The sequence below is a fragment of the Chelon labrosus genome (assembly GCF_963514085.1).
Source record: "Chelon labrosus genome assembly, chromosome: 12".
Lineage (NCBI taxonomy): Eukaryota > Metazoa > Chordata > Actinopteri > Mugiliformes > Mugilidae > Chelon > Chelon labrosus.
Window position 1 is genome coordinate 21421288 of NC_140345.1, and position 144179 is coordinate 21565466.

Here is a 144179-nt window from a genome sequence, read left to right on the forward strand (position 1 = left end):
CCAGAGCTACTGTAGTGTTCGCCTAGATTCTCTTAAAAGTATTCAAGTGCACTTAAAGCAACTCTGAATTAACTTCTAGTTGGATAACAACACTTTACATCTAACTCATCCATCCCGCTAGTGTCAAACCACTAGGTGAGAAATCTGGGCTTGAATAGAGGAAAGCAAACCTACCAATCCCATCTCTTATCGTGATAGTGTTGTGTACACACCAGGCAGGGCTGTGATTTATGCAGGGGTTTGCACAAGGCGTTTGCTGACATGAAATCAGTTTCCTCCACTGTGCAATAATTTTAACATCCAACATATATTTTGCAGATTATACAGTAGATGCCCCATCAGCCAGGATCATTTGGCAACACTGAAGTAAGTGGAACTGACAATTCATGCTTGTCACTGAGCTGAGGGAAACAGCGTGTCCGCACTGAGACCGTAGCTGTTTAGACATGCTGAGACAAACAAGGCGAAATGGGACATTTATCCGTGACAGACCTCTTGTTTATTGTGGAGATTTGGGCAGCGGAGGTGTTTTCATTTCAAAGCACGCTGCCAGGACTAGAGACATCTGAGAGAAGGGAGGATATAGGGAGAAAAGGTGGCTGCAGATGGAGCCTTTAGTAAGAAGTACAAGTCTCATCAAAGAAAGACAGATGTCAAACTTCACTAACTCCAACTTTGTAAAGACACACAACATAAATATGCAAACAAATCAAGTTTGGAATGATTTCATACAATAAGAATGGAGTGAGGAAAGCCGAAAAGTGTCTGTCTGTTTGCTTGCTGAAAGACATAGAGACTCACATATTCTGCAGGGTCAGAAAGGTTACGCAAACACAGTGTGCGACGAGGTTAACACTCTAATCTCTGTCCTCTTTCCTGCAGAAGAAAGGGGGTTTTGTTGAAGTGCAATGATGACGCCTCTTTGGCTCATTCTGCCAAATGGCATTTCGTTTGAGTGAAGCTCTCTCTAGCTGGATCTTCCCTCGCTCACGTTCAGTGCCATGTTCAGTTCTGTTTGGCAAACACCGACTTGCCTGCCTAGCTGCTTTTCTTTGGACTGCAGTCACACTGAGTGGCACACCTTTCTTTGTGAGTACTGTCATCATTAAAAAGGCCAAAATACAGCCACATGTTCATGCATGCAAATAGAAACACAAACAGACTCTAGGCCAGAAAAACATACCCTACAATTGAGTTTAAATAGTGTCAAAAATACTTTGAACATTTTTAATTAATATTATGTATTTCTTTAAAATCTAAAATATGAATACAATTAAATAGCTCTGTATGGCCTAAGAAGCATTTTGAGCCATTATCAATCTGTGTAACAACCAACATTTGGCTGAAGAAGTGAAAGATAGCAACTAACTAGGCTAGGCTAACTAGCTTCTATTTGTGGAAACTATAGCTATAAATGCCAAAAGTGGAAGCTACCATTGTTGCAAGCCTACTTAGCTTTGTACATTAACAATCTATGTAGTTGTCTTTCATCAGGCAGTGGAAAGCGAATTAGCAGGCTAATTAGCTTCACCTTCTGAAGCAAGTTAGCCAGAAACACTTATGTCGAAGCTAGCTGGACAAAGATTCCATGCATGACAGCTAGCAAGTAGGCTAGGTACCAGCCTTGCTAGTTAGGAAAGTTACCACAAGCACACATATCCTTTTGTACCTTTAGAAATTTAAGCAGTCTCTTGTTTTACAACATTTAACACATGGAAGGACCCAGTAGGGCTAATTGGCTTTGCTTTCCATTAGGTTGTGGAAGCTAGCATGCAGGCTAATTAGCTTTAACTGCTGACAAGTAAGCCAGAAACTCTTAAGTGGAATGTAGCTGGAAAAAGTTTCCAACATGACAGCTAGTAAGCAGGCTAGGCACCTTCCTTGCTAGCTAGGCATGTCACCACAAACACATATAGGATTTTGCACTATTAGCACATTAAAAATGTTAAGTCATGTTGTGGATAAATAAGCACCCAAGAAGTAGAAGATCACAAGCAGGCTGAATTTCCTTGCGTAAGCTTTTTAGCTGGATGCCACAGAAACGGAAGCTAGTAAGACAGATTACCTAGCAAAGAAAAGTGCTTATTTCTTGTAATATTAAAAGAATTAACTCTTACAAAAGCAGAATCTTCTTGTCAGATTCTAAAACTACTGTGGTGTTGTATGTCATCATTCATGAAGTATTTCTATTGCACTATGGCCTGCTGGTTTCATTGAGTTGACAAGACAGCTTTTTCCATCCTCTTGTCATTCGTAGAATGTTTGGTTTTTACAGGCAGTATACATTTACACTGGATTTTAACTTAAAAGCTCAGTTGTACCTGTGCCAGGATGTGTTCAGGGCTTCCTTGACTCCACCAGGACCAAATTTTGATCAAGCTCTCTTGCAGTACTTTCATGTCAACCCAGCTTTCTTTAATCACACAACACAGAAAAGCTGCTGCTTAAAGTCCTCTCGTTTTCCACCTTCCCACATATCCGTGGGCTCAAACAGTAGGTCATTATGAGGAGTGATCAGTGAAAGGGCCCATTGATTTTAGGGGCTGGGGGAAGGTCATGTATGGACTCATAGGAGGGAATGCAAAGGAGTGAGTTCAGTCATGTATGTATATATGTATCCATGTACGGTAGCAGACTTGGAAATCCAGCGTCCCTCAGGAACCCCTCCATAATATCCACCCATTTCCTCTACTGGTACAGAAGGTGTACAGCAAGCTTAATGCCTCTTTTTTTGGGTTTTCTCTATTCGAAGTCCAAATAAACAACAGTTTTGGCCTAATAAAAGTAAGGAGGAAATGTGTTTCTTGTTCAGATTTTCCTCCGCCAAAAGAGAAGGATCAAACCTGTCTGCTTCCAGTTATTAAAAGTGGACTGGCTTTTGAAAACCTCAGGGAGTTGTGGAATGGTTAACTATGGGAAACGGTGTTCTGTACCTCTGTGAAGCCACTGAAGAAACAAACCACATAGTGTTCATTGTAGGCAGAGTTTAATGGTTCATGGTAGTGATTATTAAAGAGGCAGAAAGATCAAAATGCCTTGGAGGGTGAGGCAGGTGAGCACGCTGTCATACTGTACGCACGAAGAACTGTTACACCTGAAGCTCTGTCTTGCACTTTGACCTTTGTGCTCCAGCAATTGCTCATATTAAAAATCCACGCGGTGTCATATTCACATGGGCCTTCCCACCACAAACTAACTTACATCTCAAATTACAAATGTCACAGTGTTCATAATTTTATAATGCAGAATTATCCTTCTGATGGCCAATGCTACAACATAACAGATACCATCAAATTAAAATCATCAAGATCTCAATAACCACATATGAAGGCGTGATAGATTGCTGGGTGTCAAATCTCTACCTGAAGTTGCCTGAAGTACAAAAACTCCTATTTGAAAGGCTCCTCCCCTAAACCCATAAGATCCAAAGACCCCTACTAACAACATCCTGTTTCCAGACACCACAGAACACCCTCAGAAGATCCATTCTCTGATGAGTCACAGCTGTTTTGGAGGCACAAGGGAGACCTACACAATATTAGGAGGATGGTCATAATGTTGTGCCTGATCAGTGTAAATAACTTTAAGACAGTAGTGGTAGTTGCAGCTGTCTCGTGTACCCTGAAGAGCTAACTCATCAGTTCAGCCTTATCTCTATATCCTTCAAACCTTGGACCAAAGACTCTTCCATTGTAGTTTTTATACAGACAGGTACCAGTGCAATCAGGAGCTATGATTTCCCCACTCCATAGAGTCTGGCTGTAATTAAATTTAATGACCACGTTTGTGAATCCTTTACCATCGGCTACAGGGCAGGAAGCACAGCCAGGTGCTGCTGTCGCTGTGCAGCAGAATAAATGGTGGTAAGAGAGAAAACCATATGTTTGTGGGTGATTTGATTCTCAGTAATTGTATTTGTCTTTGTCTGCTGCCTCCTCCTCTTCCTGACCAGAAAAGCCCCACAGGGATAAACAAGAGTCAAAACACACACATGAGAAAAAAGGGGCTGCTGTGCATGATGCATGGACAGAGAATGTAAGTCAGTCCCTTTGCGTGTACCTGTTATTAAGATGTCCTGAAACATCTGGTTCAGAAGGGTCATGAAGAGTTGATGAGGAGAGATGATGCAACAGATATCGAGGGTAAGCTTAATGTTGCAGCACTAGTTTGTGGTTTATGACTCAATCACCAGCGGCTCTGTCAATAATATAGCTATTTATGGCTGCATATGGTGTCATTTAATGTCATCACAAGTAATAGATCTGTTTTATGTTGTCTTTCATCACATTGATAGTGATCCTTGACAAAGATCAAGGCCTCAACTGATTGTCTTTAACCTTCTATCAGTTACTCAATGTGCAACATTTAAGCCTGCTATCACTAGTGTGTGTTTTGGCAGACTGACGGATCAGTCCACCACTTTCAGCACTTTCACTTCCAATGTCTGTCGCTTTAAATGCAAATGAGCTGTTGCCATTCTGGTGTTGTGGATACCCCTGTGATGTAATGTGGCAGAGGAATCTTTATGGCTCCAACCATCAACATCTGAACCATTCGGGGACGGGTGTTATCCTCTTATGATGTTTTGGTCATTCAGACACGCTGTTTTTGATCCGTGGAGAGAGGAAGAACTGAGGTCATCGTCTTTACTCTAAATTCTGTGTCTCTAGACACATAGGGACACACACAGGGTCTCTAGGGACAAGTATTTATGTTCAATTCAGTATGAAAAAGGTGAATTCTATGTCCACTTTTACGTGCACATCACCCGTCATCGTTGTATTGTGTTTATCCAATACTTACTGCATAATCAAATATGTGCAAAGTTGAGGACATGCTAATCAAATCTCAGCTCTACTCTGCTCTACTTAGCAAATATGTCTACCCTAACAAGCTTTAAGTTTCTCTGTAGTAGAAGGGAAGTTTTCAGTGGATGTTGAAATCACCTTTATTATATTAATATACTGCAGTCAGACAAAGTTTTCCTATTTTTATTAAAATATCTGAGGAAATGCTGATATTCCCAACAGCCTCACGCTTTCATCCTGCCTTTGCATTTTGCACATTTAGGATGGTAATAAAGTTGTAAAAATTGTTAGCACGATAAACTCTCCATGCTTTTCTAGATGCCAACAGTTTCCTAGCAGCTATGTTCTTTTCTTCTCGATTTACAGCTGATGTTGAATCTGTGTAAGTAGAGCTTACACATTGCTCTCATGACACAAGGCCCTGGTTCATGCAAGCCTTCAATATACACCTGGTTTTCTGAACACCTGTTGCTCCATCATCCTGCCCCGAGGCAAAGGAAGTCAGGGCTATTACCTTTGCGGCACCGGTGGTAGCACTTTAACTGAAATGAACAGCAGTAGTTGCATTTTCAAATGATCTGCCCTAACGTTTCTCCTTTAGTTCATTCATAAACACATCGCAACCAGGTGGACGACTTCCTTGACAACATCCGACTATTCCAGTACTGTGACCACTTGCAGTGGGTGGGCTGATGGTGCTTCCCAAACTCTCATGCATTCCTCATGCCCACTCACTGCCAACTGGCATCCTGCCTAGACCTCAAAAATAACTCCCAGCTCCTGATACAGAAACGGACGGCAGACATTTGTCGCCCGGATTAGTTATTCAAACGTAGATTGAAACCCTGATAAACAAGGTAACTGGGAGGTGCTCAGTGGTGGTACAGTGGTACAGTTTCTGTTTTGTGTCCGGTTTTCCAATTTGGAAACTTGGCTATTAAGACTTGGACACTAAAGACTGTTGAGTCTGTTTTGTTTTATGTTTATTATGTTAACAGTGGATTTCTGTTGGTTGGTTTAAACATCCGTTTTTTGCTGTTCTGTTTTTTTAAAGCCCCTAAAAATATGTTTTTTCCATAAGTGTCTTACTATGAATGATGGGATAAACCTGATTTTCTCACCAAATGGAAATAAAGGTGACAATACATACTTACATTTCAACAGATTAATTTAAGTAGGAATGTGATGGTCAGAGGTGGTTTGTTTGGTTATGATGGTTGTGTTCAGTCAGATGTTCATCAATCAACACCCACACAGTCCTAATGAAGCAGGAAAGCTCCGTTGTTGGGTGTTAAACTCTTTATAAATAACCCCTAAAGATGATTTTTTTTCTTCCGAACATTAACTTTGACTGTTTTTGACTTTATTCATCATTAATATTTATTATTACAGAGAAAAGACAAGTGACTCACATAGTTCAGTCTGGTCAATCCATTTGGCTGCAGCAGCAGATTAATGTTGACTCTGAGCCTTGGGGAAAAAAATAGTTTGTCACTGGAACTGTTGCCAAAGGGAACTGTGCAGCACAAACACGGTGTGACCCCATATGAACCTAAGCCACCTGTTGGAACAGTATTAAATCTGCAGAAAGGTGGCCATGGTGTTGTGCTAAAGCGCTGCAAGAGGGGCACTTTATATTGTTTTGCACAAGTTGTTAGTTGTTAAATTTAAATTTAAATAAACTACGAAGAGGAGGGGCTACAAAACTAAACAATTTAAATTGACTAAAACTCATGTCTTGTCTCAGTTGACTTGTTACAGGCAGGAAGGCCAACTTTCAAGTTCATTTAACTCACCAAGCAGTTTAAAAGCATCGTTAGCTTCCCGGCACGCATTAAGGAATGCAATCTAAAACTATTTACATCTGGATTCACTTGCAAACCTCGATCATCAACTGGATACAACGGGGATTTGAATTTCTTCAGCTTTGAGTAAATTCAGTGAGTTGTGTTAAAGTAAAACAATAACTTGCTCAAACTTGGGGTAAATTAACTGATTTTTCACAAATATTTGTCTTGATAGAGGGACCCAGGAGTAGATTCTTACCCTAAATGACCTTTCATACTTCCACTCTCTATTCTGGACAGACAAGAGATAACTTAACCACTCTGACCATCTTTACATCATCTGTATGGGGATGATTTTTTTTATAACTCATTCATTTATTTTTTGTTAAGGTTTAAAGTTCTGCATAATAAAGAGTGTTACCGCTTTGAGTGACAGGTGACGGTTGGGAGCTGTCAGAGGTCATTAGCCGCTAGCTGAGGTCTCTCTGCTAATCCTCACCTGGAGCTGATGACAACGTCACAGCTGTGTTTGAGGGTTTTTGGATTATTTTTTGAGATGATTTTGAATGTAAATAATACCTGACTGATTTGCTGCATTTCCTAACATGTAGTTAACACGAGATGTAGTTCATTCGATTATGTTTTTAAGCACATTAGTTGCTTAAATTGCTTAAATATAGCCATGACTGTCATGGCTAATGTTCCGGTCGTCCTCATTCTTACAATCCTTCCCTCCATCCCTGTTTGACTACATGTTTACATTTATATTCTATAGTCTTAAATATCGTCATGGTTTTGTGTTTAATCTTCTTTTATTTAAAACATATTTAGAGTTGTACAACAAGATATGGGCAAAACGTCAAGCAGAGTTACAAGTCTAATTAAAGCAGAAAGTAAAAAATACTTGTACACAATGTTTTATTTTTCTGTTCTCAAAATGTGGCAAAAAGAGACAATCATAATGATATTTTGTCTTCGCTAACACAACCGTAGTCTCGCTGGAAGGCTAGCCTAAGGCTAATTCATTAGCTGGATAATTAGCTAGATCGCCACTTCAGCTACCGGGCTAGCTATGTTGGACACATACACCTAACAACAAAATAATACTCTACATCTAAATAATTCACTAACCGAAAAAAGCTGAGGACATACTTCTTGAATGTTCTGTTAGGAACTGCAGCAAAGCAGCCAGGTATCATTTGTATTTAAAATTATGCGCCTGGACCAAAACCTCAAACACAACTGAAGGGTTGTCATCAGCTCCAGGTGAGGATTAGCAGAGAGACCACAGCTAGCGGCTAATGACCTCTGACAGCTCCCAACCGTCACCTCTCAGTCAAAGTGGAAATTAATTCATTTTAAGGCTTGATAATAAATTAGCTACTGAGACCAAAACAGTTTTTGGTACCAGGCTGTAAACCTGCTTAATGTTGCTGTAAAGTTGGGCATTTTAACATGGAGGTCTATGGGGATTTGCTCCCTTTTTTTTTTGCACTTCTGCATGGGCTTCCTTCTCTGCTCAGACCCAGAGCCTCTTGTTTCAAATTAAATTAAAACATCCGATCTTGGGTAGAATACATTGATCTTGACGAATCAGCTGGGTCTGAGTAGCAGTCACCCCACCAACATGAGACGTATGGCCTGAGGACTGGATGATTTTCCCCAGGGCTGCCAGGGTATTCCTGATTTTACTGCTGACAAATATTGCATAACCCCTTTTGTAAGTGTGCGAAAGCTGCCCTTGGCCTCAAATATCTGTCCTGTCACGGTCCTCATCTATGTGTTACAAACACATAGGACAGCGCTAGCAGCTTAAGTATAACTCTAATTTTCCTACTCATGCCGACTGCTATCAATACCATACTTTAAGCTAATATTATACACTGTATACACCAGTCAGGCACAACATCTGGTCTGGTCTAGGCGGGTGGTACATGTCTTAGTAACATCCATACAGATGCCAGGTCAGACGTTTCCCAGTAGAACATTGCATTGTCACAAGATGGTCAATGTTATTATTGACTTCTCTTGTCAGTGTGTTGTGGCTAATCGGTTTATAAATCCTATGCATTTCATGTTATTCATAAAATAACACTAATAATAACAGTCAGTATGAACAAACTTGCCAGATTCAGTTCAGATTCAAATTCAGTTTGGCATTTCTCAAATGAGTTGACATTTAAAACGTGCATTTTAATGAAGATGATTTATTATTATTTTTTTTTAATTTTACGGATTATAATAGAAATGTTCCCATGGGTGTTATATAAATAATCCTTGACCCTTACAAATACACTGAAATCTCCATTTAAAATGCTCAATAAATGTCCTGGATAAGAACCTTATGCCAATCAAGGCATTCACAGGTATGAGGGCAATAACTGATATGTTTTTGTTTAGTCATTGTGTTCCAGTAACTTGTTGCCAGATCATACTGCAAAGAGGAACTTTGCTCGTATCAAGGCGTGCATTGAATTCAAATGAAGCAACCTGACTGATAAGGAGGCTCATCTTATAAACGGAGCGACTCCTCGGAACACACCACAGCTCAGCAGCGGCCGGACCTGCGCATCCACTTGTTGAGTTCACGACAGCTCGCAGCAGCCGCACTATTTAAAGAGGCAACAACATGGCACACGGGCTGGTCAGACGGGAGTCGGTGGAAACGGAGATGCACAAGTCCGAGGACAAGGGGAAAAACTTCGTTTACACGAAGAAGAGGGGCTACGAAGTCACCCGGAACCCCCTCTTGAACAAGGTGAGTGTAGGTGCAGCGCGCGTCCGAGTTTTCAGCTCGTTTCCACTGAAGCAGGTTGACAAGTTAGCTGCTGCCTTCAGGCGCTGTAGGAAATATTACAACTCTGAGTAAATCGCCTACGTTTATCTTTAATCGTCATTATGATAGAGATTAAAATGGTGCTATTCTGTTACTAATTCACAAAGTTTGGACGTAGCTCTCAAAGATTACCTGCAGGCCCATAACAATGTGTGACTAACACACTACAGCGCTAATGTCAAAGATTCACACCTACATTACCGGAAGTTTTTACCACATACTGATTAATGTTGTTTTATTGCGCAAAAACAAGCAGCAACAACCAAATATACTAGAGTTATGAAGCATATATTTGATAATTAAATGCTCCTTGTTTGGTATCTGGACCCCCCGGTGAACTCACGGAGGAGCAAGTGAACGTAGCATTAGCCAGGAGGTTTAGGTATCAGCTTTAGACGTGGTTATATTTAGATTTAAAGAGACGCTGCTGCCCCACAGAGAGGGGCTTTTGTTAATATTGCCATGTCACCTATTGTTTTACAAAGACAGCACAGACAGTGTGGTAAAAAAAAAAGAAAAAAAAAAGAAAAAAGATGACTCAAGCTCTATGAATATTTCATATTACATATATATTTCATATCTTGTTTTTACTTTTACTTTCCTTTCTTAAATGAGGAACAGGCTCCTGTTGGAAAGTGCTTAGTCGTGCAATAAGTTATGCTGAGTCGCTTCCCTGTAGATCAGGAGACAAGCGTGCTGACCTCGCATGCTGCTGTGTGGAAAATCTTTTGCCGGTGTTGAGATTTCAAATATCATTTTTCATGACCAGCCATTCTTGTTGCATTAGCTTGTTGTATTGATTCCCACGCCGCCCTAAACAATAAGCCCTTTAAGCCCTTTTCCAGCGTTTTCTCCTGGTTTTTGTGAAGAGCTGGGGCCTCGGGGGTCAGGCTGTGGTGACAGGGTCTCTGTCCATGGTGCTGACTGACCTTCAAAACAACTGAATTCAGGGTCAGTCATATGTCAAGTGCGCCCTGAAAACACTGAGTGTGGCCCAGCTGCTCTGTGTCAGGCTCATTTTAGAACGCTTGTACTCTTTATTTTTGTCCCCTCTGAGCTATTTTCTGCCAAATACGTTTCAACATTGTAAACTACAAGGCACGATTAACAAATGTAGGCTTATGTAAGACCAGTCTTTAAGGTATTCTATGAATTCTCAAATGCTATGTCCAAAATAGGCATCCAGGGAACAATTCAACTTTTTAGAATGAAAGCTGTCCCCGGCTGATAAAGCTTGCAGTCAGTTGAAGTGGCTGCCAGCCTGGGGGCTGATAAGTGAGATAGCGAAGTTCAAACAGGCCAGTGTCTGTGGGGTGAGGAGTGGTGAGATGGTTGCTGCACAGAGGCCTGTTTGTTTGGCGGGTTAATGACTCCACTCCTCGAAGCACCAAATTGAGCACATGAGCCCGTGTGTGTTTGCTTTTCTGTGTGCAAGTGTGTCTGGTGTACCAGGCAGAGGTGTGTACGGACACAGTGTGACTATTGAGAACAAATTAGGGCAACCTTTGTAATGTAGATGTGTCCAACCAGAGATTTAAATGTCATGTTTTGTTGTGCAGAATTTGTGAAACCTTGAATTAGAAATGCACTGTGTTAGTTCAACTAGTTATACAAATGTCCTGTGTGTAACATCGCTTATCCTCCGCCTTAACTGTTACGCTTCATCACACTCAGTAGGCAGTTAGTGCAAAGAGGAAGGAGAAATAAAGCAATGTCCTCTTTGTGAGAGCAAATAATAGGGAAATATGGCCCTAGAAACACAGTGGTGTATCACTGTCAATATTTTACTTGACTTTTCTTGAAGAACCTGCTGGGACATATTTTGAATAACCTGCTTACCTGCAAGGTAGCCTTAGAGAACATCTGCGGCCACAGATAATTGATCAGTTTGGGATAGAGTGAATATGGAGGCCAGGTCAACACCTTGTGCTGTTTTTCATGTTTTTTTTTAGTTGTTCCTAAAGCGTTTTTGTGTGTGTGTGTGTATGTGTGTCAGGCTGCATCCTGCTGGGGATGGCTGCTGCCATCAAGCAGTGTCATTGCTAGGGGGTGGGGGGCCTGGTCTGGTCTAGGTGGGTGCGTGTAACATCCACAGTAATGAATGCCAGGTCCAAAAGTTTCCCAGCAGAACAATGAATTGTCACAAGATGGTCGATGTTATTTACTTCACCTGTCAGTGATCATAATATTGTGGCTGATCAGTGTATATCAGTGGTTCAGAAGCAAGAGCTCATGATTTCACGGGGGAGGGATGGGGGACTTTTCACCATGGTAGGAAAGAAACATGCCAAAGAAAGAAACTTCTTAGGGAACTGAGAAGTTTTCCTTGTAACATGTGTTACACATTGTGAAAGAGTTTATTTGACTCCAAACCATGATTTTGTTTCTCTATCTGACTAAGCAGTTTCGGTGCCCAAACCCAGTCAAACAGCAACTGAAAACAAAAGCAATAATCCAAAAAGAAAATAATGATCTGGTACAACAAAGTCTCTTGGGTGAAAGCAGTTGAAATGACCCTCCACCTCTGCTCCTTCTAAGAATGCAGTCCCTCTTTATTCTCAATTGCTTGGATACTAATTCAGCCATATACTTTTGTCCTTTTTGGTAATCGACCAATTACATCGTTTAGTTATGAGGTCATGTCGATTCATTACGAATTTGCCACTGGCACACACATTCCTGCAAGCACGTTCATGCTTCTCGAACCCCTATACATTAGCATCCTTTTCCACTGCTGAGCTAAGCGAAAGCATGTCACTCCAAGGCTCTTTAAGACTTTCCGATGGTTATTGGATCGAACGGACTAAATTCAGGTGTACAAAAGGATACTTTTACTGGAAAAATGTTTTCACAGCTCCTTTTCCAGTGACTGTGTTTGGGGAAAAAGGCTTTTGGGTCACGTGAGGAACACCGTGTAGCAACACAACACAGATGCTTAACAGTTCCTCTGAGCTTTGTTAATACCAGCTGCTATCTTGAAAACCTCCCTTTGTTTTTTGTTACAGTAATTTGAAGAGAGAACAAAAATGCCTCACTGGTTTCATTTGAAATGTTTTGTCTTTCTTTATACTCGAAAGCAGGATGACTGTCTGTCGTATAGAGGTCGATGTGGAGGCCTATAGCTCTGGCGCTGAGGCCTGGCCCAGTAAACTGTTTGTTTACATCTCAGTTTACACCTTTGGGCCTTGAATGGACCCAGTGTACAACAGGGGTCTTATAAGGGCTAGATAGGTTGACCTAAATTCATGTGGAAGCCAAACCGGTCTGCCACTTAAGACGTTGCACCATGTTTTGTCTGTTTTAACTGAAGTTTGTTATAAGCTGCCCCTGAAATATTCACATCCATGACATTTTTTCTGGAGGACTGAAGTTTTGGATGAACACAGGAATGCATTTTAAAATGAACACAGACTTTTCACTGACTTTTTCTTCTTCTTTTCCGTGCATTCTTTCTTCTGAGCGGTGTTGAGAGTGAATATTACGACTTGCTCGGCCCTTTGTCCTTCACTTCACAATGTGGCTTTTCATCTCACTCACAAGTCGGGCGTCGTAAATGAGCTCGGTCTGTGTTGTTCTGGAACAAAGTGAGGTCTAATAAGGTTCATTATGTGAGCGCAAAAACGTTCGTGAGTCAGCATCAGAGGAGCCGTCTGTGACTGTTTATACTCAGTTGTCTAATCCTGGCCGCTGAAAAACTAAATGTATTTTAACAAAAGTAAAAATGTGGCATTTTCAGCCATTTTATGTCATTAAAAATGTCTTGTTTTGTGGTTTGAGGTGATACCAGGACGCAAATATAATATAGTGTAGTGTTGTAGTTAATATAAGTTGTTCGCTGTGTCTCGTAGAATTGACATCTCATCAGTTTGCTAAAGTGAGCCTGGACAGGTTGGAGTAATAGAAGGAAAAAATAGTTTATTATGCAGCAAGATGAATCATTCGCTCTTAGCCCTGTACATGAGCTGGGGGAGGAAATTGGAGGAGAAGGTAGGAAGTGACAGCTAAAGCGTGTTAGTGGCCCGGCACAGGCAGGCTTCTGTGGCTCTGGCAGCGGCTCGTTGTTGCTTTCCTTCTGATTTCAGCGAGCCCTGGGGACGAGGTGTGTTTACCTCCCTCAGCTGGCCCACTTCACCTCTAACAGGAGCCAGTCACAGCACAGCCCTGCTAATTGATACTGAGGGATACGGCGCTGAAAGCGGCCTGTCCGCACATCGACAGGCTTCGATTTCCTTTTAATCTCTCCACACATGCACGTATACCTGTGCAGCAGATGTATGGACACACAAAGCTTCACCTTACTCTCAACCCGCCCCTCCTCCCTCTCCAGAGGTGGAACCGGATATTATAGGTGTGTTTTGTGCGCTTGCCGTGCAATAAAGAGATGAAGTGGGGTGCGAGGCGTAGAAAGGGCTCTCTGTGGCGTGAAGAGAGCGCTGGCCACGCTCCACAGACGTCCTCTGTCTCTCTGTTTGATCACACCTTAATGAGGCATCTGTGTGAATCTCTGCCCTCAGTGCGTCTCTCTGACGCTGGTTCCGCCTGGTGCTGCCTCGAAAAGCAACAACAACAACAACAACCTCCTTAAAAACGCTCTCGGCACCCAATCAGGGATGCTGTTTCACCTCAAACACTGAACTGAGCTGTCGGTGTGTCGCCGCCCAACAGATGCCCTTTCAGTGGCTCAGTACTGTAGGTGACGGTGACTGCAACAAGTGCAGTCAGTCGTAAGGTTTGAGGATAATAAGAACCACAGCTCTTGTCTGTTTGTTGACTTTTTTTTTTCGCAGATTCACAGCGATTGCACACCAGTCACGCGTTGCCTGTTTGCACGATCTTTATTTTGCAATGATGTATAATAAACCCACATAGGGAGTAGGCCGCTGAGTGACAAATGTTGCTGTCATTCATGCTTTCAGTGCTAGAAACTCAAGTCGACCCTCTTGCTTTTGTTTGTCTGCAAAATCGCAATTATGCTTCATTTGAGGATTTGAATAAAATGGGTGAATAAAATGGGAGACCCCATGTCCTGACAGCTCTGCAACCGAATACCCCATTTCGAACCACAGGCTCCACATATAACATTGTAAAATGGTCTTTCCGATGAAAGACTAAAATTAAAAAATCTGTGTTTTTGGTGAGCTCTGAACGGCAGTGATAGAGCATTGAGGATGTGCTGGTGTGCCAAATGGCGATGATCCTGATAAACCTTCGAAGCAACTGGAAGCCATTAGGCTCTCATGTTGGGTTTACTCTGGTTTGGCTGCTACACTCTGCAACTTTTTCTACCAGAAACTTTTGCTCCTCTTGCCAGGTTTTTGTTTAACAGGGAACGACGCAAATAAATTTAGTAACAAACAAACAAATGGTAGCAAATATTACTTGTTTAAATTCTGTTCTCATGTGCCTCTGAAACCTCTCCTTTGGCTGCGTGTCATGCTTTGTTGATTTCCTCTGTGCGAATGTTCTCAGTTTTCCGTGTGAAACACTGTGCTCCAGCTGGTCTGTATCTACATCAGGCCTGGTTAATACTTTTATAAGAACGCATGCACTCTAAAAGAATTATGTCACAGTTTAAAAGTAAGAAAACACTGTGATGACCTGATTAGCTAGTACCATGTGGAACCTTGATTCCTACTGAGTCATGTGTCAGCGTGACACAAGTTTATTTTCTGCACAGTCACGACTTAAAAAAGCTTGTACTGACAGTTTTCCGTGTCGGTGAGGTATCACAGCAATGTTTTGTTTGTGCTGCTGGCCCACTTTCCCAAGGACATATTTTTCTGCATTTATCACTCTTAATCACGCATCTAAACATGCCAATTCGGACAAATCTCAAGTTTTAAAACAAGAATGCGTAAACAGTTCAACATGATGGGAAATACAGCTATTTTCTTTCTTGCTGGGAGTTAGATGAGTAGATTGATACCTCACTTGGGTATGCATGAGAGGATCTTGAGACAGTGGACTGTTAGCGTAGCTTAGCATAATGACTGTAAATAGTGTTTGGAAACACTAATGGCAGCAACAACACTCAAGAAAGTAGCTCTGCAATCACTGCAACTTTTGATTTGGTTGATTTGATTCTTTGAGTTTTCCTCTAGTGGTTGGTTCCAGTGGTAATGGTGGCTGCAGGTTTAATGTAGTAAGCTCTGGCTTCATAGTTGTCATACAGATAGAAGAGTTCCATCAATCTGCTCATCTCATTCTTGGCAAGGAAGCATCTTTCCCCAAATCTATCCTTTCTGTGCCCCTGAACTGCAAACAACGGTTAAAATCTTCAACTAAGACTTTTAAATCATTGGAAAGGCCTGGAATTCAATACCACTGTGCACAAGAAACATTAGCTGCATTGCTAATCACGATTTTAATTTGGTGAGTATGTGAGTTTTCCAAATACAATAGCATATGAGGTCCTTAATTCAGTTTACATGTACTGTATCTCTGGGTTGGGTCAGAAACACCAGTTCATAAATTGTTTACCCTTATAAGACAGTGGCTAGGTGAGGTTGAACTCCTTCATGTTGGCAGTCAGATTACAAGCTATCGTTTAACTGACAAGCGAAAATGGGACAGGCTCTTCTCTGTTCAGACTTTACGGAGAGCAGCTGCACTTGTCAATCCCCTTCACGACGTGGACCACACGGCTGTATGGATATGTGTGTGTGTCCAATATGTGTGCGCGTGTGTGGGTTGTACCAGGTGCGGGCAGGTGTTTCAGGTCGACCACACGCGTTGCTAGCGGCCAGACATTCCTCCGATAGACTGGAGTGGATCGGCCAGACGGAGAGAAAGTGCGGCCCCGTTCCCCTCCCGTGACCAACCTCCAAACCTGAGCTCTACACGCACACAGAATCATTGTCAACCTGCTGCACCGTAAGTGGTTTTATCAGTGTTTTCTTCGGGGTTGGCCCAAATAAACTGAGTGTAACATGATCAGGCCGTCAGTTCAACAGTGTGCACACGCACTTCTGATGCTGTGTTTATTCAGCCGCAGATCCTCCACAACAGCCCTCCCTCCTCAGCTCACTTTTGTGTTTTTCTGGTGAGATGGGTCCTCATTCATGTGAGCACAACGGGAGAAGCCATTAACTTGTCCCAGACAGAAAGAGGGAGACTGTCTGAGCCTCATCACCTTCCTATGAAGCTCATCTCAAGCATCCCACCTCCTTCAGCATGCCGTTTTCCCCCTCCTCTCCTCCTCAATGCTGCTTTTGTGCGTTATATTAGTGTGGTGGAGGTCTTGTCATGTCTTAACAAAGGTGCATCATAGAGAATTTAAAGGCAGTATTTTGTTACAGTGTTCTTCAGAACACTGTGGATGTGTGGCCATTACATGCAAATGTTTTTCTTTTCAGGAGCGATGGCTATCACTATGAATGATCCAGTGCAGACTGACAGGTTATGTGAAGTGGAAGAAAAGGAGTGGGTCATTGTTAATGGGCTGCAGTTAAAAGGCTAAAGGCCTGGTCATGGCTGTATTTAGAGCACTGAGACTGTGCAGCAAAAACTCTTTGTTCCGAGTGAATAGCTGTGATCAGTGGATTTGCTCGGAAAGGAAAAAAAAAATGTTCTTGTTGTTGGGTCCAACTTTGATTAACTGGACTCAAATTCAAGCTGCTGTCTTTTGTGGGGAATACAGAGGGAAACTATTAGCAGTGCTGCACTGACCACTTTTATTTAACCTCTTCTGTGTTAGTATAAACTGCTCCACATATTTGCAGCATGGACTTTCCAAGCTACAAATGTGCTCTATAAACTACTAAAGGATGCAAACGTGATATTTTGTTAGCTTGGTTGCTAGCAAGACATTTAGGAATATCATACAGCTAAATGCCAATTAGCAAGCTTGCCGCCTTAAAAAGAATAAAAACCAGAAAAAGCGATTGCTTGATGGAGTCTTAATTAAAGAAAACGATGATTAATAGCAGAGACAAAATAGTAAGAAGCCTGGAAAAGCTGCCATTAGCGCTCACCTGGCAGGCTAGTGCAGCAGTACTTACCTTGCCAGTATATTCTAGCGCTTCCATCCATCATGTCCAAACGCATTTAGGATACAGAGGGCAGTTAAAAAAACGATTTCTTTTTAAAGTGAGGGGCCGTGACTTTTACTACCGACTATGAGGTTGTTTGCTCAGTGAGGAGACGAATTTCTTTCACGTATTTTTTATTTTTTTTCCCGTCACGGTGCATTCACAGGGCTGGCCGCCATGTAGGTGGTCATTTGGACAGCACAGATTTCTGTCATCACAGAAACTAGCAGGGGCAACAGGGAAAACCCATTTCACCGGGGCCCTGACATTGGCTCGACACGTTTTAGCGGTGGTGCTGAACAGAAGTCGCAGAGGTGAGAGAGGCTTGTCCACTCTTTGTGGACACAGCGCAGAAAGAGCAATGGTGCAAAGTCGGATTTAAAAATACCCTTCTGGGCATTGACAACAGTATTAGGCGGTTATTTTGAGACGGCTTTTGAAATTGGATTGGCTCTCTGTGGGACTACAAAGAGATTAATTGGAGATTTCCTGTTCTGTTAAGGCGGTTCAGCCAGTGGACGCTTCACTGTCTAAGTAGAGACATCTGTCTTATCAATGCAGCTTGTGGCTGGTTGTTATTGTACTTGGATGATTTACAGGGATTACTTTAAATTGTGTTTTTTGTCATGGACTCTTTCCACATGACACAGCTGTGGAATATTATTTGGTTGTTGGTACAGAAAATATCGGTACAAATTAGATTTTCAATAAAAGAGAGTCGCAAACATCTGTAAAGACAGACATGGCCGTCAAAGCCCCGCGCTGTTACCCGAAACATGGTCGACTAATGCCGAAGACCCTCCAGCCAAAAGTGAATGTTTGTATCCACGGCTTCACAGACTGCTAATTTCTTAAGGGCCTTGGACATTTTCCCGGCAACACTCAGGCTCCTAAGGGACCTGGACTGTGCAGAATGAAAAGGGCTGCCTCAAGGGAACTGGATGTGTTTGAAGAGCCCTACATGTCTGCTACCTCCACCCACTTTAAGGCTGCCCTCCCTAAGTCAACACTGGCTCGGTTTTCAAGGCTGTTTGACCAACAAGTGTGTCTGTACATTCACTAGTTGACACCTCCTGATTTAAGGAGCCTTGCGTTTCGAATGTTTGCTCGAGATGAGAAATTTAAGACGATCCTTTTGGTCAGTCTCAGAACTCGGTGTTGGGAGCTGAGCTCTTGACTTATGAAAGTGAGTTGTGAATTGGAGGCAATTTTTTTTATGCTCTCGAAGTGCAGAGACTCCAAACATTCTTTGAGCCTTCTTTATTTCTTCTTATTCCGAGGCTTTCACTACCATCACTGAAATGAAATACATGTATGGCGTAATAAAATAAATAAATAAAATGTGCCTAGTTAGTGTTATACAGTTTGTCATTTGACTTAGGCTCAGTTTTAAGGAGTTTATGTCTTTTGCTTAATGTGTTTTTCACCTTGTACTAGTTTAAGCCCTTGAAAGCGATGTGAAGGTGTATTGAAGCTACCTCTAAATATACACTGATCTGCCACAACATTAAAACCACTTTACTAATATTGTGTAGGTCTCCCTTGTGCCTCCAAAACAGTTGTGACTCATCAGAGAATGGACATGGGCCTTCTGAGGGTGTCCTGTGTTGTCTGGCAACAGAATGTTGTTAGTGGGTACCTTTGGGTCCTATGGGTTGAGGGGATCATCCCACAGATACTTGATCAGTTTGGGATCTAGTGAATTTGGAGGCCAGGTCATCATCTTCATGTTTTTTTAGTTGTTCCTGTGTCAGGCTGCATCCTGCTGGGGATGGCTGCTACCATCAAGGAGTGTCATTGCTAAGGGGTGGGGGTGCCTGGTCTGGTCTCGGTGGGTGGTACATGTTTAAAGAACATCCACACGAATGCCAGATCCAAAGGTTTCCCAGCAGAACACTGTATTGTCACAAGATGGTCAATGTTATTTACTTCTCCTGTCAGTGGTTTTAATGTTGTGGCTGATCGGTGTTCGGTGTCAGGCTGTACATTAGCCAAAAAGCTCATATTGTTTATGTAGAGGCAACAGCGCTTACTCTAGTAAATAGCGTTAATGTCAACATCTGAGTCAAAAGCAGGCGGTTCCTGTGGTGCAATCGTGAATGTCTCAAGGATGAAATCACTCTCATCGCTTTTATCTGATTGCATTATTAGCAGCACTGTACAGCAAAAAACCCTAGTCACCTCTCTGATTGATGCACTTGGCCCTCTGAACAAAGTCTGACTGCTAATGACCAAATTTGTTGTGGAATGCGAGTACACATGGTGACCTGACACGGCACATTTGTTGGGAGGTATTCATTGGGAAGAGCTTAGTCAGGCTGTAGGATCCTGAGAGGAGACGTGTTGGGAGCTGATGTGAGCTCTTTCTCTTCCTCCTGAGAGGAAGGGATGGATTTAAAGGGCTTTATGCTGAGGGCAATCCTGGTGAACCCTGCTACGGCTGCCATTTTAGCAGGAAACAGATGGGGGTTGCATCTGGCCTTTGCTGAAAAAAATCTATGGGCTTTGGACACAATAGAGAAAGCAGCAACGCTGGACCTTTTTCAAAAGAGAGCTTAAACGCCCCCCAAAAAACGACCCCACTGACAGCATCGTCAGTTAGCTTCACGTCAACTTATATTATTATTGCGTTTTATTTTATTCCATACAATTTTCCTTTAGATATTTAACAGCGCGTAACCTTTCACTGAGCGCCGCCTTTATCTTTTCTGCAGACGTACATGGTGATTAGCCCTTAGATTAGATATATACTGTATGGAGTCTCAGAGGCAAATATTTGTTGAACTCACTGACCCATTTTACATTCTTTGCATTGACTGGTCGTTTCCGTTCTGCCCTACAAATTATTAACAGTCTCTTTGTGTGTTTTGTGTGACATCCATGCCCTGCACATTCTTGCAGGTTTTCTTGCAAATGGCGAAGTTGGACACCTGGCAAATGTAAAGATTAGACATGGACTATAAATTCTAGCCTTCCTACAGCAAGCTACTTGAAGAACCAGCTAAGGGTGGTCAAAGTTCAGGACATATGATTTACTGTAGGTGCATGGGATATTTTTTTTTTAAATCCAGTCTCACATCTAACATTTCAATATGCACTCTCAGACATCTCTGTCAGTGATCATAAGCCTCATGTCTTGCGTTGAATGAGCCATTTGTGCAGTGCTTCTTACAGGTGGTCTGGTGTTTCTCCCTCCGGCAGGTTTATTAGGCTCACCGTGCACTGCCGTCTGTCACCGATCTGGTCTGCTAAGGGGAGAAAAGACAGGAGATAATGAGCTGTCACCAATCGCCTGTAAACCACCGCAGGCTGACGGTGTGTGTCAGTAAAGCAGGAAAAGCAAGTTGAGCTGGACTGCAATAGGGGTCCATGATTGTATCAGTGTCTGTCTTGAAGGAAGCAGGTTCATTCATTTGAGGAATCGCACACTTAGATCAATGAGCCACGCGGTGTTGGTGTCATAATTCATCTTGTGTCACAGTTTGGTCAATTGCAGTTATAAAAAGTCGTTTTAAACTGCTAAACTAAGGTGCACTGGATCAAGTGTTTACATGGCTTTTTGTCATTAATGTGGGTGTTCAGACTGTACAGTGCATGTTGAGAAGACAAAGTGTATAGACAGCCCTCACACACAGATCAGCATCTCTTATTCCATCCCCACAGCCTCCGACAACATAAACTCTGGGGTCATCAAAATGCTACAGCATGAAGTACAGACTGCAGTAGAAGGAAAAACAGATGAGACAAACATTCAGAACATATGGAAACGTAAACTGGGCTTTTGTCAAAAGGACAATCGCCAATCCTAGTCAAGTTTCAGATGGGAGCCACCCACAGATGTGGCATCTTCTGATTGATTGAGACATGTTGGATATGTATTAGATTATACAGATATTTGGCTGCAATTTGTGACACATAGGCCTCTGGTCTGTTTATGGGGAATTATAATATTTTGATGTAGTGCATGTGTTTTAAAGGGGGCAGCTTTTGAAAATCACATGATGAGCATTGTGACTTGAGTCGGTGGTATAAGTGTTATACACGCAGGAGAGAAGAGATGACAAACGTGGCGCCTGTGGCTCAGTAGGGTTAGCGGTTCAATGCCTGAATGTACCTCATGCCGAAGTGTCCTTCCGCAAGACACTGACTTGCTCCCTGTGCGTGGAAATCCTGCTGGAGTTCACTTTTGTCACCGAACAAGTGAAAGTTGGGTCATAGACGATGGAAAGACATAGAAAATTATGTGTTAAAGCTGCCGCTGAAAGAGAAAAGCATGTGTCAGGGCTGTATACTGTAGGTTAGCCATTCTGATGTTCCCATCTCTTTACTTAGACCTCTATGAATTTGAATCCTGGGTTTTGGGAAAGTATTTAAATTTGTAAATAACTAAACAAGGAATTGCTGATTCAGGTTCTTCACACGGTCTGCATTTGCTTTCTGAAGCTGTCATGGTTTCCTGAAGCCCTTGAATAGACCAAATGTACCGAGCACTCTTTCACGTTTTGTCTTGTATCTCCAGACAAATGTTCGTTCAACCATTACCAGAATGCAGCAGTTTTTAAAATTACTCAAAATGAAAAACAAAATACTTGAAACTCGACCTTCACTTTGGGGCCTCTGGTGGAAACACAGCACTTCACCAAATTCCCAGTCTCCCATGTTCCTCCATAGACATCCACACAGGTTAAAGACATTTAATGAATAGCAGAAGCAGAAATGTCATCTTTCTCTCTCCATGTGGTGGCCTTTACGGCACTTGTGCTAACATTAGTGTTACTATGAAGTCGTTACAGGAGATTGATTGTGGCCGTTTGTCGTGGAATTTCCACTAAAAAAGGGAACTTCCACCTTTAACACAATGTACGGCGGCCTCGAGGTAGCTCTGGAGTGCTTCAAGATTCCCCTCAGTGTGCCAAGTGGACACGGGCGTTCCCTCTCACTTTCTCTTACATGCATGCCAATTCATGCACGAGCACAAAAGCACGCGCATACAAACCGATTTAGACCGGGCTGAGCAGGGTTTTCCATTAATCAATGCTACATCTGCAAGCACGGGGCAGACCCCCACAAATAAACATCCAATTTGCACTCAGGGCACAATTAGCACCATTTAAGAAACCCCTCTCAGTGAGAGAAAAAAAAAAACTCCATCCGTCCTCAAAGTGGCCTTTATGATCTTGTTACTGTGTCGTTTGTTAGTTTTAGGTCAGGTGTCTGTCACCATGATGACAAACTGCTAAGGAGTGAGGTGTCAGAGGAGCGGTTTGGAGAGACTCGTGCACCTGTCATGTGTTGAACAGAAAACCAGTCATGTTTATCCGACGAGCACAGAGTTGTCTGGCATGTGTGGAGCTCTGAGACGAAGGGGCGTATCGGGGAGAGAGAGTCATTTGAGTGTTGTTTTGTTTGTTTTTCTTTCGAAGACATCTCTGACCTGCGCTGTCACACTTCTGCTTTGGACTTTGTTTGTTTAGCTTGGCATGTTTCTTTAAATTAAATATATTAAAGCAAAGGCCTAACCTGTTGGACTTTTGGCGTATTCTGTACATTCTCCATAGTTTACAAGCGGTTTGGTGCCCATATATTTTTTTGATTCACTTTGTCAGACTTCCAGTGACATGCTATGTGTCAGAATGTTCCGGAAAGGAAATTACTTAACCTCTGATAATGCCAAGGCTCTGCAGCCTGGCTGCAAAATCAGGATTTTCCTTTGAGAAATTAAAGCATTTACAAGTGTAGTGCATTTGGACAATAAAAAGCTGGATTCAGTGATACCTAACCCTGTGTTCTGCACTGAATTATGTGTACTCAGAGTACGTAAATCCCTGGAGCAGCATATGTGTAAGGTGTTGCTGCTTAAGTGGCCACAGAATGCATACTGGATTTAACCCAGTTTGGAAAATACATCTTTTAGATGATTTGCTTCAAGTAAGTTTCAGCCTGTTATCCGATAAAAATGATTAAGCACAGAAAGCTTGCACACTGAGTTTGATTAATTTATTGCTCCGTTCATTTAAAGATCAATATCTCGTCCCTGGAAAGTAGGAAAGGAAAAGAAAATATTGGATCCATCCTATCCTGACACGCTACGGACGGATTAAAGCTTCGGGGACAGTGCGTAAAGATGATTTACACAATATGCAAACTGATGGCATTTTCTGTTTGTTTAATAAGATGTTCATTTCTAGCAATGACCGCTTGGCTGGTATTATACCTTTTGAGTCAAGATTCCCTCCTCCTTCACAAATTTCTGTATTTTAAAATAAAAGCATTGTAGTTTCTTTCGAGTTTATCTAAGAGAACAGAAACAGAAAAACAAACACCTATATCGATGAACCACTGGCAATGAAGACCTCCTGTGCGACTCTCCATACCAGCAGGTGGCAGTGGTCTTTATTCGTCATACATAAAGGGAAACTGGATGTGCTAGGGTTGTAGCTATACAAACTCTCTAGAGATGTTTAGAGTTTATTCATTCTCGATGACATGAGGATGAAAAAGGAGACAAACTTTCTGTGGACATCGTGGTTTGCTTACTCTTGTCACTTTAGTTTCTCTTCTTGTGCGGGATTTTGCTAAGAGGAGTCTCTCTCACCACACTGAAAAAGCCTGCAAAACTAGGGTCCGGCCAACAGGCAGGTGTTGCATCGTCTACCGTATAAAGAAGAGGATGTTAAACGTACAGATAGTTAGTGAACACAACATAAGCCAGGGTCGAGATAGAGTCGGTATGTGGTATGATGCTGAGACGTAGCTTAGGTCACATTACTCTGAGGGCATATGGTAGGTGGTGGTCTGCAGCCACAGCAGGATGACTCTGGACTCCTGATACTTCTGCTGTTTCCACTTGATTGCAGATGCCGATAGACTACACAGTGAGTGCAGTGATGCCATTAGATGTGCTTCCTCAAAATCAGGAAATGCATTCCTGCGAAGTGTGGGCCCAATATGTAGCTGGTTTAAGTTTACCATGAAACCTGCAGATGCTGAAACCCAAGAACACTTGCGGGCCGACTCCATATGGCCGCACAGTTTAAATGATTGACACAGGCCCTGATCCTGAGTGCCCCCCCATCATGAAAGATATCCCATAATTCAGTGCAACAACTAAATGACTGACAGTCGTGCTCTCAAGCGCACACTCTCTCCCTTCTTCCCCTTCTTTCTGAAATGAGAGAGGGGATGGATGGAAGGTCAGAGAGAATTTATGAGTGAGGACGACTAATGTTTCTGGGGAGCCTGGAGAGAGTTGAAGGGAACGGGTCATTAGTTTGAGCATGAGGGTCGCTATTTGTGTTGGACGAGGACCAGTCCAGCGCTCACCTCCGCTAAGATTCATGGCCACTGTATGTTTTGCAGAGAGTGTGCATGAAGTAGCACCGCTCACTAGCCTGAATGAATCCACTCTTCCTCCCCTTCACTCCCTCTTTCTCTTTTTCTTTCCTTTTATCACTCATCCAACACACATTTGCTCACTTATGTTAATGCAGAATGTAAGAGAGCACATGAGAACACGTCAGCCGTCCCTAAACTTGGTTGGTCTTTTGCCTCCGCTGAGCACCGGAAACCACTAAAGAGCACACTATGGAGGTTTGACACCTGCTTGTGTTCGCTCTCTTTCCAGCTCCATAAGAGAGTGACAAAAGTCTGTGCTGAAGGCCAACACTAACATTTAGGACTTAAACCGCTAGCAAAAAAGAATCGGAAAGGTTAATTAATAAAGCATGTTGAGTGAAACTAGGGTTTGCATGAGTTGAACGAGGGGTAGTCCGCGGTGCTTTTGCAGTTTGCAGCAGTCCACTGAAAACATTGTGTAGCAGCTCGACAAATCTGCAAAACAGAAGAAGAGTTAGCATGGTTGAAAGTATACACTTTTATATGATTCATCGTGTTTTGTCAAATCCAGTTAAAATTACAACATTTGGAAAATAACTGGTGGTGATAACGAGAGAATATTTCACTTTGACTCACAGGGCTGTGAGAAAATATCTCAAAAACATTGTGAAAGACTGCTATATAGTCTGCACCCTGCCTCTCTCTAAATATAGCAAGTCCATGCCCCCCCTTTTTTTTCTTCCTTATTCGTTTTTATTTTTCATTCCATAGTCAGTCCAATTTTCTCTCATGGTCTCTGAAGGCCCTCTTCTCACCCACTCTGTCACGCCCATGCCTCTTTGCTCCGTCACCTCTCACCTCTCCAAAGCTGCCATGATGGAAACAAAAAAAAACAAAAAAAAAACTTAAAAACTAATGTTTTACGGTATTCTGTCAGGGGATGTCCGATCCCTGCTGTGGCTGTGGGAAAACAGCTTTGAGCTGGCTGATGTGGTGGAAAACACTTCTGAGGAGTCAGTGGGAGTTGGATCTGGTTGGTGTCAAGTGTCCAGTAAAACTCTCCCGGGAATTTATAATATATAGTACGTTCATCTGTCAAGTATTGAAATAGCTGAAGGTTTTAAGTAGTCTTCCCATTTTTACACTTTGACTGTTGACCTAAACCAGAAACTCTTAAAAAGGGCTGCACTGAAACAGCTCCACAGTTTTCTTGTACAACAAATTAAGCTTTAATTTAGTTGTAAGTCAATTCAAGCTCCCACATCCTGTTTTCATGCCACTTGTGGTAGGTCTACAGAACAACACTAAACAGGTAGAAGTACTGACAACACAGCTCGTCCAGTCTGGACAAGCCCATTGTAGTCAAAGCATCATGTAAAACAGCACAAGATGTTGACCTGGCCTCCAAATTCATTGGATCCCAAACTGATCAAGTATCTGTGGGATGGTCCACAGAGGCCCCTCCCCTCAACCCATACGTAGGACCCAAAGGCCCCCACTAACAACATTCATGCAGCAGGACACGCTCAGATGGCCCATGTCTTTTCTCTAACGAGTCACAACTGTTTTGGAGGCACTAGGGAGACCTTCACAATATTAGGTCATAATGTTATGCCTGATCGGCACTGTGCTATCCACTGAGTTCATCACAGCTACAGACTTGTGTCAACTGTATGAAAGAGGTTTATAATTGTAGTGAAGTTGAAACGTAGTGAAGACATTCAGCTAAGAGGCTGAGGGCTCATGTCGTTTTTATTTTACCAAACAGCCTTGCAGAGCTTTAAATGACTCAGCTCAGAGCACTCTCCAGTTCTGCACGGTAGGTCTTTCTCTTTCGCTCTACGTGGCAGCACCACAGAGAGGCTGAGCTGAGTGTGGTGTTGGTGCGTGGTTTGTAGTGTTGCTGTTATATAACGAGCCGGGCTGTCTGTCTGTCTGTCTGCGTCGCCTGTAGCTTCCAGGGAGCCAGTTGCCCCACCAGCTAGACGCTGGTCTTTGTCTTCATAAAAGAGTCTCCCTGCTTCCCACTTTTTCTTTCCCTTTTCCTTCCCGCTCTTTTCTTTGTTTCTGTCACTTTTCACTCCACCGTTTTTCTTATCTTTGGATTCTATCCTCTAATCCCAGCTATGATAACTGTGGGATATTCACTCTCTTACCCCCACCAGCTGTTTTTACAGCGTCTAGACACACATGCCACTATTGATAAAACAAGAGGACAGCGCGTTGTGCTGCTGGACAATGAGGACGTCGTGGAGTGTGGTTCTTCTCTTGTGGTGGGATTAAGTAGGCCCACCGTTCATATTTTTGTGTTGCATGCATTTATAAAGCACTAAACGTGTTACATCCCTGCGTGTACATTGCCTGTTTGCATGCATAAGCATACAGCTGTGTGAGTTTCTGAACACTTTACTTAAATCTGCGTTAACATAACTATTTTTGCTTTGTGTCTAGCCTATATGTGTGCATGCATGAACTGTATATGTGTTTATAAACACTGCAGCGGTGATGAAGGCAAGGAGGCGAATGACTCAGTCTCTCCTCCAGCTGTTGGCGTGAGTCTCTTCTCTACTGCAGGTCATCGTCGGCCAACCCTATGAACTCATCACAAGGTTTCCTGTGATAGCATGTTTCTAATTCAGTTTCTGCAGACTCTTAATGTTTACCATCCTCCTGCATGTGCTTAGTTTCAAAATGGGCTTACTTTGCACGTCTGGGGCTCTTATCGTGTCCAGGGTTAAGACTAAAGATGTTTACGTGTGCATGCCTGAACCCTCAAGCCAAGAAACGGCTTTGCTTTCAAGTCCAAATCCCTATCTTATTGTTTGCATCTTTGGCCGCCGCACATAGCATTTCTTCCTCGCCGAATGCACGCATCGATCCGGTTAACTGGAGTGCTACTGTATGCTGCACGTCTAAATGTAGCGGCCCTAGCTGCAGTGCGGAGAGAACACGTGGCGGTAATAACGGGGTAGAGTAGATGGCGCTGATGGTGGTGTTTATGGGAACGACCTCAGCAGTCCTCTGCTCCCTGTTTGGTCAGCTGCAGAGAGGTTGCTGGTCCGAGGAGCTCTGACATCACCGGCAGAAGTGAATCCAGATCTCTGGTGTGGGCGAACGCAGCCGCTACAGATGACTATCTCACAGTCCTGTTAAATGTTACGCAAATGTAAACCCCCCAGCAGCTTTATTTCAGGATTATCCAAAGTCAACTTTTGTCTTGGCAGCCATTGAAGAAGTGCTTCATTTCACTGCCAGTCCACTAAAGTCTCTAAGTAAAAGTTGTGTAGAGGACAGATAAATAAATAAAGGGTTTTCTTAGAATTAAGTGGATTGTCTCTCGGTTCTTTCTGATTACATTAGTAATACAATCTTCTTCGAAACTGCCCATTTGTGCAAAAATTACAGGAAATAGGAAACATAAAAGACTTCGGGTAACTATTTAAGTTGCTCCACATCGCTACCAAAACCAAGAATGAGACAGTCATAAATCAGTTATGCTAGGAGGCTGCAGCTTTAGCCCAGTGCTGTACTCATTGTGTACATAACATTTGCTACACTTTCTTATTTGGATTTTTGCATCGCAGTTGGTCAAGATAATAACTGAAATGTACCGTAAATAAAATAAGCTAAGCTGGAGACTTCTGGGCCCACATCAGCTGAGCGTGGGGCCTCCTCTCCAGCCAGTTGGAATGAATAATGCAAGTTTTCTTCAAAAGGTCCATAATTGCAGATCTTTTGAGATTCCGAATCATGTAAGCGCAATACAGACTTGGCGTCTCCGTTGTTGACTCTGGACTTTGTAGATTTGTGACTTGCAAATCAAGATGACTTTGTCTTGCTTATGCTAAAGTATCAGACTCACAGTCAGCGTTTCCTGTTGATAAAAAAAAAACAGTATTAGCACCTTTTAAACCTCTTTATTGCTTTTACAGCTTTACAGTGTGACTGCTGTGGTTTACCTGCTGTTACTTCAATCTGCAAGCCTGTTGACTTCGTGTTTGCTCTGTTTTTTACCTCATGAAACACAGAGGAGGACCTTTTATTTGCCCCATTAATGCGGTCGACCCGAGATAAATCGCTCAACATTTAGAAAAATATTTTCTCAAAAGATTCCGCATGAATGCAGGACAGACAACTGAGAAGAAGCAGGGTTAAGATACCTTTCACTGTACATCTGTTTCATCAAGTGGGTTAACTGATAAACACGTCGTACAAGGGGGCCATATTGTGTGCTGCTCTGCTTTCCTTCCTATGAAAAGAGAGCTCCCGCTCTCCCACACAGCGCTGAATAGAGAAGTGCTCTGTGGCCACACACATCTCTGCCAGGTCGTATCTCAGTGCCAAACATTTGAGCCCTCTCCCTGCTGAAGGCCTATGGGCTTTTGTCTCCGTGTCTGATCTGCCACTGCGGTTGAGAGAGGCTCAATGGGGAAAGGCCTCCCTATCGTGTTAAGCTCAGGTCGCTCTCAATAGTGGTTGTTTCTCCCAGAGCAGAGGGCATTTCCATTGAAGCTCAGGGAAAGAGGCGAGTGGAGTGAGGCAACATCCAGTCAGTCTGACAGATATTATTCGGTAATAGGTTTTGTGTGTTGGAGGATAGATGGCCGTGAGATTAAGAGTCCCCTCCTCCTCTCTTATCTGGGAATCTGACGAGCAGAATCAATCATGGCTTTGTTTGGAATTACATCATTGGGAAATTTTCCCAGGAAGTTTCAAGGGTTTTGAGGGTTTAAATTCTTGTTTTTTTTTTAGCTTGTCAGCACATTGCCAATTTGTCAATCTAGACTAATTGATTTAGTCTCATAGCAAAACCCCACACCACACAGGATAAAACTACACAATACTAAAATAATGTTTCATCTACTTCCACTGTTTTGCATTTCTGTGCTTTACTGCCACCTATCTCTAGAAGATATTTGTAATAAATATTTTATGCCAGATTAATTAAACTAGTCAATCCCATGCAGTAGTCATCATTACAAAAGTAGCTGTCCCTGCAAAACCTTGCTGTTTTTGCAAGAAAGTAACGTAAAAAGCTGCAGACAAAACCATGCAATTTTTTTCTTTAAGCCAGTCCGACAACCACTTCTTTGAAAAATTGTTTCCCTAATGTTTGTCATTTGTCACTGCATGGTCTTGAAAATTCCCTTTTGCTTATGTAAAATGTATAACGACATACCGCGGGAGAACAGAGTGTGAGAAGTGTTTCAGAACAGTGTTATTATTGCGATAAGGAGCGTTCCACTGGTGGCATTAAGGAATTTCTAGATGAGGGCAAACCTGAGCTCTATTGTAGGGTGTGCCTTTACTCTCAGCCTCCTTACAAGCTCGCTTCTAAGGAGAACACTGTGTGGTTGTGGCCGAGGGGAAATTAAAAGGTTGAGGTAAACGAATGTTTAAGTTTCTAAATCTTGAAGAAGCTGCACCAAACCCTGTGGCTTTGAACTCCCGGGGAAGAACAGAAAGGCATTTTATCAGTTTCAAAGAATTTGCACTTTCATCTTTCTTGTTTGGCTATCGGGTGAACTAATTAGCTGTTTCCTCTCTGCGCTGAGTGCTTTGGGGTGGGCATGGCAGCCATCCAAGGTTAGGGGCAGGCGCTGCCCAGTGGGTAGATTACAGGTTTAGGTTGTTACCACGGCTTCTGGAACATGGAGCTGCGGGCATCACATGTGTTGGCACAGGGTGCGGGCACTTCAGATGTGGTCGGGGACATGTGGAAGCTCTCTGGGGTTTGTCCTGCCCATCCCAGTTTAGGACTTCTCGATGGGGACCGAGAGCAGGCATTTACAGCAGTGGAGCTTTAAGAAGCCTGTATTCAGACAAACAAACATAGGGATGGTTTGTGTATATACGCGAGTGTGTGTGTGCGTGTGTGTCCGCTTATGCGAGGTTTTTGGCTTTGGATGTTTGGGTATGTGTGATTGTCACTTGAAGAACATAAACCCAAAAAAATACAGTCAATAAAAATCTCAACAACTGTTCTATTTATGATGTCTGAAGCTTCTGTTTCAGCACGTTTGCGTGTTTGCTTCATTCGTGTTCCCACTTCCGATTACAAGCCAACCAGGGGCTGTTATGAGAATTAACAAGCCGTCAAAACTACATTTACAGTATATGAGTGACAGGTTGGAAATATATGCTTGCTTTCTGCCAAGCTAACAGAGAACACACCAGCGTTTGTATGCCCTAGTTTACGTATTCTTGGTGTGTATTCTCAAGTTTTCGACAGCGAGATGAAACTTTCCTTGCACTGTCTTGGATCACCGTTCTTGCAGTTTATTTACCCTGGCTTGAGAGAGAGTCTGTCTTTATGCTTCAAAAGGTCAACCAACAAACGCTGACTGAAAGACAAACAGACCTTTTGAATTGAAGAGATTGCCAATGCTATTTATATGCTGAAAACAAGGGCGTTAAAGCCAATATTTAATTCAAAAGTCAAAGAGATGTCCAAACTGGCGTCAATGGTTCCCACGCTTTTCCTGTCAAAGTCTATGACCCATGCGCTGCTAACCTCCCTTGCCTTTCCCATCCTCCATGTCGCCAATGCCTCTCCTTGACCCAACCAACCGCATCTTCAGTCATTACGTCTGTTTCAATAAGTCCGTAAGGCCGAGCTGCCTCCTTTGTTGGTGATGTTAATTGGTTGTTTTGGGCCAGAGTCCACAGATTATGTCTGTTTCATATGTAAGACTGGCAGCCTTTGAGTTGTGCTGGTAATTATTCTAAATGAGGCACGGCACGCTTTAATGCCTGCTTTCTTTCAAGTCGGCTGTGATACACTGTTCATTGTATCATTTTTATTTTTATTATGCCTGTCTTACGTGTTTTCTTGTTCTGCTGTTTTCTCCTGTAAACTACCTGACCTACAGTGAACTGATCTGCACAAACCGATTTGTGAGAGAAAACGGCTACAGCTGTTTGGCACAGCAGCTACCTAATATTTGATTTAGTTAGTTTCTCATTCGTCCAAACACTGGGGGCTGGAGCCTATGCCTTCTGACATAGGGCGAGCAGTGGGATACATCCTGGACAGGCTGCCAGTCCGTCACAGGGGTAACACTGATTAGAAAAACAACCATTCACATCCACACCCTAAGTTTACCTAGCGTGCATGGCTTTGGATCGTGGGAGGAAGTTGAAGCACCCAGAGAAAATATATTTATTTTTGATACTATTGATCCAGGGGAAGAAATGATGAACGACCTAGCAGTATTTAAATCCGCCCCACCTTTGGAGAAGAACACATTCATGCTAGATCTAATGATTTCATCTGTCTAAATGGTTGAATTTGTCAGACTTTGTATCCTAACATCTGTCCAAACTTTGATTTACAGCACATCCTTCATAATTCTTAAGTGACGAGAGGCAGAAAAAAAGCTGCAAATCAGACAAAAGTCTTTAAAAAGTAATAAGACCTCTGTGAGAAATTCATTCATTCAATCATTAATCTTCTGTAACTGCTTATTCCTGTGAAGGGTCGCAGGGTCTGTGAGAAACAGGGTAGGTAATTTGCCATGTTCACAGATGACTTCCGCTATTTTACAAATTACCAGTGGTCCCCAGATAAAACTAGTCCCGTGTGAATAGGGCTTAATACGTAGAGTACGTTTCAAAATACAAACTGAGTACAAACACTATTATACAGAGAAAAAACTCCCGGCCACCCACCAAAGTAGATGCAATCTGCTCTCTGTGTTACGCACCATCACATTCATCGGTATGGAAGGCATCCCATGCACCAAAAAGTCTGCTCAAACCTTAAATATGTAACTTGGGTCAAAGGTCAAAGGTCAAAGAGATTTGTCTATGTCATTTCAACCATATATAGCAGGTGCAGTACACAGTGAGGTGAGATGAGTGGACGTTTCTCCAGGACCATAGGACTAAGTACAAGCCTAAAGTGTGCAAGCTTGTGATTTTAAATTGAATGCACTAATAACACAAATACTAAATGTGATTACATAAATAAGTACTGGGTCTGCTCCATCTCCCCCCAGTCTTATCACAATGGTTTGGTCCATGAGTTCTTCGCCAAGTCACCAAACATACCTAACCTTTTTGCACCATGCCAAGGAGACAACCACTCCACCAAAAATGAGTACCAACAACATTTGAGTTTGTTGAGCACCTAAAACTTAGAATAAATCCATTTCTTTTAAAAGAAATTGCTGCTGAGAAATTGTCACACGACACTGATTAAGGTTTTCTGTTTACACGACCAGATAACCAGTCCCTGTCTGCTTCCTTAAATCACAAGTTTAATTCACTGCAACAAAATGTGTATTTAACTCATTAAGACATAAATCAGTACACGTGCAGTAAATCATTCTCTGCGCCAGTCATCCATGAATCAGTGGCATGTGTGTAACATAACAGAAGCCATGTCTCCATTGCGGGAGGAGTGAAAATTTAATTTAAAAAGACATATTGCGAAATTAAGACATCTGTGCAAAATAGTGAGGGTTAATTCTAAAGCTTCACACTTGCAAATCTGTTCAGTTAATCCGTGTAAATGTTGCAGTCGCACAGTTTGTCCCAAAGGAAGTGAAAGCCAAAATGAAGTGTCTCTGCTAATTAAAGGCTCCTGTGTGCGTATCTGTTTATGTGGGTCCCTCGTTTTAGCATCCAGCAGAGTTGTGTCAGAAATGGCTTCCCCTCTTGCAGAAAAAGCATACAAAGTCAGCATGCAGCTAGTCCTACTATGGGTGTATCTCAGCTAATGAGAGAGCAGTGTGAGGAATGAATCTCAGTTTACAGCCTCATTTTAAGCCCCAGTTTGCCTCGTGTATTTTAAGACTCTCTTCTCCCATATAGCCTTCTTGGTCGGGCTGCTGCAGACGGCAGAGCAGCGGCGCATCGCGGGCCAGCTGCTGCTCCAAATGCACAGTCTTATGCGAACCGCTGGCTCCCGGAAAAATAGAAAATCTTTTTTGATTATCGGGTAGGTTGTAATTCAGAGCTGCTTCTGTCTATTTGAGGTCCGTTAAGTACAGTCTGCATCGAGCCTCAGCTAGCGACAGATGGGACTCGGATTTGTGTCTAAATAACTGTTGTCAAAATAGTCACAATGACAATAAGATTGTCGGTGTGAACTGATGTTTACATGTTAACTTATATAATGGCTGGTAGTACCGTCCCACAAGCATGTAGACTGTAAGAAAACACAAACAGTTTCTTTTCAGATGTCTTGCCAAAAGGGATATAAATAGTTTTTGCTTGTTTCCATCACCTCATTACCTTGAGCAATCTCTCAATTCAACTGTGGCAAGCCTGTAAGTGTCTGTGTTTAGTGCTGATGGTTCAATGGATGTCAAATTACATTTCAAATGTCTCTCTCTTCACTGAATGCTTTTATGCTCCTCTAGCTGTCTTGTGTGGTAAGAGCTGTTAACACAAGCAGGTACACAGAAAAGTGCCAGTGGCTTGAAAGGGTTCTAAATGATGGTGGCCAGGGGCCAAGCATGCGTGGACAGACTCCAACGCAGAGACATTTACAGCCCCGGCTTCACTGCTGTCTCGCTAGTCGGTGGCATTAGCTGCCAAGTTGAGGCTTATGTGGATGGTTAAAAGATTAAAAATGCCCACCATATCATGCCTCACTTGCAAAGAATAGTGGAAAAGTCTGTTCCAGTTTTTAAATATGGACTCAATCCTCATTCTGGTTGCTTTGCGCCTCAGTCTCACCCTGGCACCAAAAAGCACTCATGGCACTCATCTTCGGGATAATGTCCCGAGTCAGAGGTCAGACTCCTCAGGTTTGAGACCTTGACACCGCACGTGCACGCTTTTCAATATTACCCGTGCAGAGGTCAGGGGTGACAAAGATAAAAGCAGAGGTAGAGGAGGAGGTCAAAGTGAAGTAGAGTGGGGCTGTTTGTCTGGGCCCCCGTGTGTTTGAGCATGTGCGTCGGTGAAAGCGAACGTCACGGCAGAATGTGAGCCAGCGGCGGCGTCTTTAAACACAGAGCAGCGGTGAAGGGAGCCCCTCTGAGAACAAACGCCCGGGCAGAGCAGAAAACATGTCTGACATGCCGCCGCTCATCACTCTGGAATGTTTGAACAGAAAGGACTGGCAAATATTTTCTTAAATATTGTTCACAGTTCAACTAAATGCCAAGATTGCAACATGAGCGAACATGATTAGTACTACGTTGCCTGCTATAAATCTTTTATTTACAAAAAAAATGCATAATTTTAACTATTGTCTTGTATAGTGTAGATTTATTTTGCCAAAATGTGAACAAATAAGCTATGCTTTGGTTGAAATATGTTTTGAAGGTTGTGTGCTGGGCCTCTCCGGTCCGACAGCTCTGAGATTCCTTAGGAAAATTCCACAGTGTTGTTATATTGACCTGTCAGTCATGGAGAGTCAGATGTCAAAGGTTCAGTAAAAACAGGGCTGTGTGAGCCTGCAGGAGTGTGGACAGGAGAATCCCCCAGTGTGAGGCTTATACTGGCTTTGGGATTTGATGCTTACATGAGCACAGAAAAATTCTTACCCATATCCCTGCATAATCTGAACTGACAAATGTCAACAATTTGGAAATCTTACCTACTTTGTTCCATTGCATATGTTTAAAATGGTCTCCTATAGGTGTACTGCAAACGTAAAGATTCAGCCTATCCATGCTTTCTACATGGATCTGAAAGTGGTTGCTCTAGCTGTGCATGCAGTATACTGAAACCTGGATACGATACATTCTTGCACCAGTATCCCACTTTTCCGACAATCTAGCATATAAAGTGTTGGGACAAAGGCTTATCTAGGCATTCTCAATGAGTGTATTCATGTCCATGTAAACACATGAAGTGGTCGCATGCTTGACATGGGATCATCCTGCAAAGACACAGTAGAGAGTCCACAGAATCACCTGTGGTTTCTGCGCTCCTGAAGAAAACATTTATCCAGTGGTTTCCACCCTCTCTGAGCGTCGCTGTATGAGGTATTGTGGTGGTGAACAGTGGAGGATGACGGCTCTTTGTGTGTGTTTCACTCGCAGGGCATGGCTTTCTCCCTGGAAGAGCGTCTCCAGCTGGGGATCCACGGCCTCCTACCTCCCTGCTTCATCAGCCAGGACGTCCAGCTGCTCCGAGTGCTGAAAAACTATGACATGAAGAGAGACGACCTGGACAGGTGAGCCTTGTGTACAAACTGAGTCGGAAATCTCTTTGCTTTGTTCCTACAGTGACTTACAGTAGCACCTCATCCTCTATCGGCTTCAAATCAGTAGCTCATGAAATGTTGAATTTCAGCTAATCCCCCAGAGAATTCCCAAACCTCTCTGCATGCAGAGAGATCTCACATCTGGAAGCCTTCAAAGTGAAAGAGGCAGATCATCCTTCTGAGATCTACAGCCGTCTCCTAACACCACAGATCTTACTTAACAAATCCCTGCACCATTCTCTTCCCCCTCATTTCTCCACCTCCTCCTCCTCATCATCATCATCCTGCTTGTTTTTCTAACTTCCAAAGCAGCCAAATAAAAATGTCACGTAAGACTTGCATGCAACATGAGACTTGTAGCTGCTGTAGCCTTGAATGTACCTCATGCTTACATTTCAATTTGAATTCTCTGATCAGCTAACATCATCGTCTGGTTTGCAGTTGTGATTTATTGTCTGTATTATCTGCAGGGTGCTGGATATTATCTGTCTGTGAAATTGCGTCGTATTCCAGGCGCCTTCTCTCAGTCAACCACTCCATCAGCTGTCACTCCCAGTGTCAAGCATGAAGGATTTTGGCCTGTGAGACAGGATTCGGGGTCAAAAGGAGCTGGACGGCTTCTTAACAGTCGCCTCATTTTTGCCCCATAGCAACATCACAGCATCAACATCTAAAAACAGTCTTCACAGGCTTCTCAATGCCGTTCCCATGCCCTATCAATGTCACTGATGGTCTGTCTCCGGGATGCGAGTGTGTTCCAGCTTTGGTCCCGTGGACTAAGGACTGCTATTTGCCTGCCCTTGCTCAAGCCTGCTGTGTTTACATACAGTCTGCTCCCCAACTCTCAATCCTTCTTTGGTATTTACCGCCAGACGCTGTCGTTTATTTTTTTACGACAATAACTCAAACCTTAGACTACTTCCCAATCTATTTTAATCAGCTGTCCAGCTTTCCACTCCTTTATTTCAATGGAATTTGTCTTGGATTTGAATTTTTGGGAGAAAAGATGGCAAAGGGAACAGCGCTGCAAGCACACGGGTTTATGATCTGAGATGATGGAGGGACTAAATTATCTGCCGTGACTGTGCCGTCAACAGAGGAAATGGGTGTTCAAACGCTCGGCCAACAAAAATACTACAGTATATAAAACGGTACATCTAACGGGAAACCTCCCATCTAATGAGGTTGTTAGAAAGCAGTAACAGGCTTAAAATGAGCCAGACAGAGCAGAACTGGTTGATCACTCAGGCTAAGATAGAGTATGATGGAGATGGATGTCGCCCTGGCCGCCTCGCTGTGTTGACTTTAAAGGAAACACTGCAGTCAGTAAGACAGCAGGAATATAGCTTTATGGAGCTTTGTGTACTGTAAATACTCCCGTTTCCTGGGTGTGGGTAAGGCCCACACCTTTTAAGGTTACAGATGGGGAAAGAAATGTTCCGTAATGTTTGCCAGCATTAAATCAAGTGATAGCACACTGCTGCGATATGTTGGGAGTTGCTGAAGAGATTTAATTATGGGGTTGTATGATGAGTGATGGCGATGAGTGAGGTCACCTTAATGCAAAAGCAAAAAAAAAAATGTTTTCTTGTTCTGGAAACTGGAAACTCTGTTTACTTGACTTCACAACACAGTCTGCCTGTGAATGCATGTTGTACAAATGACATTATTATTATTATCATATCTCGCTTATGCCTGTCCTTAAAACCCCGCTACAATCAGTTTATTATATTATCAGAAGTGGAAAAGTTGGTGCGATTACAAAGTTCTTGCTTGAGAAACTGATATATCATTGTCTTTGCTTTTTTTATGTAATTCAAACCAAACACCAATTGTTTCAGGTTTAATCTAAGCCTCGTCTGAATCACTTTTCGAGATACTTTATTCAAATCTGTTTCTGCTCTGTTTCTGGCCTGCGAGTCCCTGACCCGCTCCTTGCTTCTATTCACCTATTGTTAAACGGTTCATTAAAACAGTGCTAAAGAAATTTAAAAGATTTGCACATTCTCTGTGAAAGTAAATTGCCCATTAAATATTAAGTTTCTGCACAGAAACAGCCAGCTCTTTAAAGTGTAGACTAGACCCTTAACCACTTTCTTCCCTAAGAAGACTGTACCTTTAGAAACTGACTTCGTTCAGGTGTCCCTGGCCTGACAGTGTTGGGAATCACATGGAATTACATCACATGAACTACCTACATGATAACTGAAGCTGCTTTCACATATGTGCTGCAGCCCTGAGCACATGTAGCCTATGACAAGGGACTGTCATGTCAGACATGTTGTCATGACTGGAAATGCTCCATTTGATTTAAGGCCCTTGGGTTGATCATGCAGAGCAGCAGAATATGAGGCAAAAAGTACACTGCACACGATTCTGGCGTCTAGCCCTTAAACAGAAGTTCCAGAGGTTCAGTTTCTCCGCAGTTCTGTAAAATAGCTTTCTTCTGCACCCTCACATGTTTGAGGTTTTTCCCAAACCACCAGTACTAAATAACACAATGTCACATCCCCAGCATGGCGCTGTAAAGTCCATTTAATGTTCGCTTCAATTGACCTGCACGTGCATATTATTCGCACAGCTCCTCCACGTAATGTCTAAATATGTGAGAGGGCATCACCAGTTCACGGTCAGTGAACCTGATTGACTTGACGTTGTCTGGAGTTCATATGAGAGAACAGCTAGAGAAATACCATCTCTTGATGAGCCTGACATGTGGTTGAAAGCTCTGGGAAAAAAAAGATAGTGGGCCTGCTTCAAAACTGAAATCAATTTCACTTCAATATTACACTGCATATTGAAGATGTGATATATTGCATGTGGCAGAAGCTAATTTTGAAGCTAACAGTTCTCTTCACGGGCAGCTGTCACCGCCGTGTATTGTGCAGCTGCTGCAGCCTAACCTATAGAGAGTGCGCGCATGCTTTGTATCCCCTCGACAAGAGGCACCTTGTGCACGTGGATTTATGGAAACTTCACTGATTAGGAAAAGAGCCCTTTCTAATTTGGGGTCACATGCAAACCCTTCAGTTCCCGGTCAATCTACAACCAGAACAAAGAGCTTGTGTGGGCTATCTGAGCGCTGATCTTTCTTCTGTGTATTTTTTCAGTCATTTGGAACATAAGCAAAAATGTTTTTTCAAACAGTTATTATCCAACAGAATAATGTTTTTCTTCTGTTTCTCTCCTTCTCACTTTTTTTTTGTAACTTCAGTGCTTTTACTGGGGTTTTGCAGTATTTTATCATAATATAGTATCCATATGGACGCACCCATACGCTAAAAACCCTAGCTTCTTGGCTCCTATATCTCTCTTATGCATCTCATTTGCAAACCTCCAGGATTTAACATCTGACTCCAATAAACTGCTCTTTGGTTCAGCAGGTATCTGTCTTCAAGATGTTTAAGATTAACGTCCTTTGCTTTCCTCCCCTGCTGTCACTCCCAGATATGTGTTCCTGATGGGGCTCCAGGACCGCAACGAGAAGCTCTTCTATCGGGTGCTAATGGCAGATATCGAAAGGTTCATGCCCATCATTTATACTCCCACTGTGGGCCTGGCCTGCCAGCAGTACGGCCTCATATTCAGAAGGCCGAGGTGAGTCACGCTCAAACTTCTTATTTTTTTCTCCGTCTTGAGCTATGAAACGGTACATTCCCAAGCGAGAGCAGCCCAGTTGATATTAAGATCAGTTTCAGCTCCACTGCTGCGAACTAACCCGAAAGGAAACGGATTATGCTGTTTTCACTTCTCTGTTTCTGCTCCGTCAATCTTCCACCACTCGGTTATTAAGTGTTTTATGGTACTGGTTTTGTTGCAGCGCTCGGTATCAGCCAGCATTTCTTTCTGCCGCTGGCTGTGTGGCATCAATGTTCCACTGCTTCAGGCTGCCATTTCTCACATGGAGTCCACTGGAAAGAAATGAATGTTCACAGGTTTCATGAAGCCCAGCTGTCGAAGTACCACAAACATGTTTCACACTTGACTGAGGTGGGAAAGTTGGTGTATTGACAAAAACAAAGCGGAATGGAAAGTTTGACGTTTTTGAAGCGTATTGTAGTGACTAAAAAAATAATGAGAAACAGGCACTATGCTGTAACTTCACATTCATTACAAATTAACAAACTAATATGGATTTTTACTAAATGTTAACAGGAGCTGAAGTTGAGTTTGCTGCTTCCACCATCTAAAACATTCGTTCATTTAGTTTCTGGAACCTCTTGTCCTGTGAAGGATCACGGGGGGGCTAGAGCCTGTCCCAGCTGTCATTGGGCAAGAGACGAGGTACACCCTGGACAGGTCGCCAGTCTATCGCAGGGCTAACACAGAGAGACAGACAACCACCAAGTAACCTAATGAGCATGTCTTTGGACGGCCCAAAGGCCCCAGTTGGCAGATGGATTTGAACCCAGAACCTTCTTGCTGTGAGGCATCAGTGCTAACCACTACGTCTAAAGCAGAAGACTCTATATGAGTGTCTCCAATGCAAGAGAGTTGCAGTGGTTCAAAGTTGGAGCCTATCCCAGCTGTCATTGGGCGAGAGGCGGGGTACACCCTGGACAGGTCACCAGTCGCCAGTCTGTCGCAGAAAAATATATTTAAACCAGTTAATTCATTCATATTTTTCAGATTATTGTGTTCATAATATGATTTCACAAGGAAGCGGATGTGAAAGACTGTGTTGTAATATCTTGCTGTAAATCTACTGCTGCCTTTATTGAGCCATAGTCTGGTAGTTGACAGTACGCCTCTCAAAGCTGGTTTGCCAGCTGTCAGTCAAACCCAAAGAACAATAACAACTTAAGTAATAACTTGGTAATACATTGTAGTGAGAAAAGGATAAAAAGGTTCAATGAGTGTGGATCAGAAAATGTTTCGGGAGATGCCATCAACATGATATCTTTTCTTCAGTGATACCTAGAGGGGAGACTTTAACTGTCAACAGTGGTATGCTAGCTAACATTGGCGTCAAAGGCTAGAATGCAATTCTACCCTTCTATTGTGAAAGCACTGTCTTAATCATTCAGAATTTAAATCCTAGATGTCAAACATGTTTGATATTAATCGCCACGACCCCAATAAATCTGCGAGTGGTTCTGGAGGTTTAAGAGCAGATCTGTAATCCCTCACAGATCCCTCACATTACCAGACAATCTTGGCTGAACCCCTCGGTACTGAACGAGGTCCAAAGAGGAATAAAGTCTGAGCCCAGCATAACAGAACAAAATGATAAAGTGATGACAGTTTAAATTCCAAAAGGTCAAAGGTCAACGTCACTGTGTTCGACAAAAATGGACAACACGCTGTATTCAAAGTGATATGAGTCTGAACTGATGGATGGAAAGTGCAACTTGATTGTGTTGCGTTAATTCTACTTAATAACATTATTTTTTATTTCACTTCCCTAGGCTACACTGAACTGGTCAACCTAAAAACCATGTGCCACGACAAAATCAGGAAGTTCAGGAACTCTTAATGTGTGTGTGTGTTATAAAGGAACTGGGCGATTTGATGATAATGTCTAAACCAAACTTGGAAGTTGCAGTGTTTTGTTAGACAGCTCAGTTTGAAGCAAACCATTGTTGACTGTTGAAATCATTGCACAGTTTACCTTGAGTGGCCATGGCTCTGATCCTAGCAGGCAGATGTTCACTGGTTTCCTCTCCTCTTCTGTAAACACACTTTCACTCTCTCTTACACACACCTCTGTATCTGGTTTCTCTCAAATAGGTTCATCAGGTCCAAGCCTCTCACTGTCTGACAGCAAAACTCCCGGTGCAGTCAATTGATATTGAGGCGAAAGTGTTTTCACCCTCACTGTAATGCGCAAATTCACGGCCATGTTTTGTTTTCCTTGGATGTTTTTGCTCTGCATTTAATCTTCCTGAGGCAGTTACAAGTGTTGGGTTTGTTTTCACTCTAATAGAACTGATAGGGGAAAGACCACCCTAGTCAGCTGCCTGTTGGACGTACTCTTAAGCTCTCTTACTGCTGTTGTATGTTTACTGACTAAGCTAAAAGCATGCAGTCCACAAATCAGTTTGCCAGATTTCCACAAACAAGCTGTAAATGCTGACAGATAGAATGGTTTAGTACGGAAAACGTATTTTTAAGAAGTTTGGAATAGCAGCAGAAGGATAGCTGCCCAAGTTGCTAAAGTGGCTTGGTGATGGGAATATATTCTTCTGTCAAGCATCTACTCTACAGCAAAACCAGATTCTTTCCTTCATTCTGGGATGGCTACATTTATACTCCCTCATTAGCGGCTTTGATTAGCTGTTAAAGAAGCTGTTTTACTCAAGCAGTTTTATTACAAACACTTACCTTGGGTCCATTTAAAGATGTTTGGAAACCCAAATTCTCAATTTCTCCCAAACAGTTTTTTACCCGACGGTTCTTCATTTCGGTTTTTCCCTGCAGAACTATGTGGAAACTATTCAAAGCGTGCTTCAACTCTTCTCACACGGAGCTGGCTGGAGGAGTCATTTTATACACTCCCAGTTTCTCACAGCACAGTGGGTCTTGACCTGCAGCCAGAGCCCCAAGGTTAGGATTCTAGTAAATGTGCATCAGGGGTCATATAGAAGGATACAGCCAGGACAAATCCAATTGTCTTTAAATGGATTAGGGTTTTTAGCCAACATGTTTCTCTAGGCTAACAATGCCTGAGAAAAATACAATGAGAAACATGAACTTATTAGCATTATCAACTATCACAAGGATTCTAGGCATTGTTGTGCTCAAATGACGTTACACTTCATTCCTCATGAAGTTACCAGTGAATTAAAATGCATCTAATTTCTGTATAGTGTCATATCAGCCCTAAGATCCAGACATATCCAAACAGACATCACAAAACTTCTAGCCCTTTGAACTTCACGGCTTTATTTATTTTTGTCACTTCACTTTTTCTGAGCTTTTGGAAGCTCGGCAGCCAATCGGAGTCGCCAACTCGTTCAGCCGCCGACTCAACACGCTGAATCGTGTGAAAAGCCGGAAACAGGGGTCCCGTTGTACTAACAGTGCAGGACGAACCAGAAGAATTAGGGTCATAGACGCTCACCAATGGCCTAGGATTGGCTCAGGATTCTTCATGGTTGACATTTCCAAGAAGGTGGAGGAAACTGATTTTGCTTCTCGAGTTTTTGTCTAGCGCCTCGTGGAGTGGTACATTGGTCAAGTCAGTGAATTTTGGTGCATACAGGTGTGAGGAGAATAAAGATCGGAAAAAGAATCATGCTAGAACCTCCCCATTTGACGACATCTTTGAGATTTTGCCCTTTTCATACATTATAGCTGCACGCAACCATTGTGTTGTTTACATGGACAATGTTTTTTCAACCTGATTGAAATGATATGTGTTCACAAGCTCCAAAACATCCATTAAAATACTTCTTATTACATGCACTAGAGTTCCACAAATAATCTGAATAATTGCACAGATGATGTGTGTATATAATCAGAATAACGCCATATAAAAACAAATTCTAAAATCAACACCTTCTCCAGCTGCATCTACTCATGTTGGTAATGAAATGCTGGAAGCAAAATATTTACAGCTCAATGGTTCAAACTCTTTACCAGTCCAAGCCTTTTGACCATTTCTTTCCCGATTTGAAATGTCATTCCGCAGTTCTGTCATTTCCTCCCATTGGTGCCATGTCTTGTCATACAGGGTGACACTGGAAAATGTGAAAATGTCAGTTGTGGTTCGTTGGAGCTGGGATGTGTGGTAGCACCAGAATGTCAAAGACAGACACGTTGTTGCCATTCCAATACGTCCCCTTTGTTGCGCTCACTACCGCAGGTTTGTTGTGCTGCTATGTTTAGTTTTGATGAACTCTTCACACAGCACAGTGGTAGGAAATGTTAAGTCAGTGAACTGGGTGGCGCTTGGGTGAAACAGAAAAGAAAATGTCAAATGGGATTTAGTCATTTCTCACATTGTTTAAAAACAAAAACTTGAATTAGCAGTGGCTAAACCAAATGCTTGTGGTTAAGCAGCCTATGAATGAATTCTTCTGAATTCTCATAACTTGGGTGCTTTAGTCATATTTTCCAACACCTTTTTTTAATGTGAGTAAATCAACTTTCTTTTGACAGTTAAAGTCGCTCAGATTTTTACATTTTGCCCATTTACATGTTTTAGAAATCTCCATGATGGCTAGCTCTAACCCCATATGTGTGTGTGTGCTTGCACTGCATGCATGCATGCATGCATACCTAGGCATGCGTGTCTTCCAGCCAGACCACCATAGCAGCAGATTAGGTCTCTAATCACTGGCTCTCAGGTATAAAGACTTTCTGTGTGGAAGCAGCACCGTCCCCTTGTCTTGCCTGACTTTTACCAGCTAATCTGCCTCATGGAGAATAAACACTCCGACACCAGCCTCAGCACCGGAGGCCAAAGGTCAAGTGTCATTAAGTGTCAAAACAAGGCTGATTCACTGATCTTTAGTTGGATTCAGAGGCAGGAAGGAGGGCCGGAGAAAGGAACACATTCACATCATCAGAAGATTAGTGGACATGCTTACTTTTGTTGGGTTTGTAAGCTTATGAGCGGATACAGTGTTTAGCAGAGAAAGTTGGTTTGTCTTCCTCACAGTTTGTTTCTGTTTTCACCGTAAATGTAGGTTGTGTGCTTTGACAACTGAAAGAACTCACTGTGATAAATGATACGGTTTTGTAGCGGAAAAAAGCTCCAACACATAGCCTGAAACCAAGTTGGGTTTTCCAGTGTCACTAGATACACCGCTGTGGGGTGTCTAAATAAACTCGGCCCGTTTAAATTGAGAGTTCGCGTGTCCAAGGTCCTCTTACGGTAAATGACACGAGCTGATGCATCTTGCTGATGGAGACAAATGATCAACGGTCGTCCAGTAGCGGGTTCTTGGTTGAGTGTTAGGGTGAAGGGTCAGGAACTCTACAGCTTTCTGTCAGGAGCTGGGAAGTAAGACATAGGCATTCTTTAACTCCCTAAAGTCTGGGTTGCAGGCCATGTGCCATGTTATTTTTCTTTCACTTCCATGTGAAAGTCATTGGCCTTATTGCCGGTGTGACAATAAACAGAGGCCCCATCGCTGACTTAAAGGGATTTCTGCTTATTACTAATGAGAGCCCTTTAAAATCTGTATTTGTAGCTGTTACTTAACTAAATAATAAATAGATCCTACGCAAGACAAACAGTCCTGTTTGTGGCTCTGATGCAGAGGTAGGCAGAGATGCATTAGAGACAGGGGATGTTATAATACTCTACTGCCCTCAAATGATGTTGGTGTTTATTTGCATACAGAGCACAAAACTGAGGTCGGATCTTGAGTGCTGGCTGTGGACACATGTAGAGACGTATTTTAATGCCAGGACTTATTGACAGTACAGATGAGACTAAGGTTCTACAGTCATGCTAGCAGTTGTCTGAGGTTTAAAGGCTTAAGCAATACTAATATTTACTACGATAATCTAAGAAAAAAATAAATCATTGTTTAGTATGCGGGCGGCACAGTGACGAGGTGGTTAGCCTGATGCCTCACAGCGAGAAGGTCCCTGGTTTGAATCCCTGGGCTGACTGGGCCTTTGGAGTTTGCATGTTCTTCCTGTGCCTGCGTGGGTTCTCTCCAAGGTACAATGTCGAAACAATAAAATGGCAAAAATACACATAAAATATGTAAATATAATTCATTTTACTCACCAGAACTTAAGAAACTATTTAGAGTTCTCCTCAGAGCCTGTCAACCAAAGGTAGTGCTAATAGTCGTTGTCCTGAATGTTTCCCCGGCTGGGTCAGGCTAGCTAGCTAGCTCCAGGGTTGGATGGACTTTCCTCACAGTATCCAGCTTTTCCTTCAAAGTCCGCCGTGAAAATGTCTTTCTGATAAGATCTGCAACCAATTCGATAGCCTCTCTTCCTTCCGCCATCGTGAGTTCAAAAAATTGCTATCAAAATGTTAACGGGGATGATTTGGTTGTACAGCTCACCACAGATGAACATGAACCGCTAGCTTGGCTTAAACTTGACTGCTTCACCTTGGCTCTCTGACCCTCCAATCAGAGGGTGCGAAAACGCTACCCTAGGCCACAGAGAAAGGCCTAAGAATACGAACTTGAAATGTGATTGGTTAAAGGAACAGCGTCATTACAACGTATTTCAAGCTTCAGCCGCCCGCAGTTTTAATTGTGAAGGCCCAGGCAGTTTTCTTTGACTCCGACGACATGTGACAGCTGAAATATGGCTGAATAAAAGCTCTAATGCAAAGTTACACTGCCAGAAGCACCGCAGCTGAGAGACAGACAAACCATAAAATGAAAATAAAAGGCTATTGGGAATAATTTAATAAGATTAGTGGGAAAATATTAAAATGTAAATCAGTGATTTTGCTAAAGTTTAGGCCAGGAGAGAAGGCTTTGGTGATCCTGATTGTTCGCCACTGCTAATATCAAATACAACCCAGAGCTTAGAATGGAGGCAATATGCAAATTTGTCCCGATGATGCTAGATGTGAGATTTATCCTCTGGAGAAAATGAATGTCAGGGGAAAAAAATCAGGGGATCACAGTTTAATATATCATCCAAAAACCATTCAAATATCAAAACCGATCCACCAAGTAGATGTTGAGGTACATAATAAGATGATCTGCTGGTGAAAGGAAAAGCCAAAGCATTATCCAAGCCATTATGAATCATAGGCCCCTTTCTTCTTCCACTCAGATTTCCCAGGGGATTGAGGGAAATGATACAGTTTCCCAGAAGTTTTTCTTTTATTTTTTTCAGTATGAGCTTTGCTTGGTAACTGGCATGTTTGTTTGTGCAGATGTTCATTTTTTTCATTAAACCCTGGCTGATTCAGTCATAACCTTGTAAAGTTAAGTAGGCGAACCATGAGCACCTACAGTATGTTTCCAATCAACTGTATCACACAGCCCTCAGCGATTAGAGCGCTGTCAAGAGCTACCACATGGTCTTCGCTGACTACTTTGTTGCTTTCTGCAAAATCGAACCTTGAATTGAAAATACTTTAGCGTAGACTTTCAAAGCAGCAGTCTGTATCGGTAATGTCTCATTGATGAGACGTGGCGAAGGTTTTTTGAGCCTCACCAGACAAGGGTAAGTTTACATGTTTACCGATAAATATCACAAAATTAAATTGCAGGGTACCTGGCTGACATGTAAAGCCCATGACACACACGAGCGGGTGTTTTCTGGTTTTGTTGGTGAGCGTCTGTGATCGTAATTCTTCTGGTTTGGACCCCTGTTTCCGGCTAAGTCAATTCAGCATGTTGAGCGAGTTGGTGACTTTGATTGGCTGCTGAGCTTCCAGGAGCATGGCACGGAGTACAATTTGGTGGCCTAGGCAAAGGCAAAGTGAGGTGACATCATGGTCGGCTTTTGTTGCAGGTGGTTTTGGGATGTCTAGATCTTAAGGTTGATACGAAACTACTCTTAAAAGTCTTTCTGAAACCATGGTATGAGCTGCAGGAGGCTATGAATAAAGGCTTAATGAAAGGCACCAGCTGAAGGCGCCTCGGCCACCTCTAAAGTGGCACGTGCTGGATGATGAGGTGTTCCAGTGCTTGCAGATTAGGGGCTTTTGAGCCGTGATCTCACACCATTCTGGCCCACACACGGTGTTACACTCAAGCGTGTGAGAGTAACTATTTCATTAGGATTGATGAGCATCTACGGCAAGTGGAAAACACCCTCTACTTCTGGGTCATTAATCCAGACAGAACTGTTGAACCGTGATGACCGGCTTACAACCGTGAACAAGGAACAGCGCCACTTATCCCGCATACCTCAAGCCCAGGTTCCTGATCATGACCGATGGCATGCCTTTTTTCTGATGTATTTGTTTACTGCGTTTCTGCTCTTTGGCGGACCATGAGAGAGTCCAAGAACAGGCCTTGTTTGAATGGGAGAAGTAGTGCGGAGGAGAGAAATGGTTTGGAATTACACTGACCTCGTGAAGAACGTGGCAAACATTTGGAAATGCTTGCCCCTTGTATAACAATATCACTGAAGGAAGTTTGATGGCTTGTGAGGGCAAAGAAATCTTAGGGCACGGTGGGCTTAACATCCATCTTCCAACAGTATCCCTTAGTATAAATGATGACTCATTCAATACCAAACCTAAATCCATGGTGGTGGTACGATTCACTGTGTAAACATGAAAAGTAATCAAACTGAAACGTATGTTTTGAGTAACTGTCCCCTCCACTAAGACTACCTGACTGATTTGTCTGCGACTGGCAGTAGCATGGACCATTGCTAATTCAAACTGCTATAACTTTCCATGACTGAAAGTGTCTGCCTGGAGTACTAGGTAGCTGGATTTGGCTGTTTAGGACAAAATCCAACCAGACAAACATGAAATCACTGCAAACACATTCATTTAGATTGTTGGTCGGGCCAATGGCTGGCAGCCTAAAAGCCCTCCTGACAGCTTTTGCCAACGTCTTGCATAACCTAACCTCGGACAGATTTGGCTTCAGTCAGGCATTTTAGATGCAGTCAGGGTCTGTACTACAGCTCACTGGTTGTTGCAGCTTTAGGTGAGATTATTTATGGAAGGTTCCTGTATGACCCTGGCCTTATAATACATCATGTCTTTTTCTTTGTTTCAGCCTGTCAGCTTGCAGTCCATCAAACATGTACAGTACCCGACCCCAAGAGAAAGACACAAAATGAACACTTCTAATACTTTCCTAGGGAACTTATTTTTCTTTCTTTCAATAATATGATTTCTTTGCCAGAGCTGCTGAATGACGCATTAACACAGGACTCTCCATCTGTACTCAGGGCAAAATTATAGAGCGCAGTGCTATTTGGTTTTTATCCCCAAACTTTCTTCGTTGGTCACATTTCGGTTGCGCGTTAGTAATATTTCACCAGCCCACACTGGAAAATACGACTCGCTGGTCATCCCACGAAACTTATCTGATACTCTGTGTGAAACTGCTCTCTGCCTGGTGTGTAGTTTAAAAGCAGCACGCGGCGGGGAATTAATTCACCATGTGTCGCACAAGTTGGCAACAAGGTCGGATCTCTTCTAATGGCTTTAACGTGAATTTCACAGAGCACTGGGACATGAGGAAAAATATGACAGCGGTGATTCAAAAGAGTTGCAAGCCTAGGCATTCTGCTTAACTTTTAAGTGCATTAGAAATACCAGAACTGCCAAACATACCATCATACTAGTACAGAACGTGTCTTTCCTCTTGCCTCGAGAAACGATAAAGCTCAAAAGTGTGAGCGTTAAATACGATGCCTTGTGGAATACCCCCTATGTTCACAAACGTTGGCCACTTCCACCACTTTGTACTAATGCACGCTGTATGTTTTTATAATGTTTTCTTTTCTCCACAGTCACTGGTGCAGGACCCTTATAAACCCACAAAGAGACTGCAAATTGAAACACAGCTATATTATTTCTTTATTATACCTGTCAAGGCTGGAATGTGTGTGTGTGTGTTGCTTGGATGCCGGAACAGAGGGTCTGAGGTGGCTTTTCCCAAGCTAGTGTAGGAGGGTTGCCAGGGGCCTCTGCAGAGTCATTTCACACCACTGACCTTAACTGGCCTCAGTCCTGCATGACATGTAATGGCCAGATGGGTGTGTGTGACGTAATACAGTACATGCATGCAGTCCATGTGTATGTATGCATGTATGTGAGGGCATTTAAAGATCAGATCTTGGCCATTTTGGGGAAGATTTATGGAAACAACAAACAATCTGCAACAATATCAGTACATTGTAGTTGTCATTTCCCTTGCAAACAACAAATTGCACACAGTACATAGCGGTGGACAAATTGTTTCCTCCAAGATCATTCATTAATTTTCTGTAACCACTTGTCCTCTGGAGGGTCATGGGGGTGATGAAGGCGGGGTACACCCTGGACAGGGTGTCAGTCTATCCCAGGACTAACACAGAGAGACCCGGAGTACCCAGAGAAAACCCACGCAGACACTTGGAGAACATGCAAACTCCACACAGAAAGGACCAGTCGGCTGGTGGATTCGAACCCAGAACCTTCTTGCTGTGCACCTCCACATACATATGTAAAAAATAAAACATGGATCGTGCACATAAACTAGAGTCAGGACAGGCTGTCTTCTGTAGTTGTCAAATTTGCACAGATCAGTGTTACATTTCAGATCTGACACATACAGGCAACAGCCATCACGCATGAAAAAGTGCCTGAGTAGTTAGCCGAATCCAGTTTTGTTTCCCTTGGATCGAGGAAAAGCTCAAAACCAATGTTTCCCGTAGTCACTTTGTCATCTTTGATCGCTGTTCTGGTGAAAAACCCACATTATGCCCACATGGAAAAGATGCAAATGCTGTGACACACGCCATCCCCCTTAGATGCACGATGTTTAGACTGTGCAGATTAATGAAGATGATGGAGCTTGACAGCTTGTGGTCACTGAGCCCAACTGTCCATTTGATTCACCGTGACGCCTGTTTTTCCAGGTGTAGCACTCAAGAGTTTCGGTTACAGATGCAGCTCTATTTCTTTTTCTGTGTTGCTAAGGATTACTGTGGGAATGTGGATGCCAAGCAGAAAGTGAGGGGCATATCACACAGTACATGGACCAAGAAGAATTTCAGTGCAGATGCAGTGGAAAATAAACAGTAAAAAGAATGAAATCTGACCTCTTGTTGGGGGACGTCATAAAGCAAACCATCAGATATACATGCTCATGCTCATACTGTTCTTGCATTTCTGCATTATATACTAGATTACCCATGTTTTCATCACTTAGATCAGGTTGTAAGGTTTATTCTCCTACAGTAATACTGTGCAAGTATGTGACAAGCTTAAGTTAGTAAGTTGGAAGCAGGTGGAGGTATTTCTCATAGCTGGTTCTATCAAGATATAAGTCTGGTATTTAGATTTCATTATGGGGCATTTTTCCGACCAATTTATTTGACCTGATTGTGTAGCTGTATCTTTGCTTGGAGCAGTGCAGCCCGTGTCTGAAACTGGGTCAGCCTCATGTTGACACGGGACACTCCTCATTGCCGATAAGAGCTGAATCAACAGATCCCTCATTAATCACCACTTTTGTGTTTAAAATATATTTGCGATCTCCGTTTCCGATCTGCTTCTTATCTGCGTGTATGGTGAGAAAAGTGTGAGCGCTAATTTCTCAGCGTGTTGGCTCTGTGTTTCTCGCCAAAAAGTCTGGCCCTCGGTTGTAAACCGAAAACTTGAGGACGTCCATCTGCACCCATGTCCTGCGTTAGATGTCAAACCAGCCAAAAACACGTTTAACATACATTAGTTAAGTCACACAACCTTTACACCGGTATGAAGTATTTTGTAGTGTCAGCTATTTGAAGATAATCAAGAGGCTGGCAATTTGCTCAGTGGGAAATCTCTCTGTGAGAATGCATGCACGTGCACTGCCTCAGTGAACTGTCCTTGATAGTTCCTCTGATGTTTATATTAGAGAGCGCTGTATTATCTTAATGTAAACTCAGCCTAAAATTCAGCTCTTGGGAAATCAAACCAAGTAATTTCAACGACTTGTGTCTGCACAAGACCTGATGTAACATCCTCTGATACCTCAAAGCAGCTGAGATGGTTCATGCAACCAATTTTTAAAGCATAGAAATCTTTTGCTGCGAACCTATTGGGCTTTAAGTGTACTAAAATTTCTGTTGCATAATAATAATTACTAATCCAATAGGAAGGAATCATGGTGATTATTCTAAATCTAATGTACAGTGATTCAAAACACACAATGAGCTTACTTGGCAGGGGGAAATCAGAAGATCATTTGTTAGAGTTAATGTTTTATAGTGCCGCAACAAATATATTGCAGTTTTTTTTCTTCTGTAAACAGATGATCGCTATAAGAGTGATTTATTTTGAAATGTGAAAACACAATCAAACTTAGTTTATCTTGCTTAAAAATAAGATCCCAGCCAATGTTTTGTGCTACTATTGTATGTTGTTGTAAATGGATGACATGGTTCACGTAGAATGTATTTTGGCCGGGGTCCTCTGGATGTCAGATCTCTGACACCATCCTGCTGTTTTATAGCATTCATATTTGGCAGAAAATCCTTCTGTATCATTTTTTGATTTAGGTCTTTGTTGATGCTCTTGGTGAGTGTGCTGGGCTTTAGCGACTGCAGCAGTAAATTTAACGGCACGTTGACCGTCAGGTTATTACGGTGTTTTCATTGCGACATTCTTGATCTTGGTGGTGATGTAGACTAAACCTTTTGGACCCTGACTGACCTCAGCAGATGACTCCAGATGGCTTTCCCTTTTGAATCTCTTTAACCGTTTTCATTCTGTGAGAGTTGACCTCTGCTGTGGCATCCAGAACATTCATATTGATTTAGGACTCAGTGTTGCATCAGTTAGAGCTGCAGCTCTAGTGTCTTCCTTGAAAAACTTCACCTTAAGCGTAGTTGCATATTAACAGTGCACCCATTCTTCTTGTGCGAAATACAGTGAGAATCAATCTGCCATTCTCTACCACCATTATGTCTTTCATTAATGTTTTGGAGTTGGTTATTTTGTAAATGTTAAATTGCACAAACCCTGTCACCAAACTCTGATCAGATAGTGCTGAGTGATGAAAATAACTTGAACAAAATCCTCCAAATTGGGGAAAAAATATGATCTGATAACCATAACAGTACTCTTGGACTGAGTGAAGTGACTGAAATCGTGACAGGAAAAATCATCTTGAAGCTTGCAACAAACTGCGTAAAATGATCCATCAGGTTGCAGAATAGAAAACTGTTTCTACTGGACGTACTTGTCACTGACTGTAATAAATGCACTGCAGTAGATACACAAATGTCATTTAGATGTTTATTTGCATGAGAAAAGGAAAAACGGTCATATTGACGTAGTCAGATAACACTAAGTTAATATCACTGTAAATTGGAATAGCTTTGGGTCTAACAACATGCTTGAATGGCCTTGAGTACATAAACATGTAGAGGAGCTTTACCAACTGCGTTTTACAAAATATATTCCCTTAGCTTTGCTGCAATGGGCATATGCAGTTGGCGCACGATGCACCGAGCACAAGTCCTCTACTCTCTTCTCTCTGGCACTGAGCTCCTATCTTCTAATTTCTTTTCCCTGTCACTGAGCTCCTATCCTTTAATTTCTTTTCTCTGGCACCGAGCTCCTATCCTCTAATTTCTTTTCTCTGGCACCGAGCTCCTGTCCTCCAATTTCTTATTAAATTTCTTCTCTATTACTACCCATGCAACTCTGTGGTACTACTGTATAGCATGTTGACTGCTGTGTGTCCCTCTCTCCCAGTTTGTATTGTTATTGACGCTGTATAAGTAAAACCGAATTGAACTGAATTATGATCTCATTTGGCGTCATATACAACTATATGAATATCTAAGCTGTATGCCATAAGGAATTGGATACTATTACCATAATAATGAAAAGAATATTTTTTTTATCGGGGACACTAGCAGCTAGCCTGCGTAGACATCTCTGAAATGAAATCCACATTTTTCGGTGACTGTCAACGAGAATACAGCCAGCCATAAATCACTGACCATATAGTTCTCAGTAATTTTTACATTATTCTCTTAACTTGTTCTCTGTGTCGTACATCTGTTCCTCATGAAAAGGATTACCTATTTTAGTTTTAAAGTTTTCCTGTTTATGCATCATGTCATGTGTTGCTAACACGAAGCAGCGTTTGCAAATAAACACGGCACGGTTCAAGTAGTCTTTGTTTTCTCTGGTTTAAGCAAAGCTAATGGTTTGTGATTGAGACTTTGCATCCCACACTGAACGTCAGTGGCGTGCCTCAAATGTCGTCTGTGAAGACGACAAAGGAATGGAAAAGCAGGGTTCATCTGGTCTGTGTCTCTGATTCCTTTAGCAGGGCCTTTGTGCTGGAACGGACCTTTTCCTGCTGGTTTTTCTGACCCATGAGTTATCCAAGTTGTTTGAAAGAGAAACTGGACATAGGTGACAGTTGTTTTCCTCTCATCTCTAACCTGGGTAGCAGTGCACAACAAGCTATGTGAATCCAGAGCCTCATACTGTCTAGATGCTATTTTTATCATCTGCAGCTTGGCCTCAAATATTTCTTTTTTATATTTTGCCTCAGCACATTACATGAAGTGATGAAATTCTGATCAGACTGACTAAGCTGTGTTCATTTTGGCCTCGAATTCTTGACATTTACCCGTCCTCTCCAAGTCTGTAAAAGCTTCACGAAGGAAGATTAGTTTTTGTGTGGAGGCCTGGGCTGAAATCAGTGGGCTGCAGTGGAATGAGGTGGAGGCGGGTTTTGCTTTTTCTGAGGCCAGGGCCTGAAACTGGCTCCCGTCTGTGTAAAAAAAGAAGAAAAAAGAAAGAGAGCGGGTGTCAAAAACTCATAATGTGATGGAATCCTGTCAAAGTCTGAGCGTGCCATGGAGGGTGGGAGGCAGGAGAAGAAGAGTTCATTGTCTTTGCAGAGTTAAACTGGACAGAAAGAGGAGGGTGTGATGGGAAAGAAAAAATAATCCTTGTCCATCACATTTTATTTCCAAGTGATGAGAGCACTGTGTACAGTTCCCTTCCATCTATAACACATTCAGCCCTCCTCCTGCCCACTCACTGTGTACTTTTTCTTCTGATTGAACAACAACAGGGCAAACATGTGCACAGAGTGATGGATAATTGTTGAGCTGATCCTAAAATATGCACCCATTATCTGGATCCCACTGATATTTCCGTTCATTTTCCCTTTTGCACTTTTACGGAGCATTTTTGCCTCTACCCAGAGCTCCGTTGCATATTTACTTTCATTGATGATCACATTTTCCATTGTAATTAGGTGTTTTTAAAGCGGGCAGCGTTTGCGTCAGCTTCAGGCTGCTGCAGGAACATGGTTATTGATTGGAGCCGCCAGAACCCCTGCTCTCACCAAGTTTTCTTCCTCTGCTCTATTGCTTTAGTCAGTTGCTTGGCTGCTACATGTGCTGAAGCACGAGTTGCGCTATTTGTCGTGCCAACAGCTTGACTCCTTTGGCTGTACTTACTTAATTGCCTTGGAAATGACCAGTATGAGCAAAACCAACCGCACGACCTACGCAAGTAGAAAAGACACGGCAGTTACCTTACATTTGGATGCTAAACATGTATTTTGTCAGAAAGTATACTTTAGCCTCTGCTTTACAATAATCTATTCTGCAGGAGAAAAAAAAGCTAAATTTTCTTCTCTTTCCGTGGAGTCATTAGCTTATTAAATGCCTCTCAGCAAAGGAAGCAAGAAAGCTGAAACCAGTGGTCTCATAGCCTAAATATTGTGCTGTCAGTCCTTTTTTATGAAGCCTGTGGTTAGATACCACATCCAGTCATAGAAATTACTCCGTCTCCTTAAGAGTGCACTGCATGTCTGTGTTCATGCGAGGATGCTTCACTCCCTTCAGTAGGATGATAGACAAACAGACGGACGTGTGTGTGTGTGTGTGTGTGTGTGTGTTAACCTCTCACTGATGCGTTTCTGTTGTAATGATGAGAACAGTTATATTTGGGCAAAGTTAAAACATGGAGCAAAGTTCAAAGCACCGTTTTTGTCATGTCATTGCTGAAATGTTTGGTTTACAGAGATGGAGGCGTGAATCAAATGCGGCCTGGACAAGCTGAAGTCTTAATTCCCTCAACAGACAGAACACTGTTATTTTTCCCTCCTCTGGTTGTTGGGAAAACCAAAGTGTAGTATAAGTGTTGGTTGTTGTTCTGCATGCTATTAAGTACAAGAACTCCAACTATCACAAGTTAAGGAAGAGACTAAACATCACAATATTGGAATTGTCCTTGCATTCCTTTGTTTGATGAATTTTAATGGGACATACTGCATTCAGCCAATACATGTGGAAGGGATTGAATATAAACCATATGCAAACAGTATTTTTCGTCTAAGTTCTGAACTTAACTGAAACGGCCTACCACAGCAGCACAAATGCTTTGCACAAGCATCTCAAGAGGAGAGGTTCCGCCGGCTTGTATGGATTAAAATGGCATGAACAATTTCTCATCCCAGGCGGTTGTTTGAACAGCTTAAGAAGCGAGTCTCAACACATTTCCGGTATCAAATCGTGCCATATTAAAAATCTGTGCTGTACTATTGCGTTTTTTAACTCTATGTCCGCGTTTGTGACCGTTTGAACCCGAACCAACTGGCCACTTGGTTCGTCTATTGTTGTGACATTCTGCAAGTTAATCTGGTGTTATTGGAAACAGTATGCTTTTCTTTCTGGCTGTTGGACTTCCCAGCTTTAATAAAATGATACCTCAAATACCCCAGCAGGTCGTCCTGCAGCGGGATCCAGTGTGTTAATTTTGGAGGGATGCTCCCGTTTGAACCTGTTATGAAAAGCCAGTGATCTCCATGAGGGAGTTCTGCTGTTGAATAAATGTGTTTCTTTTACTGCTAAAATCAGACTGTGTCTTGGATGTCTCTCTGCTTTTATATACCATAAATTTAATGTGGTACTCAAAGCCACAGCGGAATGAATAATGAATAACCAGTTCATGTTTACAGCACAAGCAGATTCTGAGCATGCACTCAACTTTTATGATGTGTATAGCACCGCTACAGAGTATGGCAGTGACATGTGGTAACATTACTCAGACAGCTGAAAGTGTCCCACTGTCTGTCTGAGACCGTTGGTGTACAGTTACTACACAGAGACGAGAGACGTGCAGCTTCACATGGCTTACATAACCGTAGTTATTACATAACCCTAAAGATTCAGCATGGTCAGTGTGCATAAATGTGAAAGTTATTAGTGTAACGGTTGTGTGGGCCCACTGACAGCTCCAGCTGGCTGATGACTGGAGCAGGTACATGGCTGCATAAACTAAACAACACTTCAGAGTTAATTGTAATGTTTAAATATTCATTGTATGCAATGCAATAGATCTGGGTTAAACAAATATTTAGATTATGCTTCCATTGGACAGTTTGGCCTGTTGGGTTTATTCAAAAATGTAAAAATACACTGATCAGGCAAAACATTATGACCACTGACAGGAGAAATAAATAACATTGACCATCTTGTGACAATCCAATGTTCTGCTGGGAGACTTTTGAACCTTGCATCCGTGTGGATGTTACTTAGACATGTGCCACCCACCTAGACCAGACCAGGCACCACTAATCACAGGGTTAGCGGTTTGATCCCTGGCCCGAACCCGGAGTAGCTCCTGACGGCAGGCGAGCATCTTGCATGGCAGCACCACCGCCATTGGTGTGTGAGTGTGTGTCAATGAGAAACACTATGAAGTGGTTTGGGGACCACTGAGGTTAGTTAGTTAGGCTCTATGTGAGTGCAGATAATGTCCCAAAATTGCGTCTTTTACGGTCGATCCTCAGGGTTATTTATTTAAACTTTCAGAAACACCCTCCAAATTGAAAGATGATTTACACAAATGTTATTGCCTGGACCTGGAAAAACGGTCTTTGGTCAAAGAGACTTTGGCAGGGGGCTGCAAAGAGCCAATGAAAACTGACCTCCGTGTATGACACAGCAACATTTCTAAACTCTTTATTGTGAAACAAACTGTGGTTACATCTCTCAGAAATAAAGACTCACCCACCCCTAACAAATGTTAACTTGACTTTTATTCTGCTAGCTGTAAAAACATTTCAGTGATGACAGGCACACACACAAAAACGCTTTAGGAACAACTCAAAAAACATGATGGACAGCACAAGGTGTTGACCTGGCCTCCAGGGTCACTAGATCCCAAACTGATCAAGTATCTGTGGGATGATCCACAGAGGCCCCACCCCTCAACCCATAGGACCCAAAGGCCCCCACTAACATCATCCTGTTGCCAGACACCACAGGACACCCTCAGAAGGCCCATGTCCATTCTCTGATGAGTCACAACTGTTTTGGAGGCACAGCGGAGACCTACACAATATTAGGAAGGTGATCATAATGTTATGCCTGATGGGTATATGTTAACAAATCTGTATATGTAATGGTTTTTACACCGTGGCCTATACTGTAATTCCATGTTCCAACTGTGAAACATGATCATTTCAAGTGTTTATGTGATGCACTCTCAATCTTGAATACGACCTCCTTTTACCGCAAAGAATGTTATTTTGTTCTCGATAATGCTAGTCCCCACTGTTTACCAGATATTAGATAGTGCCACAAGCAGGGGGTATAAGATGACTGTCTCTGTCACATGAGATTGTAATTTTTGGATTTTATTTCAAAGTGTCTTTTTTAATGTAAAACCCCGGAGACTTCCACCTCTTCAGGCCTCTAAATATTCTCCAAAATAAACAGTTCTTTAGCTCTGCATACAGGCCAAACTCTGAAAGTCTAATCATTTATCACGCTTTAAATAATCTTTTCAACAGAGGATACTAAAAATAAGGTTAATAAAAGACATGTAGGTTTTATGTAACCCAGTGTTTTGTAACTTGGGTTTTGGACCTGTGTCAAAATTACATTTTAGAAGCTTTCATGAAATCCCCAGAGTTTGTTTTTAAATGGAAAAAGTTCAAGCTGCACGGTAATAAAACGGGAATTGTCTGCCTCGCTTATTTGGCATGAGCCCTCCTCACTGTGGGCAGTCCCTCTGTGAGATGCGGGCTTCATTCTGCTCTAATTAGGCGCTTTCAAACAAATGCAGAATTTGTTTAGGGCCTTTCAAACTAATTCAAAGGAGAAAATCATGTCATAATTTTATTTTTTTTTCAGGGCAAACCCCAAACCAACCATGAAAACATGTCTGCTGTGGCAGATCTGGACCTTAATTAGTTGGTGAAATCTCATAGTGCGTGACGGTGACCTTTAACACTATTTTCACACTCTTTTCTCAGTGATTTGTGTCCATTGTGTCAGCTGAACCTTGGCTTGCCAACTGAAGTCATCCGGCGCAGTGAAGACTGAGGTTACTGGGGTGAAGAATGGTGACTGGTGGTGTTTTGTGTGGACATGGGTCAATGATTGGCGGCCGCTTCCCTTGTGTGGGGCTCAAGAGCGTGTTTTGGGGTCATGGTGTGGAAAGCAGCTTTTCCTCCTTCCCAGCTTCCAGCAGCCTTTTCCGCAGTCCCCGGGGTGTGTTTTGTGTCAGGCTGCAGGTCAGCGGTGTGGTGCTGTTTCAGGGCCACCAGGTTGTTTTCTTTGCCCACTGTGATCTCGCCACACTCTCTTGCAGGAGGCGCCTCACATGGCGGCTCGGCGCTTTGTGGCCCTCCTCTCATCTAGAAAATGAGGCCTCCGCTTTTCATTGCAGTTATTTCATCAGCAGCGGTCAGACACATGCACACACACACACACACACACACCCAACCACATGCCTGATTCATCTGCACAGACAATAAATACAATGGAATGAAAAGGCATCAAGCTCCAAGTCATTTTCAATGGAAGTTGAAAATATCAGACAATAATGCAGCTGTAACCACCGAGAAAGGACAAACTGAGATCATATAAAAAATATTCAACAAAGAAGAAAATTAAATAGTCAGCTAACTGCAAGTATTAAACAGTTTGCTGAAAATATTTAAGTAGGCCAAATGAAGGACAAACAGTTATAGTTATACACCAATCAGGCATAACATTATGACCACTGACAGGAGCAGTCATCTTGTGACAATTCAGTGTTCTGCTGGTAAACTTTTGGACGTGGCATTCGTGTGGATGTTACTTTGACATGTAGCACCCACCTGGACCAGACCAGGTACCCCCACCCCACAGCAATGACACTCCTTGAATGCAGCAGCCATCCCCAGCAGCAGGATGCAGCCTGACATAGACAGACGCACAAAAACGATTTAGGAACAACTCACAAAACATGAAATACACCACCAGGTGTTGACCTGGCCTCCACATTCACAAGATCCCAAACTGATCAAGTATTTGTGGGATGATCCACAGAGGCCCCTCCCCTCAACCCATACTACCCAAAGACCCCCATTAATAACATTCTGGTGCGAGACACCACAGGACACCCTCAGAAGGCCTATATCCATTCTCTGATGAGTCACAACTGTTTTAGAGGGAGACCTACACAATAGGAAAGTGGTCATAATGTTATGCCTGATAGGTGCATAAATAAAGGGTTCCAATGGTTAAACTTTATAATAGTCGGCTAAATGGAGTAAACCCACAGCGGACAAATGGTAAACATTTATGGAGAACTAGTACAATGCCTACACTCAAAGGATAAATGGTTAAAAACAAAGTTAGCCAAGAGTGAAATGAGTTCAGTTATATCTACAGAAATGATCAAAAATATTTCATAATTAAACACTAAATTATTTAGTAAATGGTAATCGATGGGCAAATGTTCATTACTACATCCTAAAGTATGGAAAATGAAACGCAACAGATAATCAGTAAGCTAAAAGTACTTTATAAAGAATTCATATTGCAAAGCAGTGGTTGGAATAGCCCACAAACAAGTGATGCACAAATAGCTAAAAGTCTTGTTTGTACCCATAAAGAGGTATTGAGTTCATTTGACAGGGCAGTGGGTTTACGTTTCACAAAACAAGGCTGGAACCACAGTTTCACCACATTGTTTCCCTCAACAGCAGTCCTATTAGACTAAAAATGATGCAGGGCATTTTTTGGTTTTCCTTTTCATGTCGACTAAACAACTGGAGAGAGTATCCAAGGGTGGGATTTTCCTTTAACCCCAAACTAGCTGTCACCCCTTTGAAGAAATTTAGCCAAATGACTTCATTTCACAAAGTTAGCATGTGAAATGAACAATGTTCTCACATATATATGTCAAACACACACACACACAAACATTTCTATCTTTGGGGCAAGGGCACTAGATCTTACCCTAACCATCTCAAATAAAACGCTTACCATTATCCCAACCATAACCTAATTGTATCCTTTACCCTTGAACCAAGTCTTAACCGATTTAACCCTCAAAGTTGTGGGGCCCAGAAAAATGGATCTACAACGTTAGACTTTGGCCCACACAGCTGACAACTTACACACAAGAACACACACACGGTGTACTGTACTGTGCACTGACTCATATGGATTGTGGCCAAAGCCTCTCATATAATATACATACCCTTTACAGCTGCTGTACTGTATAACGTCAATGATCCATTTGCAAATTCCTCCTCTGAAAGGATCATTATCTTAATAGACAGTGATGATGGATTTAAAGCGGCATGACTCCCGATAGCATGAGATTTTGCAGATTGTTTCTTTGTTGGTCTATGCAACACAGTCCTCCTCAAACGCAAAAAGACCATCAACTGCTCTTTGTATCTGTGTCTGTGTGAAGTAAACTGTGTCAGCTGCCAAGTCCACTAGGACTCAAACATATGTGCAGCTCCATCCTTACTACAATTTAAGGCATGTGTGGAAACCGTGAATTGGTCTTGAGGAGTACCTCAGGGTCAACGGCCACGTGGTCACAGCTCCCTTGACAATGCAGCGGCAGAAAAGGAGGCTGGGAGGAGAGGTACAATGGAAAAGTGATGAAGCAGAGAGGTTTTTGGTTGCCTCCAAGCCGACAGAGATGAGGAATTAATGCCCGTGAAGGCTGTCTGCTTTGATCCATTGTGTAAAGGTGTTTTCCGACAGTCATGTCGAGGGGTCAGCCTCTCAGCTCCAACGCCATTTTTTTCCGCCCGAATTCCTCTTAATGCTGTTGTTGACAGTGGCTCACGTTCTCCTGACTTCAGATAAACACACACAGCAGAGCTCTTCTCCCCCTTTCTGGTCCTGCTCCCTACGATCCCTTACAGCTGCAGACATTTTTCAGACTGTTTAAATGTACGCGGGCGTGCGTCAATATATTGCCAAAAAAAGCCGTGTTTAGAAAGCTGGATGTCTGCGACCCAGTGACCTTCACGTGACCTGGAGAGCTCTTGTTGTTTTTGTGTCATGGCTCAGTCGCAATCTATTCATTTACCTTTTATCCATTCTTCCAACCCTTTCTGTTGTCACATTTTCTTCTAATGTAGGGTTAGCTAAAGAAGATTTTCGTTATTTAGCCCCTGTTCGACAATTTGACAAAAAACTAAGATTAACAAACTAAAATTTGTGACGTGCTTTATCTTGGCAGACTGATCGTCTTTGGGTCAGTTTTAAATTTAGTAGAAATTAAAAAAAACAATGCAGATGATCTTTTGACATACCGTGCAAAAACAGTACAGCTTCTGTTAATCGTCACTGGCATTTTTAGTCCACACTTAATTTACAAATTGTTCTCCCAGTCGTCCAAAGGCTCGTCTCTTGGTAACAGATTCCACATGTCCCAAGGTGTATGACTGTGATTTTACAGTAAACCCACATGTGAGAGTTGTTCCAACCGGGAGTCCCCATCATGGAGGCACACCAAGTTCAAACTGGACCTTCATTGTATGAGCCCGGCCAAGTCAATTAGAGCTCAGAAAGGACACATAGTTTACTTCTGAGAGCACACAAGCAGAGCCCTGGGGCCCACTGACGTTGGGTGCCATGTGCAAACTCCTCTTCCGTGTGGTAGCCCTGACTGATGACCTATATGCCTGACGCACAAACTTCAGCTGAGAAAGGTTTCTAAAGTCTTATCAGCTGTATGCCTTTGTTGCTGTGATGTTCAATAAGTTATTTTAAGGCTGTTCTTTATGTATACATCTGAGGTTTGCATTTTAATTTTAGGCTTATTAGTTCTCCATCGTGTTCTTGTGCGTTGAATGGAAACCCATATCGACAGTGGCTCTGCTTCATCTGCTTCAAGTTATCAAAGCATATTTTTGTGACACTTTTATGTCTTTCTCTTACATTTAACAGTGCATTACACTGTTTGCATTTACCATTTCCCTACTGTTTTATTCCATGCGCACTGAGCCGGGGTGGATGGATTTTCTACTTTATGAGCAGTCTCTTAACAAATAGCGATGTTTTTACTGTCGCTGGCACATAGAGGAGGTGTTGCCTTCCCCGACCTTACTATAACCAGATGCGTCCGTTGGGTAGGAGAGATGCTGCAGCTGGACCCCACACGTGGAAATTATCTCTGTCCTAGGATTGTCCTGGAGCGGTGGCCACCGATGCCATGTGAGCAAGGAAAGAAAAGTGGAGTGGGGTTTGGTAGGAGGGGAGTGATACAGAGATGAATGACTCCTTGGGGCGCCTCGAGGGCTTAAAGCAAAGTCGGTGCAGAGACCCTTGGCTTCGAGGCTCGACATTAAAGACAGGTGACATCAGTATTCAATAAAGATTTGAAGAAAGCAAGGCAGAAAAGAAACAGCAGCTTAAACTGTCTCTGAGCTGCAGCTCAAAGTGGTTCAAAAACCCTTCTAATGTCATACGAGGCTTTTAATGTGCTTTTACTATTGTTTTGCCAAGACTGTTTTAGTGATCCTTTTGCTTTATTAGAGTACAATACAACATGGAACTTGGACAGTGAGCATGCCCTGTGCTGGTCAACTTTCTAATGTGTTGTCTCATTCATACTCAAGGTGGTCTATGTTTCTGTGTTCCAGGGGGCTGTTCATCACCATTCATGACCGTGGCCACATTGCCTCAATACTCCAGAACTGGCCGGAAAAGGACGTCAAGGTAGACTACATTACCACAACAGTGTCAACAGCTCTTTTTACTTGATAGTTTTACTTTTGTCGTACCACTACTACGTTAGAAACATCCTTGGAACTGACAAGAGCGACATCAGAAAACATCCATACCTGTCTAAAATTTACAAATTTGCCTTTGGGTACACTGTATTAGGGTTAGGGTTAGGGTTAGCCTATGAAAAGATGCATCAAGACACATCAGGAAGCCTTTGCATTGGATGACCTACACTAACACGTGCACTGTATTATTTTTGATCATTAATATTCAGTGTCTGTGGCATAAATACATTACATCCCTACTACAATGGGATTAGTTTTCTCAATGGAATTATTTTTTTCTGAGCACCTTCCCTTGTCACAGTAAGACTTAGGTTCAATGAGTCACTTTTGACTGCTTTCAACAAAAATTGAAAATAGCTAATTATGCAAAGGATTTCATCATGATCTGCCTTTTTTTGGCCTATTTCCCAAAACCCTGAACAATTCCTTTAATCTTGTGCACAGCGCAGCTATTTGCAAGTCATAATCCGGTCATATTTAGGATGACGACACCAGCGAGCATTCTTGGCATGTCAGATATACCTGCGGACTCAGCCACCTGTTCACGGCTGTCAACAGCAGGGCATTTACCTCAGCACTGACATGCCGCCTCACGTTGTCGGGGGTAGTCTTATCATAGCTCACCTAATATGCCCTACTTTTAACAATGCAGTTGAGAGAGGGCAAATGGGAGTCACGGTAGTCGTCCACTTGCGAGCCTTTGCAGGTTTTCTGTCACATGTTAATAAGTGATAAGTGTAAAAATCTCAGCTGCTACCAGTGTAGTGTCTAAACCAGGTATATTCCCCATGTGGCTACGATGGCTCTATGAGTCATGCTAACTTTGCACTCTTCCTCTCCATTGTGGAGGTTGAGGAAAATGAGAAGTTGCACCAAAGAGTATGTGACAACTGTAGCCGGCATTGGCCATGAATACTTTAAAGCGTTTGTTTTCAGATTAAATGTGTAAATTCAGTGATTTTTACTATAAAAATGATGGGAATCATTTATATCACAGACCAATGGACAAATAGTATAATTTATTTTATCACCATTACTTTTCATGATGACCCCTGACCACCCCTGACCACACATTCCTGATCCACAGAGGAATATGTTGGTGATTAGTTCTGCTGGCAAAGATCCCCTTATGGACATCGCCTTCATCCCCATCCCAATTAGCAAAATGATCGTTCCAAGTGGCTCATTCCTGACTCGTGACTCACTCCTTTTTAGATGATTTGTGTAAAAAAAAAAAAAAAAAAATCATATAAAGGCACAGCAGCCACGTTAATGGGAAATACGCCAGGTTGAAATAAATGTCTAAGAATGCGTTTTTAAATTGTTAAGTGACAAAACCAATGCCGCTGTCGGATTGTGGGAGGAACACGGCTATTAAATCTTTGTGCCAGAGCTATCTGCGTCACGCCAGTGGTGGAAAAAGAAATCACTCGGAATTAGGAATGTTTTGCATTAAACTCTTCTGCTGTTGATATTAACTGTTACACAACTCATGCTGTGGAATCAGCCCAGAGGAGGAACTAGTCACTTAATGAGTAAAGTGACTGGGTGAGTGGAAAGCCAGGAGTGCCTGGCTCACAGTAAAGGAAAATACCATGTTTGTTGGTAGTGCAGTGGGCTTGTCTTGATGAAATAGGGTTCAGTTGATGAAATTAACTTGAATCTTCTAAATATAAAAAAATATTCTAGGATTGCTCCTGAAACCATACAGATTATTGTTAAGACCTGCTGGCTCTTGTATCAACAGGCTGTGTGCGTGACGGATGGAGAGAGGATCCTGGGCCTGGGAGACCTGGGCTGCCATGGCATGGGCATCCCAGTTGGCAAGCTGGCCCTCTACACAGCCTGTGGAGGTATGCCACCACAGCAGTGTCTGCCTGTCACGCTGGACGTGGGCACAGACAATGAGGTAAGATCTGATCTCTAAATATAAGATAACAGGACTACAAAAAGCTTACAGTAGGTGTGGTTGTTGTTTTTAGAGCTGAAAAGTAGCTATTCTCACACTGCTCTTTCTGGTACCTCCGCAGAACTTCGTAGGTTTGCAGAGGGAAATATTTCGCCTTGTATTTCTGCATAAACGTGATATAGAAGTCAGCAAAATTTCTCATGTAACAACCAGATTTCTGTGTTACTTAATGGCGCATAGCACACCTACCGCAGGTGTAAATACAATGGCAATTCAACCTCTAAACCTCCCACTGCACCTGAGCAACAGCCAGCGCACAGTTGACAAAAGGTTTGGTTCAAGGATACAGATTCAAGGAGGAGACGCTGTAGCTTGGCTTTCCACATGAGGCTGCCTCTTACCTTTCCATGCTTCATTTCCATGAACACACATTTATTTTTCTGTTGCATGAGAGATTTGCAGCTCAGGAATTTTCGAGTTTAATATCTCCAGTTCTACTGACTCATTGTTACCAGGGTGTTGTTTGCTCTCAAATCTAAAATTTTTATTAGACAGACATTTCCGCTTCTTGTCGGGTTTTCCAAATCCCCCTCTAGGCTGATGATGGCGACAAGGGGGGATTTTTGTATTTCGCAATTCTCTCACTTATTCGTAGCCTTCAAGGTTGTTAATTTTGGCCTCACAGTTGTGGAGCTGTTGCTGATTGAATTTGTGTGTTTTCTTAGGCAGGAAGCTAAAAATAATTATAATCTGAGGCTAATGTGGTTCATCCACCGTAGCCAGGTAGGTCTTGCCTCAGAAATCTGCCAAGAAAAAGAAAACAAACCTCACACTTTACAACCAGGAAACAGCCTTTACATAAGTGAAGTAAGCAGCTTCATTGCTGGATGCCAGTTTTTGGAAAGCACCTCTCCCCTCTGCCAGCCCGTGAGGTGAGCAGCCAGCAGTCATTAACCTATGGTTCCTGTTCTTTATGGCAGCATCTCTGAAAGATGATCCATGCTCTGCGCAGGGCGGCACGTGTGTCTTTACTCTTAAACAGACTAAGAATAGCCTATGTCCACTTCTATATATACACAACTCCTGGCCTCGGCCAAGGGTGCGGCAGCCTCAGATGCCTGTGTGCCCAACACAGCTGAGCTCAGTCTGTCAGGAGCCGTCCGTCATTTTCCAAGACGGTCTTCGGATGAGTCAGTCTCCAAAGGTCGGTTTCCAAGCAGATGTTTAGAGCTGAGTTTGCAATAAAACTAAGGAAAAGTAGCTGAGAGAAATTGGTGTGAGTTCGTGCAGGTGATGGTGTCCTTGACGGGCTGAGGTCACTTTCCGACGGCACTAATACACACATTATCAAAGGGCTTAGTCTCAGCACATTTTTCGCAACATTTTAACAAAAGAAAAAGTTTTTCCAGAGAACTCATAATAGACATTGCATGGCTTCATCAGTCCTTTGCAGCTGGACAAAGAGAAAAATCGTCTCTTGGTCTGCCAAGTCTTTAACCTCAGAAAGCATGGTGATGCCAGTACAGGAAGAGGTCAAAAGGTAGCACTGTAGTAAGTAGGCATATAAAGATAAAAAGTTTCCACACTGAGTCCGCTCATTCGGCCTGAATGAGTTTGATTTAATGTAATAATCCCATCTGCAGATTCTTGGGCGCACATCGGCAGTGCTGGACATTTACGGGCATCATGACACAACTTTTGCAAGCTGTATCAGAGTCTCCACACTCATTAGTAATTGTTAGTAATTGGCCCAATACCTGCGGAAGGAGTGAAAAACTGTTTCGACTGACATGCATCGTAAATGAAGAGATCACAGGTGAAAACAGAACAGAATTAGACCTGAAGCTTAATTTAAAAGACGTAGAGAAGTTAGAACGTCTTCTAGAGAGTTGGAGGAGAAGCTCGACGTCACTCATGTTTCTGTTTTTAAGAGTGGAACCGAAAGACGAGAGGCCTTTAGCTTAGCTTTTTATAAAGACTGGGAACAGCCGGGTTCTCTCACGTGTTAATCAATGTTAATTTTGCCGTCACCTACATCACCGCCGTTTTCTTCAGCTTCTAGTAATTTCCTGTGCAGGGTTAATCTTATAAGTACTGTAGTTATATTGTATATTATATATTGTCTCTTGACAGATTAGGCTGTGCATATAAATAAATACTGTACACACATGTATACACAGGATTTACTTCCCTCCAGTCACACACACGTTGCTACTTATGCAACTTATAAATTGCTATAAAGGAGATTTTACTGTAGTCTGCCTGGCTGTGGTCGACTTTTCCATTTTTCTCTTATTCTAAAGAGATGACAGGCTAAATGAGTTGTAATGGGATAAATGGTTGTGTGTGTACATGTGCAGTTCTTTCTGGACCGGATTCACATGGGAGGCATGCTCGCCCGCCGCCCCTTCGCTAACCCACTTCACCCTGCAGCCCCGACTGTGAAGGCATGATGGCAACAGATGAGGGGTGGGGGCTGTGAGGTAGCGGTAGCTAATTATTAAAATGACTGTTATTATCGGATTATATTTGTCCTTGAGTGCATGTGCGGGTAGAAGGAGGCGGGCAGACATCCCACGGCTGAGACATACTTTCGTTGTTTTTTTTTTTCTTCTGACCAATAGTTTTGAGACATAAGCTTTTTTGTTTTCTTTCCAATAGTTGCAAGAAGAGATTGATACCACTCCTGCATCTCAAACCAACCTTTAAGTCAACACTCAACACTCAAACCAACCTTTAAATCTCATATCCCTATTTCTTAACTGTCATCGGGCGAGAGGCGGCGTACACCCCGGACAAATCGCCAGTCTATCTCGGGGCTATGCAACAATCAAAGTATAAAAGTTCCACATTGTGTGTTTCTCACTGTTTCCAGTTCTTGTGCTAAGCTAACCTGCCTCTGGCATATCATGCAAACTGTCGGCAAGAAAGCAAACAAAAAAAAAAGGAATAATTTGACCTTTCCTTTTTCCACGGTAGAAGTTAATAGCTATGTAATTTTGTGTGAGAACTAGCAATAATAATACCTCAGTACCACAATGACTCTTATCTGTTTGTTGCATATAGTGCAGCGCGAGGTCACCCCCAGATCGCCCAAGCCTGTATGTATCTCTGGGTCTTGATCTTTCCTGATGTAAACTCGACACACACTACGGTCTGAAGTGAGAGTACAATGTTATCCTGGACGATATGCTGTTTGTGCGTGTCCTGGGTGGGCCACCGCAGGTTCAGACAGGTCTCGGCTGCTTTGATATGTGGCCTTGTTCAGCTTCTGATGCACAAAAGCACAGAAGCGGTTGAATACAGCTGGATGCCACTGTCCTGAACTTAAACAGTCTTCACTTTGCAAACGGAGATGAGTCTCCAGTCGGCAGGAACTACAAAGCCATACACATGACTAATCCCTTCTGAGTGAAGAGGGGCTGTACAACGCTACGGACAGCTTAACCAATCAGCAGCTGATAATCTGGAACAGAAAGACAACTCATGTCAACAGGTCATCCCAGTGTCAACGAGGCCAGGACTTCTTCTCTTTCACTTTTTAAATGCAGAACTAAAAAAGTGTTGCATCATTGACTGAAATCACCACCGAAACCTCTTCCTGATGCCCGTCATCTTCCCCGCGGGATGACATAAAAGTCGCTATGCTTGTTTTGGTTACAGTTGAACTTGGACACCTCCAGCTAATTGCCATCCATTAAAGGCTTACCAGGAAATTGGTTGTCAACTTCAAATAAATACTGTCCTGAATAAGCATTTTCAGCTGCTCTTGGAGATGGCGGCTGTTGACCCTGCCTCGGAAAGGTGGCACGGTTCCTTCTCAGAGCCGCACTCGTCTTAGTGGCACCCTCTAATTATCCATCTCCAGAAGTAAAGGTCATCTGTCAGGGCGAGGCATGACAACGCAGCAGATTAGCTTTGGGATCAAGATTCTCCTGAAGTTGGCGCATAAAGAGTGCAGTACATTTAGATTTACTTAGTAATCTATCCTGTAGTATGTTAAGACGCTGTATGTTTCGTGCACAGCGTCAAAGATCAGGTGAAATATGCGATGAACTCAGAGCAGCCTCACTTTCTTTCTGCCATTCTTCCTAATGCCATCTCACACGCTTTCTCGTTGACTTCTGCTCTTAATTTTCTCATCATAATACTGCCGTGCAAAGGTGAGAGGTCACTCCTTCATCCCCTTAGGCTGAAGTTTGCCTTTGATGAGCGGTTCAGTTGACGTAAATTTGGAAAACAGTTGGTTTCCTGTGGCCCACATATCTCACACGTGTACATTGTTCATTCTCATTCTCGTGCCCTTGAACTTTTTCTGTTCGGGATAAAAGGACGGCAGGAATGATTTCATAGAAATGTTTTTCTGGGACTGTATAAACTGACCGTTATATAATATGGATGATTGTACAGTATCACCTGGGGCTCGGTAATAATAACCTCTCTCTTTAAATCATGACCACATTTGTTTGACCACAGGGTTAGGATTGGCTGTGCACCGAGATGTGTCTGCAGCTCGCCATGAAATGACTTGACAGCATGGGTTTCTCATCACATGCAGGATATTAACATGTGGTTCACATTATGGCGAATGTCTAAGGGCTACAGAGACGCAGGTGTGTGTATGTGGGAGAATTACTTCACATACTGTACATACCTCTCCACTCACACCTCAATTTTTCAAGAAAAAAGGACACATGCAATCAGAGTATCTCTGTAGCTCCTGGTACAGTGAGGCTGTGTGCATGCGCTTGAGCATACACCGATCAGGCATAACATTATGACCACCTTGCTAATATTGTTAGCAAGATGATCTGACCTTCTGAGGGTGAGAAATAAAGTAAATCTAACTAATCTAATCTAATCTGTGGTGTCTGGCAACAGAATGTTGTTAGTGGGGGGCCTTTGGATCCTGTGGGTTGAGGGGAGGGGCCTCTGTGGATCATCCCACAGATACTTGATCAGTTTGGGATCTAGTGAATTTGGAGGCCAGGTCAACACCTTGTGCTGTTCCTCCATTTTTGTGTGTGTGCATGTGTCAGGTGATGCATATCCCCCATAATCCGATTCTGTATCTTTCAATGTGGAGGGTGTTTCTGAAAGTTTAAATCAATTACCCTGAGGACTGACCCTAAAAGAGACAATTTTGGGACATTATCTGCACTTACATAGCGCTTAACTACCTTAGTGGTCCCCAAACCACTTTACAGTGTTTCTCATTCACACACACTCATGCAAGATGCTCGCCTGCCGTCAGGAGCTACTTCGGGTTCTTGCCGAAAGGTCACTTCAGCCGGAGAAGGGGTCAGGGATCCAACGGCTAACCTTGTGATTAGTGGATAACCTGCTCTACCGCAGCAGCACAAGTTACGGATTTAGCATATTTGGAGCTGGACCTGTACTAGAAAATAAAATTCTGGAGGATTTTTGTTGTTGTTTTTTTTCCTGCAATGTACTCTAAATTTTGTCCTAAACTGTTAACACTTCAGTTTATATGTTTTTCTATTTCGCGATCAAGTTTCCTAAAATAATAATATTACTTGGGACTAACTGGAACTAAGAGTTTGTAAGTTACTTGTTAAAACCTGATATGATCTTATTAGGGGACCCAGCTGACATACAGGAAACCTATAATAGTGAGCATTTCAGGTTTAAGTAAAACAATAAGTTTGTCTAATGTGTGAGAGGGATGAAGAATATAGTGAGTAAAAAGACTTCTGGAAATTTCTGGATCTGCATCAGTTCTGGAGTACATATAAAAATGCTCTTGTTGTTGCCCAGAGCAGCTTCACTTCCTGCTCTCACCTGCTGCTCTGACCTCTTTGCAGGCGCTACTGAAGGACCCTCTCTACATTGGGCTGAGGCACAAGAGAGTGCGGGGTCAGGCCTACGACGACCTGCTGGATGAATTCATGAAGGCCGTGGCGGACAGGTACAGTGTGACCACGCTTATCTTCAATTCATCCCTTGCCCACTTCCTTCGTGCGTCTGCTATCGTCGTTTCCGCCCAGGAAGCGCAAGGTGCTCTTAAAAGAAATATGTTAAGCAGTTTAGCATGATGAGAGAAGGCGGCGGGACAAGACAAACTTTGTGGGATTCAGGGGTCTGGAACTTAAGTCACTGAGTTCTACCTTCTCTGAAGTTTTGATTGCAAAGAAATAATAATCAAAACTGTCACTGGCTGACTGACAACGCTGGCTTATTGAAAAGCGATCAGAGGCCCACGTTGAGCATTGCAGGAACTGAACCAGTTCCCTTTTTTTCCCCAGCGATGATGGGAAACCTGTTTTGTTAGTTGTACACAAGATATTTAGAAAAGTGATGGTTTTCTAAATATTATTCCGAATATTATTCTGAATGTTTAGGGGATATGACTGAGCATGTAAACAGAGGTGATTCCAAACATTTGGGACGTCTTCTGTTTTATGGAAGAATGTGTTTACTCCATTAATCCAGCCCAGAAATTGTATCTGGTCATATCATCCGCAATCAAAGAGAATACTTTAATTGGTGTTAGCCAAAAACTGGTGGTGTTAGCGATTAGCTCTAGCTTCTTTGACTTGGAGACACGAGGCAAGGCATTGACGTGTGCGACCGTTATTCCTCCTTTCTGGGCTGAAATTAGGTGAGACATATTGCCTCCTGCTGGGACCGGTACCCAATGTGTCTACTGCAGCCCTGTCCTTGACTCAGGCTTTTTTATACCTTTGCTTTGCATGCATGCTGACATATCCATGGAGCCATCGCAGCCAAACACACACACACACACAGGCCTGGTTAAGCCTTAACGTTAAACTCAGAGAGAACAAAGACCAATGGAAGAAGCCTGGGTCTGGGGCCCCTCCAGCTGGCAACAGGAAGCCGTGACTCTAATAACCGGTTAGCTTCCCAACTACAGGGAACAGCAATGCCTTTTCCCCAAAGCAGCCAGAATGGCGGAAAATGAATAATTATGGGCTCAGAGATTCAATGAATGATTACAGCTCTGGAGTCTTTTAAGTAATATTCATGTGTAGTTTTCTAAGAAACTAAACATGAACCAAAATACTCCGCACTGAGTCATCATCAATAAGCAGAAGCCTGGAGGGATTTTTTTTTATTTTTTTTTAATACACCATGTAAAAATACTTCTTAGTTGAGGGCAAATTGTCAGTGATGCAACCCAGTGTTTTAATTCTGGGCCAGACTCCCCTCTCCAGAGGAGCATAAACCACCGCTGAACAATCAGCAGTTCTTTTGTCCTGAGGCATAATGAAACAAATTATCTCATAATCTCACTGCTCCAGCACCCACAGCAAAAACAAACCAAGGCTCTGTTATGGTTTCAAACTCTGAACCCTATATTTCTCTCTCAGAGTAACACTCACCGTTTTGTCATATTTAATTCCTTAACAGAGTTTTCTTGCCGTGCACGACTTTCACCGAGCAACAACACGTGTGTTTCTTGTTTCACGCGATGCTCTGGCAACATATTTTATTAAAAATTAAACAAATGTCATTGGGTCTCATTTTGGATCCTTCTATTTTGATCAGTATATTGGCATAGTCCGTGAATTCTAACAGTGTCTTGGCATTTCAAACCGAACACGGCAAGATATCTTCTTGCAGAAAATGCTGATCGCACCATTTGGCCAGCTGATTTAGCAGGCTGATGCAAGCTGCTGTATTTTGCAGTAACAACTCACTACAGACGGCTAAATGAACTCACTAAACACACAGATGGCTTCTATTTAACAACAGTGTATTGCAACATTTGTATTTTGCGTTGTTTACCGCTCCTCAGCCTTCCTCAAGTTGGTGGTGGGTCGTTCTGTTCTGCACGGGTAGCCAACTGATCAAAAATAGCCACCACATTAACACATAGTTTAGATGTTCTGCTTTTTAATCCAGATATATATACTATAGTCCTCAATAAATGGGCATTAATATTATACATGCATAACAAATAAGTGTTAGATGTGTCAAATCAAATAAAGAGAAGGTTTGGCTACACTAGACTTATTTGGAACTAATTATTTTGTTATTGATGGATTGGTTAACCTTAAGAAAAGTGTGCAACATCCCCATAATTATCTTTATTCTTTAAAGTGTGTGGAATATCTCTAGACAATGGGGAAAATAAATTCCCAAAAATATACTGGACATACACACACTTGCCACTTCATTCATGCACCGTCATGACTGTTGTAATGTTTGCTTTATGTCAAAACAGCATCAGGAAGGTGGCAATTCAACTGTATGATAATTTTCTTGCGGTGCTGTTAAACTGGATTGAATGAAATCTGTGTGTGTTCATTTGTATTCATATCACAAATAGTTGGGTGCACCCCAGACAAATTGGAGTAGCATGCAAAAACTACAGGAATGTCCCGAGCCATTTTAAAGTTTTGCCACTGACCAAATAAGACATGGACAAAGGGCCGGACGGAAAGATGGATGGATGGATGGTTGGATGGTTGGAGCAACGGAGGAGACGAGAAAGAATGCATCTCTCTTTAATGACGGGTCAGGGATTTGAGAAATAATGTGTGCTGAGAGATGCTTGCTCTCCAGAGAGAGGGAGGGGGCTGGGGATTTATTAAGGCCTCAGCCACAAAGCCCCGTAGGGACGGAGTTAACAGGCAGCCTGTGTGTGTGTGTGTGTGTGTGTGTGTGTACACAAACGCACACATATACGCACACAGGTTCGACAGCTGTGTTTGGACAGAGCACCCTTGTCTGTGACCTTCTCTGCCGAGGTCCTCTGCGGCCCTCGTGAATGCACGCCAACTAAAAGAATCACTTCAGACCTTCTTCTCTGCTTTTAGTCTCCCGCCTGGCAATGGAAGTATGTTTGACATCCACCTTCGTCCTCTTAGCTGGAGATTTGGGTTTCATCGAGTCTCGAATGAAGTCGGATTGCGTTTCCTGAAAGGAGCTGGGTCACTCGTTAACTCTCCAGCCTTGCAGACATCACACTGAACGTCTGAACGATCCACCGCATGGGATAGCGCCTGTTGTCTCATGTCTCACTTTGTATTTTTTTTATATTTTCAAACTATTTACTCTCGAAATGTTGGACTGGTTAAGCAGTAGACGCCAATAAACCCCGCAAGGACTGCTCCTGAAAACAATGAGCCTTTCCGTCTGCTAGCTGTATTATTGTGACAAATCGTAAATCACAGCAAAATAAAAGTTTTAAATACAAAGGAGCCCTGTGTTGTTCTAGTAGACTGGCTCAGATGGCTTAGACAGGCTTGTAACGGGAAAGCTTACACCTCTGTCTAGTCTACCTGTCTGGCTGTTTTTGTCTTTAAGAGGTCTCCACTGCTCAGATTGATCGAAAACGCCTGTCTTCATAGGATCATTTACACCGATCAGCCACATCTTGTTCTGCTGGGAAACCTTTGGGCCTGGCGTTTGTGTGGATGTTACTTAGACATGTAGCACCCACCTAGACCAGAGCAGGCACCCCCACCCCATAGCAATGACACTCCTTGATGGCAGCAGCCATCCCCAGCAGGATACAGCCTGACATAGACACAAAAACACTTTAGGAACAACTCAAAAAAACATGAAGAACAGCACAAGGTGTTGACCTGGCCTCCAAATTCACTAGATCCCAAACTGATCAAGTATCTGTGGAATGATCCACCGAGGCCCCTCCCCTCAATCCATAGCACCCAAAGGCCCCCCACTAATGACATCCTGTTGCCAGACACCGCAGGACACCCTCAGAAGGCCCATGTCCATTCTCTGATGAGTCACAACTGTTTTGGAGGCACAAGGGAGACCTACACAATCTTAGGATATGGTCATAATGTTATGCCTGATCGGTGTAGGAGCGTACATGCTCAGAAATTAGTGCTGAATGTGGTCTGTTGTTTCTTGGGATGTGGCCTATAACTAGCAATAGGGTAAAATTGTTGTTTGCTGCATGCATAGCTGGCACCACAAGTTAATGTTCAACTTGCGGGGAATGCCGCAGTGAGATGTGGGCGAGACGATGAAAAGAACGGCTCGAGAGAATGAGCAGACCGAAAACAGTCGTTACTTGTGACATCCTTAGGATAACCTCACAAATCCACATCTGTCTATGTTTAAAGGCTACCCACGCCCGCGCTGCCACCTTAGTTAAGATATGCAGCAGAGGTGTGAGGATGCAGGAGGTGCGGTTGTGTGCAACATGGTGGGTCCGGAAAACGCGGGTTAGCTGACAGACCACAATTGGGTGTTAGAGATAGAAATTATGACTTAAACAGCACTTCAAAGATTTGTAGTTGCTGTTTACGTTGTTGTCTACCCTTTTAAGATAAAAAAAAAAAAAAAAAAAAACCTGCAGTGTTAATTTGTTCATGCACTGAATACCTCTACTCGGTGTAGCATGGACAGAGACACAAAGCAGGCAGGTAGAGCTAACTGGTCTGGGGAAGCTGCTATCAAACTGTCTGGGACTCTGCCTGAAAGACGGGGAAGAGCCTCAACAGTCACTATTTAGAAAATCACTGTGTGGTCACCTGTGCTGTAGCAAAGCTGCCTATAATATTCCTTAGCTCACTGTTCTCAACGCGTTGGACCTGTGCCTTGTTTTGACACAAGAAAGGAGTTCTCAAAATCTGGTTCAAGCACTTGCTAATGTTATCTCAGCTAAGTGTGAGAGGAACAAACTGGCGCTGGCTGACCCCAGGTGAAAGATCTTAGGTGAGAGATGCCGCGGCTACAGTGTGAGACACATTTTGTTTATGGATTTTTCAGACTCGTTGTCATCATTCCCCTTCGTTATTTGCTTCTCTGCAACTCCCTCACAAGCAGGGAAGCCGGAGTGGCCTTATCAGAAAGTATTTTTCCTGCCTCTTCTCTTATTTTGTGTGCTTTCAGAATAAGCTCCCCACAGCTCCCTGGACAGGCTCTGCTGTTGACAAAGCACCGGACAAAAGTGATGGAACTTGATCTCACTGCCAAAGCTAGATGGAGGGTTTGCACAGTCTCTGTGTGTCGTGAATTTTGCTGACAGAGTTGCTTATTTAAATGATAAGTCTGAAGCCTGGAGACTTACCAACGAGTCCCGACCTTTCTTTTAAGTTTTAAGGACGAATTTCTGGATGTTTCAGAAAATATTAACTAAACCGCGCAATTATGTTTTTGTGGGGATATGCAGATGCAAAACCACCTTCATCACCACCTATTTCAATAATCTTTTGCACTTTTGTACTATTTTTGGCTAATTGTTCCAGCGTGGGTGCACCTTATGCGACTTATAAGTACAAACGGTTATTAACTAACTTTAACAAATAATTAGATTAATCTAATTCAGTTCAAGAGAATATAAAGTTCCCAGTTTAAACATCTGCATATTGTTTATTGCAATTCTGTGTTGTTTTCCCTACAATCTCTGCATCTTTCTCCTCTACTGCAGGGAGATTAATGCATTTTGCACAGCACAGTCAGGAATATTCTTTTTTTTTTCATCTTCTGGGTGTGCCCAGACGTGCTTAAGTTACTGCTCTTGATACTTAAGCCACAAAAGCAAATCCTGCCTTTTTCCATGTTATGTTTTTTTTTTAATCATTATTCCGCTTGCATAGAGGTGATTTGTCAGATTTCGCCGTCGCATTCCACTCAGACGGTCGCCAAGGAAGGACAGCGGACTTCCAAGCGGAACAGGGACAGCGCGCGCAAATAGCCTGCAGCCAGAGCTTTGTCCTAGGCGAAACACACACACACACACACACATCGTCAAAAACACTCTCCCCCCCGTCTTTATTGGCGCAGGCCACAGACCAAAGAGCTTTCTGCAGTGGGAAGATGCTCCTTTCTCTCTGCAACACCACAACTGCAGATAGTCACTCCGCAGTTCATGGTCAGCGGATGCCCTTAAATATGCATGTGTTCAGTCCTTTTTCAAAGCCATGTCGGATGTCTCTCAAAAGAGCTTCCTCGATTGTTTGATCAAAAAAGGAATTCAGTTCTTGTTAGACATTTTTTAACTATATACTGGGAGTAGTGCGTCTGATTTTCATCTTGCAGACTGGACTACAAATACCCTTCCTTGGATTCAATGCATGAGCATCTTGTTCTGCGTGAACTCATGTGACCTCCCTGGTAGCGAGATGCACCAACTCATACCAGAGGGCGCTGTGCTGGCGAATAGGCAAGGCCACATCTATCCTCGCCTGTCTCCGTCTCATGAAGCCCAAACACAATGAAAAGTTTATAGCTCCCTTCTTGGCCTCATTATTCCTCCCCTTCGCACAGGCTGCTCACTGCTTGATAGAAAACACATTTCTCCCCTCAACACTATTGTAGTGTTGGCAGTAAGTCAGCCATGCTGTCAGTCAGTGTGCTTGCAGTGTGGCAGAAGGAAGGATATACACCTACCCAGCGACGGCTTTCTCTCATAAGGACATCAACTTTTATTACAGCTGAACTCGGGTTGCTTCTCATCCTGTGTTTTTTTTTTTTTTTTTTATTGCCCTATTTCCGCTCAGCGGCCTCCTCCTCCACCTTCTTTCTGAAAATCTAAGCAGTTTTGCAGCCACAGTGACAAGTGGGAACCAACTTTAGAGAGTTGTACAATAACAGTGCAAACGAGGATAATTTTCCTTACGAGGCATGAGGTGGGGTTTTATGAAATGACTAAAAAAGAAACAGAAAGGAGAAAGTTAAAAGAAAAACAGACGACAAGGAGGAAAGGAAGCAAGAAACTTCAGCCGTGGCAAAACAAGTGTTCTGAGGAGGAATTTTTTTAAAAACATAGTTCCCCTCAGCACCTCTCATTGTTATCCAGTAAGCTTACAGAGCTGCAGGTGTTGAAGGGCGACTTACTCTGCTCGCTCTGCCTGCTCCCCTATTTCCTTTTGCACTCACTCACTGAAACACGAGCTCTGGTGTTTTTTAAACAGGTTTCAGACGACCTCGCCCCGTCCTCCTATTGTCTGTAGCTGTGAAATGGACTTGAAAATACTATAATATGAATCTTTACTTCCAGACATTCACACCCTTTAAAGGACATTAGTTATCTTACATATACTGCAATTTTTAATCTATTGAAGTGAGATTATTACAGAGTCTTAATTGTAACCTTGCCTTATAAAGAATGTTCCTAGTCCCATTTTCATGTGAGGGAAGTGATTCACATCTTTACGACTTGCAAGCATTCATGTAGTCTGACGAGTCTGAGTGACAAGATACCAGATGCCAGTTTCCTTGTGCTACTGCTTCTCATTAAGTTCTTTAGATTTCAGCCGTCTTGTTTAAATCTCTAAGGCAAACAACAGCTCAGCATTGCATTTTGGGGAAATGTTCTGGATTAAGGCTTAAGTTTGCACTCTAGCAACTCCGGAGCTTTGAAAGCTGCAACCGGTCAGTGGCGCTAGCAACGTAGTAATCGTGTTTGTAGACGATTCTTTCCGTTGTTTGCAAAGAAAATTCATAGGATTAACCTAAAATACACCTCTGTGGATCAGCCACAAGTGCATAACACTGAAGCCGGACAAGAAGGAATGCTGTGTGATGTTTTAATCTCAGGAATCTCTCAAGAATCCAGCTGCCTCGCAATTCAAAGCCGAGCAGGGTTAATGTGCAATGGAAAAAAAAAAAAAGCAGTGGCTTAATCTTACATTTTTCTTTCTTTAATTTGTATGTATTTGTTTAATACCCCCCTGCAATGCAAGAACAATCCTGTCTTCAACTAGGATGATACTGGTGAGGATGCCAACTCATTGCCTGAGAACAGGTTTCTCATTTATAGATCGAGCTCTAACATTTGTTAGCTCTTTTTTAAAAATGTATTTCAACTTGTCCAAATTGTTTTATTGCAAACTGCGATGTCTGACCTACAGGAACATGAAGTTTAAAGGTGGAGCGAAAGGTTGATGAGGCCATCAGAAAATTCACGAATCCATAGTTGCTGCAAAATGCATTTTAAAAACTGATTATAAAATGTGACTAGCCCACACAAAAATCTCAAATAAAATGCATTCCTTCCCTTCGTTAGCTTTGTTTTCCTTCACACCTTCAATGGGTCGTTCTTTCCATTCCTTCTACAGTTAAAAACCTTTTTTCCCCTGAGAGCAGCCGTCGTTGCTCTGCAAAACATCTTGAACAAAAGTTCCAATCTCTCTGAAAGGCATGGGAACTCGTGAGTCCCTTTCTTGTTGCCGATAAACTCAATTTACTGCCTCATAACGCTGGCCTTATTTTTGGTTGGTATGATGCTTTTGTAGGAGCTCACTGGCACAGGCTCTTGTGCTCGCGTTGCATTGAGTGTGTGTGATAGGTGGTCTGAGCAGCACCCTGTAAAACGGAGCACTGCTGCTTTACTGCGTGGGCTCCGTGTTCTTTTCCTTCAAATTCTGCTCCTTGAATAGACGTTTGACCTCCCTCGCTGAAACTCCTTGTGAGGTACGGTCGTAAAGCCGGGGAAGCAGGTGTCAGTTTGTCACGTTGCTGTTAAACAAAACATTACAAAGTAGTTTCTTCAGTTTACAGTGGAGTCATGCTTGCTTCTCGGTTTAGAAAAATAAGTATTTCTATAAAATAAACCTTGAACTGTGCAAATTCAGTTGAATTTATTGTTATAATGAATGTTGTAAATGTATTCACTGAGATGCCAATATCTCCTCTCTATCTCTCTATTTCTCAGCATATCTAGTGTAGTGGGAGAGCTGATTCAAAACAAAAATTCTGAAAGCAGAGTCTGCTTTCTTTATTAGTGTCTCAGCCAAATCTCTGTTTCACATTCTACGCTGAGAATGCAGCCAGATTAAAAGCAGCTCTTCTGCTTACAGGTATGGGATGGACTGTCTGATTCAGTTTGAAGACTTTGCAAATATCAATGCCTTCCGCCTGCTGAGCAAGTACCGCAACATGTACTGCACATTCAACGACGACATCCAAGGTAACTCAGCGTACGAACGCACACGCACACGGAAATGTACATCCCTTCTACACATCTAAATGCACATTTACTACATACACTGTCAGACCAACAAAACAGGACAGAGATTCAGGTCCAATTTCACTTGTTTTAATCATACTGGTAAAATGTATTTAGTTTCTCGATGACACTGAAGATTCGATGATCTAACATGTGGTTTTGATAATGATGCAACAGAACAGTGAGCACACCAAGAGTCGCTTCACTAATGACATTACATTTGGTTTATTTTTGACCCCGTCCCTTTGCCGTTAATGTGTCACACGCTTAATAGTAATGCACGGTACGACTTACTTCCTCTCGGATCCAGTATCAAGTAAAACCGAGACAAGTATCACATGTAAGTGTTGTGTACAACAGCTTCAAGTGTTCAGGATGGGAAATACTGAAATACTCATTTAAATGTCTGAATAATTCAATGTCATAATAAATGTATGAAGGAGTTAGTCTGTCCCTAAAACCAAATCAGACCTGAGCCCCATTCAGACCTGATGTTAACACATGTCTTGAGTGATCCAGTCATAAGTGGACAGCTTGAAATACGTGTGTAGCATTAAAATGCATCCCACTGTGCATCTTGAGTGACCACTTGTGATCAGATCTTAGTTTGTAACCATGAACAGCACTGTTTGTTGTATGTGCACAGGGTAACATGAGGGAAAATGTGGAACGTAATGAGAGGTTAAGTTTATTTCTTTATCTTGGCTGTGACTTTTTAAGCATAAATAATCAGAGAAATGTCCCTGCTGTAATGAAAGACTCCCCGGCAATAAAAGCAAATAAAGACACCAGTCATTGTTGAGGAAAATACTATCTTAACTCTGCATGGCTACTCTGAATATGTCAACGTGGAATCCATGGCTAATTAACCACATGCTGCTGTTCTGACAACTGATATAAACCCACACATGAGACACATGGATGGACTGAGGTAGTGCTGAAGAAACAGCAATTTGCTTACAATTTTGTTAGTGTCTTCACAATTAAGATTCCCTTCACAGTGTCAAATTAATTACATCCAGTTTCCACCCTGACTGGCAGGACTGCAGCTCTGTGGTTTTACTGAAGCTCCAGATTCTCCCCACGTTTCCCTCGTTTTGTTTTTTTTGTTTTTTTACATTTCTTGAATCACTCTCCACTCTCAAGTGAAGAATGTAAGGGTAGGTATCAGCTTCAGCCCTTAAGTGTTGATGTTATATTCCTTCAGGTACTGCTGCAGTGGCTGTAGCCGGACTCCTGGCCGCCCTTCGCGTCACCAAGAGCAAAATGTGTGACCACACTATTGTGTTCCAAGGGGCAGGGGAGGTAGGTGCAATATTCTTTTAACCAAAACTACGTAATAAAATCAAACGTATACTGTATGCATGGATCCGAGCAAGGGTTGGTTTTTAATTTGGAAGAGGAAGTACAATCCCACTTAAGAACAGAGTCAGACCAATAACAGCCTTTTCTCATTGGCACAATTGGAAATGCAGAAGGTGTGGTATACGATGTTACTCCGAGAGAGTGATGAGATGTACTGTGTGAGATTGCCATGTGAAACTAAAGCTGCTAAAGCTGGTATGATGGTGTCATTAAGCAGCTTTCCTCTCCCCTCGTCTTTTATCCCCCACTTTTGTCTTGTTCCCAGGCAGCGATGGGAATTGCTGAGCTGATCAGCATGGCCATGGAGAACGAAGGCCTCGCCAAGGAAGAGAGCTTGAAGAAAATCTGGATGGTCGACTCCAAGGGTCTCATTGTCAAGGTGTCTCACTGAAATCCTGTTCTCTCACATGCAAAAATACACTTGTTTATTGTAATCTGATCTCATTATAGGCAAACGGGTTGTCTGATAATGCTTTATTTGGCACAACCTTTTCAGGATGTAATGTAGAGAAACAAGTCGGACGGACAAAAGAAACTCCACACCTTACAAATCAGCCATGGTTTTTGTTTTGTTTCCGCCTTAACTCCCTAGGGTCGGGACCACCTCACCCATGAAAAGGAGAGGTTTGCGCACGAGCACCCGCAGATGAGGCACCTGGAGGATGTAGTCCGGGAGCTTAAACCCACAGCTATCATTGGTAAAAACGACAAGCATTCATGTATGGCAGTGTTAGACACAGTTGCAGACATGGGATTTAATGACTTTAGTGGCAATCCAGGGTGCATTGATTAATTCTGAAGATGAGCCACAGAATTTCAAAAGTTAATGCAACATTTAATATACTGCAGATTAATGGCTTACTTCTTTCAGGCGTGGCAGCTATTGCTGGAGCCTTCTCCGAGCAGATCATCAAAGACATGGCCTCCTTCAACAAACGCCCCATCATCTTCGCCCTCAGCAACCCCACCAGCAAAGCTGAATGTACAGCAGAGCAGTGCTACACATTGACAGAGGTGCACCGAGATCGTTCTGTTGCATTCCCGTGCATTGGTTATGAGTGATTTAATTGATCCGCTTTACTGAATCACTTTGTGCCGCAGGGCCGTGGCATCTTTGCCAGTGGCAGTCCATTTGACCCCGTCACTCTGCCCGATGGCAGGATATTCCACCCCGGTCAGGGTAACAACGCCTACATCTTCCCTGGGGTGGGCTTGGCAGTCACTGCTTGTGCCTTGAGACATATCCCTGAGGAGATCTTTCTCACTGCAGCAGAGGTGACACACTGACACATGCACTGTATATTTCAGTTAATTTTACATTTACATCATGGCGATATACCCCGATCAGGCATAACATTATGACCACTGACAGGTGAAGTGAATAACACTGACCATCTTGTGACAATTCAATGTTCTGCTGGGAAGAGTAATTTTTGATTGTATTATTAAATATACATCTCTAGAGTAACATTACTTCATTATTTCACAGGCTCTTGCTCACATGGTGACAGAGAAGGACCTGGCAGAGGGAAGACTGTATCCTCCTCTCAGCTCTATCAGGGAAGTCTCTTTAAAGCTAGCAGCCAAGGTGAGAGCTCAGCATACAGCAGATGTGTCTTGTATCATGTCTGGGTCCAGCTGAAACCGTGAGAACGCTAATTTCCCTTTGCGTTACAGGTTATGGAGTACGCCTACGAGCACAAAATGGCCACGCTTCGCCCAGAGCCATCCGACAAAGAGGCATACGTGCGATCACTCTGCTATAGCACTGACTACGAGGAGTTTGTTGTTGACTCATACCGCTGGCCAGAGGACAGTATGGCTGTGCAGTCATGCAAACTTTAATGCACTGGACAGAGAGACAGAATCAGCCCTGGGAGGGAAATGATAACTACTGATGTGCAATATCATCCTAAGATATAATGTTGGGTTTGAAGGAAGCTGGGTGTAGGATTTTCTAATTAATATATATTACTGTAAAATAAATGGTAAGGACACGTGAAGTTATCCCTCTCTTGAGTAGCAGGTAATAATTAACAGGGTAATTTAAATAGTTTATAGATGGTTAAAACACTGAAATGGGGCTGAAGTTGTTAATTGGGAAACGGAGCAGCTTGCAGAATGTATGGTGTTTATTTTAAAATAATATATTTGGGGGGGGTTCTTCACCAGTTACTTTTAATTGTACTGTAATAGGCAGTTACGGTGTGACTGTGTCAGCTACAATACCAAAAAACTCTTTGACAAATAAAAAGGATGTTTTTGAAGTAGACTCTGAGTCTGTTTATGTGGACAACCTTTCCTCAACCTGGTTGGAATTATTCTCAGGCCCCAAAAATATAACTTAACTGCACACTTTGGAGCTTCGGGTGACAAATGTAATAGAAGGAGAACTTTAATGGCAACAATAAATTCATTCAACAGAAGATGATGAACACATGCTCCTTAAAACGTATTGTTTGTTACCATGAGTCTGTTCAGGTTAACGTGGTTACATGGTTCTGTGGCTCCTCCCAGAGGCAATCTTAAGCCAATGCACCAGGGCAGGCACCATGTAGTGGCTTTACAGTACAGTCAACCCTTTATGCATGTGCATTTTTGGTGATCACATCAATATATTTTATTAAAAAACAACTGCTGAACACTTTAGAGCCTTAATCAGTCATTGTAATATTGCAGTTCTAAAAGGAAACAGATTTATGGTGCACACTACAGCCGCAATAAAAGCAGCAGGTGAATCTGTTTACTATTTTCCAATCCAGCAGTGTAATCTGTGTCAATCTGCTGCTGTCTAAATTAAACTGAGGCTGATTTTGCATTAATTAATCAATCACTAGCCAGACAGTCAGTACCAGAGGCCTTGGCTGGCCCGCTGCCCATCCCAGTCTGAAATCAATAGAGAAGCAGCCAGACCAGTCAGCGTCCAGTGTTGAGCGTCCCACCCCGGGCATGATTCGGAGGGACAATCGTTTGTCTCCCTCACTTTCCTTGCGTCACCCTCCCTTTAAATCCCCCTAATCAGCCCTGGGCAACTACTGTTCTGACCTGACGATCAATATGTCTCAATGTCAACACCATCCAGTTGTCAGTTTAGCGGTCTGGGCCATACAAGGTATACCATTCCAACGCCTTCACTTGGTTGTGAGGCTATGAGGATTAATATCTTAACGTTTCTGAGAGAAAATAACAGTTTGGTGTGAAGAGTGATATAAGGGTGTGATTTGATCTTTGAATGGTACAAGCTTGAGACATCAATAAATCAGTTTTGGTGCCAAACACCAAAAGTGGCAGTAGTGGAATTATTTATTATATTTTTCTGGTGTTAATCTGGTTCTAAGCATGTTGATTTGAACAGAATTTAAATTCAGTATTCAACACGGTTAAATATGTAGAAGTCACCGTTCCTCTATTGTGTTGGTTTAAATTCTTACTCACATGGTAAGCTACATTGCCGGTGGTTGCAGCCCAACACCTTTAGCCTGTATTAACCATTTATCTGTTTAATGAACTGTTTTAGCATAGCAGTCTGTTTCTGCCATTCTTAGCTTTATCTGTAATTTAGCTGTTTTCGTTAATTATCCAGTAGATTAGCGTTCATTAAGCTAGAAGTGATTAGCATTTTTTTTAGTCGTATTTACAAATAGTTTATTCATTATCTTTAATAACTATTTAATTTCTCAATGTGATTTTGTTTGTTTTTTTAGCTTGTTCACTATTAAATACCTTTTAGTTAACCATTTCACCTCATTCTTTTAGCTGTTTCAACCACTATTATATTTAATTCATTACTTTTAGCTAACTGAACCGTTTTAGCCACTTTTATAGTTACAGTATTTTCACACAGTATCTGCTATTTTCAGATATTTCACCACTTTTACTTCTTTTAGTTTTCATACATTTATCTTATCTTATCTCATCAGACCATTTCTCTATATTTTAGCCATTAGCTTTCTTTTAGCTTAGCCTTTAGCTAACTACTTTAGCCATTTTTTAGCTGAACATTTTTTAACTGTTAAGTTGCCAGAGTTTAAGTCAGCTGTATGTTGGCTACCTTTATTTATTTCATCATTTATTATACACTTTAAGCCACCTGTTTCAACCATCTGTTTTTACAGCGTGTCTTTAATTCACCCATATGTGTATATGGTATGCATTGCTGTTAGCTAAATAAGTTATTTTCATATCTATATCTACATTTACTTAATTCCCCATTTATTAAAATGTTTATTTTAGCTATCATATAATTTTACCTAGAATGTAGTTATTGAACCATATATGTGTATATTAATCTGTTGATAGTTAGCTATCAGAAAAATACTTGAACTGTTAGCTGCTATCTTATTAAAATAAACTACATTTAATACACACTCTCAAGGTATTCCAGCTGATTCAATATATATATATATATATATATATATATATATATATTCTAATTTCTAATAATATATATAATAATTCTAATAAGCTGTGTACCCTTTGCTATTGCTGACTTTCAGTCTGTTAAATCACTGTCTGCCTATTTCATGTTCCCGCCTCACCCTGGGGCCATCTGCGGCACCTTGCTGGTCACAGGCAGGCTGTTGGCAGCTGTAACATCCTTTTGACCTTGTTCACAGTCTCACATTAAATGTCGCCTTACTAAGACCTTTTGATCAGTGCCAATCGGTAAAACCCACCCCGAGGGAAAGTCGCCTGTGTGAGTCTGTCGGCCCATCCTCCCAGTCGCCCGTTTGACATTTTGCCTAAAACCCCTCTTTCATCTGCACGTCCACTATGTCCACACACAACCAGTCAGCGTGTCTCACAGTTCCTGCTTTTCATCTCGGTTTGCTTTTCAATTTGAGTGACTGGATAAAAACTATAAGAGATGGATTTCTGTGTCGTTGAACATAGTAGGTAAAATAATTCAGACCAGGACCTGACATCCTATAATGTCATTTTCAGTGAGACCACTAATTAAAGACCAGTAGAGGGCGCTCTTATGTATTTTTTGGGCTAAGATCAGTAAAGGGTCTTAAAGGCCTCTGTAGCGCAGCTATTATCATCTCATCATCATCACCCTTATATCTTCTTCTGTCATTACATTATCCTGTATGTCTACTTATATGTCCAGCGCGTCAATTTAATGACACAAGATAATGGCTTCTATAAATGCAGTAATAATACCTCAGTTTATAAATCTACTCTGGAGTGATTTCACCAGCCAGGTCTTCATATGCATATAATCATGGTGAATATACTCATGGTGAATATACTGCTCTGTATTGATGGGATCAGTGGATGAGCGCTATAGACTGCATAATGGCCTGAGACGGTGATGGTGGATAAATGCTCCATAATCACCTGAATGAAACACATTGCATTGTGTTGGCGTATTACCTACCGCAGGGATGGATGCCTTTTCAGATTCACGTATTCAGTCTATATTTAGACTTTTACACTTTGGAAGCCGTTAGTAACATTTAATAGTTTAGATTTATTTATTTTTTTGAATACAAATCTTTTTAGATGGACAGAGGAGTCCTTGTTGTCAGGTGTAGTTGTGTGATGTATAGTATAATGTTTTATTTCTATGTTTCAAATTACTCAAATCTTAGGTAAAGATTTAACTCCAGCCACACTTCATATTGCATATTGTAGGGAAATTAATGTAAAGGCAAAGACAAACAATGTATGCATTAGATATACATTGACCATAAAGACAAGTGTTGAGTTTTTGGAGGCCCCTTAAAGCCTGTTTTTGTTTCATCTGCCTCACATCTGATATTTAAATTGTGAAGCAGCAGCCGTAGTCCGCTGGGCAACCGTTCACACTTCAAGGATGTCATACACACAAGTGTGAGTCACTCTTTGTTCTCACTCACAAAGATTAATATGTATCCGCGCCAAAAGTAGCTGGAAGTTGAAACCTATTGATTTCAGAGTGCGACCGGTGAATGCAAATGGAATTAAACCGACGTGCAACTTTTTTTCTAAGCCCTTTTGAAATAATGTTGTAAACGATATGAAAGGATCACTTTCAGTCTTGGCTTTTCATAAATCCTTTAACTTTGGGTTTGTCTCCTGGATCAGCTTACAATAAAAGTCAGCACATCTGGGACGCATGTTGGGGTAATAACAGCCACAATGGGCGTCTGCATCTTGACAGCACTGTATGGAAATCAGCTGTAATCACAGATTAGTGCAACTGTATTTGCTGTTACTACTTTGTGCAAAGAGGGTGGGGGGTTATTGTGCAGTTAGTTGTACACACACCTTTTTGCCACCTATCTGCCTTCCTTTTCATTTCAGTCATATACACACATCTATTGAGCTGTATATTAAGAATACTGTCTACTCCCCCACTTGTCTTTTTCAAGTTTCTAACCGACTTTCTGCTGTTGGTATTCTTGAGTCGTAGCTTGTGACTCAAGGTACGATGAGTGGTTCAGGGAGGCACAGTGTGGATAAACTGGAAATACCTTGAGTGCATGATCAACCTAAAGAGATGGACCTGGATCAATAATACTAACACTATCCAGTATAATGGCATAATGCATGCTGTATACAAAATGACCCAATAGAAGTCTTGCTACTTTACTGTTTTGTGGTGTGAGAAAACACAAGTTGCTGCACAGAGCAAATCCAGCAGCCTGCCTGGCTGGTGGTAGACTGAATGAGGCCTGTTATCAAGAAACCACCTCTGCTCAGCAGCTTCCTGCCGCTCGGCCGTCCTCGTTAATGATCCTGTGAGTGATTCGGAGAGACGTCTCCGTTTCGCAGACAGTTCGTGAGGCCTGCACGTCGCACAGGTTTTAGCCTGAGAGGCAGTGGTGGGCGCAGGTTTCAGACAGCCTGTTGTTTCTCGGGCGGGTACCACGCGCAGATACCAAGCAGGAGCGCCAACGCCTTGACAACTTTTCCATAATTAGATGAGGCCTCGCGCCCAGCGTGGGGATTCTTATGCTGAAATCTAACTTGACATGTGTGATCACGACCCAAAGTCGTGTTTAATTAATTCTTGTTATAACACGCTGCACAGACATCATTCCCTGCAGGGATCACCACTGAAAAAATGACAGTGTTCTACTAAAATAGGCCACTCTGTAGCTTTTCTGAGCTATTATGTGTAGGTTCCCTATATAGGACCTGTATTTTAGGCCAAATTCAACAAGTGACACGTGCAGATTTTTGGTTGTTAGGACAAGGATGCTGTTCATGTGAATTCAAGAGTAGGCAAATGTAACATGTTTTAACCTATTTTAGTTAAGCTTCTCTACAGTACGTCGCCTTTAGCATTTGTGCATGTCTTTGCCGCCTTTTGAATGTCGGCACATGCAGGCCAGGCTTGTGCTTGTTATTCTGCTGCAAGCTCCAGATGGATCAACACATGCTGAAAATATTACAAGCAAGACATTTGCATGTGACCTAAATCCCTCACTTCTGCTCCACCGTGCAAACCATCGAGTCGGTCCAAAGACATTATCTAACAGCTCCGGATAAGAATATTTACACATATTCGCACATGAGTAACATTAAAATTCGTTCAGTTTAGTTCAGTTGTATATACAAAGGTGTGGTTGAAGTTAAGCTCAGTTTTGTGAAAATCTGGAGAGATCTCTCACGTGAAATTTTGTTTTTATGTTTGTAACAACAAGTATGAACCCACTCCAAAATAAATCAGACTGACTAATAAAGAAACATAAGCCCACCATCGCACTTGATTCACTCGTGACCAGTAACAGAGCCCTGATAATAAGCCTGACTTCACTCTGAGGCACACTGCTGGCTGAAATCACATTTAACATGCATGCGTTTATGGACATTAACATGCATGTATTTGCAACAGCAGCCTTTGCTATTGTTTTCTGGATCTTCATTAATTCTGTAATTGTTTGCTGCCAGTGATTTACTGCCAAGTTTCGTGAACATCAAAGCGCGTTCCCTTTTTTTCTGAAACCAGACATAACCCATTAAATTAACATGCATATTGCATCTTGAGCTCAATAAGTTGCCTAATTATTTGTGAGGGGCAACAACAGCTTCTGGTTGTTATAGAAAGTAGTTCGTCCCTCCGAGCTTGTGTGGTTATGGTGCGTGTCCGTGCTGCTTCATGTATGTTCAGTGTGTGTGTGTGTGTGTGTGTGTGTTGCTGATTGTGAATGAGGACAGCGAGGTGTATGTGATGGTAATGCAGGCTCCAGTGCTCTCCTTGCCCATTAATAACCAGGTTCCCTTTGATGTGGCCACCGTGAGTGAGGTGGCCCCTTTTTTGCATCAGTTGCGGCATGTAAATCCGCTTGCTGTGTTATCTCCTTAACTGCTCAAGGGTCCACCTGAGTTTGTCCACCTGATGGATAGAATAAAGAAGCTACAAAAGCGGCGTTTTCTTCTTTTTGATCAAAACGTCACAGCCGTGCACCAAGCCAGTATCCCTCAGTTCTGACGGTTATGGTGCACAGGTGGGCTCAGACTGAACGTCTGAAAGCTTCTGTCCATTTTAAATTATTCTGTAAAGTGGGATTTTGAGGATAGTTTATCTTGTTTGAATGGCCGGTTGCATGTTAAAGCGTTACTCTTGTAGCAACACAATTTCCATACGGTAATCAGGGTGAAATGTTCCTCTGTTTAGTCTCAGTAAAGCACTAAAAACAACGAATTTCCTGGAATGCTCCCAGTTTGTAACACAATTCCTGCCAAGAGTTGGTCGTCTCTATAACCCTGATGCTGTCATAGATCGTTCAGAGTTTGTTGAGAACTTAGGTATACCGTGAATACGTGTCTGATGCAAAAACAACACAGCATATCAGGAAAAGAACACTGTGCGAACTCCGCAGCCAAGAATGGTGGTGACAGCATCATGAATGCTGCTAGAAAAGCTGTAAATGCTGTAAAGAGAAATTTCACCTTTCAGCATGACGGGCATCCAAGGCTGTCTATAGAGCTTTTCTATATTGAACATCACGTCACTACAGAAGATACCTTATGGTCCAGTGACCTTCGCTGCAGTCATATGTCATTGTGGCCACAATAACACATGACACACTAGAGCTTTAGATCCAGGCTGAAATATGGCGACAACAAGGTGTGCCTTATTTTGTCACAAGTAAATAAACTAGACGTGTAAAATAGATACAGAGTCAGTTTTATTTAATTATCTAGTTAGTTAGTTTAATGAACTTATTGACGAGCAAGCTATACACTGATCAGGTATAACATTATGACCACCTTCCTCATATTGTGTAGGTCTCCTTTGTGTCTCCAGAACAGAGAATGGACACATTAGAGAATGGACATGGGCTTTCTGAGGGTGTACCGTGGTGTCTAGCAACAGTATGTTATTGTTAGTTAGGGACCCTTTTTGGGTGGTATGGGTTGAGGGAAGGGGCCTCTGTGGATCATCCCACAGATACTTGATCAGTTTGTGATCTAGTGAATTTGGAGGCCAGGTCAACACCTTGTGGTGTTCTTCATGTTTTTTTTTTAGTTGTTCCTAAACCGTTTTTATGTGTGTGCCTGTGTCAGGCAGCATCCTGCTGGGTCATTGCTATGGGGTGAGGGTGCCTGGTCTGGTCTAGGTGGGTGCTACATGTTCAAGTAACATCCACATGAACAAATGCCAGGTCCAAAGGTTTCCCAGCAGAACATTGGCTTGTCACAAGATGGTCAATGTTATTTACTTCACCTGTCATAATGTTGTGGCTGATCGGTGTTCACTGGATCATATTGCATTGTGTCAAAGTGTTTGCTAGTTACAAAAAACCCACACAGATTTACTATTTAATCACAAACTCTACAGAGAAATTAAGCATCTCTCAGCTGATTGCTCTTGTTTTATAAGTCCTACCTCCATTGTTTTGCTTCACTCTTACTGTTGTCATCTGTGTCATTTACCCATACAGCGCGCGACACTGCTAGGGAAACTAGCGACAAGCCAGCTGGTCAGCATCAACAGCAGAGAGACGCAACTAGTAAGTGAACATACTGGAGCCAGATATAAAACTGATCTCAAAGGAAAATGCTTGTTGGCCAGAGATGTATCTTCAAATAAATTCTGCTGAATGAATTGGCATATGCTTCATATGACTTTTCCTTATCAGCGTAAAGTATAGTAGACCAGTGTTGTGTTTACAGTTATAATTACTTATCAAATGACCACTGTCATAGAGCCTAGCAGTGTTGTTACCATATTTGTGATACAACTGCAATCTCTAAACTGTAAATCCCTCAAATATAATACTACAATTATACAGCCTCAGGTAACCATTTTTATACCCATTTTTATACCCAATAGGCTGTTTAAAGTAGACATCTGTTGTGCCAGTTGAATGTCTCACAGGCCTGTGAAGAGCACCTGATCAGGCTCTTGACCTTGTGTCGCTCCCTGAGCTTCCCTCCACTCCAGACCCAAACCCTCAGAGAAAGTAACTCAGGTCACGTTATTTCACGACAATAAATAAACACAAGCAAAAGAGATCAATCAATGAAAAGTGCGGACAATGCTGGCTGAGTGTTTGTGTCCCTGTCTAAGTAAAATCATACAGTGTGTTTGTGTGTGTGTGTGTGTGTGTGTGTGTGTGTGTGTGTGTGTGTGTGTATTAATGTGTCCATCTTCTGCCGGCTGCATATGGGTGGATAGCTCATTATCTATTGTGGCCAGGCACAATGGCCCGGAGGCCAGCCAGGCTACACCGGCCCAGCAGCCCCAAACACAATACCTGTAAACAGCGAGTAACTAATTGAAAACACAGTCCAGCATGACCATTTTATCTCACAATGACAATGCTGATGAAAAGGCTTCTAAAAAAAAATATTAATAATAAAAAAAAAAAGCTTTATGTGTTTAGAGGTGGGGATATGTCCCGAAATTGATGGTAACAGTGAAAATATCGAATGGAACCTGAAAACATGTCAGTTTTTTCTTTTTTATTATTTTTTTTTTAACTGGTTCCCAAACTGCAGGTGCTCTTATTTTCAAAGTGAATGTATTAACACCACCAACTTTAGTTTCATATCACAATTAGATACGAAACATATCTAACCCGATTACACACAGCACTGTGTGTAGCTTTTAAAATGTTATGCATCAGCTCACTAATGCATTTAACCCCATGTTGATACACCAATGTGCCCCTAATATGAGCCCTAAGGCGTTGAATTCAGAAGTAAAATAATCCTGTATGTTCCAAATGAGTCCTCCGGATGACAAGTGCGGAATCGCCCTTCATATAGGTCACTGAGTCTACATCCATCCATCACCTCCACTGGGATCTTAAACACAACAAGATAGACGAGCGTGTCAATCTAAAAAAAAAAAAAATCCTCACATTACTTGTGCTTCATTGTGTGTGGTCTCAGTAACAGTAATCCATTCAGATAAAAGACTAGTCAACATACAAGTTTTGCCGGAATTTCAGCCGCTGCATGCCCACCACAACTTCGCTAGTTCCCTGTCAGCCCGTTGGCTTCCACTGTGCTGAGCTTTGATGTTGTGGACCTAATTCTTTTGACGCCGTCTTTAAGTGAGTTTTGCGATTAGCCTCAGATACGTGCCTCTGTTTCCCCTCATGCGCAATAAAGAGCCTCAGCCGGGTCTCGCTTGCTTTCTCTGCCTGCATACTCTCTCGATATATATCTTTCGAGAGAGCCAAGTGGCTCCCACAATTGTCCTTGTTTTTAGAGTTAATCCGCATTCAAAGCTATAGGTTGACTGGATGATTGGTGAAATGGACATCACATGTTGCTGAGAGCAACTAAAAGCTTGAAATAAATAGGCCTTCTATTTTACTCTTCTTTTTTAAGATCCAGATGAGCTCAAAAAGAAATTGTTTCCGTAAAACAACTCTCCCGTAGTAGACTGTTCCAAGGTGTACCCCGACTCTCGCCCAGTGACAGCTGGGATAGGCTCCAGCCCTCCCAGCAACCCTCCAGAGGACAAGCGGTTACAGAAAATGAATGAATGAATGAAAACAACTCTCTGCTTGGCCTTGGAGGCTTCATATTCATAAAAGAATCGTCATTATTAACTGAGGCTGTGGACTTTAAGAACACACTGACAAACTGAACTCTACAGTTCTCCAGAGCTATCGTGGAAGGAAACGCACTGTGGTGACAGTACCAGGCAGTCATCATGTCCACCTAAATAACCCTGAAGTTGCTGCTCCAATGAGGATGAGTTGCATTGTGGGAATTGTAAGATGTTTTTCTTTTTACAGAAATGCATTACTTGGGAGCAGGTGTTTTGGTGATTAAAATTCAGTTCAGATTTCATTAAAGAGGAAAGTCTTAGGGGCATATCTCTATCTGTCTATACATCTCTCCATGTGTGTTTTATGGTCTCTCTTTTGTTCCCTCCTCTTCCTTTGTTGACCAGCTCCCTTTTTATTCAAAGACACGGCCCTTGTTGCTCACTGCGATGCCCTCCAGATGTTCTTTAGTTCAGATCTTCGCCCACAGAAAACCCAGGATGTATCATCATGTGAACCATCATGTGTCAGGGCCATGCTGTCCTTTCTGGGTCGGTCATCCTCTCTCACTCCCTCTCGGCTGCTGTTTCAGTTCCCTCAGGCTGCGGAGGCTGGTCAGTGCAGCCACATGACCCGAGGATATGGGTAAACTCAGGCAGGTCTTGGGTCCAGAGGTGCCGCCTTGGATTTGCAGTTAGTCGGTGTGAAGAGCCCCTGTGATGGGCCTAGATGTGATCGAATCCGAGTAGCACTAATACGCTGGACTGGTTGGGGCGGGTTGGGACTCTGGTGTCCCATTAAGTTTGGCCAGAAAGATCATAAGGTTAAAATTTCAGGGATCTGGACTAGTCCTGGGTAATGCAAGCCGAAGGTCCTCAGCGGAGAGATATTCGTAAAACTAGCAGGGAGGAGAAAAGCTATTGGGCTATAGGGCTGTGGGAATGAGAGGGCTTTTTGGACCTAGAAGTGAAAGCACAGCACAAAAGCATTCTTACAAACTTCCACACTCAACACAACTGGTGTTTGTTGATTCAGCATCATATTCTCATATATGTATCAGCTCATTTTCACTTGAGAAATAACACCACAAGGGTTTGAGTATTTGTCCATTAGATGTACTCCCTTGTCTTTGTCATGCAAGAAACATCTATGCCAATCATTTTCATTAGTAAAAGAAGCAATTCTGCAGAATAAAAATTTCTCTTTATCGTTTATTGTGCTGACAAGAAGAGACCACATGAACAGCTCCCTCTAGGGCTATTTACAACCTAAAAAATTCAAAAGTTGTGATGCATTTACTGATGAAATAGCAGAGGTGGATGGTAAGTATATAAAGTCATTTAGTAGTACACAGGTTTCTTTGTAATTTTATACTGATTTGTCCAACTGCCTGGTCTTTTCATTTGGCCTTTTGCATTACCTACATGAATTTATGTAGCCATTAGCTTGCTGAACTGTCTCTTTGGCTTTCAGATTTTAATAAACTTACTTACATTCAGAGTCTTTTCATCCTTTCTGCGGAGAGAAGGATATTTACAGGTGTGGAGTTCCTGATCAGAGGCTGTTTAGTTATTCAGGCCTTTTCTTAAATCAATGTGCGCACAGAACCTACAAGACAAACTCATACCCTCCGGGCGTCATTGCGCAAATTAAAACTGATGTGATCAGACTCAATTATGTCTCGAGGAAACGTCCTTGTTAGCTCCTTTTTTTTTTCTTCTTCTTATGTTTGAGGGTTGAGCTACATGATATTAATTGGCTCCCATCCCAGCCTACTTCATTGGACATGACACTCGGAACAAGCCTCATCTTTATATCTAAAAACAAGGAGGCAGGTGAAGGAATGAGAAGTGAAAAAAAAAAAAAAAAACTTAATAAGGAAAACTAAATTACTGACCAGTTAATTTGGCAATTATGGTAAATTAGTCAGCATGTGTAGAAGTGTGAAATATACAGCAGGCCCTGATCTTCAAATGAGCATTTTGACACTGTGACCTGTTTCAGCCTTCGGGGCTATTTTGGAGCACTGTGCGACATAAACCGTCATACTGACAGTTTACTTACCAATTACTGGAAAGTTTGAAAATGCATTCAGGCCGTGCATGCAAAGCGTACATGCAAAATAAGGCTGAGTGGGGATTCTCATGAGGCAGTAAATCAGATAATAGCCTTACATACACAAATCTCCAACTGAACTCTTGGAGAAAATAAAAAAATGGATAATTGGTTTTGCTGCATCAAGTTTCAAATTTAAATCGGTGGAGTAATCCTTTTTCACCCATGCTAGCAGCATGCTGTTGGAAATGCTGGTCATTCTACTTTAATCTTATCCCAAATAACTATTTGCTTTCTCACTTATATTATTTTGTTCCAGTTCAGTGGCTTGTTGATACAGTACTGTCTGAATGTTGCATTTAACCTTTTGATTTCATTTGTGTTTGCAGAGCTATCGGGACAAAATTCATTCTGACATTACCTCAACACTAAGCTCTCAATAAGCTTTTTTTTTCTAAATGAAATTATTGAAAAAAAATAATATGATGAGAAGGTGCACTCTTTTGGGAGCACAACAGTGCACACTGTCAGGTGCACACAAGATAGTAGTAGCCTTGTCTTCCACCGACTGCATTAAGTAAACTAAACTAATCACAAAAAGTAAGGAAATTTGTGTTTGATAGATTATTCCTTTGTTGTAACGATACTTCTTGACAATAACTCTTATCCAGTTGGAAAGTCTGGTCATTTCCCTTTTCAAAAGTACTATATTGGTGAAGAGCATGCATTTGTGGAGGGCATTTTTTTTTTTGCTAATAAAAATAAAATGTATTCGTTTACAGTAACAAGCTTGTTCGTTTAAGTACTTTATAATAAATAATAACTTTAAAAAATAAAATAAATTACGTTTGATTTCCAGTTGCATTCTGGGTAATTTTGGAAGAAAACAGGTACAAGGAAGAAGGCAAAAAATTAGGTCATGGTGCCAGTTACTTTTCCCGTAGTTAAAGTGGACTGGAATATTTCACTGGGAGGCGTGATCTGAGTCCTGAAAGTTTTGTGACTTTTATCGCAGAGGAATTGTTTTTTATTGTTCTACTGAGAAGTAAGCTAGCTTAGCTAAGTGGTCGCCATCGCGCGTGAGACGTCGGTTGTGTTCTTCACCAGTATGGACGAGAGAGAGAAAAACTAAACTCTTCCTGAGGAGGAGCTGTTTCTGCCTTTCACCGCTGCTGTGTTGCATCGGACGGTCGCTTCAGACTGGTAGGAGCCGGGTTCACTGGAGACGCTTCCTCCATGAGCTCCAACGTTAAGCGCGCCAACAAGTATTAATGCTAGCTTGCCATGAGACAAAAACTGAACAAAGTGCACTCAATTGAACAATCTAAACGTGTGTATGCTTTGTTGTTTTTACCATTGCTCCCGAACGCATCTCTCTTATTTAAAGAGAATTGTTGAAACCCCAGAGGAAGCGACTCAGACTTTAACATGAACTAGCTTAACTTTATAAGAGCTAGCTAGCAAAGTTAGATTGGAAGAAACGGTTCACTATACATTAGATTTAATCGCTTGTAATTTATTTAATCTGACATACATCTGTTCACAAAATGCCACATCAAGAATCAGTAATCAATCAATAATCTCAACATTTTAGGTTTAGTATTCCTGTGTATGAACTACACAGGCTGCTGCTATTTGTTGCTATGGGAAACACTGCAAATGATTTGTAGGTGCAGAACTATGCAAATATATGTCTGGTTCCTTAACGTGCACAGAAAAGCTAATTGTTCCTAACTGTTCAAAATAAAACTTCTAACCTAACCTCCAAAATCCAAGTCTCACAAAGTCTTTGTGTTATTTATTTTTTTTTTCTGCTGCAGAGTAAAACAACCTGCCGTGAGAGAGCATAGTGGCGCTCGTGCTGTGCTCTGTTCCAAACATAACGGCTTTCGTATGGCTCAGAGGTTATTGAAGGGATGAATATTATCTGCTTCACTTCCCCCAGTAATAAGCAACGCTAAATAGTCGCAGACAAGCCGATGGGCCAAATGAAAGTCTGTTTAAAAAAAAGAAAAGGCCGGCGTATTAATTCCTGCTGGTGATGGCTGAGTTTTCCTTGCCGCCATGTTTAATCCTCACATCTCCGAGGAACAAGCGGACAGATATCAAGTGTTTTTCTTATCCCATGTAAAGAGAATAAATTTCGTCTTCTTCCGCTTTGGCGAGAAGACCTAAGAGGAATGAAGTCAACCATAACTGTACGTCTTGTTAGGGCACAGCCAGCGTCATCTCATCAGCAGACATCTGAGGCAGCAGGAACATTGAGTGTGACACCAGCAATGCAGAGGAAAAAGATAAATCCTTCTTTCTGTGTTGAGGCCTTTTTGTTCTTCTATTTACACACATTTACCAGTTTCCTCCCTTCTGCAAACTCAAAGGTTTGTGGATGAACGGTAGATCAATTAAAGAGCTTCTTCTGTCCACTGAGATGACTTTTCAGGTGTGACTATTTGGCAAGAAAGGTTAGAGAGGCTATTAGCGGGGCTAAATGGCCAGAAAGAATCCTATACAGCAGAAACCCTCCCAACTCCTCCACATATATGTTTCCACTGTCCACCTCTGCACCTCTCACCTTTACTATGCCTACATGCTAAATTTGTTGGAAGTGCTGCCAGGTTAATTGCTAAAATCTTTGGCTGCGGTCAAAAGTATCTGAATTTGCCCTTGTTGCAGTTTTCTCCACTGGAAATTTTGTTTCGCTACAAACCTTGAAGCGGTGGTGGGCTTTATTTGCAGTTAGATAAAGGAAGACTTGTGTCCCAAGACCACAGTATGACCTCCTTCATAGCTCATGAATTGATTTTATTCAGAAGTGGAGAATTAGCAAGGCCAGTATATTTCAATTTTTGGAAAAGTTCTTTGAGGGTGAGCAGAAAAATAATCAAAATAGCCCATTTACCTTACAATTTCTTAATTCTTAAGGCGATTTCTCCATACCACTATACAATTTCCTCTGCTTTACGGCGCGCTTCAATGGGGATGAATGTGTTTACATGATCTGGAGTGCTCTGGAGGTCGTTTGCATTACTTGGGAGTCATTCCCGTCTGTTTGCAGTTCAATGAGATTCTGTGTTTGTTCTGACAAGCCGTTTGATTTAGTGATTTGTAATGGCGAGCCGTCCGGTTCCTCCTCGCGCGAGGTGTGAATGAGAGAGGGGATGCGTTGATGGGCGCCCCTCTCACGGGCCTCGTTAGAGTGAGCGACTCTCTGGGGCCTTTCGTCCTGACCTTTGTGACCTTCAGCTGTACGACCCAGAGGCAATGTGCAATCTATGGCAACACTTCTGAAATAGTGTTGAAATATTATATATAAATGCTTGCAGTTATTTTCATTGGTTTCATTTTTATTAATTCAGATCATTAGCACAAAACAGCTAAAATTAGATTTAATGTAATACTTTGGATAAAACACACTAACACAAAAACTATATGTTGTGAAGGAAAATTAATAATACAAATTGAACAATTTTCTATTACCCTATGTGTTACGTGAAGACTGAGCGACTGATGAGTCACACTCCTTGGTTTTGTGTGATTAGTCTGTAAGAAGTGGGAATTAATTCAATTAATTTGAAATGTGTGCCAATAATATGGGCAGTCTGCCGTGAGTCACCATCTGGGCATCACTGACTGCGTTTACATGGTCTTTAGTATCCCGATTTTGAGGCTTATCCCGGCTTTGAGCATATCCGGGATATGGTGTTTACATGGAACACAGAGAAACCCGGTTATTCATATCCCCGTATACATGATAAATACCAGTAACCCGTTTTCCGATCGCTGCATCCTATCTGCGCATGCGTGTTTCACGTCTTTTTCAATGTTTTCCAACGCGACCTAACTTGTTCAACGGAGCGAGGTGGAAAACCAGCGTCGCGTAGCTTTTCCGCAACAGATTTGAATACGTAAGCATTTCGGTGTTTTCTGCCATCTAAACACGTCGTTGTGTTTAGTTCTTTCATTACTTTAAGGGAAAATTCTGTCTCTTCGTCGCTCCAAAAGTGAGAAGTTCTCGTTGCCGCCATGTTGTTTGTATATCTAGTGCGTCACTTGGCGTCACTCGCGCCTGCGCAGACAGTGGGCAGCCGTCAGAGACCGGGATAAGGTGTATACGTGCTCCAGTATCCCGGCTTCTATCGGAGTACTCGAGGTAGCAAAACCGGGTTTCTTGAAATCGGGAAATGAGCATATCCCGATTTCTGAATTCGGGATATGGTGTTTACATGGACAAACACGAAAACGGGATACTTCAAAAACCCGATCAAAATCGGGATACTAAAGACCATGTAAACATGGTCACTGTCCTCCAGTCAGATCAACTAAAGAGCCAATTAGAGTGATGAGACACAGGTTGCAAAGCAGGTTAAAGTTAGTTTGAATTGTAAGGCGCTGTCGTGTTTTCAAATTCCTGCAAGGGAAAAGAAAGCTAGGAAACCAATTATGATAACAAGAATACTTCCTCAGGAAGGTAATGGTTATAATGAAACAGAGGCTTTCTGTAGCTCTGTTCTGCTTGATTTGGTTGCCTTGCAAGACCAAGATATTCAAAAACAGCACTTCTAGCCTTAAGCAGCATTATTAATTCATAATAAACGAGAGGGATAGTGCATGGGTGGGGGGGGGGGGATGCATGGCAATAGGAAGACATTACTTTGAACATGCACTTGAATCCAGTCCGATGCGCTTTTGCACAGTGCAGTATGCCTGTCTGAGTTCACAAGCCAATCCTCCCTCCAGGTTGGGAAAAACTGCTCTGGCCTCAACGCAGACCCCAAGGCGAGGCGTTCGTATATGAAGCGAGACACATATGGTGCCGAAACAGATTTAAGAAATAAGCTGTCATCAAATAATCAAATCATTCATGTTTCAGAGAGCAATAATGGAGGTACGAGAGCAGATATGTCCGGGACCTTTCCCTAGTGGGATTCCTTTGTGTGTGTGTGTGCTTGGTGTGCCTGTGGACAAAGCTTGTTACAGTTTCTTCTCCTCCGTTCGTCATGGTTACACACAAATGCGTGCAAACCAGAGATCATCAGATAATTGCAGAAAACACTGATTCTAATGAGGGTGCCAGTTAATAGAAATTAGATCCATTATATCCGTTTCTTGTTTCTTTTAGTGCAGAAATGATTTCACAAAATCAGAACAGAGGAAGATGTTAATAGTACTCCATCTGACTTGGTGCTTTTATACAGTTTTTTCATTGCATGTCCTAGTTGTGTCATCTGTTGTGTATGCGATCTGTTCTTAGACTTCCTCTGCAGATAAAATAAACAGAAAAAGTTCACTAATCCTGACTTTAGGTCCCAGAGTGACCAAATTATTGTGTATAATTCTCCTACGCTTAGTTCCTCTTCTTATAAATTTAGCTTTTAACCTGCTTTCAAACCAAAAATAGTTCCTGACATCATGCAAGACTACAAGTGTGTGGATGTGCGAGTGTTTTTCTTCACTTTTTGCCACTGATAAGATGACTGCTGATCAATTCCCACTGGTCCAAATAGGCACCTAAATGAATTAATTAGAGCCTTAGCCAAGCAGTGGCTGGATATGATGCACACTATGCAAGCACTAGAAAAGACAAGCCGTGCTCCCTGTACCCTGTCTGCACTCATCCCATCAACGTCAACAGATCGCAGCATCCTCGCTGAGAAAACAAGCCGGCGCAGAGGAAGAAGAGGGGAGGAAAAAAAAAAAAAAAGGAAAAGAAACATGCACCACTCCGCCCACCAAACCTCAGGCTCTGCTTTTTTTAAACCCGCGCCTCCGCTTCAGCCCGTGCCCCGTCCGCCTCGCCTCGCCTCGCCTCGCCTCGCCTGCCGTGCCCCCACCCCCTCCATCGCCCACCCTCCACTTGCAACCCAAGGCCATGCGTCCAGGCTGTGCATGACAGCTCGCAACATCCCCTGCCACAAATGTTTTCCCAAAGCATCCACTTCTGTGACCCTAGCAGCAGATAAAACCTCCCCACAAACCTCTGACGGAGTGTGCCTCTCACTTTTTTTGAGTGCGTCAACAATTTCTGGCTGGCTGGACAGACACCGCGTCCTGGCAATGCCTGCTCCGTGTGTGTGTGTGTGTGTGTTTGCGTATGTATATTGGAATATGTTTACGTCTTTGTGTTTTGTCTTTTTACATGAAGCACGGAGAAAAAAAAAGGCCATGTCATTCTTCCACAACTTAATCAGGGGCTACACACAGGAGAGGGCTGCTGCAGCATGGACCTCCCTGATCATGTTAATGAGGTCCCCTGGCTATGTAGTCATTGAAGTATAATTGACTTGTTCGTCTCTTATCTTCCTAATAGACACTCTGACCCAGAGCACGTTTATTTCGCTATGAGAAATGTCAAGAAGGATTGGAAGTTTCCTCAGTGTGCCCATTAAAACTGAAGGCATGCCACCCTGTCTCCAGCCAGTCAGGGCTGCCATTGGTTCCCTGCCTCATTATGCAGATGCCAAACGTAAATAAATGATTTGCAGATCACCGCTGCCCCCACCATTCTCCCCCTGCCCTCACCCTGTCCGTCTTCCCAAACTCTGGTTTTCTCTCTTCTCCCCAGACAGAAAGGAAGGAAGACACGTAACCGTCCAGGGAGCACCATAGCAATTTGTCTCTCTGGAGCAAAATAAATAATACATAGGTAGTAATTATAACAAGACATGTCCCTGACTTGAAAACCTGGCGAAGCGCATTGATGTTGTTACAGCTACGTATGTCTCCTGGCTTTCAGGACCCATCAGAATCAAAGGGGGTCGTGTGTAATGCGGAGGGACCAAGAGGCAAGATGCGTAAGCGGGCGCCAGGCGAGGGTGAACCAGTGACTGTGGTCACACGCTTGTGGATATGAGGGGGAACATCTGTGCATAGCTGCAGCCTACCATCCCCGCATGTCCACCACGTCTCTCTCGGGCCAGTTGTAAAGTCACAAAGAAATCGCTTTTGGTCACAAAGCATTCTTTCCTGAAAACTGCCTTTACTTCGTGTAAAGTACAAGTGCTCCTGTGGAAATCAGAAAAAGAGGACAGATATTTCTAATTGGATTATTCCGATAAACAAGGACACAGACACAAATTGCAGTCTCTGTTAACAAATCATTTGCATACTCTCTGTTCATAATGCACGTTTAAATACAAACTTAAGACAAATACAGTCAACATGTTGAATGTTTTAAGTATGCGGTTATACAACAAAGCTTAAATAAAGAAAAAAAAAATTTAATTAAAGAAATAGGAGATGGTTAAATAGAACAAATAAATAAAACATTAAACTTCGTGATATGCCAATCATCATTATACTAAAATTATTAGAAACAATGTGCTAAAATATACAGGAAAAAAAATATTTGTGAGTGTTCACATCTCTACCACAGAACTCCCTCTTTCCATGGTTCACTTATTAACTATTGAACCATATTTATAATTGTCCGTTTGATGATTTCTCCCCATAGGAAGGTCTCTAAGGCTGCGTTCTTAACTTATTACTTAAATTGATCTATAGAAAGACAATACAGAAGAAAAATGTTAGATAGCCGTAAATACATTTACGGGAATCAGCCCGTGCAAGACTTTCACTTTTTAACCCATTCAGACCGGATCACGCATCTGTGCGTGTTTACCTTTAAGACCGGATCACGCATCTATGCGTAGTTACCATTAAGGCCGGCAAACGCGTCATTTTGAGCGTTGTCGTCTTTTTCGAGGCACATGGCCAATTATATGCACTGTGATTGGCTGAAATATTCTTGGGGTGAGTGACAGAGATGCTTAGGGATTTTTTTTAAAACTCGTGTGACTGATAAAACGCTTTGTGATTGGTCGAAATAAGCCTACACGTGGAGTATGTTTTGGTCGAAAATTTTAAACACCGTGCTAGCGATCCGTCACGGCTGACTCAAGCGAAGGAAGTGATATTGACGAAGTAATTGGAAAAATAGATCTTTACTGATTTTAAAAATTTTAAAAATGTTTGGTGTTTATTGATTTTTAAAAAAAAATGCATTTGAAGATTATGCCCTAGCAAGTCAGTCAAGTTGAAAGCCAAAGAAGTAAGCTGTCAAATGCTTTTTATCTCATGTTTTTATCTGCTACAGAGCCTGAGAAATTAGGTTTTAGTAAGCGTTGACATATTTTGAAAAACCTCAGGTTTTGAGAGGGGGTTTACAGAAGAGTATTTAGGCCTGAATGGGTTAAGGTAGTACATTGCCCGCACTGAATTAAGTTCAGCAAAATATTTCCACATATGGACATTTATTTGAGCATCATTAGGTCATATGTTCTGGAGCTGTCAGAGGATATCAGATTATTGGAGAAATATCGTCCCGACTTTGTGTCTTGTGTTTTTGTTTGGATATGTTCAAGAAATGACTAAATATAGTTAGGATCAAATCATGTGTGTAATTAACAGATGGAAACAGAACCTCAGAGGCATTGTTGAACTGCTTAAATGTGCAAGTATTGATTAATTGTTTCCAACATGTAACAACCCTAAAGAATAGACATCAGAACACAGCTGTCTGCCTCACTTTGTATTAGTGGAAAGCCAAACAGCATCTTCCTGTCATGTCCCCTTCTTAGCATGTATTAATGGGTTGACTGTGGCTGCTGTGTGTGCCCCCTGAAATTTAGATTTTCTGATCAGCTTCTGTGTGATCGCAGCACTGGCTCTGCCTTGACTTGGAGACATCATTATAGTAATTACCACAAGCTCTAGTAGTTGCAGGCAAATAATTCTGCCGGGTTCAATTTTTTTTTTTTTTTCTCCTGCTGCCGCTTCAGAGAGGAGGGGAAATTACATTTTTCACCAAGCCTTTCTGTTGTCTGTATTGTGACAGCGGTCATACTCCATCACATACTCCCTTTCTCAGCTATGAGTATCCCACAATCGGAGTAATAGTGAATTGGGGGGGGGGGCAGAGCAAGCAGCCTATTTACAGTCCCATACCAAAGAAGAATGGGTGTAGTTCAGTGACTACATTTCGTTTGCATTTATCTCAGTGCTGATTCATTTTTAATCAAATGAATCTGGATTGAGGGGGACCTGGTTAATCTTTTTGCTTCGTTGGTGTGTACAGTACGTGAAAATTTCTCAATTTGACCTATCAGGAGAAAGTCGGAATCTTTTATTTGATAGTTTATATTTAATAATGCGAGAAAAGCTTCAAGCAGCCAGGCTTGGGTGACCGGTATCCATTTGTTCTGTGCCCCGTGAGCCCATTTATAAACCCAGAAGAAGGCAGATTGTATGAGGAAAAGCCTGCAGAAACACAATGTGTAAAGTTCACACAGAAGTTCTTTTTTTATACATTTTTTTATTTTTTTATTTAATTCTATGTGTGGAAACAAGGAAAACAAAACCACTTGCTTTTCTGTCATGCTGTAAACATCCTTGCTACTGCAGACTTCTTGACCTTTGGAGATATAGTGCTGGAGAGATGCACGAGAGGTTCGAGGTGCTGTAGGTTGGTTGGAGTCTGAAAAAGCTTTTTATTTTTCTTTCTTGGCCGACACACACATCTATTCTTCCTCACATCCTCAAGATCCATAATGTTTTCTGAAAAAGGAAAAACAGAATAGAGAATTGAAAAGTAAATTTATACTCCTTTTTTTTTTCTGTTCCATGTCTGCTCTCACTGCACGACTCTTTCATCTTTTTTTTTTTTCCTCAGCGACCAGCATGTCTAAACCAATTGTTTAGCGTGTAATAACAAACACAATTAGCATATCTTTTATTTTTAAAATGATTTTTGATTAAGCACTAAAAAACTGCACTTTGTCACCGTGCTGAAGTGTGCTTGAGTGTTAGCTTGTGTGCAACATTTCTGAAGTGCCATTGTCCTTCTGCACTTGTTGCGCGCCATACTAACTCTCTATTTAACAGATGAACAATTAAGAGAGATGCAATTAATGCAAAACAGATAAAGGAGAACTGGTGAAAAGAAAAGCATAAAGAAAACTGGGACAATGGTGGGATGTTATTGGATGAAAAACACATTATATGGATCTCAATATCAGCAACCACTTTACACGCAGATACGTGAGCTCAGGAGGGACTGAAGAGCGTGTCTTACATCAGCTGCACAAAATATACAAACTCATAGTCTGTCCATTCAAATCACCACGGTGTGAGTTAATTTAGTTTGTTAATTTTTTTGGCTGTAATTTGGAGAGAGATTAATCTTTTTTTTAACGGCGTTCAAACCAAGGCCATGCTGGTCACTGTCTATGTCTTTTGTTATAATTAGCCCAAACTGAACAATTTGTTTCCCCATTTACTCCCCAAATCGTCCCCTAATTTGCTAGTCATTTGCAATTGGAGGAGAGACGGCAAACAACACTGATGAGGCTGCTACTGCTCCTCTTCATAAGTGCAACAGAAATAAATTATTCTATTGATAAGTGATTCACAGTTAATGGTACTAGGTGTGGCACCTCATGATATCATCATTCCCCAAAAACACACTACTTTATGCTGCAATCTATCACTACACTTCACTGTAGCACTGTCTCAAATTATCACTTCGTATTTGTATAAAATACACCCCACCACATTCTGAAATAAAAGACATTTCTGATGCATACTGACATCTCGTCAGTTTTCCAATGTAAATGTGCTGCCGAGTCAAAACACATTAGTCATGTGGAAATGGGACAAAGCTGTTTTTTTCTTTTGCTGGAGGGAACTATGAGATGACAGACCTTGGAAATGGCATACACATAGATAAAAAATTATTTACTATTGTAAACTATGAAGTACACCAAGGTGACATTTGTAAGTCTAACAGGGAATTGGTGTTAAAGTTGAAAGTTTTACATTTGTTAGTTGTTGATGTCATGAATAAGCCCTCTTGAGGCTTCCTGTTTTCTCTGTTTACAATGTATAGTCCTTGCCAGTTACACAGTTGCCTAAAAAACATTTATTATATTATATAATAATAATAATGTATTATATTTATTCTGTAAGTGTCAAAGCACAACTTTTAAAAGTCTATGTTGACTAGTTGACTGAATCTACTCAAACTGAAACTGAGACACTTTGTGAACCAATACTTAATTTTGAACTAAAGAAAAAATACGTGTGTTTGGCAGGAAACTAGAGCTGTGTTGCGCTGCCGCGATCAGGCACTAGCATTTACAACTATTTAAAATTTATCCACAATCTTTTTTAATTAACACCTTGGCTACATTCATCCGACACATTCACCATAGGTGCATGTGCTCTTCACCCTGACACTCATCAAACTGTTTCTCTGTAAGGGTGCACCGATCCGATATTGGGATCGGATATCGCCCCGATATTGACAAAATAGCTCCACGTTAACAGATCCACGGGCCGATCCATTTTTTTTTTGTTTTTTTTTCCCTCCGTCGCAGCAGATCCTACGTCATTCGTTAGCAGCACGTGTGTCGCATGCTGGAACGAGTTGGAGATCCTGTGTAGTAGTCCAGTAGGTGGCGGTATATGTCGTGAAGATATGATCCGCCATTAAACAGAAGAAGAAGAAGAAGAAGAAGAACGAGTTGGAGCATTTAAGCAACATGGAGCGAGCCAAAGGGTCGGCTGTGTGGAGATATTTCCACGCTTGCCACGCCAACTAGTTCGACGGCTGTTTGCAATGTCTGCAAAGTAAATGTTTATTTATTTAAATTTATTTTAAGAAGTTTGATTACATTCTATTTTCGATTTGGATGCACAATTGTTCTTTAAATAACAAATAAGTATTCAATACATTACATCTATGTTATTTTGTCTTAGTTAGGAAAGTAATGTTTAGTTAGGAAAGTCTGGTGCCTTTAGTTTCTTCTACATGGTGGAAGGAAGGTATAAGGTGGAAGGTATGCAGTTTATTATTAATTCAACAATGGTATCGGATCGGTATCGGGTATCGACAGATATGCAAAGCCCAGGCATCGGTATCGGTATCAGGACTGAAAAAGTCGGATCGGTGCATCCCTGTTTCTCTGTTACCCAACCTGGTTGCAGTGCCCATAAAATTTAAATTATTTGTCCAACAGTGTTAAGTTAAATTCAGTCTTTTTGGCATCCTTTTACTCTTGCTTTCTGTACACTGAACTGAAAGGTTAATCTGGTTTGCACTTTGGAAGCCATTAAAAAAAAAGAAAAAAAAAGACGTTAAACCATTTATTGGATCAAATTAAACATGTTTACCCTATTGGTTGGCTAGCTGGTCTTTCTGCTGTCCTTATATCTTCCAATGACCGTAAAGGTTTTTTTTTTTTATATAACTCAATTAATGGCAACACCAAGCACAGTATTTACAATTCTTAAAAAAAAAAAAAAAATCTGTAATATATGGTGGGTTATTGTTGGCAGCTTGCCTTGACAAAGTAACCTTGGCTAGTGCCTTTTACTTTCATTTATTTATTTAAGGCAGTATTAGAATACCAAATGATTCAGGTATAAAAGTAATAATGTGTGTTGTGTCATGCCTTAGTTTCTGAAAGTCTGAGCTTGTGCAGGCTCTGAAAATCAAAATCAGAGTGAAGGTTAGTTATTTGGAGCTAGAACATTGCATTAAATGTGACTGACATGTGTGTGACAGTGACCTTTGCCCTGTCATTGATAACTATTGAATATTACCACTGGTGTTGGTAATCACTGCCTGGACCTTCTGCAAGTGTCTCCGTGTAAAGTGTGTGTCTGTTTTCTTTTTGTGCATCTGTGTTAGTGTGTTTTGATTTGTGTATGAATAGATTATGACAGTGGGGGTGCATGTGTCCTTGAGAGCCAGTGTGTGTGGGTGTGTGTGTGTGTAGGCTGTGTGGCCGTGTGTGAGTGGCAACGCGTGTTGAACATGTGCTGGCGTTCTCAGAGGAACAGCAGGGCTCTAATAAGGACTAGTCCTGGATGGCAGCTGGTAAACTCTGTCCTCAGAATAGGTGTCTTTTATTCAGGCACAAAGGAATGCAAATTAGTCCCAATGCCGAGTGGACACTGAGAACCGATCCACATGGCATGCACGCTCACTCTCAAACGCGAGCTGAGAGTTGAACTGCAATGCAACTTCCCTCAATCAAAAGAAAAACAAGCAGGACTAATGACACGGCCCACCCGCACATCTGTTTTGTTTGTTTGTGTGAGAGAGAGCGTGTGCGTGCGTGTGAGACTAAGCACATGTGGTCACCAAGGGTCCTTTTCTGCTGTGACAAAAAAAAAAAGTCTTGTAGAATTCTCAAGAGCGCAAACCCCCTGCACACACACACACAGAGCCATGCGTACAATCAAAGCACTTCATCTTAAAACTCCACCTGAGAGCTAAGTATAGAGTACCCACTGGTGACCTCATTGCGCTCATGTTATTTTTCAGTGCTTTCATGCTTCTTCTTTTCCCACCGCAGCAGTGCTAAGATAGCAGATAAATATCTTTTATCAGTTCAAACAATTAAGCTTCAGCCCTTCATCTTGATTTTCAAGTTCATATACATATCAAGTGTGCATCTTTCCTGAGAGGTCAAACTATGCAGTTCTAAACGCAGCATTCAAACTGTTCCCATTTATATAGTAATATAGCTGAGCTGCATTACAGTAATTTAATCATGGTGTTCAAGGTCTACTGAGTTCTTGAAAACTGTCAGAGTTCAAATGAAAGGACCCAAATGCACTACAAGAAGGGCAGGTAGTAACTACAAAAAGCAAGCTTTACTCACAACAAGAAATCGGTCACTAGAAAACGTGTGACGCAAAGAATCTGGCAATTGAGTAGAGATGAGCTTGGGGTATAGAACCAGGGGTTGCGTTAACTGAATGTTTTCCGTCATTGACCGTTTTTTTTTTTTTTTTTTTAAATGTGACGGAAAAATCTGAAGGCCATCCGTCATTTTGACAGATTGCAATTCACACCCCTGACCACTTGGTGGCGAGTGACCTTATTAATTGGCTCTTGTTTCTCATCGCAGTTTGCGTTCCTTCGCGGAACTTTTGTCGGTGACGATTTCCTGGTACACCGATTATACTGACGCACACGTCATATATACAATATGGGTGCATCCGAATACCTATACTAACGTACTGTTTAGTAGGCGAGACGCAGTACGCCACAGTAGTAGTACGTCCGAATTCTTAGTAGACATCGACTAGTAGGCGAAAAATACCCGGATGGCCTACTACCTCCACAGTATACAACGGTAGCTCACTACGCTATCCCACAATTCAGCGGGAGCCCGCTAAGCGTAGAAGAAGACGAGCCGCCGGGAAAATCAAATCAGACAAAATGGCTGAGACCGTTGTGACAGCTACAGCTACGACAACCGAAGTTTATAAATGTCAGTATATTAGGATAAATGTTGAGTTTAAAATGTTGGTTGTTTCGAAAATACTTCTCCGAGGTGGCTTTAAAAATCATATGTGTCGGCGTCACATGTAAACATCCGGGGTCTAAGGACAGGCAAGATGGCTGCCCAGTACGTCCAAATTGTATGCCTACTACTCGCTCGCATACATAAATAACGTACTAAATTTACGGTTGAGTAGTACGTTCTAACCGACATTAGTATGGACTGACTATTCGGATGCACCCTATATATGTATATATGTCTTTGTAGCTAACGGCTACCAAGGTGGAATTTGCATACCGCAGAAGCACTTCAACCCTACGGTACCGGCTAAGAGCTGTTTACGCTAGCAGTCCCGTTCCAAGTACAGACAAGACGTGTCGGCAGCCGAAACTTTTTTTTTTAGTTATTGTTGTTTTTTTTTTTGTTACCATTTAAAGTCAATACTGTTCTGAAAAAAGTACTTAAAGTTAATGAAACTTTAATGAAAGTTAAATGCTACTGAATATGTCTTTATTATCATTTTAAAAAATTAAAGTGACGGGTAAAAATAGATTATGACGGGATTTTTATGACCCTGACAGTCAAAATGACAGACAACGGAAAAAGTCTAACGCAACCTCTGTATAGAACATATATATTTCAGGGCTGGGCTGATTGGTGAAGTGACTGCAATTCAAGGATGGGGAAGATCAGGTGAGAGGGCAGGTGGGAGTGGGTGCTCTGAATAGAATGGACACAACTGCAAATTACATCGATCAGCCACAACATTAAAACCACTGACAGGAGAAGTAAATAACATTGACTATCTTGTGACAATGCAGTTTTCTGCTGGGAAACTTTTGGTACTGGCATTTGTTTGGATGTTACTTAGACATGTACCACACGCTTAGACCAGACCATACATATGGGTTCCCATGATGTTATAGCAATCTACAAGTTCTGTGTGAAGGCAGCCAACGTTACGTGTAGGTGTTAGGGAAATTTAGGGCTAATTATGAAATTATGGCGCATTTGTTTGAGCAACAGTTTCGATTCGTTCTCACAATTCTTATCAACCTATTTTGAGTTCTCAGGTAGTTGTTTTCAGTGGAAAATCTTAGTGGACATCAGTAGCTGCCCAGCAGAAAAAAGTACTATCTATGTATTTGTGGAGCATTTACTAATTAAAGAGGCAAAACTATCACTCAGGAGTGTGTGAAGATTAAAACCGAGCTACAAGTGACAACTGTCAAATGTCCACTGCATGTGTAAACAGGTAACCATCTGCTAACTTGTTAGCTAGTTGTTTACCGTAATACATTTCATGGTTATTGTTTCTCTTTTCCCAAATAATAATCTCTTGATTCTTTCCTTTAGTCAGTCTGACTTAGCCTGGCCGTTACCATCCTACGTACTTCCGCCCAAAATTTGATTTCGGTCTCGCACGTATTCTGGCCCAATGTAATAGGAATCTGTCTCAGTAATGGGCGGATGCTTATTTTGAGGTTTAAAATCATTGGAGTTCCCTTAACCAATCAGCAACGTTTGGTAATGACGTATATTGTGCGCCGGAGTTCAGGCTCTTACGCTTACCACTTCTGCTTCCAGTTAAATAAATCAAACTTTTCCCAAAGCCAGTTGGAAGGAGAGCTGCGACGTCCCTGCCATTTATAAAATTGACAAGACAAGCCTCTTGTTCTGGTTTTAATTCCGTGATGCTCTCGAGAGTTGAGACAACTTCGCGGATGGCTTCTAGCGTCTCTTCCTCCGTCGCCATTGTTGCTATGCTGTTGAACTACAAGCTTCGCTGGACTACAAGCAACTCGGCAGGCGAGTTCCGTGCCATCACTCAACTGTTCGCTGATTGGCGCGGTTACACGCGAACCGCGGAAGTGCAATTGGGCCAGACTCCGTGCCAGACCGAAATCAAATTTTGGGCGGAAACGTAGGATGGTAACGACCAGGCTAAGTCTGACTAACCAGTGGCCTGTTTACACCATTACTGATCACATTATTACTTGTTTCTTCCCATGTCGGACATTGTTGCAGTGTTGCATGTAGAAAGCAATATAGCAATGTTTTATTAGCATAAAAGGCTACTGGGTCCTTTGGGGTGGCTACAGTAACTGGTGTCCAATGGGTCAAACGGTCAAAGCATTTCTGTTATTTTGGACCCTGTGTGAGAGCAAAGTGTCTCTAGGTGTTAGGAAGCAGCGCAGGAAGCGCAAGATGAAGTATTTGTAACATGGTGCCGTATAGAAAATGTTTTCAACATCCTGAGACTAGCATGAATAGATACCCTGTCAGATGCAGCAGTGATGGTGACCCAGTGCGAGGCCAGTCAGACATCAAAGGGTGCCAGCTGTTTTCTCAAACTGAGAGGGGGGGGTGGAATAGAAGAACAAGTGGGATTGAAGAGGAAGATTGAGATGACACGTCGGATCTCCAGGAGTGTCACTTTGTGTAATAGGTGAGTGGCGGGTATTCATCTGCCTTGAGAGAAAAAGAGGAGGAATACTCCACATGGACTTCAATGAGACTTCAGTAATTACTTATTACTGCACATATGGATGAGATGGGCCATGAGAGGACTTGAGGCGTGCGTGGCTCTTCCTCCATCTGAAAACCACCTCCGGGGTGACTTCAAGAACATCCCTATAATGCTCCAAGACAAAAGTCTCATTACAGGTAATTATGGATTGCCTATATCGCCCCCCCGCGACCCTCCCCTTTCTGCAAAATCCCTCTGCCTCACCCTCACTACTTTTATCCTCTCATGGAGAAGCAGCCTGGGAGAGGAAAGGGGGGAGGGAAAGGGGCTATTACCTGGGAACAGACGCTGATCATGGCCGCTGACGCTTTACTGCACTTTCATTCATGTGGAGTGGCTCACTTGTGGGCAGCAATTACCGACCAAATGATCCAAACTGGGCCTTGTGAAGAAGAGACTGGACTGACTGAGAGACTAGCTGCACTATTCTTCTCTTGTGTGCAGGGTGTTGTCCTGTATGCTTTTAAACAGAGGAAAACTAGTGTGTTATATATGCATTGTGGGCGTGCGTGCATGCTTCGCACTGGTGAAAACATTTCATGTTTTAAAGAGCGTGGCGTATTTTTACTTTTGTTACCGACATAGACTGTTATCGGTAAAACAAACGTAACATAAAAGATCGTTCATTGAGTGCACGTTTAGAAGGCAAAGCACAGCAGGAGAGTTTGGGACGCTGCTAATAAAATGCAAGAAACATTGGATTTATAAATTCAGCCTTGAGAGGATTAAATGAACTACATTATATTCGAAGTTAGAGTTCTCCAAATTCATGAAATGACTAAAAAAGAATATGAATCCAGGATCTTGTTGGTTACTGCTACATTCACACATGGTACCAACAGTAAAGATAACGTTCAAGAAAGGTAAAGTTTATGGCAAGTAAACCATGATTTTTCAACGTAAAGTGTGTTTAGTGTGTGCTAGAAATTAATTTTATTACCTAGTATTAACTGGTCAGGTGGTAGGATGCAAATTCTGTCTAAAAAGAAAATGTGTTGCACAGAATTGTTCAACATGAATGAAAGCTCTTGAAAAAAGGAAAATTGAGGTGGAAATAATTAAAAGAATATGGTATTTCGTTGACATGTACGCTGCGTGTGTTTCAGATGTGTTCAGATTTTCTGAGCACTTTAAGGACATCTTGACAATACTGACTAAAGAGTGATGAACATCTGTGAAATGACTGAGGGCTTCAGAACACCTACAAAAAAAAAAGTGAAATTGAACACTTTCACCGCTTGTTTTGTGATTACAATACTTGGAAATGTTTATCTTTCAAATTTTGTTCTTAAAAGGGAAAAAAAAATGTCCGTCATGTTGCGTGTAGCCTGGTTTCCAGTAGAGAGCTGTCGCATATATTGACCTAGCAGACCCAGATATCTCGGTATTGGCGCTTCCCTTCGAAAACCAACACTGGTCGAACCGGAGCCTGTTCATACATGTCCCTGCACACACGTCCTGCTCCCCTCTCACCATGAGATCGCCAATGTGGAGCTGGTGCAACAGGCAGGGCTGTCATCCACAGATCAGAGGCAACAATGGCGCCTTCCCTGGCCGCCTTTGAATATGTCACTGTGGGAACAGCATAATCAACCCCATGTCACCACCAGCTGCTCCATCCGGACTGCATTAGAATAAACAACAGGCAGGGAAGAAGCAGAGGTACAAAGAGAGGAGACAAGTGGGTAGGGAAGACGGCAATGCACTTGTCTTGTCTGCCACCAATGGAAAGATGATATTGTTTTGGGTTATTTGGCCCAGTATCAGTACCGTGCTCCATCTGTGGCCACTGGTGAATGAGGAGGCAGAAAGCACAACTTGAACCATCAACTGAAGGGCAGGAGAGATCTGAGTAACCTCCTGTGTTCATCTGTGTAGTGAACCACAACCTTTAACAGCAGAAACTGGACATGCTATGTTCACGTATAGTCTCCTGAGCTCTCCCTCACAATACTTTAAGTTTGTGCAGGTTCTCCCTCACGCAGCTGCCTTCATGTTTGGATGCACTTTTTGTCATGTTTCAGAAATGTCTGCCAGCAGCTTGTTTAATGTAGCGCCACAAATTTTATCAGCATTTACTTGAATTTAAAGTAACACAGAAGCACAAAAAAAAAAAGCTTGATAAAAATGGAAATAGTCGAAGCACCGTGACCACAAGAGCTGCCATTGTTCTTTATAATGAAAGATTGCATTTCAGGCAGAGATATGTTTGACAACAATGGCGCGTCCTTGGAAAACTCAGGCGGAATATGAATGGAGGTTTTGTCATCATCTTTGACAAAGGACCAGCACTACCTGTACAGAGGAGGCTATGCTTCCAATTTCTCTGAGGTCAAACACATGTCATCCTCAAACAGGACAAAATGGAAGATTCTTAAGTGAGGCTGCTCCAAATTCTCCAAAAGTCAAAATATGTGGAAGTTGTCTTCGGCAAATATTTAGGGGCGACCATCGTCTGCCACCATTTCCCATATGCAGGAAATTACATTAAATATAGTTTGCGTAATGCATATCACTCCCTATTCATCCTGTTTGAAGTGCCCTCTCACTAGCCGAGATCTCTTCTCATCTCCAGTACCTGTGAATTATACAAAATGATCCGTTCGCCATTGATTTTTATCAGTCCAGTGTAGTCGCTAGTAATCCCATTATAACATGTCTGTTAGTACAATAGCCAGATATGGCCTGAATAAAGGAAGCCTTTCTTTGCCTTGTCAAAGGTAGGCTGTCTTCCAAATTACTTCTTCAGAAGTTAAAAGGCCCACTGCCTAATCAGTCTATTATACCAGACTAATAGATGACCAGTAATTGCAACTAATAACTTATTACTCATCTACACAAATATTCTAATAGCTTGTATTTAGAAGCCAATTTTTTCAATGGATATAGTGAGAAGGGGGTGTGTGGGGGGGCCCTATTCAAGAGCCAGACAGACAGACACACAAAGAAATACTCCCACAAAGGAAGCTTAGAAAGCAACCTGTAGCATGTTTTTTCTTCTCTTAGCTGGATTAATATCTAACCTTATTCACGGGGATGTGAAACCTCAGCTTCGTCTTCATCTCCGGAGCTGTCTAGCAGCAGGCCTTTGTTTGGTGCCCGGGCCCCTTTTTGAGAAAGAGAGAGAGAGAGACAGCACAGGGAATTATAGATAATGTCCTCTATCTTCTTCCGTGCTAGCCTGCTAGGCCTCAGACACAGAGCTCTCAGTGGGGACCAGTGAGGTGGACACACTGTACATGATTTGAGCTCTAGCTGCCATTGTGGTCCCGACGGGGCTCACAGGTGGAAACGCATTCAGTCACAGCCAGGCGGTGAGGAATCACCTTCTTGACATAATAATAAATTGTATTGTATGCTATGCATGGTGCTCACATTTGTTTTGTTAGGATATTTGTTGTGTAAAGTAAAAATCACAAGTCACATTTTAGGATGATGATGAATTTGATTTAGAAATCTTGGAAATTGAATTAACTACTTGTGCTATGTTACTTGTTACTTTTATTTTTGTTGTTCTTCACAGCTATACCAAAGGCACCTTTAGTCAACTAAAAAGCCACATGTTACTAATTTCTATCTAATGTCTAACTGACATATTGGATGTTATGAACGCATTAAACAAACTCATCATACTCGGACTTTATTATGAGTTTTAAAAACTTTATTTCTCTCTTTCAGTTCTTCATTAAACCAAAACAAAGGTGGGAACCCTTCTTAACTTGAAGGCAGGTATAGTTCTCCTACAACGCAAGTAAATCACAAGCTATAGCAAAACTGCCAAAATGAACTTGTGACACCTTTGTCTCTGTTGCCCATATGAACCTTGTCTTGCACTGCATTGCTTGGAAAAAGAAGTTCAATTGTATAAAATGTGTGTTAAAATGATCCTTCTTGATCCTTATTCAGTATAGTCATAATGAGTTTATGCTCTCAACAGTGTCTTCTTTATTTCAGCATGATGTTAATTCTGTAGAATATGGTCACATTAAGAGTTAAACGGACAATAAATCAGGGCATGCTGTACACCATGGCTTTCCTTGGGCTTGAGAAGTCGCCATTGTATGGCCATAGTGTCCTTGTGTACTCTCTCAGATCTATCCTCTCATGCAGATGTGGTCACTTTTAGTCCCAAGAGAAAAGGAAAATGCAGACCGTTGGACACTCAAACCCAAACTAATTGTGGCTACGTCCGATGTTTTTATTTTGTGATTTTAACCGGTAATGTAAGTTACTTAAATTTCTCTTATGCATTGCGAAAAACAATTCGTAATATAAAATAATGTGATACTGTGGTACAGTTAGCCCAGTACCTTATCTGTTTAAAGTTGCAGGTTTAGCATACACATGATGGCCCATAGTACACGGACATACTTTAGACTGAATGTACGCCTGGGAGGAAGCATCATTAACAAATATGTTTATTAACCGCAGTGCAGTGAGGATTCAATGGGAAGAGTACAATGGGGGTAGTTAAAGGGGCAGGACGCACAAAAACCCACTGGGAGTATATAGCCCCCGTTGATCAATGACCTCATCCAGAGTCAGTTTCTCTTTCAAAGGCGGCGAGACCAAAGAGCAGTGGGGCTTTTTCAGCCTCACAGATAACAAACCAACACCAGACACCCAATAAAGAGACTTCCACTTCATTTAAAAGCAATTAATATTCTTGGCCGACCGGCATGATCCCTTTGGTGTGGCAGGTCGGTACACGCCCCCTGCACTGTAACGGAGTTGACTGGTTAACTCTGAGTCTGTGGCCACAGTGCTGGCTGCCTGGGTGAGAGCGCTGATGCGCAGTGGGACACAGTGTTTAGATCAGAGTGAATGGACCTGTCTCACAGCCCACTGCACCCCAAAAGAGCCTCCTCTTCTCCATCTCTTTCTCTAGCCCATTCTCAATCTTTCCGTTTCTTCCTCTGTCTTTCTCGTCCTTCGTTTCTCGTCCACATTCTCTCAGAGTCTGTGTTGACCTTTGTTTCCTTTTTTTCTTGCCTTTCATTCTTTTTCCAGTTTTCTTCTTCAGAATTGGCTTTCAATAGGAGCAAGGGTTTAAATAGTTATCCTTTGTAATGTTTGGTAATGATTGTCTCCTGAGGATCTGAAAGACAGACTGGAGGAAAAAATATTTTGTTCCTTTAAGCACACCCACGCACACCATCCGTGAGCTTATTAAGGAAGACAAATGGTTTCATATTAGATGGACATATTGTGTGTCTCTTCCTTTACATTCATCATAATTTAATATGTGGCAGAAATATGGTGATGCAATGCATTACAGTCTTGTGGAACCGTCAAGATTATGGACGTGTCTAATAAGAGTCTTGATTTGCACAGTTTTTGCTCCAGTTGCTGCTTCTGTGTGGAAAAACTGAACCTCTAAAAGTTGAGCAAACGAGAAATACAATAATGTGAGCGTAAATAGGAGTAAACTGAACAAGCTAAGAAAACAGTAACGGCTAACTTGACATTTGAAACAAACAATAGCTTATGGCATCTATTTAACCATTAGCTTATGAAACGCAAACTTGGGGAGGTGTCATGTTGTCTATATTTACATGCAGTGAATCTTATATCAAGGTGTGAGCTTACGCAGCCAGTTGATGAACTTGGATTAACTAAACACTTGGCACGTAGATAGGTCAAAGGTTAGAGAGGTTGTTAATTGCTATTTCAACCATATATAGCAGGTACAGTATATAGTGAGATAAAAGAATTTTCCTCCAAGACCATGGAGCTACATAAAGACCTAGGACTAAGTGCAGTGCAATGGACTGAGCACTGCAACAGTACAAACAGAATAAAGTCAAAGAATACCATTCAGACCGTACAAAACACTTGAGAGACAACACACTTATACAAGAGAGTAGTGCTGACCAACAAGCAGACTAACACAGTATGACAATAGCATATATTATTTGATAATACCTCAAAAATATATATCCAAAGTTGTCTTATCAAGAAATTTCCAAGGTAGTTGATAGAGTAAAGCACACAACTGAAATTATTTTCTGAAATGTTTGTGATTGCTTACACTAAAACTGAAAATATATTTTACAATTGGAATAACAAATTGTTGATGCGTTGGCCCTGAAAACTCAATAGACTGCAACTACAGAAAACACAAATGGATGATACACAAGGAAACAAAGAAAACCTCTTCACCAATCACGTCAAACTGAAGAATATGTTTCAAAGTGAGTACTATGTGTACAGTACATATACATACAGTAAATGTGTGCTGTTGTCAAGTGTCTTTGTTTGTTTTTGTTTTCTCTATTTGCCAGTTCTTTCTTAGGTTGTGTAGGCATATTTCATGGAGTTCATCGCCCCCAACCCGCGGCACGAACACAAAATGAAACAAAGGTCCGCTGTTGAAGTTAGCTTTGACTAGATGTGAAACCGCTATTCTCATTCTGAAGTGTAAACTTTATACACATACAGTACACAACAACATGGCACTGAATGCCCTTGGGGAGTGAAGGGAAAAGTTTGCCTTCAGAGACCTTGCGCAGCGTGCTGAATGGTAATGACTAGTGCATTAGCAGTCGCCTGGTTGTTTAGTAGGCTGAGGGTAATGAGAAAATCAATAGACCACATTCAACACATCTTTAGAGCTTTTCCAGCAATAGAGCTTATTCATCGCCAACTTTGTGAAAATCTCTTCGGGAGTCACATACCGAACACACAGCACAGAATAAGTTAAGTTTTTACTGCCTGGTGGAGTCACAGCTCAGCCATGTCAACAAAGATGATAGGTTGACGAGTTACTCTGTTATTGACCGGCCAAAGCAGCCTATCAGTAGTACCTTGTAGAAGCCTGTGGGCTTCAATTAAATCCGACAGTTTACCCGCCAGTTAGTCGATGAGGCCTAGACCTGGTACTTTTACGCCTCACACTTGTTTACCATCAGTTTTACATTCACTCACAAGCACATTGTATGATGTTGATGATGTGTGTGTTTGTATGTGTGTATATGGGGCTAGGGCGAGACGGCTTTGGGGAGGAGAGGGAGGGAGAGATGTTTTCACAAGCAATAGGAAAAACAATGCAAGCACAATACTGTTTGAAACATGCAAAAATATTTCCGATTCGTTATGAGACCATGGCGGAGTAAGTTAGTCATAGTATTAACATTGTATGGGAAAGCCTGCATACAGGTGGGCCTCACAATTTTCTGAATTCCTTAAAGTCATTTTGATGTGAAAAACTTGACTTGTGAGAAGCTTCTGTTTCAGTTTTTGTTAGGATTTGAGTAATTTTCTACACAAGGACATATTTTTATGTGGTCACAGGACGGTTGTCCTGTCTCAAATAGTTTTGGACTATTGCAAGACAGTATTGTTTTGTAATGTGAATCAACTTGCAGGCAGCTTGCTTACACATCAGCTGATTATAAAACGGGATTAGTGTCAACTATTCTAGCCCAGTTTTGATTTAGTTGTGTCTTAATCTTTTCATGAAAATGTGCATAAGTCTGACTAAAATTGTAGTTATTTATGATTTTAATTTTTTAGTAACAACAAAGATATTGTTTTTTTTTGTTTTTTTTATTGATGCATAATTCACAAGTTGCACTGCTACAGAGTAATTCAGTAAATGTGGTTGTCATTTCTACTCACATAGCAGTTGCTTCATCGCCACACGTTCTACGTGACCCACTCAGAAGCTCACTTCACTCAGCTTGTATAAAATGCTCTTCACCGTCTGGGTTTAGCTTGAGAGAAGAAGCTCGATCATCATATAATGTAATTATAGATATTTCTTCAGTGAACATCAACTGGAGGATTTAAATTGAGTGCCATCTTTAATCCCTGAACTATCACTCTTTCTGTTTCTTGTCTAATTCTTTGATAAATTTGAATTGTTTTCTTCCTTCCTACCTTTAAGCTATGACATAACAGGATGTCAAGGCCAATGACCTAATATGATGTGCTGTTAGTATGTGTTGGCTCTAGCTGTTATCTATCTGTTTTACTGCAGAACGGAGACAAATATTGGAGTGTGGCCTGAGACTCTTTGTCATAATAGCGCATTAAACAATGCACTTGGTGCATGTCTCGGTAGTATGTCTGTCTGCGGTCAGTCAGTCCTGCAGGGGTGCTTGCTTGATTACACATTGCTGTTGATTCATTTAAATGTTTTTCTGCGTTTGTGTAGGACCGGTTTTTGGGGAAAAAAATAAATAGGGGAAGGCCATTATTTGGGTCACACTGTTTTCTGTACTGCACTGTATTCATTGTTTAAATTCACCATATGCTTCATTCAGATAAGTAGGATACGTTTTTGTGAAATTTGTTGTACACATCTCTACCTGGTTTACCTGTTCCAAATGAGCAGGCTGCCAGCAGGAGAACCTTCATGTCCACTTTGTCAGATGTCCATTATAGCTAGGAGGACCTCATGTCTACAAGACATGGGCGCTTTGCATACTCAGTTGCTGAAAGTACCTTCAAGTAGCAGCGTTCAGCTACAACATCTGCATTTATTTCACAGAATCTGTCATTAATGTGTGGATTTGAATGGTGCGTATTTGTAACTTGGACATGAATAGACTCTTGAGCTCATAGACCTGACTGCTTGATGTGACAACCCTAAACAAAGGGCATTATAGTTTTCAGAAACCTGCGCAAATGAAAATTCGTCCTCATTATTCATGACATCAAACGAGGCTGGGGCCCAGAGCAGGCTCATTTGCAGCTGAATGTGGGAGGCAGTGGAGACAGTGGCCTGTTTAGCATGTGTTTGTGTTGCAGAGGTGGTGGAGGGATGGAGGAGGAGAGGGTACCAGTGGGCCACAGCTGGTGTGCCACAGTCTAAACCTTTTACCTGCTGCTATCACAACTGACAGGCCGGGCCACGATCTGGGACTAACAGTCTCTCTCTGAAGTTGAGCAAGTGGACTCTGCCCACGCACCGACCTCATTACCTTCATGTCTGCTTGTTTGTCCGACTGAGCCCAAGATGTCAGCTTGCTTCTCTTCCTGTGTGTGCCATGCATGCCCACATGTCCATCTTTCTGATTACAACTTGTGTCCCTCCTCTTACCTCATTCTCCCTACAGTTATGTTCATACATGCCAACATGCATCAGTTTCCCGTCATGCTTCTCTTTGCTTTTCTTCTTATAGCTGTGTATTTCATCTCTCTCTGCAGCTCTATGAAACCAGCTGCGTGTGTTTACTCTACCTGGTTTACCTGCTCCAGGAGACCATGCTGCCAGCAGCAGCCCCGTCACTTCACATCCACTCTGACATGCTCCCATCACCGCCAGGAGGACTGCCTGTCTGCCTCACGAGTGACTGGGCATACAGCTAAGTAGTGTGTATGTGTTTCCGTGCAGGCTGCGCGCATACAAAGCCATTTGTTCCATCTCTTTCAAGCTCTAACTGAGCAGTTGTGCATGTTGACTCTACCTGCATTCATTTCCTGGTCTACCTGCTCCAGGAGAACAGGCAGCCAGCAGTGGAGTAGTCACACAACATCAGCTTTGTCAGGTTTAAAGCGAGCAGAGAAACAAGTGCTCTCGTTTTCTTTCGCGAAGACATGTTTTGTTTTACCAGCCGTGATTAATCATAAACCGCAGTTAACTAAGAAATTCAGCTACGTAGCAAACACAGATCTAGTGCTGCATGCTTAAAAAAGCCTCAGCTGTGTGTGTGTGTGTGTTTTCTTTCTGCACGGCTTGGTGAACACAAAACTTGGACTATGGCCTTGAAGTAACAACATAATAACATCGCATTATGTTTACTAGTTCTTCCTTCCCCCTTATCTGCTCTCCATTGTAAGAAAGGCAGGTGCTGCAGTAACCTGAAAAAAACATTAATGGTTCAGAACAAGAACTATTTCTATTCAGCCTACTTCCAAATATTCAATAACAACTGATATTGTATACTCTGATCGGTGAATCTCTGAGGCCAGGGTGCTTTTAATTGTCTGTATTGACATCTAGTTTCAATCATTCACCTGTTGTACCAACTCAAATCATCACTGACGAGAAGGCTGAAATGAGAAGCAGCTGAGTACGACAGCTCTTGAATTTATTATTACATCTGAACCAATTTCTCGTAATATTTATTCCCGGATCTTTTTTTTTCCTGCAGCCATTAAATGGCAGCACTTCCTACGCTTGGTTTAATTAGAATATGGGATTCACAAGAAAGCATGCTTGCATACTGCATGCTGACAATTTATTTCTTACTGTGTTTGACCAGAATGGCTGCTCAAATTATATTTTCTGCAACCAGTAATCGATAAATGTAAAGTGTTTCCTAAAACGTTAAGAAGTCTTGAAACTGGCTCAGATTTTGCTGCAAAATCTGGTGGGTCATGTAGCTTTATTTATTAGTTTTATATATTCCTGTAATCGGGATTTTGGCATACATTCAGTTATGTAACCAAAACAAATATGTGGTGGGATAATTCCTCTTTTGAGGTCAGTAAACCTTTTTTTGATGCAGTATCAGGCAAAAATACTCACATAATATTAACATGGTGAATGTGTTGAACGTGCAATGTTTGCCGTATGAGTTTAACATGTAAGCATAGTGCAAGTGTTCTGACTGATTTGCTAAAAATGCCGCTAGTTTTGCAGGACATGGACCAAAGTACTGGAACAATTTAATTTGTGACCTGATAATGGTGCTCAGTGAAAAGTCACGCGGCAACCAACGTTAACACATGTCCTTGTGAGGCGAGTGTGAATTTTAGTTTCCATCCAGCAGTTTTGACATTGCAAAAAAATTAAGCATGGTGATAGTTTGAGGGGAGATCCGGAGACCAAATTCATTGCGATTGGTCATATGGTGGATCATGAACGTTTGTACAAAACATCAATAAACCGTATGGTTGTCCCACCAACTGAGAGTTCAGCATTGCTGTCCGAAGAGCCACAGTGATGTCCAGATGTATTGAACAAAAATAAATGGCTCCTTCTTCCAAGATAATCTCTCTTGTTGGTGCTCCAAGCAATAAGGAGAACATCCTGGTGTCCATGGCACAGTAGGATTTTCTGCGCCAAGGGTCATTCTTGCACTGGACCTGTATCTGACCACTGCTACAAGAGGAATGGGTAAGTTGCGTAAGGCAGTGTTTGTGAATTTGGTGTAGCACTGCAACTGACGCTAAATCTGTATTATATATGTCACCACCCAAAATCTATGTGGACACACACACAGTAAAACACTAATGTTTCTCACTAGCATACAAAGTTTACTTTTAATGTTCATGTACGTGGGAAAAAGACTAGATAAGACCTTTAACCCATTTGTTTTTATCATTTGACATCAATGAGCCTCTTAAACTATTTCAACAAGGTATTTATTTTGAGGATGTTAAAATACATGAGGTACAGGCAGCCAGTCATCTCTTTTGCTATAATCATTTATGTTTCTGAAAGGAAAATGAACTAATACGTCCCTTCAGATATATTGTAAAGGAAGTTCTTTAATATCAGAGTTGCTTCTTCATGTTTTTTTTCTTGATTTGAAGGGTGTTTGTTGAATAATGCAACAAGAGACTTTATTCAGAACTTGATCTTTACAAGACTCTTCTGGACACGTCTAGTCAAACAAATTCTTTAATGAAACATTCACATTTCAGCTTTACAACATCCTGCTTTTACAGTTCAAAAATATCAATGCAGTGCATACAGTATACTACTATTAATTTTACAGGAATAAAAGTCTGAATAAATGAGACATCGCTGACCTACTACTCCTTTTTGCTGAAACTCTTTAATATATAAATATATTCAGTCCAACATCACATTTTTCCACATTTTCTCTTGTTGTTTTGATCCTTGTTGTAATCATAGAATTTTTTTTCTGTGCACAGCAATTGATTGGGTTGCCTATGACGATTAGCGTTCATTTAACAACGGCTTGGTGTTCAAGCTTTTGCATTGAAGGAATATTTTAAAGGCTGCGACAAAACATTTGATTTCACGGTGAATAAAGGTCTTAACACCATTTCAAATAGATTTGTTAAAAAATGTTCTGATAGTCATGGACCCATCCTCCTCAATGCACTGAATAGCATATTTAGTGGTTTCAAACCTGAACGTGAAGCTGAAATAGTCACTGTGCTTATTGTGTTTCATCTATTGCTTGGTAATTTGAAACGGATTCCTGTGATCAAGGATACTCGCACCAGGCTTTGGAGCAGACGCAGTTGTAGCCTGGAAACACGTCAGACCTGGTGTGGTGTTTGGCTTGCCGGTGAAATCAAGCTTTGGATCAAACTCTAGGCTGGGAGTCAAACTCCCTCAATCAAACCCTTTTTTTTTTTTTCAGCCCCCCAATGTTCCCACTAATGAACGGCACTAATTGATTGAAAACGCTGGTGGGAGGGGATGAGCGAGCAGGGTGTTATAGTGTGAGAGTGAAGGGGGTTTGAACGCAAACAGTGTCTGGATGTGGTCCAGACTGATGCAGGGCCCCACAGTGGAGAGCTCAGTGCATTGTACATTGAAGAGAGAATATAATACAGGGTACAGTGAACACAAGTGAGCAGGCACATAAAGGGACAGTCGGCTCTGACCCTCTAAAGCCACACCCCTGCTGAGAGTGAAAACACTTTGTTGTAAATTACAATAATTCCTGTGGGTTGAATCGTGGCGTGTTTTTGTGGCCACTTATAATGAGAATGCATGTTTGGTATAGATTCTGGTGAATGATTTCATGTGCATCACACTGCCCTTTTGTCCCCCTTGTCTTAAACTCAGAGAATACATGCAAGAGAATACATTTACTCAGAGGGGCACATTAAATTTAAACACATAGTGCCGGATATTATTTTTTCAAGACGGCCCCTTATAACCCAGCAATCACTGAACTCCCCTGTTGGACAAGTGTGGTGTTTCCCGTTGGAAAAACCTAATTCGATCGCTTGTATGTGCAGTCACATTCTTTCCAACGCCATGCAAAGCTTGTGACCAGTAGGTGAACAAAGATCATCTTGCCAATTTAAAAGCTTTGCTTTGTTGTACCTTTACCATTGCAGGGACGTGACTCCCACTCAACCCCACCATCCATGTCACCCTCACTAATGGAAAAACCTCAAGATACCTAGTGCTGCTCTACTTTGGGCCTCTGTTAACTGGATGGAAAAGCCAAATTTTTCTGAGCGAGAGTCAAAGCTTTCTCTCAAATCTATTGAAGCCTAACAGGAACTGCCTGAATTGGTGTTGTCGATATGGAGTACCAGCATGTTAGGTTCCTGCCTGTTGTTCAGTTCAGTTTCATTATATACTCATGGTGTAGTTACTACATTGTGAGTGCAGACTGGGCCCATTTAATGTGCAAACAAAAGGTGAATGTGTACTGAATGTTGTGTTGCATTAATCTTATTACTTTTTAGCTGTTGCATACAGTAAATTGAGTTCCCAGTAATGCTCTGTTACATAGACACAGTAAATATGATCCCTGGCTGTTTGTTAAATGTCCAATGTTTTTCTGTGTGTATTTAATGCAGAGACTGCGGCACATGATTGTAAAGGATACAGAACTTTTGACTGAGTAAGTTAGAAGTAACACAAATAAAGCAACTATTATTACTGCTAGCTGCATCCACTGCTATTTAAGTATTGGGCAGACAGAGAGTCACATGTATCATTACTGCCTTTACGACCATTCACCAGCAGCAAGTGACTGTGTCAGATTTCTATTTTATTTTACCTGTTCCAGGTTTAAAACGGCACAGGCCAGAGGGAACTGCATTCACAACAAAGTCCACGCGTAGTCGTGACATCTACCAGTCAAGTGTACCAAAGCGGTGTCCAAGGCCTGTACATTTTGGATTAGAACGGAGCAGCGCAGCACTGGAATGTCTCAAAAATGGACAAACGGGACACCACACCTGCTGGAGTCCTCCACATCTGAGGTGGTAGCCTTCTGCACAACCCAACTCCTTGGAAAGCTCAAGATTGCTAACATAAAACCAAAAAGTCTTGTGGAAATTCCAAAGAAGGAACAGAATTAATAAGAATTTCCTCTAGGGTTTTCAATATTCATGTTAAACACTATATTTATATTCTCAGGACTATTCCTTTTATAGGTGAGTTATTACAGTTACACATGCAAACCCCTAAGCCTTCATTTCTATTAAAACAGTTTCCAGTAAAGCTACGCTAAACTTAGAAATGATTTCATTATTCTCATGTACCGAAGTAGTCTATGCATGTGTGCATAACACACACAACATTTCTAAGGGTCCTCCAACCAATGTTAGATTTTATTAGATTTGTATTTTTACTGTTATAAGACTACCATTTTATTTTTTTTTAAACTTTTTTTTTAAATTAAATATTAAATATACCACGAAATAGTTAATACAAAATACGCTGCATTGTTTAATATGCTCACAAGATAATATGAAATAGTTCAAATGATTGAGTCTACTGTGAAATGTACCTCAACGCCATCGATGATTTAATGATATTTAAAAACTTGGCAGTCACTGGAGACACTATTTTGCAGTTTTATGCAAAAACCCATACCCTTTATTTTTTACCGTTAACGACTTTTTTTAAAAAAGTACTTTTACTTCTAAATGATGTGGCGTGCATCTTCCTCTGTCGCTTACAGAAAGACGTCTCAAGACGTGTCCACTCGATGAGATGATTTTAATCGTTTAAACCACGGACAGAATGAATCGCATTGGGCTTCTCTTTTTAATGCGTTTATTTTAAATGTAAAAAAGAAAGAAACGGGATAAAACAAATGGGACATTTCTGTCTTATAGGTAAGGAGGGCCGACGGCCAGCGCATGGGGTTTAGATCAAACCCTGCAAAAAAGGAATACATAAATGATAAACGGGTTTTCTGAGGTAAATTCCTGCAGGAAAAAAAAAAATAACGATTTATTTACCACATATATTTATAAAGAAAAGCTCAAGACAACATTTTTTTTTGATACTTAAATTAATTTTATTCAAAAACCAACGACTTAATTGACAGGAGTATAATATTGTCCTCACAGACAATACCGCTTATATACAAACAACACTTCTCCACTGAAATGCGAAATATCATACTTTACAGCTTCTTTACATTTACATAGGCTATAACTGCAATTTTCTCTCTCTCTCTCTCTCTTTCTAGAATTAATTCCTTAAATAAACTGGACGCTGCTGGCTGCTTCTTTGAGAACAGCGTGCCTCGGCAGGAAAGTGCAAATTTAAGTACAGTGTGTTTACTCGGTAAATGCGCAGAGGGGTGGGGGATAGGTTCGATTCCCATGATCATTTTTATTTTTTCCCCCCCAACTCTTTAGTGGAGATGAAATGCCCATTGCTGTTTTTAAAGTGCAACTGACTGTTTATGGGAACGTGGGGATATTATTCTCTATAAAAACAAAACAAAAATACAAAAGATTTGTTTTCTTTTGAAGCTCATAATGTGTCCTCATCCAGTCTGATGGCATGCACAGCACTTTTTTTTTTTTCCCATCAGGCCTCTAGTTGAGCATTTTTTTTTCCAAACTCATAAATCCTTTCTGGGGGGGGGGGAAAGACATTATAAAAGATAGTCGTATTACTTTTTTTTTTCTTTACACTGCAAACATGTTCTTGAAGTCGTGTAGTCTCGTATTCGGCGTTGAAAGCTTTTGTTTTTGCTGTGTGAGGCTGGATCATTGTTCTTGTTTTGTGCGCAGCAGACTTGATGGTTTTGGAGAATTTTTTTTTTCTTCCCAAACGCAGCAAACAAAGACATTTTTTTTTTTTTTTTTCTCCACGTTCGATTAAAAGAAGAATGGGACAATTTGCCTTTGAAACTAACGAAAATGACTGCAACACCGCTGGCTGACGTTATCGTTTGTGTTTACTATCGCTGTTGTTTGGTTGAGCGTGTCCAAAAAGCATCAGCCGCAATTTATTTTATTTTATTTTTCTTCTCTGAAAAGGTGTCCTTGAGCAAGACACTGAACATTTGCCTGCCTATTTACTGGGACTAACAACCAAAAGTCTTTTTTTTTTTTCTCCCTTCCAAAACCTGTGTGTCCAAATTGGATCTTTTTTTTTTTTCCCCCAGAATATGTCATGGAAATATATTGTTTGGCGGCCAAAAAGCAATATTTCAACTGATCTAAACGTGGAAAGTAAAAACAACGTTTTGAGATTTCGGAGGCATTCAGACGCTTTGCTAAAAAGTTAACATACAAGACTAAATGACTCGTTTACAGATGAGCAGTCTCTCTGTGGGTATGAAAACGTCTCAGTCATTGTTTTTGCTCGACTCTTGGTCGCTCTGGTCGTCGGTGAAGCACACGTCCACGTCGCTGTCATTGTCGCTCTTTTGCTCAGCGTCCTCAAACAGGCCCCCCGGTTTGTCGTCCAGTTTCTTGACGGTCTGCCCGGGGTGTCTGGACTTGACGTGCCTCTCCAGGTCCCGCCTGCGCACCAGCACCTTTCCGCAGAAGTCGCACCTGTATGGCGTGTTTCCCTCGGCGTGGAGCCGGATGTGTTTGTTCAGGTTGCTGGGGTCCCCGAACGGCCTGAAGCACACCTTGCACTTGAGCGGCTTGTAACCTGTGTGAGTCCTCATGTGGATTTTCAGGCCGTATTTCCTCGAGTACAACTTGCCACAGTACAAACACAGGTGTCCCTTTTTGGGTTTCCCGGACCCAGTGTTGCTGGCGCTTCCGGTGGGTATGGTGTCCAGCCTCGTCCGGTTCTTCTCCGCGGCGATTTCAGACAGCTGTTGCGTGTGCATGGCGATCTCCCGGTCAATGTTTGTGATCGAGCCCAGGTCTTGGCTCAGGGAAGGAGCGCCGAAGTAGGACATGGACTCTGGGTACTTCAGGAGGTTACTAAAGTGGAATTTCAGCGGATAATAGGGAGAGCTATATAAAAGCTCCCCATTATAGACAGTGAATGGCATCAGTGGGATGTTACAATCACCACCATAAGTCTTGACACCGTCGAAGTGTGGAATTGAGAACCTTTCAAAATGGAGACCGGGTGCCATCTGGGGGTAACGAGACGGGGACAGGCCTGAATGCATCCGGCTTTCTACGTGCTTAAACGCTGAATTCTCCTCCACGTGTGGCAGCAACGGGAACCCTCGGATAGCGTTTGTGCATGGCACCATTGGAGATGTGGAGTCCATAATTGCAGGTGCGCACTTGGGAGGGACGCTCCCTCCACCGTTAAGGCCCTCGCCAACGCCGCGAATTGGTTTCATGTTCCCAATGAGTTTGCTGAATCCGAGGCCGCTCAGCTTCCCGTTGGCTTCCTCTCTGGAGGCGTCTGCGCCCGGCACTTTGGAGACGCCGGTCGGTTTGAAGGCAGAGCGCACGCCCGGGTGAAAGCCCATGCTGCTCAGAACTGATGATGTGGCGCCCAGATTGAGGAGATGTCCCTGATTTCTGGCTGAGGTAACGCTCATATCGAGGGCCCTGTCCTGCTCCTCGGAGCTGCCTTTCTTTGTCAGTCCCGTTTTGTTTAAAAACGGCGAGGAAGAAACGTTCCTCCTGCCAGAGTCTGAAATGGAGGAGTTACTGTGGCCGCTCCTCGGAGAGGTGGAGGTGTTGGGAATGTCTCCAGATTTTGGTGACCTGCTGAAGGTCTCGGTGCCTCTGGCCTGCTCGCTGTTCACAAAACCCCTCCCGTTGCTCAGAGCGCAGTGGAAGTGGACGTGGGCCTTGAGTGTGTTCGGGTATTTGAATATTCTCCAGCAGTACCAGCAGATATAACGCTCCTCACCTGTGGAGATAACAAAAAAAGGTGACATTAATAATGAGAATGATGCAGATCATTAAATCACACAACAAAGTGTTAAGACAGACGTGGAATTTTACACTTAATATCTTTGCGTAAAATATCAGGTCCGTGCGTAAAATGTTTATAACAGGTCTGATCACCTGTAGAAAAAAAAGACCCGAGAGCGCCTGCACAGAGAAGTAAAAATCCGCACACCGTCCATGAAGTCATACGGTTAAACAAGCGCATCCACTGAAGTGATAAAAATTCGAAATAATAATAATTTTTCATTATTTAACTGTCATATTAAAGAACCTAATACGACTGAAACTGTCCTATTAAAGATCAAGATTTAGATCAGTCACTGCTGCACATCACCTGGAATTTAAATTCAGGCCTAATGGATGTGATCCGGTTTCTAAGATCTGGTGCCAAATGGTAATGGACACAGGGTGCCATCTTAATGACCCCCAGTCGAACACTCAGAGGTTAATATAGATGTAATGATTTTGTAATCCTCATACGGGCCATTGTGTATGATCACCATCAAAAGAGCAAACGCCCTGCCCAATCTGGCGCTCTGAAACCGATGCATTGAATGCGGGACTTTCCCTCTCTGTGCTCTTTCCCGTGGAAGTGACAGCAGCTGTTGCTTGAAATCGCAAGTCTCCAGAAACAATGGCGGCGGCCCATCTGTTGACGCCTAATAATGGGAGCGAGCGTATGTCCAGGAGCGCACACGGTGTGTTGGGCCGGAGAATCAGGGCAATATACACCCCACATAAAAGTTAGCATTCATTAGGCCACAATACCTTAATGCGCCCACCTAATTCACCGTGAAGCACTTGTTTTTGAATTTATTTGCTTTTGAATACATGAATATTAATGACGCCGTGGCATTTGTTAACCCCAGTCTCGCGACTGAATCACCAGCCTCTTTTTCTTCCATGGTCGCCCAGACGCGTCAATTTCTTCTTTTAATTGCTTTTTTATTCTCTGTTTCAGGCGCTGTAATTACTTTACGGCAGTCTTATTTTTCTCCATCCAGGTTTCATATCATTTCAAGATTCTCTATTTTCCTTTTACAAATCAGTTAAGAGGCCCTTAAAGCTCGAAATAAATTAATATAATTCCTAATGATCGTCTATTGAAGGAATGTCCGGCAAAGTATCTGTTGATAATCCTTAATTTTTTTAAACGGATTAGTTCCTGCTGAGCCGCTGATTAGACTTTAATCCCCAAGCGCAAACGATCCTTAGCCCAAATAAATGGATTAAAAGTCCAAACACTGGCTAATAACAAAAAATCACACAAAATGAAACATCATTGTGTTGGATAGAGAATAAAATCTCTAAAAATGAATTTTGACAATGAGCTACTTGGCCCTAATTGTACTCTTAGGTTCTATTTTTTTTGTCCTTCCAAAATAAAAATCCCTCCCAACTGTAGGCTATCATTTCGTAAAAAATATTTCTTTCGTCCCCAATCCTTTAGAAATAAATATAAAACTTTAAAAAGACTAAACAATTTCTCCATTTGTAGCTATTTTCCGGTCTCATGTATAGGCCTACATAACATTTTCCCCAACATAAATTATTCTTAAATGTTTGTTTGTTTTTTCTCCCCCTCGGCGTTTATTTTGTTTTATTTTATTTTGCAGAATAGATTCTACATTAAATAAAAAGGCTGCCTGCGGGGGAAGAGAAAAACGACAACATCCAATTGATTTCCATCTCTGAGCGATGGAGCAGTGACATCCCGGGTATTGGCAACCATTTAACTGTGCACTGATGGACCCTTCAACATGTCGATGTGTTCAGCTGAGAGTATGTATGCTCACAGTTTACCCTATTTGTGGCATCACATCATTAGAAATAAGGAAAAAGTCTTCTAATTATCATTATTATTATTATTATTATCGGAAATCCTAAGTTCTCATCCTTTTCCCATTTTTCTGCCATTATAACTCATGGTTATATTTAAATGATAAAGACCGTTAACCCCCCCACCTGACCCATTATTAGCAGTCTCATTTACCTTTCTCGTCGTGCGTGGGAGTGGCCGTGGTGGGTACGTCGTACCACTGGGCCAGAGCGTTGGAGTACCAGACAGTGAGCTCCTCTCCTGCTGGGATTTCTCTCAGGACGCGGTAGAAAATCTCCAAGTAGAAAAGTGAAAAGTTGTGCGTTAACCGAGGAGTCCAGTAAAAAAACGAAAGACAAATAATATCGAGAGACTTCACTGGGCCTATAGAGTGGGAGGTGTCATGGGGTGTAAATTCACCTGTCCGCCAGGTAAGTCCGACACGGCCTCCAGGTTTTGCTCTTGGCTGTTCCTGGCGGCGCGGATGAATCCGATCCAGTCTGGAACGGGGCAGCCTGACTCATCCACGAACTCTCCACGAACCAACCGAATCTGAGCAAGAAGAAAAGAAGGAAATATGACGATGGGGATGTTGGGGAGGAATGCGCGCTGGAGGCCCTCCATTCAAACCAAAACAAACGCCGAAATGTACGCAAGTTTTTCAGATCAACTCAATAAATTTGCGATTTATGATTTTATTGTTTGCTTATATTGTCCTTTCCTGTTTTCTAGACCGATTTCCGTGGCCAACATCGTCGCCAGATATAACTGGTGACTGAGGTGCTGCCGCCACGCATGACCAAAACGCGCTTAATGCGTCTTTATCCGCTCTGCTGATAATTTACTAAAGAGAATGACACACGGGCCTAATTGAGTTGATATGGGAAACGAATTTGAGGAGTGTCAGAGCGTTTCTAAACTGTTCAAGGACATTAAAGATCGAAGCGTGACATTTGACACAGAGATTGCACCTGATGATCGCCCGCACCCCGGGGCCACGCATTTAGACGCATCAATCACAACCGCTGACAGCTTCAACAATAACGGGGCGCAGTTATAGACGCACTTAAGAGTCGCAAAGTCTTCACTCCTGTGCATTTAAGAAAAAAAAAAAAGTAAAGGTATTTTGGAGTAAAAATATTATTCCTGTAGTTTTTTTTTTTTTTGTTCTTTCTTTTTGAATTCTTTGCAACTCTGGACTCTAAATATTATTTACCAGCACGCTGCTTTTCACCAGAATTATCCAGTCCAACAACACAAACGCATGTTTGTTTAGATTTATTTTTGAGCATTGCTATTGTTAATATTTTTTCTCAGCCCCGGGCGGAGGCCCCGGCCTCAGTGGCATCTTTCTGTGGCCGGATTACATTAAAATTAAACGGCTCATCGGGATAACAGGCCCGCCAGGCAGTGAAATGTGAGGCGGCTGAGGGCATGAAATCCTGCACAGCAGACCCGGGTCGCCCATTAGGCCGGTTAAGTAGAAGCACAGACTGACAAGTCGGCCACTAATGGAGCTCAATTATTTCTAACTTGACAGGCCAAACCAATTAATAACTCCTGGCCCGATAGAGTTTGACAGTGGAGCTTAAAAAATCCAAACGTTTTTTTACGAATTTTTTTTTTTTTTTTAATCTCCTTATATTTTAAGGGAAAAAAAGAGAAGGTGCACAAATAAAAAAATAAAATAGAAAAATTATGCAATCAAATATAATACAAAGTTAAATTTTTTGAATAAATAATCATAAAGAATCTGATATAAAGTATGCTATAGCCATGTTAAAGTAAATTTTGCACATTTCAAAATAACATTTTGTTTTTCTGCTGCTGTGAGACGAAACAAAAAAAATTCAGTTTATAACTTACAGAGAAACATTTATTTATTTATTTATTTTTTCATAATAAGTTTCGATGTGCTCAGCTTACCTTTTTCTTAGGTCCAACTTCCCTACGGTCCGACACATACTTCCCCAGCTTGAAGATGCCCGGCACCGGTCCTATCCGGAGCCCGGCTGGGATGCTGCAGTCCGCAAACACACTGACGGTGGTGGACGCCCGGGTGGCTTGCATGGCGTGGGGTGAGATCAGAACCATGAAGACTGATGGAGAACGAGTGGGAGAGCGCAGAGGGAAGGAGGAAGAGGAGGAGGAAGAAGAGACGAGGATGAGGACAGCCCGATGTCCGCCCTCAAAGTGACGCGGTGGCGTTATGCTCTCCGGCTTTTCTAGTGATGGAGCAGGGTAAGGTGGCCCCCCCACCCTCACCCTCCCACCCGCCCCCAACTTCTCTATCCGGGGATGCAAGTGTGTGAGTGTGTGCAGCTACGGGAAGAGGCGGGGGGTGTTGCAGAGAGGTGATGCTGTGCTGTAAGTTTGTGAGGGGGGCAGAAGAGGAGGAGGAGGAGGAGGAGGAGCGGTCCTGAGTTTGCAGCAGCAGTGAGTAAAGTGTGTGTGTGAGTGAGTGTGAGAGAGTTGGGCTCTCCCAGCAGCTGTGTGGAGAGGGAAAACGGGCCGGCCTGGTCACATGGAGACTTTCCCTCACCCTGCCGCATAATGAATTGCTCCAAAACGGTCAAGAGACACAAAGGGCCAGGCGACCTTCCCATCCCCGAAATCCAATTTGTCAAGGGCAGAGAAAAGAGGGTGCAGAATCAAAGGTCCACAGCGACCATTAATCCTCAGCATGTGGCTTTGTCCTCCAGACAGTTCCGATATTTTAACTGACAAATCCACTGTATAATTTCTCCATAAATCCTCACCCTTTTCCATTCTTCCCTTTCAGGCCAGGTTTTTGGAAATCAGTGGCTACTTTAAATCTACTTGGCTGGCATTCTTCGGGCTCTGCATACTTCAAAGGGCTTTCTTCTCCCTCCTCCTTTGTGTCCTTACTTTAACAAAAGGAGCAGGAAAGTTTAGAGGACTTGTTAACTTCTATTGACTCTCGGCGTGTGCCGGGTTGAGATCAGGCAGGTACTGAAAGGGGAGAACCACCAGCAGGAAGAGAGAGAGAGGGAGAGAAACACAAAAAAATAACCATCACCGTCTTCCCCGCGCGCACACACTTGTGGTTTTTCTCGTCTTTGCCGGATTTAGTGTTTATTCTGCATGTTTGCATTTTTTATATTGTGTCATTTGGACAGTGTATATACCTTTAAGATTTTCTTCTGCAGTTAAAAAAACAAACAATTTATTTTCATATTTTAAATTAGCACCTGTTTGAAATTAATAACAAGAAAACTAGATTAAATAATATTAGAAGGTAATACATATAAGTTATTAGATTGAAGACAATACACGATCATGAAATATACATATTTTTAATATGTATTTTTAATATGAACAAATAGGAAAAAAAGGAGATGGATGTATTCAAAGCATTTGGCTGATTTTATTGGGTCGACTTGACAGATTGATCGACTACTAGACTGATTAACTGGTTGATTGATCGACAATGCGTTGTAATTCAAATAATACAAAAAGCAAAAACAAAATTGCCAACATTATAGGCCATGTAGCTCCAAAAAAAATATCATACGGTCCAAAAGCCAGCCCTGCAGGATTTTCAGCTTTAAGACATTTTTCTTCTTACTGGATTTTTGACCGTAGTGTGATAATTTGAGTTTAAAATATTTAAAATATGTTAAGACTGGCACTAGGCTATTATTACTATTAATATTATTATTATTATTATTATTAAGAATGATCTTGATTTGATTTATATAGTTGAGCCATTCAGTTAAACATGTTTTGCAGACAACATGATTTAGTGACAGGAGCACACTAAATGAAACGTGAAGTTTTTGTGATTGGAGGCTGAGATAGAAGCTCATGATGAGTCTCTGTGCAGCAGGTTGTTATGAGGCTTTTGGTGCTGCCGAGTCTGAGCAGAGAGGAAGACGAACAAGAACCTGTGGGCGATCAGACCAGACCATGAACATGCTGACCTCTGATCACTGCGGCCTCTCTCTCTCTCTCTCTCCATCACTGATTGTGAATCGCACAATAACACATCGCTTACAGCTAAAATCTCCTCCAAAGGACTACCAATAAATAAGATGAAGACAAGTGAAAGGTCGTGGCCTGTAGTAGCCTACTGGATGCATTCTTAAAGAATGAATCAAATACCCAGAACACAGCAACAATAGAATCTCGTTTTCAGCCCAGATCAGTGCGCAAAGTCATTTTCAGTAGGTAGATTATTTGAGATTAGTTTCCTCAAAAAAAAAAAACATTTCAACAGCACTAAAAGAAATGCCACACATGAATCTCTCCCTCTCTCTCCCTCTCTCTCTGCAGGCATCCCGTGTTGCTCTTCTCTCCCTCCTCTCTTCCCTGCGCTTCTCCACAGTCCGTCAAAGAGCCTGAACGACACGCGAACAATCTCATCAATGGGCGCAATGTTTGCGCCCGGCTGTGCGGAGAGGTTATTTATTAACGCCTCGCCTTTTGCGACTGGTTCCCATCCACCCCTGCGCTGCATTAAAGTCCCGCACTTCTCCACAGTGAAATTAATTATCCTCCGAGGAAGGGAGGGGGGGGAGGCTGGAGAAAAAGAGGCGAAGACGTTTCCTTTCTTGCGCAGGAGTCGCCGGGTGAATCCCCGCTCCACTGTGCGCTCTTAAGCCCTGAATTGGAGTCAAAAGGCTCGGTGTCAGAGTGAAGGCAGTGTTGGAAGCAAATGGGATGGAAAATTAAATGAAATTAAATGGCTTGACCGGCGCTATTGTCCCTCCTACTTTTTTTTAAAGAAAGAAAAAAAGACACATTAATTACATGGTTGGATCTTTATTCTAGGACAATATCGCGTAGTCAATCAACAGCATTCCGCGAGTGCGCTCCTCTTAAATGAACTCCCCATCTCTTTAATGAACTTAAACAACGACCTGAGAAGAATCGGAGCTTGGAAGAGGAGGGAGACGTTTTTTATGGGCGGCTCTGCCTGGCTCTTGCCAGCCTTCTTTTGGATCTTAGCTGTCTAAACGGTGGGGCTCTCTGATTTAACTGGTTGGCCATTAATGAGCCATGAATATAGAGGAACAACCTGTCTGCAAAGCAACGCGGTAAATACAGAGAGCAATGCCCCACCAGGGATCTCCATTCATGCTCCCCGACTATACTTCAGGGGTGCCAAGGGTTCACCACCACCTCTCCTGGACTGGTTTCAATGGCCTACCATTTAAGACCCCTCTGAGCTCAGAAGAAAACACATTTTTTATGTCGACCCATAAACTTTGTTTGGGTCTATTCAGCAGAGCCCAATCATTGTCCCACTTAGCAATGTGGCCTATTTCTAACAGATTCCCACGTTTTAGAAATGACTTTGTGTTTGTCCAACAATATTTATTTCTACACATGTAATCCCACACCTCGTGTAATTTGGTCACACTTGTTTTAATTGGAAAAGAAAAAAAAAAAGAAAGTCACTCATTCTTGTGGTTTTCAGGTCAGGTTATTATTATTCCTTTCAGAGAGTCCACTCTCACAGAAAAAAAAAAAAGCAGCCTCTTACAGGCCTGTTTGCTTTCTTTTCTTTCCGTTATTTAAAACAAGTCCCAGTCATATTTAAGGTGTCTGACTTTCTCACAAACCTGGGGAAAGATGCAAGCTGCACCACGGCCAGACCAGCTGCCTTTATGCGGGTGGGACATTTGAGTCGCGTTTGAATAGTAATTGCTTGTATGGGACTCCCACCAGATGACATGATTGGGATTTTAACCCAGACTAATATTCAAAATCGCATTAGAGAGGAGCCGAATAAACGGCACCTGATTCGACGCTGTTCATGCGTGATTTCATTCAAAATGCCTCCCCTCTTTCTTTCTTCCTCCTCCCTCGAAGTGGGCCGCACCGTTTTGGTATTCAAAGTCTCAACAAAGTTTTTTTTTTTTTTTTTTTCCTGCGCCGGGCTTTTTCAGGCCACATTTCCCCGACTTAAACTCACTTTGTCTCGCATGAGGGGACGCGGATAAAGGCGTGTGAAGTTGCGTGAATTGATATGTTTCGGTGTACCTTATAAATTCATACCTTTTCTCACTCGAGCGCCCCAGAAAGAAAGTGTCACTCAGGCCGATTCTCTCTGCTGTCCAACGCATTTAGCAGGAGATCTATTTGAGGAGTTCATTCCTAGGCAAATGTATGCAGGCAGGGCCCTGCGTGAATAGAGCAGCGTGTCAGCCGACCCTAATTGGGATTTAGCCACCCAAAGCATGTGCACAAAGTGACAGAAAATCGCAGGTTTCAAAGAAAGTCGCAACTTTTGCCCTTCTCGGTGAATACCAGCAGCTCTTTCCCTCGGCTCGGAGTGGAACGGCGTTTTTTTCTCATAGGAGGAAGGTTAGTGACCCAGCTGGCAGTGCGGGTTGTTTCTGCAAAATAAAAAGTGTGAGCAAAACAACTATAATGGCAAAGTGCACGTTTAAATACACGCAACCTTGACTTGCCCGCGCGGTTGAATGTGGCGAGATGTTTTAGCCGATGACATGGTTATTATCTGAATAAAAGGATTCACGGTATTCATATTTATTCATTTTTGCAAAAGTGAACATTAAAAGAAAATTGTCGTGAAATGTTTAAAAATACAAAATGAAGCCATTTAGCCTACTGCTGCAAATAATATTAGAAACAAAAAACAGAATCACAGCAATTAGTCACGTTTGAGAAATTTTATTTTAAAGATGCACATTTTGCCTTATCTTTGTGTTATTAAATTTAGATTTACGTTTTTTTTTAATTATTATTTATTTATTTTATTATTATTTCTCCCAAATACATCAGTTTGAAGACGAAGCACCATGGAGAGCTCCACGCGCACACACACACACACAAACACACACACACTTTCCCTTTTGTCCGCTAATTATATCGATAATAAATTCTGTCCCATCACATACATGCAGCTTACACCGAGCTCTAAACCTATACGCTCCTTCACACAGCCTTTCGGGTTGGGTGCACTTTTATAATTCGCCGGAACAAACTGTGGTCTAATGACATGACCGTCCCGCCGCTCCTCATTATACTGTATACCCCCGACTGACAGTTCTGGGTTCAAACTAATTGTCTGCTGAGTGTTCGGGTGGGATGAGCTTGTGGAAGTGATGTCCCGGAGAAATATTGATTACTTTAACTCGAGTTTTTTTTTGGTTTTTTGTTTTTTTTTGCATAATAATCGCGCACATCTATTGCAGTGATAGGGTTTTAGTGAGATGCTGATCCAAGGCTGGTGCATTGGCTCTATAACAACAAGGTGGACTTGAGATAATAACTAATTTCTTGTTTTTCTTTTATTCATTTAGCTTATTTCCTTTTACTTTATTTGACTAAATCCTATTCTGTATTTATTAATCCTTTCCCAGGAGCATTGTCAGAAATAATGTTGCATAAGACAACAAAATTGAGGCCTACACATGGAGCTGACAGGGAGACCGACAGTGCTCATTACTGGTAATATTACAAGATAAGATATTTTTTAAGATATCTTAATTCCAAACTCAGAATGTATTGCTAAACATGACTATTAAGAAGCAATAACTGTCTTGTCATGACAGAGGGCCAGCATACGTCTTTTAGGTCACTTGAGCCCCCTCACACACATTTTTTTGAATGTATTTTGTAATTCAAGTTCTTTTATTTAGAAATAAATTGTCCATGTGAAGCAGGAAATATTAAAGCAACAAAAATCTTCCAACAATAGCCAAACCCTTGACAGTTCCACTGTATTCAGTGTGCCGTAGAAACATTTCATTGTGGAATCACAACTGTGGCTTTCAGTATTTTCTTGCCTTTACGTAAATTATAATAATGGCCGTACTGTAATGTTACTGCCGCCATCACAGCACTGCTCCTTTCTTTGTTGCAGTTTCTGTCTGGCGAATGGCGTGTTGCTTGTCTCCACTCTCTGCTGCTGAGCAGGACACTGAGTGTGTTTGGCATCTGCTGGCCAGATCCAATCTCTCCCAATCAGCAGCAAGAGGAAAAGGTGTGGATGTGGATGGAATGAGGACATAAAACGGCTGTGTGCCGTCACCATGCGGCAAGACGAGATTTGACTGACGGATTTCGAAGCCCTCGAGAAAGTGTCAGGGCAGCTGCTTTAACCCTCAGGTGACTGTGTTCCCCTCTCTCTGTTTTGCTGTTCTATCAAGACTTCTTCCTCCTTTTCACTCTTTATTACTGCAGGCACAAGAAACATCTTTCTCAGATGAGCAAAAATATACTTTCACCATGAAAACAACCCCAACCTCCTGAAATGAAAGAGAGACAAGGTAATTGAATGCTGATAGCTTTATTTGCGGGATGTAGATAAAAAGGGGAGGGGGTTGTAAGGCACACAAATGTTTAGACATGTCGAGTGTTCCTGGTAAGGCAAATTTAAAGCCTCTGATTTGAAGCCTTCTCTTCTATGTAGCAAAGGGTCATTCGTGTTCTTCCTGCATAGGGCAAAGGGCGAAGGTCAGTGTCCAGACATGGGGTTTGGTCAGTGCAAAGCTCAGAGGGGCGTGGAGGGTTCAGGGCGAAAGGAGGTCACTTGGGAATTCATGCTGCGTAGTCGTCGTCAGAGTCATCGGCCGCACCAGTGATGGTGTAGGTCTGTTCTTGGTGGTCCGTCTCCAGCACATCATCCTCATTTTTAACCGTTCTGTAAGGGAGGACAAAAAATGGTGGGTGTTCAAGTGACCTAAAGACGTATGCTGGCCCCCTGTCACAAAGCATGTCAAGGCAGTTTGAGTCATTGCTTCTTAATAGTCAGGATATTTTACTTTCTGCGTTTCAGTGCTGGAATTGACAAAAGCTCTGTTTAAGGTACTTTTACCTAATGAGCACTGTCCTTCTCTCTGTCAGCTCCACCGCCTGCTCTGTGTAGGCCTCAGTGTTGCTGTCATATCCATCTGATCTATATCCAGTGCCAGCACCGCTCGTGTCTATCTTTCCTCCACCGTTCTTCCCCATTCCACCAGCGCCTGACAGAGCGTCATCTACGTCATTTCTGCCCGTGTCCCCAGTTCCTCCACTGCCTCCGATCCCACTCCCCATTCCAGCAGGACCCATTCCTCGGGCTTTACTTCTGTCTCCACCTATCCCTGCGCCGACTCCGTTGCCTTGCCCTTCACCTACACCACCATGTCCACCACTGAATCCAATGCCCATGCCATCTGAAGCAGTGCCAGTGCCACCTATGCCACCTGAGGTAGTGCCAGTGCCACCTATGCCACCTGAGGTAGTGCCAGTGCCACCTATGCCACCTGAGGTAGTGCCAGTGCCACCTATGCCATCTGAGGTAGTGCCAGGGCCTCCTATGCCACCTGATGTAGTGCCAGTGCCTCCTATGTCACCTGAAGTAGTGCCACCTATGCCACCTGAGGCAGTGCTCCCTGAAGCAGTGTCAGTGCCTCCTATGCCACCTGACACATTGCCTGGGCGTCCTATGCCAGTCCCAGTGCCACCTGTGCTACCCAAACCAGTCCCAGTGCCACCTATGCCACCCAAACCAGTGCCAGTGCCACCTATGCCACCTGAACCTGCAGTTGCATCGCCTGCTCCCATTCCTGCACCAACTACACTACTGTCGTGTTTTCTCCCAGCACTGAATCCCAAATTTCCTACACCTCCAGCAGTGATACCCCCACTTCCAGCACCACTACCTACTCCCCCAGCAGCAGAATCAGGACTCATCCCTTCCCTTCCACTCCCAGTGCCTCCACCCTCGGCACTGGCTCCGAGACCTCCACTTTTACCCCCAGCTCCCAATCCATGACCGCCAGTCACATCTACCCCGCCTGCCCTACCAGCAAGACCCTTATTGTCGTTGGTACCATGAACAATTGTTCCACCCGGGCCACCAGCTCCTAGACCAATGGCTCCTCCAGCTATGCCTCCACTCATTCCTACTCCACTCACCATGCCCCCAACACCTCCACTACTAGCTCCCATATGTCCAACATTCACTCCACCGACACCGCCCATGCCTCCTCCACTGAAGCTCATCCCAGAACCAATGGCACTCATGCTGCAGCTGGTGAGAGACAAAGTTTGCATCATGCCAGAGAGTCGCAGGTCCTCTCCTTCAATCAGTTTTCTGCAACAAAAAACAAACAAACAGAAAACAGCAATACAAAATTAGTATTTTATTACTATTAATTAAAATACATGCCAATAAGTTAATTTTTCCGGTAGTTTGTCCTTTTACCTGTAAGTTGTGATCTCAATCTCGAGAGCCATCTTCATATTAAGGAGATCCTGGTACTCGCGGAGGTGCAGCGCAATTTTCTCCTTGGTGGATTTCAGCTCAAGCTGCAAGGCCTCAATCCGAGCCTTTTGGGTAAACAGAGTTGTGAAATGATTGTGCTATTGAGGTGGTTTTGTGTCTGCATGCATAAAGGCGAGCATACGAGTTCAGGTGTAGATCCTAGGGCAACATGACGGCTCGTTTACCTGCAGGTCTTCCAGTTCCTTCCTGTACTTTTGTTGTGTCTCTCTGATCTGGGCTTCAAGAGCTTCATTCTTGGTCCTCAGGGATTCCAAATCGCGTTCTTTACTTTGGATCTGATGGTATTTCAGCAGGATTATACGCATTCGGTATTAATACTTGAGCAGTTTTAATTTATTTTTACTTTTGGTACTCACGTCCTTTTTGGCACCGGCTATTTCCTCTCTGAAACTTCGAACTTTATCAACGTGCCTTGAAGTCTTTTGGGTCAAATTTTCAAATTTGTTTTTATACCACGAATCCATTTCCTGACGATAAAGAATGTTAGAGAGAGACATGTTTCAGCTTACGGAGAGGACTTTATTGTGTACATTTATCCTCTGTATACTGTTTTTTACCTGGAGATTTTTAGCTGCTATGTCGTCATACTGGGTTTGGATTTGTTTCAGAGCAGCAGCCAGATCAGGCATAGTGAATGCACTCTCAGCGGTGGCGTGAGCTGCGTAGATCTGTTTCATGAGCTCATCAATTTCCTAGACAAACACATATCTATTAGGGATCAACGAACTAACGAGGGAACCAAATTTGTTATTCTTTCATAAAGAAAAAGCCATCTACCTGCTGATGGATCCGTTTCAGGAATTCAATTTCAACTTCCATCTGCTCCAGCTTCTTCTCCAAGGCGATGCGTGAGGAGGTGGCCTTGTCGACATCCTGAAGAACACGCAAAACCATTATGTGTTAGTGCCTGACAATTACTTTGATGAAGATTTCCCTAAAAGAGATTTTGGCTAATTAAATACCACCTACTGGGCGGAAGGCTTCAATGTCTAACTCAGCTTTCTTCCTCAGCTCCACTGCCTCCTCATATTTGATTTTGATTGCCTCTAGTTGAGCAGCTGTGGACTCCTTAGCAGCCAAGGAAAAGTCCTGAAAACCAAGAAGCCATTAGTAATATGCTTGTCTATTAGATGTGAAGGTGAGTGCGAGGCTGTGTGCAAACGCATAATCAAGTCATCTCATGTGTGCATAAAACATAGCTGACAACAGCTGTACTCCATGACACCTAAACACAGTGAGGCACTTCTCTTGCACATTTGCCTGCCAGAAATAAGCCTGTTACCAGATAAAGAACCTTGAAAACACCAAGTTGACGTCTTGTACCATTGCTTGGATGGATCTTCTACACATCAGTGAGGTGTAAGTGCCACTTATAGAGCTTCTGAAATGCGAAAGACAAATAAAGAAGCTGTCTCACCCGCTGAACTTTCATCTGGTCAGCAATCTTTTTCAGCTCCTTCAGCTGTTCCTCATAAAGCAGGCGCAGACCTGTTGGCTTCTCAAACCGATTCTGGTAGGCCTCGATCTCTGCTTCCAACAACTTGTTCTGCTGCTCAAGGGATCGAACCTGCAAGCACATACAGTACGTTCCTCGCCTGTAGCAAACACGACATGTTCCCTGTCCATGTGCTCAGAGAGATATGAATAACATACTCTCTCTTTTGTTCATAACAGCATGGTTTGACAATTGCGTTTTACCAAGCTGAAGGACAGAAATAAAATGGTGTACGATTATAGGCTGTTTTACCTTGTCGATGTA

The 144179-nt window shown here is 42.2% G+C and overlaps 3 protein-coding genes across 3 annotated transcripts in view; 1 reads left to right on the top strand and 2 right to left on the bottom strand.

Annotated features, from left to right (window-relative positions):
* Nucleotides 1-8307: 8307 nt before the first annotated feature.
* On the top strand, nt 8308-84306 carry me1 (malic enzyme 1, NADP(+)-dependent, cytosolic). Its single transcript, XM_084556877.1, has 14 exons — nt 8308-9353; nt 35800-35933; nt 39411-39560; nt 63431-63506; nt 65328-65489; nt 71315-71418; nt 80255-80364; nt 81611-81708; nt 82034-82147; nt 82361-82466; nt 82640-82782; nt 82870-83043; nt 83258-83356; nt 83446-84306. The coding sequence occupies exons 1-14, from the start codon at nt 9225-9227 to the stop codon at nt 83611-83613; spliced, it is 1767 nt and encodes a 588-aa protein (XP_084413003.1). The 5' UTR covers nt 8308-9224; the 3' UTR covers nt 83614-84306.
* Nucleotides 84307-128803: 44497 nt separating this feature from the next.
* On the bottom strand, nt 128804-134247 carry prdm13 (PR domain containing 13; the record flags this gene model as incomplete). Its single annotated transcript, XM_084557912.1, has 4 exons — nt 128804-130293; nt 132328-132448; nt 132574-132705; nt 134080-134247. 4 exons carry the CDS (start codon nt 134245-134247, stop codon nt 128804-128806), a joined length of 1911 nt encoding a protein of 636 aa, XP_084414038.1.
* A 6177-nt stretch (nt 134248-140424) lies between these two features.
* The window catches only part of LOC311496741 (desmin), a 4576-nt gene continuing 821 nt past the window's right edge, over nt 140425-144179 (bottom strand). Inside the window, exons 2-12 of the mRNA XM_084556703.1 lie at nt 144168-144179; nt 143838-143987; nt 143390-143509; nt 143198-143293; nt 142978-143112; nt 142777-142887; nt 142585-142695; nt 142340-142464; nt 141657-142228; nt 140966-141305; nt 140425-140791 (exon numbers count right to left, since the gene is read on the bottom strand). The exon at nt 144168-144179 is cut by the window's right edge and continues 148 nt beyond it. Of these exons, the coding sequence (XP_084412829.1) occupies nt 140689-140791; nt 140966-141305; nt 141657-142228; nt 142340-142464; nt 142585-142695; nt 142777-142887; nt 142978-143112; nt 143198-143293; nt 143390-143509; nt 143838-143987; nt 144168-144179 (1875 nt within the window). The 3' untranslated portion in view covers nt 140425-140688. The remainder of the gene's footprint in view (nt 140792-140965; nt 141306-141656; nt 142229-142339; nt 142465-142584; nt 142696-142776; nt 142888-142977; nt 143113-143197; nt 143294-143389; nt 143510-143837; nt 143988-144167) is intronic.

Bases quoted from the DNA above. Each gene is read 5' to 3' on its own strand.
- me1 (XM_084556877.1), top strand. From the start codon at position 9,225: ATGGCACACGGGCTGGTCAGACGGGAGTCGGTGGAAACGGAGATGCAC. The intron at 82,148-82,360 runs GTGTCTCACTGA...TTAACTCCCTAG, and splicing joins CCAAGGGTCTCATTGTCAAG to GGTCGGGACCACCTCACCCA. The intron at 83,044-83,257 runs GTGACACACTGA...ATTATTTCACAG, and splicing joins TCTTTCTCACTGCAGCAGAG to GCTCTTGCTCACATGGTGAC.